At 40.5% G+C, this 144179-nt stretch overlaps 2 protein-coding genes and 1 long non-coding RNA gene across 6 annotated transcripts; 2 read left to right on the forward strand and 1 right to left on the reverse strand.

Annotated features, from left to right (window-relative positions):
• Positions 1 to 2503: 2503 nt before the first annotated feature.
• chd2 (chromodomain helicase DNA binding protein 2) lies at positions 2504 to 36733 on the forward strand. Its single transcript, XM_088641357.1, has 39 exons — positions 2504 to 3068; positions 3442 to 3554; positions 11028 to 11250; positions 11735 to 11821; positions 12844 to 12905; positions 14015 to 14173; positions 14768 to 14914; positions 15117 to 15253; positions 15655 to 15880; positions 17092 to 17192; positions 17624 to 17671; positions 18230 to 18411; positions 18996 to 19120; positions 19664 to 19880; positions 20112 to 20201; positions 20428 to 20618; positions 21005 to 21193; positions 21325 to 21484; positions 21610 to 21762; positions 22544 to 22615; positions 23332 to 23481; positions 23635 to 23783; positions 24306 to 24402; positions 24593 to 24685; positions 25123 to 25293; positions 26314 to 26483; positions 26603 to 26644; positions 26862 to 27001; positions 27508 to 27646; positions 28165 to 28315; positions 28659 to 28781; positions 30063 to 30185; positions 30397 to 30537; positions 30722 to 30838; positions 31181 to 31359; positions 32007 to 32106; positions 32279 to 32483; positions 33015 to 33264; positions 34009 to 36733. Exons 2-39 carry the CDS (start codon positions 3493 to 3495, stop codon positions 34310 to 34312), a joined length of 5475 nt encoding a protein of 1824 aa, XP_088497483.1. The 5' UTR covers positions 2504 to 3068; positions 3442 to 3492; the 3' UTR covers positions 34313 to 36733.
• Positions 36734 to 41177: 4444 nt separating this feature from the next.
• On the reverse strand, positions 41178 to 63086 carry rgma (repulsive guidance molecule BMP co-receptor a). 3 transcript variants are annotated; one of them, XM_088641359.1, is made up of 5 exons: positions 63044 to 63086; positions 60673 to 60940; positions 56016 to 56131; positions 48356 to 48858; positions 41178 to 45928 (listed from the first exon to the last, which is right to left on the reverse strand). In XM_088641359.1, the coding sequence occupies exons 2-5, from the start codon at positions 60684 to 60686 to the stop codon at positions 45209 to 45211; spliced, it is 1353 nt and encodes a 450-aa protein (XP_088497485.1). In that variant the 5' UTR covers positions 60687 to 60940; positions 63044 to 63086; the 3' UTR covers positions 41178 to 45208. The 3 variants fall into 3 exon arrangements, with proteins under 3 accessions (XP_088497485.1, XP_088497484.1, XP_088497486.1); XM_088641358.1 differs by lacking the exon at positions 63044 to 63086 and having other exon boundaries at positions 60673 to 62978; XM_088641360.1 differs by lacking the exons at positions 60673 to 60940; positions 63044 to 63086 and adding an exon at positions 58249 to 58388.
• A 5201-nt stretch (positions 63087 to 68287) lies between these two features.
• Positions 68288 to 104987, forward strand: LOC148659287 (uncharacterized). Of its 2 annotated transcripts, none has more exons than XR_015940396.1 (4): positions 68288 to 68599; positions 86754 to 87061; positions 98566 to 98654; positions 99830 to 104987. It is a non-coding gene; the product is annotated as an uncharacterized LOC148659287 (long non-coding RNA). The 2 variants fall into 2 exon arrangements; XR_015940395.1 differs by having other exon boundaries at positions 68290 to 68599; positions 104462 to 104987.
• Positions 104988 to 144179: the final 39192 nt, after the last annotated feature.

Here is a 144179-nt window from a genome sequence, read left to right on the forward strand (position 1 = left end):
ATTAATAGTACATGGAACTTGCAGAGAAAAGAAAGCCCTACCTTTACGGGGTTTTTATACTTTCTACATCTGTACAAATTATGTATTGATATTAAGTGTTGTAGCAGTCCTCAATAAGAGGTTCATCTTGGTTTGAAATAGGTAATTGATTTACATTTTGTGATTACAAAACATACCCTTTTTTTGTTGATGCTGGGAAAACTGAGTGGGATTGTGTGTTTTTAGCTTCACTTAGTATGTTAAATTATAACTTAACTAATTGCTTATCTAAAGGTAACATTTATTGTGAATGTATTGCTAATGTGTCCATTTACCTTATAATGGTGGAACAGATTGCTTCACAATTCTTTAGAATTCTGGTTAATTTGGTATTAAGGATTATTCTGTTTTGTAAATCTTAGTCTGTAGCTGGGTATATTCAAAGTGCTTTTCCTGTGGGATAAGTTCAGAAATGGGTACCATTGCCAGTTAAGGTTTTGACTCATTGATGGTCCTAGATGACACCCATGGTGTATATAAAAAAAAAAATTGTGATCTACCTAGATTTGGGGGATTTGTTAGTTTTTCATAATACTTGGTTTTGGATTTGAAGAGTGCAGTTGTCTTTCAACTAATTTGCAAACATTAAAAATTGATATTTGTAAGTTATGTGGAAAGATTTTCAGGGCTCACATGTTTGTTATTTTGTCAGAATTGACTTAAAGGTCTGTGGAATATGTTAGGATGTTTGCTGCATATCTATTATTAAGTCCTTTTATGTGAAGGGTCTGCAAACATAAAGAATTATATAAGAACAGAACTGCTTTCTCACCTTTGGATTTCATACAGTTTTATGTTTTTTGATTTTGTTTTAATGTGGAGACTTCCAAGGTAAGGGTGCTACATTTGTTACTGCCATTTATGCCAGATTGTATAGGTTGTTTACATTTATTTCTTTCTAATTCCATTAAGACCCCATACAACTGAAGAGATTCAAGTGGAGACAGCTGGTTTGTCACCAAGATGGCGCCTCCTTTCTGTGATTTGGGATTACTGTGTCATTTGGGAAGGCTGATTCCTTGAACTAAAATGGACTTTAACCTTTCCTTTGCTTGGACTTTTTTTGAAAGAAAATTGACTTAATTGGAAACCAGTTTGAAAATACTTTGCATATGTTTTACCTTGACCTCAAATGTCTGCCCTGGAATAAATGTGCATGGCTATGATTGTACTACCTCTGATTTTCCCAAATTTGAACTGTGTAATTTTTTAAATTGTCAGTTATATATTTGGAGTGCTTATGGAGTTAAATAAAATTTTCAATTAATACTTGCATTTCTTTGGCATTTTTTTGTGGCGCTCAGGTTGCTGATTATACATAAATGGGCATGTGTTACTTTTTAAAAGTTCTGTTTTTGCTTTTGATGTGCCTTATTTGAACATGGTATATCAAGATCTAGCCTTTTAATTGAGTTGGGATACATTTGTGTGGTCTTTGGTTTAATTGGACATTGCAAAAATGGTGGGTTTTAATGAAGCACAATGGAAATGATCCTTTGGGTTTTCTCCCACCCTCCATGACATCTTGGGGGGAATGGCTTCTGTTATTTAAAGGGTGTGGAAGACCAGGATGTCCCCAAGCCAGGACCTGGTTTAGAACATGAAACAATGAACTGGTCACCAAGCTGATCCTTGGCTTTGCTCAATTTTATTCTTGAATGGCACCACCCATTATGAACTATACAAAAGCCTTGTGTGCTGAAAGTCTCCATTGACTCATGTTAAATTAACTTTATAAACTTAGTTGTGATTTATTAAATCGGATGATTATCATATTCACTCCATTAAGCTATTGAGCACCCTGTGCATTAGTAAACTGATACTAAGTGTTGTGTAGTATTTGCAGAAGAATGCTAAATCCAATGGTGTTGAGTGGTCCGGTTAGAGTGCCATGGGGTCTCAGTGTTGTGAATGGACCCTGAATGTGTCCCCAAGACCCCCTTGGGTGTCTTTGTGTGTTGACCACCTACTGTTGCCCCAGTATTGGTTGGGGGGTGTCCTTTTGTTCCAAATGGGGATAATGTCCTTCAGAAACCACCCCTGTTTAAGGGAATTCCATGCACAAAATGTCCAGTTTCCCAAATGGTTAACCAAGCTGTTTTGTTTTTATTTTGCTCATTTCAATATGCCTCAAAAAGAATCCATACAAATTACAAAGCAATCAAATGCAAAGAGTTAAACCAGTTGTGAAGGTGATTGTAATGGTGTCCAAGCTCTTTTGTGTTGCTTTTATAAAATGGCTCCAGTTGGCTCATTTCCTGTCTGAACAGGAAGTTATGGCTGCCCCCGAGATTAAAATTTACCCAAATTTAGTCTTATTTAAAAAGTACCACTTCTTTTTACCTTCAAGGCATCTTGGTTTTCAGTGACCAGATGCTGGTGTAGGGTAAAAGTGGTAGTTGTGAGGAAAGACTTGTTTAAATTGGGTGTTTTTTGTATAAAATGAAAGGGGTGGGTCTTTGGTACATCACCTGAGTCCTGGGGTAAATGGAAAGAGCGTCAATCAAAGGCAGAGCTCTCAGAGCTGGGAAGGAGATCTAGATGGCGGCTGAGCCTTGGAGAGGAGAGCGCATTGAGAATCGCCGAGCCTCTCCAACACTTTGTGTAACTTTTAGCAACTTTTAGGCCGCCGCAGGGGCCATTGGGAGACTTTATTAGCGAATCTAGATCGCTTTCGAGTTGTTACATTTGTGATTTAGCAAAGCTTTTTTGTTTAATTTGTGTGGCTTTATCGAGAGGAGAATTACAGTACACTATGTGCGAGTCGTTGTTTTCCAGCTTAAGCACAGGCAGCCATGACGCACCACCATTTTTAGTGCGCTCTGCCTAGGGTGCTTCTACGCCTCTTTATTTAATTAATTTTCTTTTCCGATAGCATGTAATTCTTATTTTTGTTTAAAAAAAACATCCGTTAAGCGATATATTCTGAAAACTAAATATTTGCGTTTGGGGACCCCAGTTACGGAATAAAGAACTTCATTGACGAGTGGGAAGCAACACTGCAATCTACCTGTCTGTACATGGAATAGGTATGTATAGAATCACGCTTTTCATCTGTTATTTTTTGGTTTGTTTTTTAAAATGCATTTTTGAAACGTCTCCCCTTTTGTCTGATGACGCAGTTGTAATACATTGTGTAGACGTGCACGGGTTTTTTTTGGGGTAAAGAAATGGGGGGGGGGTGTTTTATATGGTGCCTAGTTGAGCAGGTGTCGTTTATTTACCTTTTCTTTTAACGTTTTAAAGGTTTTGTAGTTGTTTTTCGATATGCGATATGTTTTTCGAGACAGTGGTGTTCTTTTTCAGTCATGTCGTCGCAGCGTCAAGACTGCTGTCCTGCTGGCGAATGCACGCAAATGGAACTTAACAAGGGATCCTTACCCTTCTTTTAACTTTTGACAGTAAAATACCAGGACACGAGAGCATCAAAAACAAGTGTACAGGATATATAAAATGATGAAGAATAAGAACAGCAAGCGAGAAGACGACGGTTCGACCCAAAGTAATGCATCAAGGTACGATCTTTCATTTTTTTTCTCCATTTCTTTTGACATCTGCCTTGATTGTTTACGTTGTCAAGCCTGGATGCTCACCTGTGCCAATATATAGTGTTCGGTTTCTGTGATTAATTTAGGTTTTAGATAAATGACCTTGGGATTCTTAAATTGCCACACCCTAATTTTTGCTAGCAATTTCTTAAACTTAAGACCTGATTTTAGGGCCCATTTAAAGCATCGGGTACCCAAATGTATACTAACCCGATGAAGTCGTGTGGTTTTTTTGGGCGATTTCTTTCAGTATTTTTTCCGTTTGTGACAGCACAAAATGACCTTGTCTGTTTTGTCGTTGCTGCATTGCACCATTTTACATACAATGCAGTTTCCCATTTAAAACATTTTATTGGGACTTCATTTGTTTGTGTGTATTAGAAAATATCAATTTTAGTATTTGATTGGGCTTTTATTTAACGACACGTAATACCGAATACCTAATAGTACTTGTTCATGTGTTTGACTGGCTCGCTTTGAAGCACGTTAAACTGTTGTGTATATATTTTTTTGGATGACAGATGGAAGAATAATCTGTATTAGTTTAAATAATTTGGCAATTTACACTTAATCGGTTAATGGTTAAAATATATAGCATTGAAGATTGTTTGTAATGGACTAAACTAAAAGTATTAAAAGTAAATAAAATGAATTTAAAACGATGTTTGTTCACATTTTTTATTCTCTTTGCTCTGAGCCATTGTTTCACTTTCAACATGTGCACAGTTGATTGAGATGGTTTTAAAACGTGAAACAATGTTGATCTGTCTCTCTCTTTCAAAAACATTGCTTCCCAACCAAGCACTCAGCTCTTATAATTCTGTGACCAAAAAGTACATGATTGCTTATTGTCAAAATGTTGTGAAATGCTGCAACAAAAATATCAACAGTTTACGAATCTTAATGATTTTACTTCATGCAACTAGTTTCATTTTCTCAACCATACCATAATGGTTTATAATAATCAAAATGTTTTGTTTTCTAATTATATATGTGTACTTATGTAAGATTGCATCTACAGTGCACCTATACAGTTCTCTTGTATTATGGATACATATAGTTGTTTGTTGTGACATGCTTTGCAAAAGTTGTTTTTGTGAAAGTGCAAGGTAGGTGCATCTAAGTGTTTTTTCCCCTGGTCACAGTATTGTCCCTTCAAGATGTATTTCCACTTGAAAGTTTGGACATTCTGGTATTTATGCTAGGTTACTTGAGGCTTCAGTTCTCAAACACAAGCAGAGTTTAGTGTAACACCTAGTATTAAATCAGGTTTCATAGCTTTTATTTTCATGTAAATGAAATGCACAACCACTTTACCTGCACACATTTGTCTTTGTAACTATCAAAAGTGATTTTTTGTGTGGCAGGCTTTGTGTAATTTAAACTAATTTAACTTCAATTTAAGAGACCTAAGGAATTCATTTTGTTTTCTGTTTACTTTGACACTTGTAGTACAATCAAATTAATTCTAAACTCATTTCTCACTATCCAGTTATTTTGTTTCATATTGGTGTAGGAGAGAACCCACTTTGAAGTCAGATATTTGGTGTTGAATGCATGTTTTTTTAGCAAATATAGGCAAAAGTTTTGAAACTACTATTGTTTTGAAGCTGTATTATTCTCCTAACTCAATGATACAAGAACCTCCTCTGCATTCACTGCTTTTAAAAACTACATTGATCAGCTTGTACAATGTGAACCATGCATTACTGCAAGGTATAGGAATTATTTCTCTCACTTGGTTGCATGTTAATATACAGCTTCTGTGAAGTATTTAAAAGCTGGTATTTAGTGTTTGCATTTTTAACAGGAACTACCTTAAGTTTGGGGAAAGCTGAGGTTTCAGAAGTCAAGAAGTCAAGTGAAGGGTTAAGGTTTCATTTTTATATGGTCCAATTCTATTGTGGCAGCCATTTTATAGGTGCTGACTGTTTAAAATAAAATAATGCCAGTTGTTCAATGCTTTTCCAACCACACACAGATCTCCCTTCACATAAGAGGTAAGGATGACCTTCCTCCTGGCAACAATGAACTGTTTTTTTGGTTGCCGGAGAAAGTAAGTGTTCGGTTTTGGTCCAAATGTGCATCTTTTTTCGCAATAGATTGCTGCACGTCCACTTCAAAGTCACAAAATGGCTCTTGCTTTGTGCCGCATAGCTAGGCAGACATGCTGCATTACACAGTGTGTACTTAGAACTACAGGAAGCTTGAACAGGATGTGGTTCAAAGGTCAGAAGTGTATGTTTTGAACAGAGATTGGTTAGCTGTGGGCATAGCAACACAACGGCCTATAGCAAATTCTGAATTGGAGGGCTGTGCCCACCCTCCTTTTACGTCACTCATCCCATTGTGTGTAGCCTTTCCTGCTTTGTCAGCTAACACAGCTACCCCTGCTGGTTGAAATGCCTTGCAAGAAATTAGAAATCCTTTGATGTTTTTCTTTTTTTTAATTTTATAATGTTATTATTGTCTTTTAGATTTTGACCAACAAATGCACTATGAATGAACACAATTTTTAAAACATCTTAATCTTTAGAGACAACATTAAAGGCCTTGCTTTTCCTGCTAGTGTTTATTAAAACAATTCACAGACACTAGCACAAATATGTACTAGCGACCCTGGCTTTTATAATTATTTTTTCATTTCTTTTATGTACATTTTTCATGTTTAAAAACATGAACATTATTTTTTCATTATTATCAAATTATTATTTCAACATTATTTTAAATCCCATTTACCAGTTTTTACTAAATTACTCAATGTGGAGTAGTTAATTGGGTGAACTGTTTAGGCAGTACCATGGTTATAATTTAGGTTTTTTTTATATAAAGAGGTTTTGAACACTTTTAAATTCCTTATGATCTTGTTTAATAAAATTAATATTTAATTAAGTTTAGTTAAAATAATTTTAAAAAGTAAATATATTTTGTGAAAATACTGTGACAACTGGTTTGCAAAACCTGTTACACAGCTGGTAATGTTGGATTCCTCAGCAGATATGTCATGTTTAGTCAGCTGTTCCCTGTTTGACCATTTAAGGCCTTGAAAATGGAGAAGCAATTTGGTGGGATTGAGGGGCACTGTTTCAGAAAGGGTAAACAGAATAGCAGTGCCTGTCTTTAGAAACATGCAAATACATCACAGAAACACCACAGCTGTTAAAAAAGATAAATGTTCTGGTTTTGGAGGCTGCATTTTAGTTGGAAAAGAAAGTAGTTTCCCGATGCACTGAAAATGCAAATATCTAAAATCACTAGTCCTAAATGTCAACAGTGCCCCTTAATGGAAGATATCAGGTGAGTATTGAGAAATTGTATTGCCTCATTTGTGGACGAGGAGAGCAGTATTTTGAAAATATTTTTTGAAGTAATACAACAAACGACGTGGTGTGTGGAAACATGAACATCCCCGATTATGCGTGGTAGCAGAACTACGTGCTCACTTCCCGGTTCCAGAGAAAAATCCCAAGACGGACGCCTGTAGAGTATGGTAGTGCACACTGTGTCACTCCCCGGAAAGAGGCTTTGTAAATGCTGTTATTTCTTTGTGAGGGAGAAAGCGTAACAGTGTGCCTTTGCTCTAGATGGTGAGTAATGTGAGGGATGAAGACTTTACCTGACAGTGTACTTGCTTTTTTGCAGAGACACTGCACCATCTGTCCCACATTTGAAACATTATCCTACATTTGTTCTTGTGCCATTCGTTGTTAATAAAGAGCGAAGCCTCAAATCAAGGACTGCTAGAATATATAATAATATATTGAAAATGTATTTAATAATATATTAGCTTCTTTAGCATATCGCTTCTCAAACATATGGGGTGGTGGGGTTGTGTGGTGGCTCTGTGGCTAAGGATCTGCACCTGTGGCTGGAAGGTTGCCGGTTTGTATCCTGCAGCCGGCAGAGGAATCCTACTCCGTTGGGCCCCTGAGCAAGGCCCTTAACCCTAACTGCTTTAGGAGTGCCGTATACAGTAAATGGTTGCCTCTGCTCTCTGACCCCAAGCTTCCTGTCTGTGTCTCATGGAGAGCAAGTTGGGAAAAAGACAAATTCCTAATACAAGAAATTGTATATGGCCAATAAAGTGTGATCTTATCTTGTATACCTCTGACAAAGCTGATTGATTTTTGCAGATATAAGAAGACATGACTGTTTCAAATGGCAGATTAAATGTGATCAGATTTAACATTACATACCAGACGTAAATGGTCAGCAGTCTGCCTTATGGTTGATCCTATCTTAAAGCTGAAACTGTTGAGTATTATGGTTAAGCAACTGTTCACCTTTAGGTGATAAGTACCATGCAACACATTGCTCTTCACAAAGTTCTTCAGTTAATGGAATTTGTAGAATCTTCTTAAAGCTGACATTATTTAGTAATTTGTAAAACCAGTCTGCCCAAGACCACAAACAGCATTTAGCATGTCAGATGTTTTTTTAATTCTCAACCACAATGAGTAATCGAAAAGAAATGTCTTGTTTTCGACAAGTCATCTTTAAGGAATACTTGCCTGTTTTTCCCTTGATAAGGTATTTTTCTGAAATGTTATAGGAACCTGTTTAATCCCTGGAACCACTCTGGAACTCATTGTTGTTTTGCATGTTAAGTGGATAAGTTAACAGGATTTTCCACATGCCTGCTGTTGTTTGTAGCTTAATTTATTACTTTTATATTAATATGTATTTAGTCTTAACTTTTTTCAAGCCACTATTGTTACTATCACAGCGCATAAGAACAAAAAAGTTTATCAATGACAGGAGGCCTTCCAGTCTATTTGTTTTGTTTGCTCATAGCTAATTGATCCTAGAATCTCACCCAGCTGTGTTTTGAAGGAAGGCAGGCTGTTGGCTTGTCTCACTCTCAGTACCCTTTGTGTAAGTGCCTCCTGGTCTCGGTTTATAATGCATCTCCCCTTCCTTTCCCTTCCTGTCCCCGAGTTTGTGCTTTACTGCAGATGCATGTATCTTTTTTTCACAAGGCAACATAGGTCATCACACACATTTGAGGTCAAATCAGTCCTACTGGGTGAATATTTTCCACATTGTGCAAATAAACTACGCCTCGAGGGTATATTTTCCACATTGTGCGAAATACTTATACCTTGGGGGTATGGGTAACCTGCCCATCTCACCTTAAAACGATTTCAAGTAAAGTTAACGTCCATTTTGAGTGAAATAGTATTGCAGTCTTAGCTGTGCTATGCTCACTGATCATGGATTTAAAGGCACAATGTAGATGGGAGAGCTAAATAATTAAGCCATGTTACAATTGGTGTCTATCAATGTATAGATCATGAACCTGTAACTTAAAGTGCACTTGTAAGACCTCTTTTAGTATTCAGAATGTAAAAATGTTTTTTAGACATTAAATTTAGAAGTGCATTACAGACGTTGCCTGCTGGATATTTCTCTGTGACCTTGTTAGTTTGAATGCCTAGGTTTTGCGATCTTTGCTGTTTATTTATAATATTGGTTCACAAAACAAATCATGAACTTCAGATAGTCTTTTAAAATATAATAAAAATACCAGGATTTTTTCTTAGAAACAGGGACCTGTAGATCTAGTTAATTAGGTTAAACATTTACTATTTGTGTAGTGAATTGATCTCCTGAGAGGTTAACTGGGAAAAAAAAACTGTTTTCTCTCCTAGGAGTCTTCTACTGCTCCAACAAGACCAGTCAAAAAAAATTTCAGATCTAAAACATGCCATGAGAAGACATGAATAATTTATTTGATCATTTAATGGAGATAAGCTGATTACTTATTGAGCATGGTTAGATATGATAGTGTCCTGTTTAATTAACTGTGTAAGCAAATTTTAGATTCAATTTCTAGGTATGTACACTTTACAGACTGCCCTATGATATTAACAGTTCACCAGTTATGCTATTAAGATTGGGTCGCTTGTTCTCACTTTATGAACCTAAAGAAGAATTAGACGTTTCATGATTATCCCAGAAGTTGTGCACTGTAATACTCCACTGGGAGTATTTAGTGGTTGGAGTAAATGGGGTCTCTGTAAGAGCTTAATTTTGTAAACTTTAGTAGAACACTTGCTTCTGGAGAAGAAAAAAATGTGTAAAATAGGCTGATTTTCTTTTGAAAGACTTGCCAGGTCTTCAAAAAGTGTTTAGAAAATACACTTTCTCGTTTGTGAGGTGGATATGGCGGCCACCATCGGATACCATCACCCCCATGTGTTGCTCTGTCATTGTTTTTGCTGATGGCGGAGATTTGGTTTGGCACTGTGGTTTTGTGGATGGTGCAAGGCATTTTAAGATGGTGGAGTAAAGAGGCCTAAAATGGTTGACAAATGTGGCAGATTCCCAAGTATAAGGAAAATCCTGGAAGGCTTTTCAACTCCCAGATGAGCGGTGTTGCTGCCCCCTGTCTGCAGAAAACATAATATATAAACAGGGAGAGACATTTTTATTTGTAAAAGTTTAAGAATGATTGGAAATGGAATTAAGGTATAGGTAGTCTTTTAAAATATTTTTCATTAAAAGACCCACAATGATGTTATTTTTGGATGGTGAAGATGCTAAATATGTTTGTGGACTTACCCCTTTGTGTACTGACTTTCGATCTGAATGGGCTCAGGCTTAGAAAAGCCTCACAGATAGTGAACCTGTGCTTACATTAAAGATACTGCAGTTTTTTTTGGAGCAGTATTTTTAGTAAAACTTTTTTTCTCCTGTTTTTGGAAACATTTCCTGCTCTCCAACTAAGAACGGAGAAAGACTCGGCAATCAGGTCAGGTGGTTCCTGCAGATGTGTTGCGCAGTAAGGGCAAGACCCTCTTCAGCAGCAGCTGTCCTTGCCTTCATCCTTTCCCACCACGCTCTCTGTTCCTCCTGATACCCCTTGCCCCTTGCCTGAGCAACACAAGTGCTTTAAAAATGGAGTATGTCTAAAATGCAGGTCGATTCCAGGAGGATTCACTTTTCTATTTGGGACAGACCACCTCAACAAAGCCCAGCTTGAGTACATCAGCTACTAAAGGCTTTTAAACAAGGCTTTTGAAATAGAGAAGACACTGGGACGCATTAGGGTGTCTGCCTGAAGTAAGCAAGCAAGAGTGAACGTTGTGGACAAACGCGTACTGGGGAAAAGAGTACAGTAAAACTATTGTGTAGTGCTCACATCTAGGTTTTCCGTGCCTTTGTTGATTAGCAGTCATGTGCTTGTGATAAGGATTCCCCAGACTATCAGCTATACTTGCCTCACTTACGCACCAGTGAAGCCAGTGAAAAAAGAATTTAAATGTGATGCACATTTGTGCGATTCTGGTTCTCTCTGCAGGATAAAGAGCTGCCAAAAACACTCGGCGCAGCTTGAAGGCGTATGTTTTTTTTTCCCCACAAGAAAAGTGTATCCATCTTGCTCATGACAGTTAGAATCGTATGAGGGTTTAACATCACGTTCGTTTGACCTTGTAGCAACTCCGCTTCTGAGGAATCGAACCACTCGGCCTCGGAGTCGGGCAGTCAGTCCGAGAGCGAGCGGGGCAGCGAGCGCGGCAGCGACTCCAACAGCAGCTCCGAGTCCGAGAGCCAGTCCGAGTCCGAGAGCGAATCTACGGGATCCAAATCCCAGCAGGCCACCTCCGAGGTCAAGGATAAGCCTGTCAGCAGGAAGGACAGATTAGCCGATGTCAAGAAGGTACCTGGTTATTGTAGCCCTGCTCAAATGCCAGCCGTCCTGTGAGCTGCCAGTTAAAAGCACATGAGCCATCCCGAGCACTTCTGTTCCACACAGAGGCAGGGGGGTGTGTAAACCCCCCCGTTACCTGAACAGAGCTGTTCTAGTGCGGAAAACCACATCTTCAGGAGAGTTTCCAAAACGGTCATTTTGAGTGAGTTGCATGCTCTGAAAAGAGCAGTTCAGTAGCACATCCCTGCATCTCTTCCAAAATATTTAACGGACAGCATATTGCAAATACTTTGAAGACATTTCAACGTAGAACTTTGCGCTATGTACCCTCCCTCCTTTATAGTACAAAAATCCAAATGAATGTTGGATACAAAAAGTTATCCCTTTTGCCACAAATTTTAATCTTTTTAATTGAAAATGTATAGGATACAAATGGAGAGAATAAATTAGTGGGAGGGCAGCAGGCCATCTTATGGTCTGTTTATGTTTACAGATGTGGGAAGAACATCCAGATGTTTATGGGGTCAGGAGATCGAACCGGAGCAGACAAGAGCCTGCTCGACTTAATTTTGGAGCTGAGGTAAGCTGGGAGAAACTGCACTCAGGGCAGCCAAAAATTAGCCCCATATGATAAAAGAAAAGGCTTAAAAATGACCCAGGTTATTGTGGCTGTTTGGCTTCTAATTTGTAGCATTAAAGAAGTATTAAACGTGACGCACATATGAAAACATAAACAAATCAGTAATAAAGTTCTACCTTGAAATCCCAGTATGAACTGATAAATTGACACTTAAGGTATGACATTTTGATCATGTTTATAATTGCACATTTCTCACTTGATTTTATTTTTTACCCCATACCTTTTTGTGGTATTCCAAAAAGAAAATGGCTTAGTATGTCATTTTTACTTAAGATATGGTGTTTTGTCGTGCTGGATGGAAGTTAATAAAGGATGAAATACACGCACAGGTTGCAAAAGAAAATGATGCATTCTCTTGTGGTCTTTGAAAGGCATTGCAGTGGGGAAAGACGATGGTCATTAGAGAATATTTGGAGTTCTTTCCAAGTTTGTTCTCGGGAGGTGATAGAGGAAACAGTTTTATTTGTTTTGTTATTGAATAACTTAAGGCACATCTGACAAGTTTTGCACACTGACACATTGATAAGAAAGATTACAAATGAGAGGAAGCCATTGGGCTCTTGTGGTAGTAGGAGATTGATCCAAAGATCTCTTCTGACAGCAGCCAGTCACTTGGCTTGAACATCATGGGAGAGTAGCTTGTTCCATACTCCTAAACCCATCAGTGCCTTCTGTTTTTTCATTCCTATGTAAATGTAACATTATTTGGACAAAATGGTGTGCCTTTTTATCACCATACAGTATATTTATAATGGATGGATTACAAGAATGCCTGTATGACGGTTCAGATGTATGTGTGTTATTGTGCTTGTACCTATTTTTGCAGCTATTGTTGCCTTTAAGAAGGGGTATTTCATAAGTGGCATTTGTTTTGATTTTTCCAGCTTTTAATGATCGTGCATTTGAAAAAAAATGTGTGCGTTTTTCTTAAATAGTGCATTCTCTGTTTAATGATTCTGCAGGGTAGCAGTGAATCTGAAAATGAAAGTGGTAAAAGAAAAGGACTGCGGCAGAAGAAGAAAGAGTGAGTATGCTAGGAGTAAAGAACAAGATGTAATAAAAAAAGTATTTGTGAGCACTTTTCAAAAACAGTGCTGGATTAAAACTTGCACACCTTTTTGAAGTTTTGATTTATGTGATGAATTACGAAAAGTCAAAACCACTTTTATTTATTTGCTGGACAGATAGATCTCCATAAAAGACGTAATGGAAAATTATCCTGTTTTCACTAAACAAGTTTGAAATCATTACAATTATTTGAAAACATGCTAGAGAATTCTTAGTGCTTCTCGTTAGAAGTCGGAGCCTTCTTTTGTTACATTAAAGTACATTCCAAAAGTATCACATTTTTCTTAATCCATCCACCTAGCATACATGACTAAAATCGACCATTCTTAAACAGAATATTATAATTGTACTTTATGAATCCAGTAACATTTCATTTTTTGTTGATCCCTTTGAAGAATAAATGAGGCAGTTCACAGAGTTGGGATCTTGTCAGGTGCCATTAGTTTTAGTTTGATGGATGGTTTGCAGCTGTAAGCCCTTAAAAGAATTCCTACAGTAATATATTTGTATAGAAAGTGGAGCAATATGCATTGTTACTTCATATTTATTGTAGAATAAATTTATACGTTGAACTGCCATATCTCACGTCTTGTACACAGCTGATAAAAGTGCAGTATGGAAGATCCATCATTAGAAGTGGGAGAACAGGAGATGCTTTATCACGAAAAAGAAAGTTTGTAGATTCTTCCACACAAAGTCGAAAGGCTGATTTACGTAGGCACAGGCAACACAGTGCAGAAGAGCTCTCTCCAGCTCTCCCTTTGCCAGAGATGTAGTTCTGTTGTGTGTCTCTGACATCGTCTTGTTCCGAATGTTTGCATGAATTCTCTTGCTAAGGAGGAGGAAGAGATGTCAAGGAAGCAAGTCCAGCAAGCGGTTGAGAGTGATAAGTGGAGTAGCTTCCATCCTCTGATCTGAGTCATTATAAATGCTGGAGTCAAAGAGACAGTGTGGGGCAAGTGATGGTGACGACCCCGAAACGTCCACACTGTGCCCTGGAAGGGGCAGGTTAGAGTGATCAGGCTTTTTTAAAGGGGTGAAACTGTGGTATTTCTTTGTTGAAAGAAATACCTGGAAAGATGATGACTCTAATGACGAAGAAGATGATGATGATGATGGTGGTGATGATGATGATGATGAGGAGGAGGAGGAGGTGGATTCCAGCAGTTCAGAAAGTGAGCAGGAAGAGAAAAAAGTTAGATCCAGACGCCCACCAGCCAGAAGGTAAGGGTGTAGCGAGGCCTGGCCTTTAGACAGCTCGGCACTTTTCACACTCTGAAGGAGCAGGCGTGAGAGGAAGTTTCATTCCTTCCCAAAAACAAGAGCTACTGAGGTGATAATTCACCCATCACAAAATAAACAGTAGTCAATAAAGGTCTCAAACATTACCTTGGTTTTTTGCAGTACACCTGATGCTTTGTGAAACACTTTTTAGTTAGTATTTATGGTATTAAAATTTGTTGTAAAATGTAACAACAGCGCAGAATCCCAAGGTAAGCAATAAAGTAGTTTTCTCTATTTTTAACATTTGTTAAGACTAAAATTAATATCCTGTAGAAGATTTCTGATTCATCTTTTATCGTAAAATGTTTGCAGGCTTAACTCTGCAATGGACATTGGTTCAATATATAAGTACTAAATTACAACTAGAAGAAGCTAAAAGCTGTCTTAAGGCCACTTACTATCAGGCAGGAAGTTTAGAACGTGGTCATAATGTATTGTCTTGCGTGATTTAGAACTCCGAAAATGAGACATTACTGAACCATACAGAATACTTGAAGGGTGGAAATGTTTTTTTGGCCGCCTTTCTTTCTTTAGATCACAGACCAGGACCTCAGCCAAAAAGCAACAGTCCCAACGGGGCAAGAAACGAAAGAAACAGGAGTCATCCGATGAAGATGAGGAGGAGGAGGACGATGACACCCCCAAGAGACAAACACGACGGCAGGCAGCCAAAAATGTCAGGTGGGCAGAAGTATTTCTGATGAGCTGTTGTGGGGCTTTGTTTCTTCGCCGTCCCAGGTGTGCAGTAGACCCTGAGGGGACGTTATCAAGTTGTGCTGTGAGATATGTTGGAACGATGTGATGCTTCTCAAGGAGCTTGTGTCACTCGTGATCCGTGTCCTGCCCGGTCCCCAGTACAGCATCAGGATGTTTCTTCTCACAGCTACAAGGAGGACGAGGATGACTTTGAGACCGACTCCGATGACCTGATTGAAATGGCTGGGGAGGGAGCAGAAGAGCAGCCGGATGACAGCGAGACCATTGAAAAAGTCATGGATGTCAGAACTGGAAAAAAAGGAGGTATTGATACCTGTAACAAACAGCATCCCGGTTATTTTGGAAGGTACTGATGGCTGATAGGCCATTTATGAATGTATGGTTGTATTTTTTTTTAGAACATATAATTAAGGGTTAGGTGTATGATTTTTTCTGGCAGGTAAACTTGTAAGGATAAGTGGCACGAAATGTAGTGTTTTCTCATAATTCCCCCCTGTAGTAGCGAAACACTTTGAACTCGGGCCCGGTTAAGAGGAAAGATATCTATATGTAATATTGAATCTATAAACCTGGCCATGATTTCTTTGTCATAGGAAGGTAAATTTGATATAAGCAACTGCTTATGTGTTCTAATAGTGTAGATATCATCAAAGTGCAACAACTCAGTAAGATGATGTTTTTCGCCTGTTAACCCCTTCATGCAGTCACGGGTGCCTCAACGACAGTATATGCTGTGGAGGCGAACGGAGATCCATGTGCAGACTTCGACCCGGAGAAGGATGAGGGCGAAACTCAGTATCTCATTAAGTGGAAAGGCTGGTCCTACATCCACAACACCTGGGAGAGCATAGACTCGCTCACACAGCAGAAAGTTAAGGGCCTGAAGAAGCTGGAAAACTTCAAAAAAAAGAATGAAGAAATAAACTATTGGTATGTTGTTATTGTAGGTCTTTGGACCATTCATATGTGCACACAGAAAAATGAAATGCCTGTGCTTGTCAGAAATTGTGGTTGAAAAGTGCAAAGTATAGGCACTACCAGGGTTACATAACACTTAAAAACACATTCGACTTCATCTGAAAACATGGTAAATTAAACAATTCCAGTTTGCCTAAATGTCTATAGTGGCATATACTTAAGTGGAAACTACTTACAGCCACGCAATGGTTCCTTCGGTAACTACCACTGTTTATAATCCTTTGAGTTTTCATTTATAGGGTCTTATTTCATCAATATCTTTTTCAGTTTATTGTAGAATACATTGTATTCATTATAGGAAAATATTATGTTCATGTTAGATGAGCAGAGGGGCATAGAATAGGGTAGGAGTATAAAATGGTAAACATTGACATGGCTTCAAAGTGAAATGTGGCATCTGTAAAATTTGACTTGGAAAACAGTCTCCAGAGCCAAACTCTTAGGTAAGAAGAAGAGTGTGTTGTGACATGGTGGATATTCTGCTTTAGCAAAAAGTCTATTAGAACGGTTCCCTCCTCTGGTTTAGAATTGGAAATGACATCTCTTTTAGTCCAGTACAAATATTGCTCTTGACTTCCAGACAATTCTTCTGAAAAATACTAGTTCCTTCTTAACTCTGCATGCAGATCACATTAGCACATTTCTAAGGTGGAATGTCCCCTGCACAACCTGTACTTATTCGCTCGTACGTCCCATTACATTACTACAGTGACTAGTGAGCAGGAAGGGCTGCATCATGTCACAATTCTTGCAGACCTTTGACAACATATCAACTATACAGTGCTTTCACAAAGTTCACGGTTTTGTGTTTGATTCTGAATTTGTAAAATTTTGAAATGCCGACAATTAAGTTAAGTTACCGAGATTTAATAACCCGTCTGAGAATTGGGTCTGCAGTTCCCACTTTAATTGTTGAAAGACTTTAATTTGCAGTTGCTTGTTGTTCTCACTCATTTTGGACCGACAAAACAACGGAGTTAGACAAGAGCCCGTACTGCACCCTTCACCCCTAAGAAGGCTGACAGCTTTGGGAGATTTGCTTTTCACTATTCATACAAACATCCTTAACATAAAACACTGGATGTGTTACCGCAGTACCTTGTGTTTTATTAGAAGTGGCTGAGATCTCCCTGATATCTGTTTGTATTATGATTCTTTTTCAGGTTGTCCAAAGCTAGCCCAGAAGATGTGGAGTATTATAACTGCCAGCAGGAGCTGACTACAGACTTGAATAAGCAGTTCCAAATAGTGGAGCGAGTAATCGGTAAGGGGTGGAAGAAGCGTGAAGGGGTCTATAATGTATGGCACCTTACAGAAGGTCACTATTTAGTCATGTTGCTTACATGCGGGAACTTCCCATAGTGGGGTGTGTAACAGCAGAGCCCTTTGTGAGTGTTAAGATTTTAGGGTACTGTTTTAAAGACATATCCTTTGTGTCTAGTTTTCTGGATTAGCAAGGCATGTCAATGGTAGCTCCTGCCAAGCAATCGTCTTAATTTGTTGTTTTTATCAATACACTATAGTTAAATATCTGAACTGTCTGTAAAAAGCTTGACATTACAATTCTGTTCCAAGTTTTGAAAAGTACATTAAAACTGTTTTTAATGCTAGTTAATAGTCCCTTTCAGAGATGTTACCGCAGTGCATGTCTATGTTTTTTTTAAAGGTTAAGCTCTTATCTTCTTTTCTCTCAAGCAGCAGTGAAGACTGGGAAATCATCACAGTGCCACTCAGATTTCCCATGTAAGCTCTCTTTCAGATCAGTTGACATTTTGATACCCATCTGTTCATGTAAGACTTGAGTAAGACAGACTGTGATTAGAACTGCAGTTAAACATTAACACTTGCTCGGTTAAAGATAATGCATGTTGTGAAATACATTACATCTAACTTTTTTTTTATTCGTATGAGCTTAACATGCAGAAGTTACATAGTCATATTGTCACAGTCAGGTGCCTCAGCCAGTCGCGGCTGGCATCATCCGAATCGGTTAAGTTGCCGGGGCACCTGAAGCGAGGGCAGGAGTATAGAATGTAGTCGGCTGTCTATGTCCAGCACATAAAAAATGTATAATATTTCAAGAAAGTCAATCTGTGTGTGTTGTTGCTTTGCATAGTAATTTGAAATACTCTTTCCTAAATGGTCTAAAAGGCTCAAAACAAAGCGGACAGTTACATTTTTTTAGTTCTTAAAAAGGCATAAAACCTTAGGTATTGGAAATACTATTTGTTTACTGACAGCAGCTTTTTGCAGCAAAAAAGTTGCACTTCCTTTTCTGAAAGGAAAATGATTTTTTCACAGCCCACAGCCACAAGACCTCCTCCTCCTCCAATGAGCCAGAGTACCTGTGCAAATGGATGGGGCTTCCTTATGTGGAGTGTAGCTGGGAAGATGGAGCCCTTATTGGAAAAAAGTTCCAGCATTGTATAGACAGCTTTAACAGCAGGAACAGCTGCAAAACTATCCCTTCTAAAGACTGCAAAGTGAGTGAAAGGTCCTGAATATATAGTTTAAGGTTGGTTGCTTTTCAGACTTGTTATATCCAATCCCAGTCACTGAATTACTAGGGTTGGTGTCATGTCCATAATGGCGTGCTGGTATTCCAGTACACTGGCATCCATTTAAGCTTGAATGCTTAATGACCATTTTTTGCCACATTGTCTAACAATTTCCAATCATAATCTGTGTGCTGCTTAAAGATTAACCCAGGGCAGGAGAGAGACAGAGCAAGACTAGGTACAGACCAAATTAAAACTCTAGAGCCACCTGTGTGTTGCAAATAGCAATCCAGTTGCTTTTGTTGGCAAGAGTTCTCTTCCTTGTGTCAGAGGATGCTAACCATCAAGCAAGGAGTTTTGAATTTTTCGATTGGATGGCCCAAGCCAAAGTGGCCTTGTCTTATGTTTTGCTCACCAGATGGAGGAAAAATTATCTGAACTTGCTATATAATATTTTTATCTTCCTTCAACACTACCTTTGCAAAACATCATCCTTATTATGTAACTTCCATGCATAATACCATCCCACTATATGCAGTTAATACAAAGGGCTTACATTTCTAATCCAGGTGTTGAAACAGAGGCCACGGTTTGTTACGTTGAAGAAGCAGCCATCCTACATCGGAGGAGAGAACCTGGAGCTTAGAGATTACCAGTTAGATGGGTTGAACTGGCTGGCTCACTCGTGGTGCAGGTAAAAAAAAAAAACAATAATGCTTAAGTTTGCTTACTATCATGGCTCTTCGGATTGCTTTGTAAACGTGAGAGCATTGTCACAGTCTTTTGCTGATACCCTATAAGCTGTCAGTGGGCCGTTCTGGTGTTAAACAAGCTTTATGAAGTAAGGCTTAATGCTGTACATTCCAGGGCACAGAATAAAGACGGGCAGCTGTGTTTGCTTTTCAGTGCCTTGGGTTATGTTGCTTTAACTCTGTATTCTTTTTGTGAAGCATTGTACATTACACTTGTAATCCCTGCCTTGTGTAAAGAAATCTGATAAATGCACACATGATATATTTTGACTGATTTCCTCATTTTTGTGTTGTTTTGGAGGCTTTGTTTTAAATGTTTTTTTTTCACCATTTTCTTTGATTGCCTAGATTCACGTCTGGGTAAAAGATAGTTGCAAGTATCAGTAATTGTGTAAGGACACAGTCGCATGCCTGAGAGGAACTAAAACATTTAATCTAATCTGAAAGGGCTCGGACCACGATATGATTTTTTCTCTGATTTCCAGGTGCAACAGTGTGATCCTGGCTGATGAGATGGGGCTGGGGAAAACGATTCAGACCATCTCCTTCCTGTCCTACCTGTTCCACCAGCACCAGCTGTATGGTCCCTTCCTGCTGGTGGTGCCTCTGTCCACCCTGACCTCCTGGCAGAGGGAGTTTGACATCTGGGCGCCGGACATGAATGTAGTGGTGTACCTCGGGGACGTCATGAGCAGGAAAACGGTACGACTCTGCCTGGGCTTCTTCTTCCAGTACGCCGGCTGCAGTCTACTGCTGTTTTCGTTTCCGTTTTAGAACACAGCCAATATTTTCTGGCCTCACTGGTGACAGTGTGACTTAGACTTGCTATATCTCAGCCATGCCTAAGAATTTACTGCACCCTTTTGGCAGGCATAAACAGGTAAAAGGTTTCTTTATATATCTCTATATATCTCTTGATTTTTTTCTATTCAGATCCGTGACTATGAATGGATACACCCGCAGACAAAGAGACTGAGGTTCAATGCACTTTTAACCACGTATGAAATTCTACTGAAGGACAAGGTATGTCACAACACCTGGTAGATCGCCACTGAAATCGGCTAAGCGCAGTGCTGCCTGGCACAGTACGTGGTGCTCTTTTCCCACAGCTTTTGGTGAATTCCTGTGTATTTTTACAGCCTGCTATTATATAGAAGGGACAGTGTAAACCATCCCACAAAACAACTTTAAATTTCCATTGAGAGGTTAACTATGTGAAGAAAACAGACCTGGTGGTATTCCTCCGCAGGCTGTGCTGGGTAGCATAAACTGGGCCTTCCTGGGAGTTGATGAAGCCCACAGACTGAAGAATGACGACTCCCTGCTGTACAAAACCTTGATCGACTTCCGGTCCAACCATCGGCTTCTCATCACAGGGACGCCGCTGCAGAACTCGTTAAAGGAGCTCTGGTCACTGCTGCACTTTCTCATGCCTGAAAAGTAAGTCTTCATTAGCTGATGGAGCCTGTTTCTGAGTTTGCAAGTGAGAAACCGGAGCCCAGTTCCTTAAATAAGAAATGAAGAGAAGTCTGGGAAGAGGTGAGGTAAAAGCTTAGGATATAATGTCAACTGAAAGCTGGTGTTTTCAGAAATAAAACATCCTATTGAGGCAAAGTGTTTTTCCTGAAACTCCCTTCAAGGTTACTTTTCTTTGCGTTTCACAAGGATTTAAAGGATTTCAGCTGGAAATGGAAACTCAGTGCTCTGTAAACTTAAACAGGCTTCTGTCCTGAAAGAATGGATCGCTCAGAAACTCGGTTAGGAGATGGGTCGGGATGGCAAGCTCGAGGTTTTCCCCAGCTGATTTTTTCTTATTTTGCTGCCAGGTTTGATTCGTGGGAGGACTTTGAGGATGAGCATGGAAAAGGGAGGGATAATGGCTACCAGAGTCTCCACAAAGTCCTGGAGCCTTTCCTCTTGCGCCGGGTCAAGAAGGACGTGGAGAAGTCCTTACCGGCGAAGGTGGAGCAGATCCTGAGGGTGGAGATGTCAGCCCAGCAGAAGCAGTATTACAAGTATGGCTTGCTCCGGCCGAAGAGTGGTTTTCATGCCTGCCACTGCCCGTAATGCTACGTGGAGTTAATGATCTTTTTACCCCCCCGCCCCCCCGCCCCCCACCCTTCCTGTGTGTCATTGGCTTTGACAGGTGGATCCTGACCAGGAATTACAGGGCTCTCTCCAAAGGCGCGAGGGGCAGCACGTCGGGTTTCCTGAACATCGTCATGGAGCTGAAGAAGTGCTGTAACCACTGCTACCTGATCAAGCAGCAGGAAGACGAATATACATCCCAGCAGGAACGTCTGCAGGTAGGGTTGTCACCTTCTTTTTCTCCCCTTAGTGATTCTATGAGTTTCTAATATCTTGAATAGCCTGTGCCTAAGTTTGGAGCCAGATCGCCCTGACCTCGAGTTTTTTTCTCTCTGCCGCTCAGTGCCTGGTCCGCTGTAGCGGGAAGCTGGTGCTCCTTGACAAGCTCCTGACGAGGCTGCGGGAGAGAGGCAACCGCGTTCTCATCTTCTCCCAGATGGTTCGGATGCTGGACATCTTGGCAGAGTACCTGGCCATCAAGCACTACCCCTTCCAGGTACGAAGAGTTCCTGTCCCCAGGGGGTAGGCGTTGTGAGAGGATGGGGATCAGACACCTTCAGGAAGGGAGGCTTGGGGACAAGATGATCAGTGAATGCACACAAGACTTAAAAGTGGTGTGCTTGTTTTGGGTATTTTAGAAATCAATTTCTTTATTATAACAGTTAGATATGTCTGGAGCTAGGTCATTTAGTATCAAGCTTCAAGTTAGGTGGATAAATGTTTTTTGCAGCGTGTTATGGAAATCATTTCCTTTCAGGACTTTGGTGTTTCTATATATATATAAACTATTTTATTGTCATATAATGTATGTATGTACGTTTCACTTTGTTAGAAGCAGGACATGGATAGTTTCAAAGCAGCAGTAGATTTGTCATGTAATTTCTATTAGATCAATTCTTCAGATGTTCCCTGAAGTACCAAAGCTATCACATGTCAGAGTTGGTTGCTGTACAAGCATGCTTGTTGGAGTTAGAGTGATAGTCTCTGTGGTTATTTTTACTCTGAGGTTATTTTTAATAGGAACTGGCTGGGTACTAGAAGACTGCAGCTTGTTATTTCAGAAAATTGAATAACAGGAGTTAGGAACTTGTTGTTGCAAAAGCTTTGAAAATATTTAGCCAATATAAAAAAAAGCTTTCAGGGGGTATATGTTAAACACAAGTTTAGAGATGTATTGTTTTGTGCATTAGCGGGTGATTTAAAAACAGAAAAGCTGCCACAGGTTCAATGTAAGGAAGCAGAAAAGTGAGTGCAAATCCTGGCTTGTTTTGTTTCAGCGCCTAGATGGGTCGATAAAAGGAGAAATCCGAAAACAAGCACTTGATCACTTTAATGCTGAAGGCTCGGAGGTATGTATGCAGTTTGCTGGGGTAGATCTTTCAGCTGTCTAAGAGGGGTTACAGTGACTTGCATTTTATAACTACTCTGGGCAGACAAGACGTGATTTACTAAATGCAAGAAGAAAAGGCACTGTAAAGTGTAAATATTAAATTTCTTTTCAGGGTGTACATTGCCTTGAATGCTGTAATGCAAGGCGAATGTAAACATGCCATTAGAAATCCTCAGCTAATACAAATTGTGCATTAAATGAAGAGTAGGGTCAACTCAGAACAACGCTTAATATATAGGGTTATGTAAATTCATTTTGACAATCACATATTTCTAATATTTCTAATTAATAACGTAATAAAACATTATCTTAAGAATTAATGTATACATTTGGTTGCATGAGTACAAAATAAATGTAAACATTTTCATTATTGCATAAGGTTTGTGAAGATTCATATGAAACAGATATGAAATATATGAAAGAGAAACCAACATTTTAAGTGCAAGGTATTGCAGATTATAAAGAGTGAATCCATAGGGCAGAGTCTCTTTTATTCAGCGCTCAAGAGCATGCCACGGAATAGTTCATTCACTCAGGAGCTTCTCGGTCGATAGGAAGAATGCAGTGTTAGGGAAAGTGTGCCGTTTGTAATTCAGTTTTGAAAGGTGGATTGAATCAGTGTCTTGGATAATAAACTTGCGGTATGGAATTAGCAGACACCCCCTTCTTCCACAGGACTTCTGCTTCCTGTTGTCCACTCGAGCTGGGGGCCTGGGCATTAACCTGGCCTCTGCTGACACCGTGGTCATCTTTGACTCTGACTGGAACCCCCAGAACGACCTGCAGGCTCAGGCCCGGGCGCACAGGATCGGCCAGAAGAAACAGGTACTGCCTGGCTTCCTTTCCCTTCCACTTTGCCTGGTGATTCCCATTGCACACAGCTGCGTGTGGCTGCTGCAGCCCAGCCTCACCAGGTGCTGTTGCCCCCTGGTCGGTACTGAAGGAGATGCGAATGCTCAGAACTGTATCTATTTCTAGGTAAATATTTATCGGCTGGTAACGAAGGGGACAGTAGAGGAAGACATCATTGAAAGAGCCAAGAAAAAGATGGTTTTAGACCATCTGGTCATCCAAAGAATGGACACTACTGGACGCACGGTGTTGGACAACAACTCGGGAAATTCGAAGTAAGAGAAGGATCCATCTGTATAGTTTATATTCGTTGCTGTCAAAAGCTTGACTCCTACTTTTGTAGATAAATGTTGCTTGGGTGTCTTATTCTGGGGATGAGCGATGAAACAGCAGTCCCACCTCTGTCTCAGCTGCATTCATTGTTTGCCTAATGTGAACTAATGTGTGCAGAGGTGTGAGAGCAGTTCAGACAGCTATAGGAAGCAGCAGGCTAAGAAGCAAGTATGGGGAGAGATCTGGTTGTGTTTTCTAAATTTCTTGGCAGTGGTTAGATCTGGTATCATTAAAGCCAAGGACTGAGGGCATGAAACCAGTTTTAGCAAGGTAAAATCAAGTGGATAGAATAATTAAAAAATAAAATTAGTCTGAGAAAGTGAGCTATGCCAAAGTGAAAGAGATGACACAGGACCGTGGTTGAAAACTGTTATCTTAATGGACTTCCTAAGTATCAGTTGGAACTGTTTTTATGATCTGAAATTCCAGAAAATCTATAGGTTTCTCATGTCTGCATTTTACAGTTCAAATCCATTTAACAAGGAAGAGCTGAATGCCATTTTGAAATTTGGAGCACAGGATCTTTTCAAGGAGCCAGAGGGGGAAGAGTCTGAGCCACAGGTGGGTTTGTCACTATATGCTACTACAACCACCATGCTGAGCCACATATGGAGGCTTACTGAAGGCCACACAAGAAATTTGGGTGCTACGTGCCACTATGGGTTTTAACCGATCAGCTAGTATTGAAATGTGTATTATTATTATTATTATTTGTAAATTTCTGAACAGTTCTTAACAATCTGACTTTCAGGAAATGGACATAGAGGAGATCTTGCGCTTGGCTGAGACCAGAGAGAGTGACCAAGCAGTGAATGCCACAGATGAGCTGCTCTCACAGTTTAAGGTATTAAAGAAAATAAGGTGGATAAGCTTCTGTGCAGTTGATTTTTCCCCCAAAAATCATAACCAGGCACGATTCATGGAAATCGGCTGCGTAGCTGCGTTATACTATACTGTTTGAGAATGTTAATTTTGCATCAGTGTTTTAAGGCTAAGCTAATTTTCTTTCGAATTTCCAATTAAATCTCAACCACAGTATAAAGCTTAATAAAGATTATGGTGTGGCATATTTTAGAGGTATTATGTCACAATTAAATTTTTCTGACACCTGAAGAAGACTCAAGAGCTGAAGCATTGTTTCTTCTTTTTTCTTTTCTGCGTGGATTTAACCTCTGCTTGTTTAATGTAGTTGCTAGATTAAAAATTGCAAAGCTCTGGTTGTTAAAGCTCTGTTTTTCTTTTTTTTTTTAACTTGGCCCTGGTCTGCCATCTTTTCCTCAGGTGGCCAATTTTTCCACAATGGAAGAGACGGCCCCCGAGCTGGAGGAGAAACCCTCCACAGACTGGGACGACATCATCCCCGAGGACCAGAGGCGCAAGATGGAGGAGGAGCAGAAGCAGAAGGAAATAGACATGTACATGCTGCCCAGGAGCCGGAGCTCCACCAAGAAGGTGAGCAGGAAGTGCCAGGTGCTGCTGCTGCTGACTGTGGTCAGTAGGATTCCACACAGATGGCATTGCGAGCCGGGGCTTAAGGCTAGGCCCTTACAGTCCTAATGGCTTGGACAGCCAGAGTTTATGGGAGTTTCTGTGGCCTTAAGTGAAGAGGGAGTCAAACACTAACCCTCAAACCCACCTGGGTTGCTAGTCCATTGCAGGTTAGCCTTCAACTGGTGGATTAAAGCAGTCAGTAGTTTGCTGAAGGACACTACAGAAGTGTTATGGGGTGCTGAACGCATAGTCTTCCAGCAATGCCTCTAGAGCCATAACCACTGCTTAGGTACTGTTGGGAGGGTCTTTGTAAATTTTGTATAAAGTATTTTAAAAGGTGGACATACAGAACTGGTTTGAACTGGAGTGGAAGAATGCTGGACTCAAGGGCTGCTATGTAATTATATACTGTGTTATATTGGAACACGTGTACGAGTAACCAGTTGTGTTAAAAGAAGTTATCTCTGGCAAATGGGGAAGGGGAAGATGAGCGTGATCCTGGATCCTGCTGCCAGTCTGATCAGCAGAGATAACAGAAAATTATTTAAGGACTGTTTAATCGCTTTGAGAAAAATGCCCCGAGCGTCTCTGTGTGTTTCTCTCCCATGCACGTGAAATAAATAGTTCTTTTAACTTCTGAGACAGACTCCTGACTGTCTTTTAAAGGGAAGCGGAAACATTTCTCCAACAGTACCTACCCAACTCCTGCCAGTAGTAGTATTAAAAGGAAGCATACACAATAATTCTCTAAATTACAAGTATGTTAATGAAGACGGGCTGTGACAGTTACCTCTAATTTTTTTTAAAGTTTCATGTGACACATAGGACAAGTATGGGTCTCGTCTTCTCAGACTGTTGTTTATCATCACATGACGGTGAGGCTCTTAGTGTGCTTGATTACTTCACCCTGTGCCTGGGAAGGAGTTTAAAAGTCGTACATTTATCGTCATTAAACTTGCCCACTGCTGTGATTTGTTTTAGGCTCAAGCGAACGACAGCGATTCTGACATCGGTACCAAGCTGAAACAAAGGTCTTCTGGATCAGAGAGCGAAACGGACGACAGCGACGATGACAAACGGCCGAAGAGGAGGGGCAGACCCCGCGCCCGGAAGAACAACGTGGAGGGGTTCACGGACACCGAGATCCGCAGGTGCGGGCCGCGCGCATCGCTTCTTTCGCAACGCTCGCTGAACGACAGCAGGGCGGAGTAAAAATCGAGATAGAAGTAAATGAAGAAGGAGTGTTTTACTTTTGCTTTTTCTTTGTCAGGTTCATCAAGGCTTACAAGAAATTCGGCGCTCCTCTTGAAAGGCGAGTATGGGAAATGCACAAAGCTATTTTTTTCTGGGTAATTTAACAGCTAGAATGTCATTACGTCTGGCTTTGCTTTGACATTTAGAGTAGTAGGCCCACTTCAGCATGGAATTCTGTTTTAATTAACATGTACATTTAAATCCTAATGGGAAATACAATTTTGCCATTATTACATTTTAGCCTTTGTGTCTAATTCAAGTGACTCTCTTTCTAGACTGGAGGCCATTGCTCGTGATGCTGAGTTGGTGGACAAGTCTATTGCTGACCTGAAGCGTTTGGGGGAGCTTATTCATAACAGCTGTGCAGCAGCTGTACAGGAGCACGAAGAGCAGCTGAAGGAAAACCCTAGCGAGGGTAAGAGCCAGTCTGACTAACGAACCCTTGTCATCAAATCACATCTCGCTTTCCAGGGTTAAAGCAATCTGAAGCCTTCCGTGTTCTGCGTTGGCCAGTGTTGTCACACCTTCTATCAAGGTGCTTCACTTAAGGAGGCAGCACATCCTCTCAGGTAGGCCAGGACTACTCACCTGTAGAGAGCAGTGTGGAGTAATGGTCAGGATTCTGGACTCATAACTGATTTTGGGTTCAAATCCCAGGGGTAACACTGCTGCTGTACTTTTGAGCCAATTAAAGATTAGTTACTAGGTAATTAGCTTTGGAATATACAGTACCGAAGAATATTTTGATCATTTAGCAGGCTTTCCTGACTGAAGATATTTTTTTAAATGTACATAACTATCATTCTAGTTTTTTAAATGTCTTTCTTTGGAACAGATTAACGTCTAAAGATTTTTCATCCTCTTTTGACTTCACATTATATTTTAACTGCGGTATAAGCATGTATTTCCATCTTTCCGTAGCTAAAGGCCCAGGGAAGCGGAGGGGTATTACCATTAAAATTTCAGGAGTCCAGGTCAATGCCAAATCCATCATTCAGCATGAGGAGGAGTTTGAGCCATTGCACAAAGCCATACCTGCTGAACCTGAGGAAAGGAAAAAGTAAGACATTCATCTTTCATTTAAGATTAATTCCTTTGTGATCTTTCTGAAGAATCTCTGACGACCTTTTGGTGACCCATAATTTACAGAAAATGTGTTCATCTTGGTGGTAGGTTTTTTAAACTTCATGGCATTCGAGAAAGATTATTGCAGTCTTTAATCTTTGCTTTCCCACATCTTTTACCACTGGTAACTGAATAGAAGTGAATAGAAAATAGGTTTTGGGAGTGTACCTGCAGGATATGAGGCTAGGGTACACAAGGACACAAGAAGAAAACCTTTGACCTATCTTGTTTGTTTGGTTACTAGTGGCATAATGTTCCAGGACTTCCATCAACCTGTTTCTTAAAGAATCTCAGAGGGTCAGCCAGAGCACCAACCACAGTCTCCTGCTTTCTGTCCATGATTTTCCTCATGTCTCCTGTATTTGCAAGGATTTTGCATTGCTGCCGGTCTTGATCTGGTTCAATTCAGTGCGTTTGGGGATTTTGATAGCACGGGGATTGTTCCTGCTCTAGGTTTCAGCTGACGTGTCGTGTCAAGGCGTCCCACTTTGATGTGGAGTGGGGTGTGGAGGAGGACACTCAGCTTTTACTGGGCATTTATGAGCACGGTTACAGCAACTGGGATCTCATCAAGACCGACCCAGATCTCAAGCTGTCCAGTAAGGTATGTGAGGCTTTTCATTACAAAATAAATTATTTTTTATGCCATTTCCTATTGGCTAACAAGTAATGGAAGATAATTAAGGGAGTCAGAGGACTCTGTTACGATAGTTAATCAAGAATTGTGCCAAGGATATCTACTTGATTTTCTTTAATGTCCAGGAGATGTATTGTACATGGATTTATTTTTTTTAACATACATTAAGTGTATTACACCTACGTGCTGTCATATTTTTAAGTTCTAGAAAACAGTTTGAATTTCAGATAGAGTATAGCAATCAGAATTTCTTTCTGAACTACACTGGCGGCCTTACATTTTTCAATGATGTTTCTTTTTCAATGTTTAGATTCTTCCAGATGATCCTGAAAAGAAGCCACAAGGAAAGCAGCTGCAGTCAAGGGCCGATTACCTCCTCAAGCTGCTGAAGAAGGAGCTGGAGAACAAGGATGCTTCCAAAGCAGGGGAGGAGGTGAGGAATGACTGCTCTGACCTCATTTGGTCTTGGCGAGCGGGGCCGCCCCAGTTCCCTTCCCTGGGAGGCCCCGCGATTCTGACTTCACAGGTTCGGGCCTCGGGTGTCACGAGTTCGAGCCTGGGCCCTGGCACTAGCTGTGGGTTTCTCAAGTGGCAGTGCGCAGCTGGCTCACTGCGGCCGAGAGTAGGGTAGGGACAGCTCTCGTTGTCACGGGGGGGCCCTGTGGCCCCCTGGGCGCTGGCGGAGAGGGCGCAGCGAGCGGCTCGAACATGGTGGGTCAGAGGAGTCCGTCTGCACTTTTCCATTCTTCCCCTTGTGAGGGTGCTGGGTTCAAGTGAAAAACACACGTCAGGAGGCTATAGCATAATAATAATAATAATAAAGGGTAATTTCCATTAATAAACTTGACATTTAAACTTCCTTCAGGTATACAGTGTGTGAAACAATTTAAAGACTTGTTTAAAATTGTTAGTAAAAGAAGTAGCATTATTTCTGGTATCAATTCCTGCTGAAGAGTAAAAAAAATCCCTAATATCTTGGAAGGACCTACAGCTGGAACATTCTCATTTTTTTTTTGCTTTTCAGCACGAAATTGCCTTCTGCTGTGCTTTGCACCTTGCAGGCTCTAACTTCTTCCACCTTATTTGGAATAATCCTTTTTTTGTCTCATAAACAGAACCAGATGAAAAAAATAGAAAAGGTTATATTTGGAAAGGGTCAAGCTGTCAGCCCAGCAGAAATGACGTAGGTGTTCATGAATACCAGGGGTGTTCAGTACTGGTCCTGGAGGGCCGCTGTGTCTCCACGCTGCCATTCCAGCTCCAAAAGTTACCGATTTAACCGCTTAACTGCAGTTTAACAGCTTTTCCAAATTATTAAAGTGTTAGTGTTTTCAAGAGACCAATAAAACCTGCTAGGCTATAGTGTTGCTGGGAGTTAGGTCATGTAAACGATGGGTAGAATTATTAGTGCTGCGTGAACTGGTTTGTTACAGCGCTCCTGATACTAGATTTTCTGTGTTAATCTCAATAGCAGGCCTGACTAGCTGCCCTCATGGTAAAAGACTCAATTATCGGTTTCTGCCTCAGATGTAACGACCCTGACTGAATGCATCTCACAAGATAAAGTCTTACGGAGTTTTGTATATATTTTATATTTTTTAGACCAATACAAATTTCATAAACAGGAACTTCTGTATGTACTAAGACTAATGGAAAGTTTTTTTTTCCCCCTCTAGACTGTCACTAACAGCCGCTAACATGCTTTTCCCACCAGGCCAAAGTAAAGAAGAGGAAGCCAAGGGTGAAGAAGGAGAACAAGGCCCCCAAAGATGAGCATGGAAATGAAATCTCCTCACCTCGGCTCTCTGACAACCCGTCTGAGGAGGGGGAGGTCAAGGTGCGTCAGAGCAGACAGCAGTGGAGTTACAGCTCAGCGTGGCTCATGGGGACAGTGATAACTTTGGGGACGCAAAGTTAGAAGGAAGTCTAGAGCTGTACAGCAGAGATGAATAAACAGTGTTACGCTCTCCTCTGGCCTCTCAGTGGGTCGTGTTTCAGGACCTGACCTGTACTGTGTGCGTGTAGTGATGTTGTTTTCATTCTGCTAGGATGATGGCACTGAAAAGACCGCTTCAAAGAAGAAGCAGAAGAAGAAAGATAATAAAGAAAACAAAGAAAAACAGGGAACTCCCAAAAAAGAAAAGGATGGGGACAAAGACAAAAAACGCTCAAAGCCGAAAAAAGAAAAGGTAGTTTTTTGGTGATTTTTTTCTTGTATGCTGTCAATAGGCACATATCAAACGCAGGTGCATCATCATACTTAATGAAGAATATATTTACAAAGTGGTAGTTGTACCTCCTGCTGCCAGCCTTCAGTTATCGTTCAGCCAGCAGTGAATTGTTCTGTGACCTCCCCCCATTTCCTCCATTCAGACCAAGTCAGGAGTGAAAGGGAAGAAGTCTCAGGGGCCTGTGCACATCACTGCGGGCAACGAGCCTGTGCCCATTGGGGATGAGGATGACGAGCTGGACCAGGAGACCTTCAGCATTGTGAGTACCTCTCCTCTCGGCCAGCATGGTCTCAGTGCTTGGGTGGAGGTTCACAAGACAGCAACCCGTATGGCTAATGCAGAGGACGTCCTGGACAGTTCTACTGCACTAAGGCTGTTTCTTACTACCGCAGGGAGAAATGGAGCAGTTTGATCAAATGAGTTAAGAGGCACGCTTACAGCAAACAGGCTTAAGATGATGATGAGAGAAACATGAGCAGCCTTGCCCTTTGCAGCTGAATTGTTCTTACCATAGGTTAGCTTCTAGTTCCCTGCTCGTTTCGGGGTGACTCGGAGTGCAAACCATTTAGGACGCTCTGTGCCTCTGCCTGCCTCTTCGCAGTGTAAGGAGCGAATGCGGCCGGTGAAGAAGGCCCTGAAACAGCTGGACAAGCCTGACGAGGGCCTGTCTGTTCAGGAGCAGCTTCAGCACACACGCACCTGCCTGCTGAAGATCGGAGACCGCATCACAGAATGCCTTAAAGCTTACACCGACCCAGAGCACGTGAAGACGTGGAGGAGGTGAGGCTTAATCCAGCTGCTATTACAAGCAAAAGGGGTATTTTGAGGATGGAGAACCATGATACACCATAGAGCCTTGCGTTAGATGGAAAGTGTCCTATTACGGTTTGTAAATTTGTTAGTGAATACTTTTATTGTGCTCCAATACTGTGACTCAAACAGAATGATTAAAGAGCAGTAATGATCCAAATGTAGTGCCATAAACACGTCCTGTACTTCAGTAGTTTGGAACTGTGTTTGGCTACCCCTGTTTTATAATGCTGAGGTAATGATGGCTGGTTTTGCTTAGGCATTGGAGTCATATTTTATTTTCCACAGTCCCATGAGTCACAGCACATCGGATTTCATTGTGTAACTTTGAATGATCCGCAGTTTTCCCATCCACTGTGGATCTGTTGCTATTCTGTGCAAATCTTTACTGTCACTTCTTTCTCTACTTTGCAGTCTTAACAACCCATTCTAGTGTATTATTGCATTGAGTGGATTTTCTTCCACAGTGAGGTCTTTGGTCTAGTTTCTGCTTGCAGATGCAAACTTTTGAGCTTGTCTGAATCAGTGAGGAGGACTCAGTAGGTCTCTGCATCGCAGGACATTGTAGGCTCAGTTTTACAGTCTTCACTAATGGGTCTCCTCGATGTGGATTGCAGGAACCTGTGGATTTTTGTGTCTAAGTTCACTGAGTTTGATGCCAGGAAGCTTCACAAGCTCTACAAGATGGCGCAGAAGAAACGATCGCAGGAGGAAGAGGTGAGACAAGATGCAGCCAAATTTGCTAGTCTCTTCTTTTTTTTGGGTTTCCATCTGTTTCTTACGTGCACATCTATGCCATGAAGTATAGTTAAAACCGATGAGAGGGGAGAAAAGCCACCTGGTCTGACTCTCCTGCCTCTGTTCCTTTCCCGCTCTCTGCTTGCATCAGAAGGAGCAGAAGAAAAAGGAAGACTCCTCGAGCAGTAAAAAGCCCTTCAGGCCGGAGCCCTCTAGCTCCAGCCGGGACTCCATGGGCTCCCAGCCCTCCCAGAAGCAGCACCTGGCTCTGTCCCACCCGTCTCTGCAGCCCCCCCTTCACGGGCACCACCGGGACCCCTACAACCCGCCCAGCAAGAGGCACTTCGGAAGCGCAGGTGATTCGCCCGTTCTCACAGGGCAGCTGCAACCTCTGAATTTGAGAGAGGATTGTAGTTTGTTTTTAATCTCAAGCCTGTGGTATGCTTCATTCCAAGAATGATCACCTTTTATGTGAATCCTTCACCAGCTCTCCTTTGTTGAACAGTGGTGATTCTGAATTGTTTACTGGTCCTCGAATTGCAGAGTTACAGGGGCAGCGTAGCAAAGTGGGTAAATCTCTGATCTGGAAACTAGTGGGTTTTAGGTTCTAAATACTCTGCCCCACCTGGTGTCTGATCGCAGACCAGCATCGCTGAGTCACTATGACAGACCAGCATCCTGTCCGGCAAGGGGGGTCCGGCTCTCAGGGTCAGCTCTGGCCCCGTGAGCTGATGTAGCCGGGACATCGCCTGCCTCATCTGGAGAAGAGTAACGCACTCTGTTATCCAGAATGGTTGCATGTGACTAGAAATGGCAGGAGCAGGGATTCTCCTCTGGTTCCAAAGCAGCTTGAACGCTGGCAGTCAGATCTTGGTTTTGTTCAACAGACCGGGGAGACTGGCAGCGAGATCGGAAGTACAGCTACCCGGGAAACAGCAACCCATCATGGTCGGGCGACCGGCATCACCCCTACGACCAGCATCGCTACAAGGATCACCACTATGGGGACCGGCGCCCTCACGGGGACCCCTACAGGAGCTCCGGCAGCTACCGCATGGGGGGCTCCCCTCGCAAGCGGCCGTACGAGCAGTATGGCAACGACCGCGACCACAGGGGGCACAGGGACTATTACGACAGGTGAGCGAGCGGTGGAGCAGCCATTTCTAAAAGGCTCCAAAATGGTTTATTTTTTCCTGTATAATGATAGGAGCTGATCATCAGTAGTCCTTGGTTGCTGCTGTCATTCTGCGATGTGTCCTGAGCTCTGCGGAGCACGAGCAGACCAGCCTGCCTGGGCTCAACAAGCCTGTTGCTTTTGTCAAGTATTTGTGAGGGATATTTAAATCTGTGGTCCTCCTGTCTTGGGAGTGAAGACCAATCTCACTTAAAAACAGCTGAGCAGAAGGCTTTCCATATTGACATAGTCATGCACGTCTGTACAAAAAACGACACCTTTTTGTACACGGAAATGTCAAAAACGGTAAGGTTAGGCAGCTGGGTCTGTTCTGTGTTTGGTGATTTATTCTGCATTTTTCTTGTCTATGTCGTTGTTAAAGCTTTTCATGGTAATGTGTATTACTGAAATGCTCAGGTGCAGAAATTTGTGAAGGACGGCTGTAACTTTTCCAAACTTGTAATCGGTCTTTGTTCTGGTGATTATTTGGGATCTTGGGGGTTCTACCGAGTTGCTTGTGAACTCTCGCAAGGGCAGGTCAGACAGATGGAAAAAGAGTACATTTTGCCCGGTTGTTGCCGCCTTGAAATTCGGAGTCTGAATCTCTCTGGAACTGGCTGATTCCATGTCATGGTAGTGGCTCTGCCAGTGCAAAAGTAGATTTGCTTGGAAAAGGGAGCTGTAACTGCAGGGCTGTTTTGTTGCAGGCATCCTGACCCAAAGCGAAGGCGCTCGGATGAATTTCGGCCCCAGAACTACCACCAGGCCGGTGGCCACCCGCAGGACTTCAGAAGGATGCCTGACCACAGGGCTCAGGGCAATCACGGTGCCGGGGTGCCCGACCACTACCGCCCCTTCCACCCTGACAAACCTCCTCACATCACCTCCGCCCTGCTGGACCCCCGCTCCCCTCCGTCCCAGAAATCTCCACACGACTCGCGCTCGCCGCCCGAAAGGACCGGAGACCAGAAAAACACCCCTGATTTCAGCTGGAATGCCAGAAAGACATAAAGAGGGCTGCGGGATTGACTAAACTTAAGGAACTGAAACAGCATAATGGAGGGAAAGATACATGCTGCTAAGTTGAATGCCAGTCACGGTTTGACTTTCAAATCAGACTTTCCTTTGCTGTGGAGCGGTCAGCTTCCTTTGCTGACCTGAGAGACAGACATAACCATTGTTCTTTACCAGCAAACACCCCCCCTTAAGTTTTCAACGCTTTCAGATAACAGTAACTGGGTACATGACGGGCACAGACGAAGCTTAAGAGGGGGATGTTTAAACAGCCTGTGCCTGGGTTCAGTCACTGGCTTGTGCTGCTTACTGCGCAGCAGATCAAAAACTCTTACCATGGTCAGGAACATCTTAAAGACGCAAGCTCTGTGTATTTGCTAAGACCAAGAAGGATGGCAAAGTGTGGTTAGGCCCATGGACTGTTCGGAAGATGGTGGATTTGCCTTTATTCGTGGGCTGGGTGCAGAATATGAAAGTGCCTCAAGCTCTTGGCTCTCGACTTTTAGATGGCGTTAGGTTGGACGTCACTGCTGTCTTTCTTATACAGTTAACAGGTTTCCTAGAGCTGTTTTCTTGTGTTTCTTTTCCATACATGTTATGTAAATGATCAGGCTTGGAGGCACCAAATTGTTTGTCCAGCCTTCCAGTATAGGTGTTTGTAATGTTGAGGTCAGCTGAATGGGGAAGGAAGAGATTGGGAACTCGTTACAGTTTGATTTAAGGATGTGTTGAAGAAGTACGTATACAGAATGTATAAGTATGTGTTTTGCTAAAGGCAGATGCAGTGTTTTTCATTTCATACATACTGTTTACGATATGCACCTTATTTATAGACTAGTGAGGAAAAATATTGATCGACAAAAGTTGTAATATGCACTGCCTCTGTCCTTTATTTCAAGAAAAAAAAAATTCATTTTCTTTTTATTTAATTATCTGAGTTACTTTCCATCCTCTGGAAAGTGACTTTTTCCTATGGCTGACCTCAGAACTCTTACGCATTTTCTGCACTTTCTTGTTATTAAGCTACTATTTCTTAATTCTGATCAATTTAGAAATTCAATGTTGTAAGCCCAAGCTTGTTAATGAACGTTAAGTTTAACAAGCATATACTAACTAACCAGTATTTGTGGTTAACGCAGACCAGTTACCAGAAAGTAATAGACACTATAAATCTGAAGAGAACTTGTTTCAAGACCAGTTACAATATTTTTTTAAAAAAAGATCTCGCACTATAATGTTTGGTGTATATATTATATATACACTCACAAGAACGCATTTATTATAAAATAACAGACAATGCTCTTCTGCATTCTACTGATAAGCTGTTTTTATACCCAGTAAATTTCTCAGGTATGTAAAAGATGAGCCATTATGATATCTTTGCATACCGTGGTCAAAAGAACCAAGGTACTTTGTTCAGTTCCTCTCACACGAGTGAGCACAGTGTTTGTTACATTGGTATGTAACATGGTTGTAATTTAACTATTGCAGGTATTTCTGTAAAGTATCAACTCACAAAGCATTAGAATTTAAAATCATCCTCAAGGTGAGGGATATTTTGAGATTTACAGAACTTAATCGTAATGCTATTAAAAAAAAAACATTTGATCTTCCAAGAAAACGTAACAAGATTGCCATTTTGTTTGTGCTGGCTGCATTTTTCAGTATTGAAAATCAAACAACCTGGTCAAAGCTTGGATGAAGCACAGATAGGAAAAGTTGTTCTGAAGTTGAGGTGAAAGGAATAGGCAATTGCTAACCTTAAGTAAATTGAAGTGCCATATTACATACAGCCCTGACCAGGTTATGTGTTGCGTGTTTGAAGTTGTAGTGTGCTTTTCCAGCTGTGCCTTATATCCTGTGGTATATTGTCTTTAGTGTGTTCTAATCATATAGTCACAATACAGAAATGATACAATATGTATAGTCGTGGTAACATTTTCATTCATATGGAAACATTTTCGACAACGGCTATGTGACAAACTTCAAAGGATTAAGCAAAACCTTGTAGATACCACCTTGTTTCTGCAGTTTTCCAAAGATTTAGGAATGGAGAGTCTTGAACATGAATTCTACAGGATAGCTCTTCCCAGACCTGGTAAAAACTCTTGCATTTGCACAGAAGAATCAGCATACTACATCTTCTCGGCAGAAGATCATGGGAAAATCCTATTGTAGGAAATGAAAACAAGTCTTTGCCAATAGATCCTTCTTTCTTATTTTTTTCTTTTCCAGAATTACACAGATGTGTATTATTCTTTAAAATATCTTTGAAGAAGATAAAATAATTTATATTTGTGAAAAGGCCACTGTTCAAGTGAGTTTTGCTGTAAATATGTTGTTTATAGTCCTATATGTATTAAATTTTCCTACATTGTAAATCATTGTCCTTTGATTTATTAAAAAGAGTTCTTGGGATTTTGTTTTCTAAAGATGTGTTACTGCAAGCGTGTATTTTTTGCATTCTTGTCAACTGTTTAAAGGCAGCAAATTGTGTTTGTATGATTTTCTAATGAATGTTAATTCACAAACATTTTTAGTTTGATTAGTACATTTTCTGTTAAATCTCCAAGACTGCTTATTTTCCCTTACATTTCTGTTTAATGGCAGAGGTTTAGATGAAGAAATACCTTGAGGAAAGAACCACTATATATTTTTTTTTATTTTAACACTATAAAAGAAAATGTGTTTAAAAGTATTCAGGAAAGTCCTTTGATTGCGAGATGTGCAGTGGATTTGTGGCAGGCAGGACGCAGGGTGAACTGGGGGTGTTTTCTGAGTTTCAGGAGGGGATCTGGCTGAACTGTCTTCACCTCTTCCCCTGAAGACACTGGTATACATCACTCCTGTTGATGGAATATAGGGCCCTGCATGGGAATACATGATGTGTATCTTGTAATTCAAAGGAAAATGTTGTCACATTGACCTTAATGCCTACCTATAATACTTAGACTGTAGTAGCCAGGCTTATAGGTCATCAGTGGCCTGTAGATCAGACAGACTCAAGAGAGCTCTGTTCCTTGGGGGGTGAAAAACACTTTAGCTCTTGATCTCTAAATGATTTCATTTAACAAATGTACCTGATGAGAAGTGGATTTTATCGGACGTTTCCATTCCTGGTTTTGTGGATAGCTATCAAATACAGAAGTGTTTTTAAAAATGTAAAACACTATCAACATGATCAGTCATTCATGGTGATGAGGTAGTATAGAGTTCTTTTAGGATCCAAGTCCATTTGCTCTTTAGCACTCGGGGATCATAGTTCTCTTAGCTGAACATGTACCCCATTCATTGGAGTGGCCCGTCTCTGGAAAAGAAGGCCTGGAAGACGGGACTGTTCACGCGAGTGACACGGAAGTGAGGTTCTTGACCACTTTTCTTTTCAAGATCGCTGTGCGCGTCCTTCCCTTCGTCCGCTAGAGGGCACTACAACGCATCATTGATGTTTTCCTTTAAATAATACCAAGCTTTCAGACCATTAAAAATAATAATAATTGCTTACACTTATATAGCGCCTTTCTGGACACTCCTCTCAAAGCGCTTTACAGGTAATGGGGATCCCCTCCACCACCACCAGTGTGCAGCCCCACCTGGATGATGCGACGGCAGCCGAAGTGCACTCCCCACAGGCCAGCTTTCAGTGGGGAGGAAAGCAGAGTGATGAAGCCAGTTCATAGATGGGGATAATTAGGAGGCTGTAATTGCTAAATGCCATGGGGGAATTAGCCGGGGTAACACCCCCACTTTTCCAGAAACGCCCAGGGATTTTAAATGATCTCATCCAAAGCATGGCACCTTTTTTACAGTATAGTGTCCCCGTCACTATACAGGGATATTAGGTCCCACACAGACAGCAGGGTGAGCGCCCCCTACTGGCTCCACTAGCAGCGGCCTTAGCTTTCCCAGGAGTCTCCCATCCAGGTACTGGCCAGGCTCACACCTGTTGAGCTTCAGCGGGCTGCCGGTCGTGAGTTGTAGGGTGATACAGCTGCTGGTTGCAATGATTTTAACTAGGCATATATAATCATTTTCTCTTGTAGTTTGACCAATGTGTCAGAGAAAAGTCAGGAAGTTGACGTTCTTTTCTTCAGTCAGAGGCGCTACATCCGAATTGTTCAAATGTTAAATATTTAAAAGGTTCAGGGAAACAAAAACAGACTGGATAGCGACCAATGACCGTGATAAATAGCCTTCGCAAAGCTGGGTGGTAGGCGCAAAAGGCTTGTTTTTACAATTTTTAATTAGCTCTGCAGGAAACCATACTAATGTTTACCAAAGCAAACAAAAGAGCCTAACTTGCTTTGAATTAAGAAGTATAATATCAGCGCTTAATTATACCGGTAACGGTAACGCAGTTATTGTAAAAATAGTGCAATGTCTAAAAATGCACACACGAGGGCAGCATTCAACAACATTTTGATTGTTTCTTCTGCAATGCTACAACACTTCAAATCAATGTACTAGTTTTCCAATTCTTACTTTGTAATAGGACTCATTCATAGCAATAATTACATAATTAGCAATTGAATAATCTAGATAAAAAGTAAATCCTAAGAATTTCTGATTAAACCCTAAATTTTCTGAAATAGGTCAGGGAGCTCCAAACTTGGAGATCCCCAATCAAGCAGGGTGTGTAGACATTGAATTGTCAGTTTCTAAGGAATGGAACAGTTCTGTTAAACATTGGATTGTTAAATTTAGTGATTTAAATGTCTTTTAGATTTAAAACCTGAGTACTCTTCAGGCCTCAAGGGCTTTTAAACCCAGTGAATTTTAAGACTAACTGGATTGGGGCATTTCAGAACCAGGGTTAGAGACCCCTGAGATAGAACTTTATAATACCGGTTTCTTTAAAACACAATCCGTATGTGCATTGCTCTCCTGTGCCTTCAATCTGATGGGCAAAGCATTTAATGTAAGTTATGGAGTTTCTCAGAAAATGATGAACATATGCTAGTCACCATTGGGTTGCAGTTTGGTAGCACAATAACCTGACAATAATGAGTTTCATCATTGGAACTCTTAAACAATATTAGTTTTATATGACTTTAATAAAGGGTATTATTGGACTTTAAATTAAAGGTTCCACTTGACATATTCTAAGGAATGGTTGTTACAAATATAGAATTTCTATTTTAATCTTTAAAAATTGAAAATTCAGAATAGCTTCAACTAAGTTCATCACTAGCCAATTGACAGACATAACACTTTTTTATTTGTTGCGTATGAATGAAATAATCCAGTCTCGACACCATTTTTTTTAAATATGGATTAACTGTGTTTGCTTTTATGTTCCTATTTATTTTTTTAATAAGCATAACTTACACCTAAATATCGACAAGAGTATGCGAAATGTCTCAGAACCTTTATGTATTGTATTGAAAATCAAATGTATTGATTAGAATATGTATCTCAATTTTCAAAAAAGAAAAATTGAACAACAGTAGTTCAAAAATTGTGCAGACTGGAAGCAAGCATTTACAGGATTCTAAATGTGTAAAGTGGTTTTCAGTCTCCTGAAACAAACTAGACAAAGAAAATGTATGCATTATTTTCAAGATAAGTTGTAAATTCACTAAATGCATGTTTTCAGCATTTTTAAGTGATTCGGAATCTGATTTGATCACGCAAATTAGCATTTTCAAAAGCTTTTCCATATCTCAATTTTATGCATAGGAATTATTTTACTGTATTCACGTAGTTTCTATTGCTGTTTAATTTAAAATATCTTGAGATGGTGTTACGAAAGGTGCTATATACACAATGACAAATCCCCATATTCTACCACTATATCCAATAATGAACACGTCGTTTTGCTCGTCATCAGGAACTGGGATCAGGTTGTTTTTTTTCTTGCTCCTCATGCATGTCACGATTTTCAACTTCTGCCAAGCGTTAACCACACTCCTAAAAAATGCCCCATCTCATCCAGCTTTTATAATCTCTATCTGCTCCACTACAGACTTGCTAATGTCCCTCCGTACCTGCACAAGAATGCGTCAGCTACAGTACACACTATCCGCTCTGGAAACCTAATTCTTCAGATTGAGGATCAAAACTTCAGACTCGTTGTTACGTAAAAATCTGACCCCATGATCTGCCATTCCTTTAGCCCGGCAGCCATCGAAGCTATCTGAATCACTGCGAGAGCCAAGGAGCCGGACCCGATGGACCGAGCCCGTCGTCTTAGCGCCTGCAAAGCGCCGTGAAAAGACTTTTAGGATATCTGGATCTTTCATTTCCACACTTGAGAGACTGCGCTCCTTCTTAATGTCTACTGGGAGCAGCAGGTGTTGCTCGCCGCGCAGTAATAATTGGAAAGCCAGAATAAGAGAAAAGCTTCGCTGAGATTTTATCATCAGCTGGGAAACGAGTGCGACACGGTTGCTAAGAGACCTGGGGGGTCTGCTGAGAGTATGTTGTTTACTGGTGGAGCGGCCCTCTCGGACTCCAGGGAGGGACCTGTGCGCTGCTTTGTCTGAGAATAACACAAGCTCAGCCTCCGAAAAGAAAGATGCCGACAGCAATCGTAGCCTTTCTCCTTCCACCACCCAAAAACCAAGGCAAAAGCAAAATCCCTTCATATTTGCTCCATAAAATAACTTTTCTAAACTGCAGAAGATAACAGAAAAGTAGCAGCAACTGCTCTAAGTACAGTCACATATAGTAGTTGTAAAGTAGGATAAGAGGAGAAACTTTTTCACCCAAGTTGTTTCTTCGGCATATTCTCTTTGGCTGCTTTTTCAAGTCTTTTCAATGGGGCACTCATTTTCCCAAGCTTTAGAGAACACCAAAATGCTCTCACTGTTCTGACAACCCCCCAACCAGAAAAAAAAGAAGCATCAAATACAAGAGGCAGGTGTCCAAAAACCAAAGAAACAAAACAAACTTTAATTTTCTCAATAAATAATTTACACTATGTACAGGCGGTGACAAACCGCTTTTGTCCTACAAACAGAGTTTGATCTTTCAGGTATCTTCCCCCCCCATCTGCTTTTCATTGGCTAGATTTCATTCCCTTTCCTTGACATGTCAGGCCCACGGCCTCTATTCACAATCAAGTTCCAATCAAACTACAGCTAAGTAAAAGAAAAAAATTAAAGTGCTTTTTTAAAACAATAAAAACAGGAGTATCACAGTATTGTTGGACCAAACATTTCAGTAATACAGCTGGGTTTACTCATTTTTCCCCACTAAGAGATGTTTTATTTTGCTTTACTTTAGTGAAATAAAATTAGTTAAGCATCTAGGAAGATTCTGAAACCTCATCTGATATCTAGTTAAGATTGACAGTGGTTTAAGAAAATAGTTGTTTTAGAGTCAAAACAAAAATCGGTCACAAATAACTTGTTTTGTTCCTGAAAAAGAAACCAAACACTAATCAATGAGCAGAGAAGAAGTTTCTGGAATCAGGCGTTCCTCATTCAGAAAGTCTAGACCTCGGACTGGACTAGGAGGTGTGCTAGGTCTCTCAGTACTGTGATATATCTGTTTCTTTACATCCCCCTTTTTCAAAAATTAAAAAGGTCACATTCACCAAACTCCCCTCCCTCCCTCGTAAAGGAAAGTGTTGTAGAATCAAAATTTTAACACAACAGGTAAACACAGTATTTAACAACCAAACAACTTACAGCTTTATGTACAATCACACGTGTTCAACATGGAGAACCATTTATCATATAGACAATATAAATTACATCCAGTAACACAAGATTTAATGATACAATCACCTTTCTTTTCTGTTATTTTAAAAGCAAGGCTGTTGTACAGAGTGTACCAGTTCCCTCCTCCATAGCAATAATGAGGCACCACTCAGACTGCTGTGTAAGGCAGAATTCCCTTACAGAATGTCTGAGGCTAGGAAATAACGTGGCTTTAGCTTCAAGCCAGGTAATTAAATGGCTAAATCAATGAATGTCCAATTCCACAAGCAATGGATTACCACTGCAGTCTTTCACACATGCACTCTATGTAACAGCATAACTGCTGGTAAAGGTGAAAAGATATATGATGTTATTCAAAGAGCTGCTAAAGATGTGTGGATTTGGGATTCAGTGCATTGAAAACTCAAAGGATCGTGAGGTGCAATTTGACGGTGCTTAACAGACAGGCTGAAACAGATCAATGACAAATATGACGAGCGGATCGTTACACCAAAAAAAGGAATGCTATTAAAATGCAGATGTTTTGCCTCTGCAAGACTGCTAGCTATAATAACAGAGAAAATGGCAAAATGAGTATAATAATAATAATAATAATAATAATATTAATAATTGCTTACACTTATATAGCACTTTTCTGGACACTCCCCTCAAAGCGTTTTACAGGTAATGGGGATCCCCTCCACCACCACCAATGTGCAGCCCCACCTGGATGATGCGACGGCAGCCATAGTGCGCCTGAATGCTCACCATACATCAGCTATTAGTGGGGAGGAGAGCAGAGTAATGAAGCCAATTCATAGATGGGGATTATTAGGAGGCCATGACTGGTAAGGGCCAATGGGAAATGAGAACACATTTGGACCTTCTCAAAGCTGACACACTGGACATTAATTGGGAAGGTGCAGGGGTGTCCTAAAAGTTCAAATCTGTCCTGAATATCAGCAAAAGAGCCACAGGCAAAACAGTCTGACTTGTTAGCACGATTGATGATTAAGAAAGTCATACAGCTTTTACTGCAAAAACATTCTTAAGATGTACACAACCTAAAGCAGTCAGCTCTGTGATGCCTTTTTGAACAGGCCTTATTACTGCTATGGAGGTTTAAACGTGGGCATAACTTGGTGCTTAGATCCACACATGCCCACCTCCCCTTGGTACAAAGAGACACATATGCTTCATAGCAGCATTAAATTACGATGATAGAACCACTGGAACACAATGCAATGATGCCACAATCGCCACAAGTGTCTGAGCTGCAAGCTGGACAGCAGTGCCCGGGCTTCAGGAGGTGTCATTGTGCTTCTGTACATGGCAGCACAGACAACTGAAAGCAATGAGTGAAGCCAACTGAAGAACACCTAGACCCCTCCCGCATATCCCCCCACCCCAACACTTCCACCCCCACTAATTTTCTTTAGCAGCATCGTTAAGCACTTCGTACAGTCGGGGGCTCTGTTCAGTCCCAGGTGCCTTCGCTAACCACGAAACTCTCCCGAGAAGAGGGCTCAGCTATTTGGAAGCAGGTGGCACAGGGTGCTGCTCTCCGTCAGTGGTCTTAGCTGTGAGCGAGCAGGTCGAGAGAGAGCTGCATTCAAGTGAGCTCTATAGAGTTGCTGTGTCCCTCAGTTTCAGCCCTGATATTATGTCCTCAGGGGTTGTGGGGATGACAGCAGGATGTTTCAGGTTCACAAGAGGAGTAACTCGATTGCCTATTTCAGTCTTTGGCTACAAACTACTTTTGTACTGATATTTTTTGAGGGCTACCTTGATTTAAAACAATTTAATTTTTTTTTTAAATGTGCTCTTCCCTGAATTTTTCATCCCATTAGAAAAAAGGTTTTTTTTAGATCACATATTAAGTGAGATAATTTGTATCCTTAGACAAGGCCAAGTCATCTTCTTGGAAGCAAAACATTAAGTGCTTTAGCTCCAGTGAGCAAAGAACATAATTCTATCCTCCTTTTATTTTTTCTTAAAAACTGTTCTGTATTATGTGCTGATAAAGGTTTAAGTGTAACAGGCAATTCTTTTCTCAGGGTTAATAAATATCAAAGATTGTTTGGAACACAGTATAAGAGTCCTGCTTTTACAGGAATTTCCTATGACATTTTACCCTATCAGTTACATTTGATCACAGAGTGAAGGACTGTAGGCGTATGCATTACAAAACTGTCACAAATCTGAATTCAACTTCTTCTCTTCATACTTTCTAGTTTGTAAAGGGCATTCTCTCCTTCCACAAGCACTCAGTCCTATTTATGACCTAAATGAAGTCTGACACTCATAAAACTAAAAAGCCTGCTGTTTATGTGTAACACCACAGTTGCAGGAGATGTAATGAAGTGAGCTCTCACATCAGGATTGGCAGACAGCAAAACAGGAAGTTCTCCTGCTCGGCTGCCAGTGCACTCCTGAGTAAACCACTTGGCAGGCCAACGAAACACTCACTGACCCTGGGCCACCAAACCCCAGCTAAATTAGAACCTTGGGGGCAATTTCTATTTGTTATAAAAACACTTCCCTTTAGCTATTCCTACAAATAATACTGCAACACTTTACGGATATTGGAGAACCGTACAGCGCAGCAAGTTACGACCAATAAATTCCCACTGTGGACAACCCAGCTAGCTTATCTGATCGCTGCTCGGTGGTGGACTTTCTCCTAGAACTCGTGTCTTCAGAGTTCAGAAGCCTGTCACAATGGGAGATCTGACTGCCATTCTTTTGGCTGGAAGTTCGCACGATTCCAACAGTAATTCCCTTTCAAGCTCCGCAAGACCAGAGTGGATTTAAATCCTGCATTTCTTATGACACGCGAAACACAATTTTTTGTTATTTTATGAGCATCGCCAGTTCATTTCACGCTTAACGCGAGTTGTAACCAATGACTCCAGGGTTCCTCTCCATAACTTTTAACGAGACAACCACCATTATTCCTCAATGCCAGTTTGATGATCACCTCTCACAATCCATGGATGATGATGGTTAAATGACAATGGTCTGATGGCTACCATGAGTCCAACACACACATCTGCTCGTGTGGTTTTCATCTGCCTCCCCCATGCAACAGATACCACTGAGGAGTGGCTGTCCTGGTCTGCAAGTGGGCCACGGATGTTTGAAACACAAAATCGTATCTATGGAGTGAGCTGAGGTACGATGGTATGAAAAAGAGTTTCTCGTGGCTGCAATCTGTTACATGCACTGGGTATGACGCCATAAAAAACAACTATAGATGCACTGAGCTGCACTGAATCCACAACAGCAAAGCTAAAAAGTTAAGGAGACAGAGCGATAAAGAACAGGGTTTCCTCGCGGCTGAATTACTCTCATTCACCTCTAAGGTCCTGTCAAAGATGTGAAACTTGTCTTTGTTCGAATGGAGCATTTTGACGTCCTCAAAGGCGTAGTAGGCTGCCATGGTGAAGTTGACGTCACCGGTGGTCAGGAGGTCGAAGACGCAGGACTGGAAGTACAGGTCTTCCACCGGGAGCCTCTCCTTGCACTTGGCCGTGGCCGACTGGTACGTGAAGCCCTGCGCTGGCACGGCCGCCCTGCCGCCGCCGCCGCCGCCGCCGGTGGGGCCCTCGGCCGCCCGGGCCCTGAAGGTCCTGAAGTCAATGCGCTGGTTGAGGGGGCAGCCGTGCAGGCAGAGGTACAGGTCCTGATTGTCCTTGTCCTCCACGGAGTTCACCACCTCCTCGGGCATCCGGACGGCGAACGTCAGGTAGCGGCCGACCTGTCGGACCACGATGGTGGTGCCGATGTAGCGAGCCTGGATCTCCACGTGCTGCCCGGGCACCTTGTCCACGATGCGCAGGGTGTTTGCCCCGTGCCGGTCGCCTCCGTTCTTGGAGCCGTCGGCGAACGCGGCGGGCAGCTCGTCCGTCTCGGCGTGATACATCTTCTGATCGACGCACTCCTGGAAGTTCTTGAAGATGATGGTTAGCTGTTTCAAAAGAGGAAGGGGGAAAAAAATCAATGAAGCACTAGCAAAACAAAGGGAATGCAAGATCAAGCCACTCATCCCCCTATCCTCCAGTGCCATAAAGAGCCGGATTGACCACTGGATTTATGAATGCCCATCACACACGGCTTACAAGGGGTTCATTTCCCTGAGAAAGGCAGGGAGGGGAAGGTGCTGAGCTCGTTAAAAGTGGATGAGTTTTTTTTTTATGTGACCAGGACAGTTCTCAAACAGCAGTTGTTTCCTGAATTTAATGAGAGAGGAAAAAGAGCCACACAATTTATCACCGAGAATGATTGCTTGAAACATAAGAAAGAATGCTTAACCTCAGGAGTCACCGGCAGACTAATGAAACAGACCTGCCTAGACTAGCGCCCCACTTCAGTCAGCTTTTATGGCTGTCTAAAAGCGCTACCTCCACAAGTACTGTACTGTAGCTCAACCGAAAGGCTGAAACAAGACAATGCAGCTGGATGTGGGGCGACTCCCCTTGTTAAATCAAGATGCGAGCCATCATTTTTGAGTCATCTGCCACACCGAGCGAGAGTGCTTTCCCACTGTCTCTTTTAAGTCAATTTCCTTGCCAGTGCTGTGGGAGAAGCACAGCACATTTCCCAGGGGTCTTGAAAAATAAATCAAAGGAAAGTCAGACATCAGGAAGGTGGGAAAATTGACAGGAGCATAAATTAAGCCAATAGCTGTGACAATTTCATCAAAGCACCACTAAAACAATTTTTTCTTGCTATAATTCTCTTATAGCAAATACTCATCGAGTGGCGACGACTGCGAATTTCTTGGATAGGATACACCATTTTGCTAACAGATGTAACTTGTGCTGTGTAGACCCCCTAATGGTATTTAAGTGAGGGTCTAATTTTAGAAACAACTCAATTTTACAGGAGCCAAACCAAGCAAATCCACAAAACAGGGGCCAGTCATGGTAAATCAGACTGCAGTCTGCAGAAACAAAGACCATTCATTCAGACATTCAAACCTGCTCGTGAACCAGACTCTACACTGGGACTACAGCCTCGCCAACATGTGAGAGCAAGTGCTGAGGCCAACTGAATCAGGGTTTGTCAGATTTCTTGTTCTGTAATTTCATTAGTGGGGCTGTGGGCTGTTGTCATAAATGTGACCTCAGGACAGCAGCCTGGCTCTGATCTCTGCGCGGGGCAGGAGGGAGAATGTGGACCTCCTGACTGCTCTGTAATTAACCAGTCAAACATCCTGGACTCAAGAGGCTTCCCATCTTGCTTTGCAATTCATACACATGCCCTATATTGTAACTAATACAGACTAAACTTTTATTCTGTCCCTTTTCTAAGCAGTGTCTGAATCTGATCTGCAGGGGCTCTAAAAAGACACCGAGTGGAAAGGACTGGATTAGGTGGTAACTAGGAATGAAAAGCAAGCTCTGTTTGGGGAGAACATTGCAAAAAAACTATATGGGAAATGTTGAAAAACACCATTAAGGGCATTCCACACTGCCTTAAAGATCTTATAATTATCAAAGTCGCCAACTATGTTAAATGCTAAAATACCAACACAATGGTGAAACACAATGGAAAGCAAAATAAGTGGGACAACATAGTTGAGAGGAGTGCACTTTGTATTTCTACACCAAACATTTTACAAAAAGCTCTTGTGATATAATTAAAAACAATCTTTAAGTTCTGGGAAGTCACAATAGACTATTAACAGCAGAACAATTACCAAAATGTTGCAGGGTGGCTTCATTTAAACTAAAGTTTCCATATGAGTTCAACATCAGTCTCCACACCATTACCACCTTGACTGCCTCCAACGATGGAAGAAAAAACAAGAAGGATGTCTGTTGAAATTAGGATTTATTTTAAACTGTAGAAATTCTGGCATTCCACTTTGAAAGCTCATCATGTCTTCATGTGTCATAGAACCATTCCAAATGTTAAGCTAAAAGCACATGAAAAACACCACCCCAGGCTGGGCATCCTGTGGCAACCAAGGTAATAAAATCAAGTCACGACACTACTAATGTGGCGAATACTGCGAGTCTGACTGTTTAAAGGGCTGATTTCTCGTTTTCCGAGGGAGACATCCAAAAGGCACGCTCCCTCGGTTCCATTCATACAGGTCCGTGTGACTTTCAGCATGGGAAAGAGACATTTATTCACCACCTCTGCTTGCTCCTACAAGTCATTCAAGCTTTGGCTGGTGGTGGGGATCAGGGAATGCCAGCGTTTCAAGTCAAAAAGCCATAAAAATGAAACAATAACAATAGGAGGCTGTCTGTTAAGGTTGGCAAGACATAGCTGAAAAACACGGAGCAAAAGCGAGATTAGGTTGGCTGTACTTTACTTTCTAATGTCAGGGACATGGCAGTGTAAGGGCTCAACCCTGTTCACTTAACTGCATCTCATGCCTCACCTTGCTTGTGGCCGTAGCTGAGGAGCCTGGCAGGACAGGCGTGTTAGTGACCTGCACCGACAGGTACTTGTTGTGGATCAGCGGCCACGCCCCCTCCACCTTACAAGTCTGAAAGTCATCGCTGAACGTCCGGAGGTGCGGGTCCCCGAAAAACCCACAGTGGGTGTAGTTGGGGGGCGCGGTGTGCCGGTGGAAGCTGCGCTCGTAGTGGCAGATCTCGGGGCCGTCGGAGTGCTCCTGGCTGTCGGGCGGGGGGGGCGGGGGCGTCCGGGCGCGAGGCGGGGAGGTGGGGCCTTCCTTGGAGCAGTTGTGCTGGCTCATGAGGTCCTCGATGCCGTGCTGGGCGGAGTGGTAGGCCAGGTCCCCCCGGCAGGTGCGCGCGGTCCGGCGCACGCAGGTGTTGTAGGCTCTCAGCGCCGTGCAGAACTCCTCCTCAGGGCCCGAGCTGGAGGTGGAGGCCCAGAACTCGGAGTTGCACTTCAGGATCTTACACTGCAGGCTCACTGCGAGGAGGAGAGCAGGGAGGCAGCCCCGTTAGCACGGACAAGCACGACCAAGCCCGCAGTCGCATCGCCAAGAGGCTACAGTCAAGATTACATCCAAGCTATGACCCCCAACTTAAACAATTTTAAACCATGCAACACCTAACAGAGGTGCTCTGTTGGTTAGTGGCATCCCCCCATCTACCCTATGGAAAATTTCAGACTGGCAGATGGATGAAGTCTTGATTTAATTCGAGGTTAGGATTCACTCCTTCATATTTCCGAGTCCCATGACATGCACAACGCAGAAGCATTTTTCCTACAGAGCTTAACTAATATATTTGTTAATGAAGACCTCCAGGATCCAGTTTTATGTACTTTTGATTTCACAGTGTTGTGTTCTTTGGAGACTTTTGATTTGACAACTGAGTAAAACATTAATTTTACCCAGCTGAACAATTTAGTCATTCTCTGTTTCAACTGAACAAATGCCAGAATTCTTGTGTTTCTAGAGGACTGGATTGGTCATCAATAGATGAATGCAATTCCAGCCCCCTGACGAGAGTTCAGTTAAAATGTAAGGAACTTGTCCAAAGATCTGAAGTTGAGCGAATGCTGTTTTAATTTAACACAAACCACATACAGGCTAAGCATTAGGAAACACTTATGCATGTTCACATTTTTTCCACAAAAAATTACAAGAACTTAGTAATGTGCATTCTTACATACACAGTTAAACATTTCAGTTCTGCAGCATTCTGGTTTAATTTAGAAATGTTGTTATACACTCTGCCTTCGTGTGCATCTGTAAATGTTAACCCCAGAATGGCATTTATTAATAAACAGAAAGAGAAAACACTCCAAATCCTGAAAAAATCGACTTGATTTACAGTCACACAGCTATTGACCTAGTACAATAAGAATTTGAATTGCTTTCATTATGTAGCATGTAATGCACTTTTGGCTGGCTGTGCCTGTACGATTATCTTACTGGGAATGGCATGATTCCAGGCTTAAAAACAAAACCCAGGATACAGCAATGTTAATGGAATAAAGGGAGAAGTTGTGATCCATAATGGAAAATCTACAAAAGCATTTTCTTGGTTGTTTCTGTTCATTAACAGACATGAGGGCAACAGATTTGAATGTCTTTTTATCAACTATAGAAAACACAAAAACCCTCATCAAGATGATGTGTATTAGGTCTCAGATGTTTTTTTTTTAATGATTGAAAAAGAGACTCTGCCCTTTAAACCAAGTCTTAAATTGAGTTTCCCAGTTAGGATGCAAATTCCCCAAACTGTAAAATCAGTACAGAAAATAAACAACAATGATTACCATTTATTAGAAAGAACCAGATATTGAGACACAGCCCTTTAAAAGGGCTAATCTGGGGAAATCACGCATAATAATAGGCTAGTTATTAAGGACTCCTTTGCATAACAAAGTAAGCCATTACAACCCCTTTGAATGCTCTCCAGAGGGTGTGAAGAAAGCAGGGAGAATGCCTCCTGAAAAAGAAGAAAAGTAGCTTGAAAGAATTTGGTTTTGTAGGAAGCATGGGGGGTTAGTCTTTAGGCTCTGAATGAAGACAATGTAATTTACCATTGAGAAGAGACCAACAGAGCAATAAATTACCCCAGTGTAAAGGGATTAGGTCAGATTTCACCAGCCATGCATGGGGGAGAGGAGAAAGCTGAAAGCCCTCTTAAAGAAACAGGATCCCCCTTTCTTTCCTCTGCGGTTTGAGTTCTACCTCCAGGTTCTGAGAGAGAACAGGAGAGCAGCTGTGCCACTCCATAGGTCACACTGGTTATAAGATATCTACCTGCCCACTGCACAGGCTGTAATTAAAGGAAACTTCGTTTTCAACATACATTCTCCAGGACTTAAATTACTTGACCAGAAACAGCAGTTTCTTTTGGGTGGGTAGAGAAAGGGGGAGGATGGGAGACAAAATAGTTCCCATTCAATACAAATCCCTCCGAAACAAAGCAGAATTCCTGCTGCTTATTCTTTTTTGTCAACTTTGTCAACAAAACTTCCTTCTCTCTTTCTCTTCGTCAAAACTCCTCCAAATACTACTGCCCCTTGGTCACTCTCCTTGGGACAATATGAATGCATGCTGTCTGCTAAAATGCCTTCAAGACCAAAAATGGAATCTGGTTGATCCGATTACAGTGTAATAGTAAACATTAGATGATGGAAACTCTAATGGACTGTGATTTCCTATCTTTACAAAAGTCTGGTACTAAATATGGAAGCCTGGTTAGAAATGATAAACCTAAATGAATTGTGATCTGCCGATTTAAAAATCGTACAAATATGCAAAACTCTCTCCCGTCTAATCATTGCTGGTGCTTTCCAGTATTTCCTGTAAACAAGATTATTGCATTAAGAAACTACCAATATTATATTTTACAGCGTGTATTTAATTCAATGAGTGTTTCCCAAGGTCTGATGGGATCACAAGGTAGTTCATGAGCTGCTGTGTCTAAGGTGAGGCAACAGTGGGCTACAGCACCTCCTCCTGGTTCATGATGCTTCAGCAAGGCAATACAGGTGAAAAGCAGTAAGGGGCGGTGGCGGTGGCGGAGGATCGCATATCTGTGACAACGGCAACAATGCTCGCACTATCTGCGCAGAGGAAAGGCCTGGCAATCTACTTCCGAATCTTGCCATGAAAACTCTATGGAAAGTGACTTGGGAACTGCCCATGGGGTCGCCATAAGTCAATACTGACTCCACGGCACTCAGCCACCACCACAGGTGGGAAAACTGCAGATCCACTGACGGCAAATCTGGGGAGCAAGCAGGCAGCTCAATCAAAATCAGTCCACCGAGAGCAAAGCAGGGCGTTATACCACAGCCAGGCTGCAGAGCACGAGCCGCCCATCACACCTGCCAGCGCACATCTGTGCAAGTCCAGGGATGCCAAGATCACAGGTAAATGACAGCAGGTAAAGCAGCAGAGAAATGATCAGACTCATCCTTCACCACTGGATGAGTGTGGTCAATGTATAGAACTGAGTGCTCTGATCCAGCAGAGGAGAGTCAGCTGGTTCTGTAATGTTGTGTGGCACATTTTCCTGGCATGGGCCGGCTGACCCCATTCCCTTAGGAAACAAGGTCAATGCTGACCGTACCTTAATGGTACGGATTGACCATCTTCACCCCATGCTGCTGCGTCTCGTTCCTGTTGGGAGGGGAATTGTACAGGGTGACAAAGACCCCATCCACAGCGCACGTGTGGTTTGATGACCCTGACGCTGATATTTTTCCCATCTGTCATGGCCTTCTCCATCAGCAGATCTGACCCTCATTGAGCATTTATGAGATATTCTGAAATGATGTCTGAGACAGTGTTTTCCACCCCCACAAGCCAGACACGAGCCGATTGACTTTCTTGTGGAATAAAGCTGCTGCATCCCTCCTGCAGATCTCCAGAGGCTGGTAGGCTCTGCAGTACAGTGCCCTACAGGCCATAATGGCTGCAGATGGTGGACCTACTCTCCCTTAAGTGACTATGTCCATGTTTCAATTTTTTATTCACTACCTGTATGGAATGTAACAAGGGTAACAACCAATTCATTCCATTTACAAACCTTTGTATGGGACACACTTCACATCAGTCGGTCAGAAGTACAACTGGCTTGCAAACTCAGGAACCATTGTGGAAAGCCAGAGAAAACACCTAAAAACATTGTTACAACAGCCCAGAGCTGTGAAAGAAAAATGCAATGCAATGCTCCTGAGAGATTTGTTCAGATTAAGCTGTTCCCAACAAGCCAGTGTGAGTAGTCTGAATATCCAACTTATTTTGTTGTGGCCACCATACAGATACATACCTGTACAGACAGCAAGATGTGTCTTGTGTACAGATACATACAGACAGCAAGATGTGTCCCGATTTGTGTGGACAACTGCACAAATTGATTCACACAGTTATAGTAAAAATTGCCCAATTACATTCACCAAACCAGTCTGGGTTTATTTTAACACTAACCTCTGTGAATATTTGTAGGGCCAAGTGTAAAGAAACATGCTCTGACAAAAAACAAACTCTGCTCCATCAAGACTTTTACTCTTATGTGTTTTTTACCCCTTTTTGTGAAAACAAAATAACTTATCTGAAAGTCATCCGTAAAACACTTTTACTATCAAACCTGATATCTGCTTATAAACCATCCGCAAGGCAGAAAACACATTACAATAAAGGTAAGCAAGGTCAACCCTTAACCAGAATCAATCATTAAATATAGAGATGGCAAAAAAAACAGCCTGTTCTAGACTAGATAAGCAGATTTTTTCAAAAGACTTGATGTTTTTATAGCTACAATAATCATATTGATTTTAGGCCCTAATTTGTTTAAAGAAAGCAGATATAGATTTCAGAGTAACTTCTAATTCTATGCAGTCTGCATCAAACAAACCATTCTGAAGAGCCTGCTGACAATTTGGCAGCCTGTTTGTTACAACCTTCAACTTCCTTAAAATGCATTCAAAAACTTAAAATGATATGTTCTGTGTGGTTTGAGGTTTAAGCTTATAGGGGGACATAAAGAACTTGCCTGTTCATGGGAGGAACTTGCTGAGCTAATCTTTGGGTTAATCCATCAGACACTGACTTTCAACACTGGCATCTGTTTTGTTTGGTATGTCTACACAATGTGCAGAAAAGCCACTCCATCGTCACTATCACCTTAGCCTACTTTAATTCGCCTACTCTTCTCATTTATACTTCACAAAGGCTTGCAGAAGACAGAGCAGGTTTCTGCCAAACATTTTTTCAACACCTTTGAGTTCGTGTAGAATCATGTTCAGGAGTATTTTTCAAGGTCTTGTTTTTTCCCTCCCCCTGACAATTAGCATCAGACGTCTCAAAAGACACAAAATGTGATCAATGTGATCCTTAAAAAGTGGAGACTGGCCAAAGAATCTTTGATGAATTTCACTTTCCTCATCAAAAGGGCTATGGAATAGGAAAAAAATGTTCCCTGTAAGTGTTTAAAACTGTGAACAAAACTGATTATTGTGATTCATGCTATTTTAAAATAGCAGTGATACAGCAGCTACTTATCCAAGACAGCAGTAAAAAAATCGCCTCCAAGGCAGTTCATAAACTGTAGTTTGTAATATGCAATAATTATAAATGAACAGGGACATATCTACACTTCACCCCTTATAGGAAAAGTTTTCAATTCTGTAATGTAACAAGTGCAGGATAGAGCTTTAAATTTTATATGGAGTGTGGAGCACCGCTAGGTTTGGAAACCTTTGGTAATTATTAAAGTTATTTACGCAGTGTTACACTGTACTGGCCGTATTCAAACGATGCAGGAGTGAAAGGGTGGCGTATAAAGAGCCGAGGGCTGGTCGTTGCTCGTCTTGCCTCTGCAGACGGAGGGAGTCCTGGCGTGACTCTAGAGCTCAGAGCGCACCCCGCCTCGCAGCTACAGTCTAAGTCATTTATCACCCAGCAGACTGTCAGCAATCAATTAGTCTTAATCTCAAATAAAAGACAGAAGAGTGACACGTACTTTTCCTCTCATTCTACATTTGAAGATAATTTTAATGTATTCATAAGAATGTTACGTCGGGTGGAATACTCAGATTACCCCCGAGGTTTTATTAGTTTATACGCCAATTAGTTTCACGAAAAAGACTTGAGATTCGACAAACGCAATGAAACGGATATTAGTCTTATTTAGAAAATCATTCGAGTTTACAATGTCAAAAAATTTGGATATATTTTATATTTTAATTACGTAGTGTTCAAAAGTTATGAAGATTGGAATACTTGCTCAGAGACATACATTTTCACAAGGGAAAATGCGCAGCCCATTTTCGCATTACAGATTTACTGCATTAAGACAAAACGTTAGTATCTAAATACAGATAATTAATCAAGCAAAGCGAGATATTTTTAATTCCTACAAATAAAACACAGTGATCCGAACCAGTGCGTGTATTCGGCACATATGATCGCATTCAGTTCCGAGCGCAAGGACACAACCATAGCTGTCCGACTTCAGCAATTCCGAAACAGATTCGAGGTCTGGACAAACGCCCTAAAACCCCCAATCTTAATGCAGTCTGGCGTTGCAAGAGAAAAAATCCGACGCGCGTTTCACAAAAAGTTGAGAAAAACAGCGAGAACACCCCCCTCCGCCCCCCAAAGTTTGGAGCTCGCCTCCCCTCCCCCAAACAAAACAGGACTGGTGTGCTCCAGGAATGCGCAGACAGCACTGGGAACTGCACAGCTTCATTGGAAACAGATGACTCCCCTTCTCCCAAATTCCCATCTCCTCTTCTGTTTTGCAGAAAAGGGGTGCAAAGACAAAACATGGGAGCGAGAGGGGGTTTGGTATTTTTGTACAAAAAAAAACCGTTATTTCCCCTCCAAAATATCTTTATTTTAACTTGCGAAACGACTTGCTTGTAGAATCACGGTGAGGGGAGAGGGGTCTTATTTCAAAGCTGTCCACGTTCCTCAGCCCCTCAAGTCGCAGGCCCATATATTATTGAAGGCGTTAACCATGCCCCTTCGCACATAACTACAGCACCAAAATCAATAGGGGACCTCAAGTTTTGTTCTCCTACAAAGATTTGTTTTACACTCAATTCGTCTTAAGTATCCATTCGGCCACGTAAGAGAATTTTTAAGAACACGTGACATTTAAAACTATATAAAGTATAAAGTAAAAATGAAAACATAACAGAAACAATGCTTCTATAACGCATGGGGGGCGGCTCGCATTTTGTTGCACAGCATCCTATCGGCTTTTTAAGATGTGGGGACGAGTCGTTTTTGCAGCGCTACAACCTGAAATCCATCTAAATCTTAAAACGCATTAGAAGATCTACAATTTTGATTTAGAAAGCTCTTTAAAATCCGAAGAACATTCATAAAAACTTACTCGTTCAATAAACCAGATAAATGATTAAAAAAACCATCTAGGGATGTTGTTTCACAAGTAGTAATCGCTCTTAGAAATACAAAAATGAGAACGAGCAAATTTCACATGTACCCAGAGCGAAACGCATACTCTTGACAGCAGAACGTTTTGCCGCTGCGTCCAGTCAGCATGGTGGCGACGCGCACGAGTCTCTGTGCGCACAGCGCCTCGGCGGGGTGCTGTGCTGAAGCTCCTAAGAAAGAGGGTTTCCGCTCTTACCTGCGGGAAAGAGGTAAAGAAACACGACGAGGATCTTGCCGACTTCTATCGCCGCAGGTCCTGCCGCTTTCCCCATAACCATCCATCCAGCTCGCGATCGCACCTCTCTCCTCTCCCTGGTCAAGGCAACAAGAGAGGCCAGTATCGAAATTAGCAGCGCGCTTGGATCATTGCTCTTGGCCGCGTAACTCCAAAGCAGAGCAGCAAAACGGCATAGGCGAGGGTTGGACAGCGGCGTGACAGCATCCCTCCGGACCAAAAAGACCAGCAACAGCAACTGAGGATTTTGCAAAACGTGAAAAGGGTTTTTTTTCCCCACCCCCGATCCTCTCAGCTCAGTCCGTGATCAGCGGCTCCTGAACCAAACAGGGAAACTGACGATCGATCTCCATCTCCCAACCCATCGGTGTCAAGAAGGTGCAGCCTACCGCCCCGTTCCCACCAATAAGAAGCCGCTGTCTGCGCCCTCAGCCCCTGTCTCGTTTCAAGTTACACTCCGACCTTGCAGATACGCAGTTTTCAACGCGCACTTTCCTACAACTCCGAGGCAGAATAGCAAGGAGTTACAGAACACAAGGGTCGACAGATTTTATTTTAAGTATGTCTATCCAAGTGAGATGGGGGTATATAGGTGACTGGGTTAAACAGTCAAAGATGCTTTATGACATGCAATGCTACAGATACGTGGTGATGTTGTGACTTTCGTTTTTCCTAAATGAAACTTCGTTTTTCTTAAAGGAACGAAGCCCAAGACCTTCGGCATCAGCGACTCGTATCTTTTGTAAGCATTGTCCCAAACAGACGCATCGAGACGCTTTATCTCAAACAACTTACATTTTGTTTTTCGAAATTATAGATGATTCTCATTGATTTTCCAGATATTACTAAACACCGACTGGCCCTAGCGAGTAGCAGGGACAAGAGGTAACAAGCGAGCGTTAAAACCGGGGTGCAATAGACCCCAGAAACGTCTAAGCATATATTTCTGAACCTTGGAATTTACCTGGAATCGTTGCTTTGACAACGACGTAACAGTGTTGTACAAACTTTAAAATAATTTCTGATAAATACCGATGGTTCAAGACACAAAAATCAGTGTATTCAGTATCTCACTGATTGAGGTACCTTAATCTTTTTGCTCGAACTGCACGAGTTGAAACCCTGGTTAATCTCTTCGCGTGTGCACGCGTTTGACAGCTTTCTAAATGGAAAATTATCTGTTTTTGAGCATTGGGCCCCGCGACAACGACACCTTTTCTATCCCACAATTGACTCTAATAATATAAAGAATAGAATTTATTACTGAAAAACGAGGACAGGTTGGTAAATACGACTAGTCGAGAAGCCTGAGAACTAACATTCCCTCCGTAGTTATGCCCTCCACCCTTCCAGAAATGTAATAACAGAATCACAACTGCATACATTTATCAAACATGGGAATGCTAATCTGGTGAAAATTAATACACTGCATCGAATCAATAATGCAAACATACATCGAGGCGGATGACAGAACGCTAGAAAATCCCTTCTATAAATTCCAGTGTGTCGTTCTATTTCTGAAGTTTGTTTTTTTCCTCTTTCTGAAACACTCAGTAGCTTCATTCTATAAAGAAAGTCAAAGTCGTTTTAATCTATTTAAATAAAATGAAAGGTTTGAGCTCCTCTGTTTATGAAGGGAATTTACATTTGAATTGAATTCATTGTAGGTCATTTTTCAGCTGGGGAATTGGATAACCTTTCGGGCTCTTCAGGAAGATCAGTCATGAAATCTATACTGTCAGCTCCAGCGCGAGCCAAGTAACACCGAAACATCCCAACGCAGTAAAAAGGAAAGGACAGGCCAGATGACGTTATATTTTGACATGCAACTGATCAGAAAGACGACAACCACATCTGTCTCTCTATATAAAATGGTTTCCAGTCACTATACATGGTTTGCGCCCTTTTATACACCAAAACATTTCAGCTGGGCCAACCAGAGAAAAGTAGCTTTTTCAGGATGCGACAGGATGGAAGGGATTTGAACACCGGGTTAGACGTCCGGAGTTAGGGCAAATCTGTACTCCACACTGATACACTACTACTTGAAACGTCGAAAATGACGTTGTTACGGAAAGGTCTATATACAGTACAGTGACAAGTGCATTCTCCATTAAAATATACATATAAGAAGATCTGAAACAATCTGAGACAAATACAGAATGACACGTCAGTAAGCATGACTTCTACTTACATTTTCTAGTGAAGATACTCAAACAGTCTGGTTACATAATTCCTGCTTGTTATCTTCCATGTCTGTGCCTTTGTTTTTAGCAGGTAGACTGCGACAAATGCTTAAACATCTAAATGAAATAAGCATCATGCGGTCGATTTATCAAACATTTTAATCCAAATTACAAAGGTATTTCCTAGTATATAATAATACATGAATAAGCAAGGGATACTGTTACTGACACTGGCACACTCCTGTATTATTTGCGTCTTACTACCATTTTTCTAGCATACTGACACACCTAGAATAAGCAGAAAAACTTTTGCCAAGTGCAGCGACCAGTTATTTATATGTCTAAGAAAGTAATGACCAAGAAAAATCTTTTAAGAGAATAATATGTAAATAAAGCAGAGTTGAACGTAAACGAAAACAACCATACCAAGTCAACAGAATTTTTTTTAAGAGAGAAATCCTTTCATGTATATGTATATCAAATATATTATTTATCATCCAGTAAATGAAGACGAAGAAATGAAGAAATACCGAGTTTTCTTTAGCACGTGCGATGAATGTTTGCCGACATAGTTTTTAAATGTATAAGTAATTTGTTAATTACTTTTATTGTTAATTAATTTACTTACATGATTAATTACGCAGCAAAGTAGCACCGGAAAACAATACCGTGCGCAATGCATAAATTGGATACACTTTATCTTTAGCGTAATCCACAGATAGAAAGCTATGATAAAAAACATGATTTAAAAAAACGTGTGGATAGGAATTATTATCTAAAATATACATTTCTGCAACAGTGCAAAAGAAAATTGCTCAACATTACATGCACGTTACAACAGAACTCCGAAGAGCCCGGACAATTCTCAATCCCCTATTCAAACGAGACAGACAAACAAAACATTCCCACCCAAAGAGATAAACAGGTATCGTTTTTTATAGGGCAATTATGTAATAATCACATTAATAACTCATCCAGGTCCTCTACAGATTTCCACCCAAAAGACTAATACCGTGTTGTCATTGATAATATCGGCATATAGTTCAGTCTGATTGAAGCTGTTAATACCCATGACAGTATCAAGACAGATCCACCCTGCTTTTTTGATGAAACGAATCAGTTCTGGAGAGATACTGTTAAGCGAAGCATCTGTGACAGCTGTATCTTCAGCAGAAGTGACATGGCGATTGTACCGACCCCATCCAGTGTTCTCTTAAAATAAAATTGTCAGCGCAATTTAAATATTGAGGAATAGCTCTCAAACGAATCAACAACATTTCACAAATTTCCGATACTATAATTGACTATAAGGTCCCCCCAATAGGTGGCGCTTTTAGCACCTCTTTGCTGGATAAAATTCTACAACTGTTTCAGAAAATGCAACCCTACACCATGACAAATCCACATGGCATCCTGTAGCGAAAGCGAGTAGATCTCCCATTAAAATCTCAATTTGGGGAGATTGATTCCACCTCTGAGCAATTGAAATGCAATTACACCCAGAGGCAGCGCTCAGAGCGCCATCACACGAGTTTCTAACTTTCATCTCTCACCTCCAACCGCAAATATTCAGCTGTGTACGGCTTTTGGAAAAAAAGAAACCGCATTTTACTTTTTTGGAAAAATTATCTTAACATCATATAGCGCAGCCCCAAAAGCAAAATAATTACATTTCAAAGAAACTCTTAGCAGCGATTCCAAAGTGCTTAATATCAGTCTGGTTAATGGGTTTTGTGTCAATTGAAGCACTTTACTACAGCTACTGCTTTAAATCTTGAAATATAAAATGCATGTTCTTTACAAAAGCGTATCAAGTAGTCAAGTTTATGTTTTTAAAATAAAAAGCTGAAAAGACAATACCGTGCATATATTTTACAGTTAAACACATCAGAATTTTCACACATAAATGCAATGCAGACTATTACCATGAAATATTTGCCTTTAGTTACTCTGACAGTCTGTACAAAGTAGTGTAATATATTATTTAATCACACTCTCAGTGTAGTCCTAGTCAGGTCGTTTGTCTCCGGTATTTTGTTCAAATACTGCACTCTTCCACCCATTAAAATCACACGAACACCTATATTAGTATGTCACACATTCAAATAATTTAGATTAGCATGAGCCATGAACACCACAAGACATGCATTAAATACCATTAATTTCAAATATCAATTTTCACGGAAAAGGCGCAAAAAGATTTCAGCAATGAAGCGAGATTGAGGCATCCCCGAAAACACGCACGACACTAAAAGTAACAGCCGAATATCAGATTAAAATGTTTCACAAATGACTAGTTTCGCGTTTTCCACACGAAAGGCCACTGTAATATTTGACGGTTATTTTGAATGTCGTTAAATAACAGACATACGCGTGCAGGGGGTTATCTAGTGTCCGTCGGTGACATCGACCACTGGCCAGCTCTGACTTACCGTTGCGGCTGCATGGAGCTCTCCAGCCGGTTGTGGGACTGAGCTCAGACGCGGAACCGAAGAGAAAACGGTGCTGGCAGGAGAGAGCCACCAGTGAAGATCTTCACCAGAAAAGTCAAAATAGGTGTGCTGTAACAAATGCACAAACTCCGTTGTTCAGCCGGGTGGAAAATACCGTAACCTTCCCTGCATGGTTTCAGCAGCGCCCGTATATTCCAGCTCAGGGGTGTGAAATGAAGAGATTTCTCTCAAGATCGGTCGCCGATAGCTGTGGAAACAGATCTTGTCAACTCTGATGCTGTAGTTAAGAAATGGGCAAGCGGCGGTTTCTTCGTTGTGGGTCTTTAATGTTTATCTTTGAGCTTTTACAAACCACTGTTGTGTGTTTTTTTTTGGTCAAATATAAGAAGTTATTTTTAGCTGTGTAGTTCGCGTTCCCCTTCTCTTCATCTGTTGCAGGGGAGACTGCTGTCGTTCCTTGACGTTGTGGTGTATTACTCTCGGGGCACCAGCGCGGTTTCTCTAGGGCTGCTGCCGCTGGCTTGTTTCTGCGCCTCGCTGTTGTGGAAATGGTTAGTTAGTGTGAGAAGCACGCGAAACGAAACGAGCTGCGCTGTTTGTCGCCTCTAGGACTGTACAGCGATTCATAAACTGCACGACAGCCAGCGTTCACCCCAGCTAGAGAGGGAGGGCAAATATGTACACCTAAAATCTCAGATGCCGACAAAACCATCATCATCTAATTCAATTTGCACATATAGCCTGAAGCCGTTATCGTATATTGATAGTCATTAAATGAAATGCTGTTCTGGAACTTATAAATATGGTTTTCGAGCTCACTTTATTGCTTGGTCAAGATGTGTCCAGAGATCTTTCGGAAATTAAAAACTTTTATTGGTGTTGCTATCGTCGTCGATAACGATAACGTCGTTATTGCAAGAATTAATTCACCCATTTTTAGCAATTGCTTAGTCCAATACTGGGTCAAGATGGGTCAGAAGGTAGCCCGACCGATCACGGCCAGAAGGCAGTTTACAGCCCGGACTGGATGCCAGTCCATAGAAGGGTTTAGACACATGGGGAGCAATCTTGACATGACGGTTTTTGGGTTGTGGAGGGAGAACATACAAACTGGCTGCACTCGATTTCCGGGACAGCGGCATTAACCCCCACCATACTGCCCTGCAAAAATCAAAGTCAAACCGGTTTTAAGTGTGAGAATGAGGACTTTCTTGCAACGTTATTGAACGAGGTGAACCGCACTCGTGAGGAGAAATATCGGGGCTTATGCCCGCCGGCTGCCCAGAGCTGGGAGAAGCCAGTTGCTCCCGGCTGTGTGCGGGGTGGTATGTAGCCAACTGGTCGGTCACAGCTGGTGATCTGTCATTCGTGCTGGGAGCGCTGGCCCACCCTCCCAGCTCTCTCAAGACAGTTTGCTACCTGTCTGTATCAGTCTCCCATTTGTTGGGCTTGCCTTGTTACTCACTGTACGCAAAAGTTAGAACTGAGTGTTATGAATAATTATCGACATTAACTTCGCAAGAATTTGTTTTGTCTTCTGAGTTAAGTTATTTAAAGTTTTTTTTAAAAAAATCCTATTAAGATAAACCACAAAGGGGAACACTTAGTCTACAGCGATTTTATATTACGAAGAGATTCCCGTGTCTCTTAAGAGCTAGCCTTTCACACTACAGGTGTTTTAAACTGCGAGTTATGATCATGTTCTCGGTCAGCCTATTTTCTCATCTTTCGGTGGTGAAGCACACATAATACATTCGTGTTACAGTGTTACCGGAGAAGAGATTTTTAACGATTGACGTATTTTACTGCAGAGATCAGAAAGCCAGGCGTGAAGGCTTGTCGGTGTTTTGTTTAACTGTGGAGCCCTGGGTACTTGAATTTACATGGTTGTGGTCTTTTATCTAATATAGCCCTGAATTGTCAAATCTTAGCGAATGAGAGTAAGAAAAAAAAACACGAATCTCTGATTACTGCTCATTTACACAACACAGATGAAGATCCGCCGCATATCCCAACTCGAATTTTGTAGCTCGCTGCCTGCGTTTCACTTGAATAATCCAGATTACAGCTCTACAAATTAGAAAGAAATGGCGCGGTGCAGGTGTTTCAGCTGCTATAGGAAAACCCATTCATGTGCGACTAAACCACTAGATTCCAGTATCCTTCAGAGGAAGATTTGGAACTCAATTCCAATCCTGCTAGCAAAGCCAGCCTGCATTTAGAATACGAAGCAGGAGCAAAGCTCCTTTAAAACAACCCGGGTCGCCGTAGAAACGGAAAAAAAAGGCAAATTAACAAAATAAAACATGAACAGTAACAGAGACAGTAAAAAAAAAAATCGTTTTCAGACCTAGCTTGTAAACACCCACGGGCTCAGAATCTCTGAATGATAAAGGGAGATAGGGGCTGCACTACAAAAGGCATGCTTAAAGGGAATTCGAATCAGGTGACCTCAAGTTATATGAAGGAATATAACCTCACAGCAATTCTTGCCGTTTCAATAGGGTAAGACCATTGACGGCACTGCAAGTCAGGAAAAGGTCTTTGAAGTCAACTGAAAATCACAGGCCACCAGTGCAGCAAAGTCAGGATGGTTGTTATGCACTCACATGAGGTAATTCTGGATATAAAATAAGCTTTTTAGTTTTCTTCATATTGAAGGTTGTGTGGCACTTCCAGATATTATAGATACAGATATTATGATATTAAGATAACACTTACTACACACAGAAATCCTAAACATACATTTCAGGGACTAGCATTATTTTACAGCAGAACAGTCAAACAAATATGTTAAATAAGTCAACAACTATGTTACTCAAAAACACAATATTCTTTCATGCATTATAGATGGCAGGCTTATTTTGCTGTTTACCTTTTCTATTTTATGTTAAGCTTAAATCAAGCCAATGTGTTTTTGCCTTGCTTAAAAGATTTTGACTTGACAAGCAGAAAACAGTTTGACCAGCATTGTTTGCATTAAATGCTATTGATCTATTAACTTTTTTATTGTACAAGTAGAATGAAACTATTATGTGGCACAATTGATTTTTATCTCTCTGTAACATTTAGTCAATCTTGCTTTTATTATTGTAACCAAAATCAATACCTTTATTTTCTTTACTAAGTCTCCTGTCTTGATTGCAGCGATACAAATGCCATAAAATTATGTTAAAGTCGAATCCACCTCATGTGCGGGATATTTGTGCTTCTGTATAACAAGTGTAGATTCAATTTTCCTTTAATGTTAAAAACTTAAATATAATACGCATCCATTTTCTAACAACTTTGTCCAGTACAGTGTCGCAGGGAGCTGGAGCCTATTCTGGCAAGCAATGGGCACAAGGCAGGGCACACCCTGGACAGGACACCAGTCCATCACAGGGCACACACAGACACAAACACACCCTGGACAGGACACCAGTCCATCACAGGGCACACACAGACACAAACACACCCTGGACAGGACACCAGTCCATCACAGGGCACACACAGACACAAACACACCCTGGACAGGACGCCAGTCCATCACAGGGCACACACAGACACAAACACACCCTGGACAGGACACCAGTCCATCACAGGGCACACACAGACACAAACACACCCTGGACAGGACGCCAGTCCATCACAGGGCACACACAGACACAAACACACCCTGGACAGGACACCAGTCCATCACAGGGCACACACAGACACAAACACACCCTGGACAGGACACCATTCCCTCACAGGGCACACACAGACACAAACACACACAGACACAGGACGCCAGTCCATCACAAGACACACACAGACACAAACACACCCTGGACAGGACGCCAGTCCATCACAGGGCACACACAGACACAAACACACACAGACACAGGACGCCAGTCCATCACAGGGCGCACACAGACACAAACACGCCCTGGACAGAACACCAGTCCATCACAGGGCACACACAGACACAAACACACCCTGGACAGGACACCAGTCCATCACAGGGCACACAGACACAAACACACCCTGGACAGGACGCCAGTCCATCACAGGGCACACACAGACACAAACACACCCTGGACAGAACGCCAGTCCATCACAAGACACACACAGACACAAACACGCCCTGGACAGGACGCCAGTCCATCACAGGGCACACACAGACACAAACACACACACACACTCTGCACAGTTTTCCCAGAAGCCATTTAACCAACCCATATGCCTTTCACCAGTGCAAGAAAATTGGAGCACCAGAAGGAAACTCACACAAACATGGGTAGAACATGCAAACTCCACACAGATAGCAACCCAGGAATTGAACCCAGCGTCCCCGCACTGCAAAGGCAGCAATGCTAAACACTGTGCCACCCTATATATAATGTATTGTATATACATATATATGTTTGGGTTCCACACCTTCACTGTGCATTACTAAACCGAACCATGACAACACCACAATATACCATTCTCATTGTTTCTAAGGAGTGTTTGTTCTAATGTGTCAAAGTATCCCATGGTCTAGTTGAGAAAGACACAGTGAAGATCTGCCAAATCCTTAGGAAGCCACAGTGTAACTATTGCACATTTACCAAGGTAAACTTTCATGGACAAGTACAACTTACTGGTTGTCTTGCTTGTTGAATTGCTGCTCTAAAAAGCTCAGTCCCTGATTATTTTAAATCTTTTTTCATCTAGTGAAAAGTGAAACATAAGCAAAGATTTTCATACCCTTTGTACAATTTATGATGTACTACCTGCAAGACTGCCATAGTTCCCTATGGTAATTCATTTTATTATCACTTTAAATTGCTTTGTGTTAACTCTGGGTGCTCATTCCTACCTGTGTTGCTGCTGGCGAAAACTGTACAGTAACACACTTGTGCAAGAGCTCCTTCACACCCTGGTGTGAAGAAATAATGGCTAAAAAGTGCAGCATTCTGTGTCTCAGATTCAAACACAGCTGAGAGTACGCAAGCACTGGGGTAAACAAGCAGGGTCTTCATATGTTAGCAGAAGGCCAGTTGACACAGGAGAAATAAGCCCTGAGCTCTGCAGACCTACCTCTCTCTTAGTAGGGGTGTGATATTCTGTGTGTGTGTTGGGGTGGGGGGGTTGGTGCAGCGGCAACATCAAAGAGACAGATAATGAGGGTCTACTGAATTGATCAAAACAGTGGCTCATAGCAAATAGCAAGGGGTGTTCTCTTCAATAAAGTGTGGACTTTTTCAATGACAGGCTCTGAAAGCACATTGCATCTCTGCCAAGTGAAATGCAAGTCCCTTTGATTTAGTTATGCTTTTAAAATAATAGAAGACAATGTGAAGTGGCCTCTGGTAAAGTTTATATTTCTAACTTCTTCTTCTGCATTGCGCACACTCGAGGTTTAATACTGAAGCTCTGAAACAAGGTTCCATTGCCTGAATCAAACATTACCTGAAAGAAAAGTTTGCCTCTTAAAGCTGATCCACTGAGATCTTAACAGAAATCATCTTGTCTGATATTCTGCCTTCTACAATATAAATGCTGCTATGACTCATAGGAGATTCATAGTAAAACTGCAAATCTTTGAAAATAAATAATTAGATGTGATTTAATTTAAACCCTCAACAATTGATTAATCCTAACACTGATTGGGACTTGAGCAGATCTTTAGATAGGTTTTTGACAGGGGTTTCGTGAATGTTAACTCTGCTGCCCTTGTATCAATAAAAATAACTGAATATCTTTAAAAGAAAATCCTGGCACCCTCACAGCTGCTTATTCTATACAGTGCACTCACTGGCTCTTAAGGGATTAAAACCACTGGATCGATTTTGAGGAATGCTAAATTGTTAAAGCAATTAAATTAATACTTTGTTTACTAAAGAGTAAAATAAAACAATCCACAACCCATTTAGAAACAGTATGAGAAACACTCTCCCATTTCTAAACTGTGGTTAGAGAAGGACTAATTAAATGTGGTCTACAAGTTTTAGTAAGGTATTTGTGGTGATATGGGGTAAATTTGTGTTAAAGCAATACATATTGAATACTGCTCACAGTACAAGATCTGGAACAGATCAAAGGCACAATAGAATATTATTAAAACTATCAATTAATGTATCCTTAATCTTCTCCAAGGAACTGTTGGGAGCACCATAATAATCACAACAATGCTTTATTGAGTGAGGTAGGAAACCAATGTAACAATTAAGACGTGACAAACACTGTGCACCCAAGAGAGGCTTTGGGATTTTAATTACACAATAAAATATAAAGTCTTGACAATATAGAGTACAGAATGGTCAGTTTATCCAAGTCATTAAAGTTATATTAAGTTTAGAAATGTGTCAGTTAACTATATCTCCTCAAAGTGACTTCTAAAAATGCAATGGCCTAATAATGTTACTCTGCATCATTTTCTAACTACAGTGCCAAAAGCTTTATTGGATCAGAGGAATCCTTAATTCGAGCCTGCAGCAGAAGGCCAAACATGCACTGTAATGCTTAATAGCTAGCAGTGCAGACCTCTCTTCATCTGAGCTCTCATTGTGTCAAAATCAGACACAATCAACCAGCGCCATGTAACTATTATTACCACAATGGAAAGAAAAATCAATAAGGCTCCTTCTGATCCCAGTGATTTCCTTTAATTTGTCATCGCCCCTGAATACAGGAGAAAGAGAATCTCATTATGTTTCTTTTAATCCACTACTTTGATTGTGACAGCCCTGTGAACTTATCATTTGCAGCGTGTCAATAGCAGAAATCCAAGGTGAAAACGGGCCAGAGTGTGTGTAACATCCAGAGCATTTATGGGGAATGAGGAGTGAGCCGTGGAATAATAATTATTAAAATGGATCCTAAAACTGGAACATTAGAATTTTAACCCCCTGCATTGGTATCTGTTAATGCAGATTAGGTGAAAGATTTATATACAAAGACATAAGAAATAGTACTTGTCACAGTGTATTTTGATTCCTTATTTCATGTATCTGACACTGTGTGATAAGTTTACATTTTCTTGTGCATCAATTCATATGAGATACAGGATTATGCAACTCCAATGCTTTTCATGGAAATACTGTAAGTGTTCATAACCTGTATCCTAGATAGCTAGGACTGAATTCCAGAATAGACATTCAATGAACTTTGATGAGAAAACAGTGTAGAGTAGGAGAGTTTAAAAATATTTATTGCAGGAGAAATTAGTGAATAACTGTTGGAAATTGAGGCTTCCAATACCTTTGTCTGTGATGTAGTTAAAAAGGGCAGACATGACTACCATGGTCATAAAAACTGGGGGATATGAAAATGAATTTCGACAGCTGCATTGCAGTATCCTTGATTTGTTCACACCTATTAAGATCACATGGAGCACTGGATAAAATAGCTCTAGTGTTCAAAGACGCATTATCTTATCTTCTTTGCATTAAGTGCAATGTAGCAGATAAGGCATAGGGCTGGACAACCTTTCTGTTTTTCTCTTTCCAGACAGCTTGGACCTTATCAGCACTTGTCTGCATGTATGAATTAAACTATAATAGGGCTTATAAACTAGATCCCAGCACTTTAAATACCCTTGTCTCCACTTTATCTTTGGCACATTGTACTAGTTTATTATTCCTCTATCAAACAACGCCAATATATGAATGAAAATCAAATTTGCTCTTTGGTGTCACCTTGGCTATGATGGAAAACAGTAGCCTGATCTAATTGACAAAAATTGACTGGGCTGTAAAACTCACTTGTTTTTTTAAAGGACCATTAATATGCACCATTAGCTGCAATGGTAAATTGAATCAGCACCTTTAGAGGTTTATCAATTCAGACACCTTGCAGGACAAGTCTGGAGCTCATTTTCACCCCTGCTCAGGGTTAATGGAAACAGGATATGGGCACTGTCAACTGTAAACAACGGCTGTCATCAAAAGAGTCAGAGGTCAGTAACAAGGACGCGGTCTGATTTTTTTGCATTGCTTTTCTTTCACACAAATGTCTGGAATGTTAATCTGTTAGGTTAAAAAGAGAGAAAAATGTCAAAACATTCCAAGAGAATGGCAGTAAAAATCTGTAATAATAATGCAAATATAAGAACTTTTTACTAATGAAGGGGCAAGCATGCTGTCCATCTAGTTTGTTTGTTTTTTAGTAGCTTATTAAGCTGAGGATCCCTTCCATCCATTTCTTGAAAGAAGCCAGGGTATGATCTTGGACAGTGTGGCTGGGCAGCATGTTCCAGACTCCCACAACCCTTTGCGTAAAGAAGCAACTCCTATTCTCAGCTTGAACTGCAGTTTCAATTAATTTCCAGTTGTGTCCTCTGGTTCGTGTGTCAGTGTCGATTCTGAAGCAGTCCACTGGCAGTGCCTTTGAGGGTTCTGAATACGTGAACCAAACAGGTCTTCATCAATAGGTATTTCAGGCGGGCTTTAGGAGTGTTACTGATTCAAGATTTAGAATGGGAAATTGCCAGTGAACCCAGAGGAACAAAGATTGGTAACAAATCATTCCATGTAGGCTTTGAATGAAAGGAGTGAGAGTATTTCTAAGAAGGCTCATCTAGGATACTGCACCGGAGAAAGTCAGCTGCACAACAATTTTGATTGTTTTTCTAAATTAATTTCACCTGTTTCTGTAAAACAATTTCTCTCTTACTCAAAATATTTAACTAGAAAATCCCCAGACACACAGACTTAATGAATAATACATTAGCCCCTATCTATAACAGCAGTTTCTCAGTGATTACAGCTACACATATGAAAATGCAGCCAGAAATTAGGGTTGTAATTATTTTTGGCCTATCCATGCCTCTATAAATACAGAACAGCTCTTACTAATTACTTGCTTACCTTCATGCAATAATTCTAAGCAGTGTGCTCCAATGGTTTCAATGGGAACATAACAGAATTTAAACAGAAGATAGGAAGATGAACACATAGCTGCCCCAACCCCTCAAGTTTCCTACCTTTACTGTTTACAAGGTTTCTATGTTATCAAATGTGTTTATTATTCTAAAGCCAGTTGTTAATTTATTTGAATGCATTAGCAGACATCACATCATACTTATGAACATGTTTACTTCTAAGCCTTGAATATGTCTTAGAACAGAAGAGAGATGAGACCTTGAATGGCTAAGTTCCCCTTTTCTGTATTTCAATTCCTCAGTAAAATCTGCAGCTTTTAGTGAAGTGTTTTAGTAATAACACAGATCCATTTTTTTTTGTTTAGTGGGAATTTATCCCATAAATGTTGGCATTCATTTTCACTTCACTTTATGCTGCAAATATTACTAGCTGTAATAAACTTAAGCAGTTTACTTTGATTTATTATTAAATTGTTTGCTACATAAAATATTAATAACTTAGATGTAATATGGGTGACAGTGGGCCTAGGAATTACTTTTCTGTAAGAGTATTTATATAGCCATGACAATGATTAGGAGCAGTTTTTCAGTTATACGGTGATATACAGTGTGAGGTTGTAAATCACTTATTTATTCATTTTTTCTTCAATGGAGTTTAATAATACCAGGTATACCTGAGGGCTCTGACAGCTCCAGCTTAAATCACGCAGTTAATGACTGTGTGATAATTGCATGCACAAAATAAAATGTGCTCTGTTAAAATGAAAACGAAACATGGGGATTCACAAGCAAGTCTCTTTAATGAGCATAAAGATAAATGTACCTTCAGTGCTGTTGTGTTTGTTTTTGGAAACAGCTTCCATAGATGAGGTGTGTGTGGTGAAACAGGCACAAACCTCACCAGGAATGCATTTTGACCCCGCTGAATCTGACAGAAAACTATACTTGGGTAGCCAAACAATCCTTCACAGTCCATTAATTACTTTCAGAGCTTATTTACCATGTACTTTCAAATTTTCCTCCGTTAAAGCCACACCATAAATCCAACCTGAGAAGCCTAGGTGGTTTATTATGGAAAAAACTCATTTTTTTGCCATCATTGCTAGTGAAAATGCTCACTTCTCACAATCGCCTCAATCCAGCAATAAAATCTCCAGTGTCCCAGCTCATATTCAGGGGAGAGGAGGGGATGGTTACCTTGAGGTTCTGGCAATCCATTATCTCGCCACTGTGAGCAAATACTTACTTTGAATCCCCTAACCAGGCCTAAAGAAGAAAAGAGTATCAGATAACATCAATACAATCTTTCTTTGAAATCTGCTCATCACTTAGATTTTACTATCTCTTAATGAAGATGTAGATTAATAAAGTGCTAGTAGCAAAAATAGGAGAAACTGAGCTGCAAGCTTATTTTAAGCTTTGTTATTAGAGTGAAAGCCTGTTTTTTTCCTAACCTTTTGATTGTGTATTGTAGATTTATCCAGAGAAATGCATACTCTCCTAATGTATAAATCCACCCATCCGTTTTCTAACTGCTTCTTGCAATTCAGGGTTTAAAGAGAGCCGAGCCCATCCCAGCAAACTTCGGGCAAAAGGAGGGATAGACCCCGGACAGGACGTCAGTCCATCACAGGGCACACATACAGTACATACATAAACACTCACACCAGGGTCAGATTTCCCAGGAACCAGTTAACCCACCAGGAACAGGTAAAGGTTTATTCCATGCTGAGAGGAAAACGGAATAAGATACAACATTTAGGCTGTGGAACCTTCTTCATGCCGCTACTGTACCTACTTGAACTTCAACCCACTGGTATGTTTGTGGACTCCTGGAGGAAACCAGAGCACAAGGAGGAAATCCACTCAAATACCAAGGAGAAATATGCCATCACAGTTAAGTATAGAATAAAAAATATAATTTCAGTTAAGCAAAAGTAAGACTCTACAGTAAGTAAGCAAGGGCTACAGTCTTTAGGATAACGTTGAGCTAGACAATTTGGTACTTTCCATAAGAGCATGAGAACCTTTAAGTCCACTCTAAGTTTCACTGGGAGCCAGTACAACATACTCAGGACAGGGGTTAAGTGCTGTTGCAGAGCAGTTTTAGTTAGGATGCAAAACCACAGATCCTGGGACATACTGGTTCAGTATCTTATAAAATATCCCAGACGTGTATTTCAGAGTTGTATGGGCACAACGAGGGTATGAAATGAGCAGTGATGCACAGGTTTAAGAAAGATACTCTTGTGACATTCCTGACATGCGATTCCAATGACAATACAAGGATAAAAGTAACACCAAGGTTTCTAACTTCCAGTTTGCGCCCATGAGGTTACCTTAGCCTCGTCACAGTCATCAAAATCAGAGGCTGAGATTAAATCTCAAGGTAATATTTTTGTCTGATAAAAAAAACTCCTTTGCAAATACTTTGACCTAAAAACTTCTGGCCATATTGGTAAAATAAATAAGAGATTTATATTTTGCTACTTAAAGAAAATGTTTTCATTTTTTGTCAAGTCCTTCAAATAAATAACTTAACTTTAATGCTTTATTACTTTTATGCATTTCTAGAAGAACATCCCTTAATGCATTTTGGACTGAATGGCATTATAATTGTGGTTTGTGCTCCTTTGTTACTGATATCTTGACACTATGTCTTCAGTGAAAGCAAAAGTTATTGTAGCTGCAAACCAATTATTTGTGCCTTACCATAGTTTCATTTGTCTTGTCCTCTGCAGATAAGGCTGTGCTTTTGAGACTGCAGGTCAGTCTTACGGAGATAAAAATTGCAGCCTGTCTTAATATTTTATTAGAGATTGCTATGGAGATATTTCAAGAAATACTGCAGCATTTACTGTAGGTAATTAAAGTTTCAGCAGTCACAGGAAAACCATTTTCTGTCACTTCAGAAATGTTTTTAAACAGCTTTATTTCTAAAAAAATATTGTATTTTCTATAACTCCTCTCTCACTCTATAAACAGTCAGAAGTAATTTCCATTCCCATGTAAGGTATATACAATGCTGTGTTATCATTGTGGAATATTGGCAAGAAGCAAATGCACAATACATGTGCTTATTAATAAATGAATAAATATTATCCACTCTCTGAGGAAATGTTTATTAAATAGTCCATGATTATTGGATGTATCTTGCTTTTGATTGCTCTCGACTAAGTTGTGGGAAAATAACATAAATATTTTGAAATGTGTATTTATTGTTGTGCATGACTGGTGTGAAAATGTGGAGTTCATGACATCAAGTTAGAGCTCTGTTTATACTGCACAGGGTTGTCAGGTGGAGGTGTATTTCTAGCTTTAAAATCCATGAATAGGGGCATTTGCCTGATGTAATGTGTAACTTGAAAAAATCAGCAGGTTCGGTCGAAGCTCACTGTCACTCACCATGTAATTGACTTAAAGTTCAGATGGGGAAGTGTGTAGTCATACAGGATATACACCCTCACAAAATGCTCCTGGACATTACTCAGACTCCATAAGGATATGATAACTTGGGATTCCTTTTGCAGTTTATGATTCCTAAGGATTGTGTCTAACTGTAAATCCATTAAAACCATACACTTTACACCTGTAGTGCACTGTGCAGAAAAATTGCTGCATTAAAATGCTTTCCCAGAAAAAAAGAAGCGATACATCACAGAGCACAGTCTAATGAGTGTTCCCACAGACGCCACTTATTAAAAGTAAATGGCTTACAGATATTCCCTGTTCTCCTAAGTGGAACGAGACCTTTCCTCTAGCAAAATTACTCATTTATTGATCATTTCCAGTAAAATTACAAGGCAATTGTTATAGCTATGCAGTTACAATAGTACTCTTTTAATTAGACTACACCCTACAGATCTCAGTACAAATCTATACTGTAGACATAGCATACAGACATTTTTCAGTTCTTTTCATTTAATAGCAGCTCCCACATTATTTATAAATAAATTGTAACAAGTCTTATTTGTTTGCAAGTACTGCATTTTGTTATGTAACTTCATTTTAATACGACACATAAAAAACAGATCATTCAGAGCCTTTTAGACTTTTCCACCGAAGTACAGTAGATAATTGAAAGGATGAGGAAAACAATACATTTTAAACTCTCCCCTGCCTGCCCACCTTTTGGAACTTGAGATCACAAGTCTTGTCAGTGATTCTGTGTTCATCACTCCAAGCGGGAAGAAGCTGAGGAAAACAGGAGAGGTTGGATAAGCGTGTAGAGATCTGTAAACAGTGTCAGTTACACCATGTGTCCTGACTTTGTTTTTATCCAGGTATGACTGAGCAAGCTGCTGAGAGACTTGGTAGACAGCCCTGTAGGCAGGAAGCAGTGTTTTATGTGGCAGGTCACCCCTGCCTTCCGTGCCAGGTCACGCAATGTTGTTTTTTTTTTTAAAAAAAAGCTCCTTGTTAGAGCGAGATGAAGGAAGAATGAGCCGAGACTTGTGCATGCTTTTGAGGACGACTGCAGCATATCATGTTACGCTGAAATGAAAATATGAAACGAACTGTGCAGCAAAAGGGATGTCTGTCTTCGGCAACGTGAAAAGAAGCTTGACATAAATATGAATGGGGATTCAGAAAGATTTTGGCTCAAGGGCCTAAATGACTTTAATAATAAGAGTGAAGAAGAGAGACTTCTTGTAGTTCTTTGAAAATGGCGTGCATGCTGTCTTGTGCAGTACACTCTCAGGGCCAGCTGCTTGCTTGCGCACTTGTCTCTTCACAGTGCCAGTTTATGCTCCAGCCCAGGCCAGCTGTCACTCCTTTTTTTAAAACATGGATAGGATCCATCATGCTGCCAGCTGACGGTTTATGATCCTCCCTCGGGCGGGAGGACAGCGAAGGAACAGATTCGGAGTGTAGGTTTAGTTCACCAGAGGGAGGGGACACTGAACGCTTTGGAAGAAGAAGGATCCTGGAGTCTTCTCTTGGGTTCAGGGGGTCCACACCACAAAGAAATAAAATAAAATGATGTTTTAAACAAATTGTACTTTCAACAAAAGGATGTGAAAATGGAACAGATAGGATTGCTTTCTTGTAGATAGGACTACAAGAATTTTCCTTTATTAGTTGGTGTCAGATGTTAATCAGCTAGACCCTCTGAAGTGTCCCTCACAAGAAGGGAATGAGGGCTGCACACGTGCTTATGAAGTGATCAGAGCCTTTTGCATTTTACTGATCTACAGGACACTTAGTTTCACGGGCAGAAGAGATGTGTCTCTTGCCCTCAGCAGAGTCCAAGGCACGTGCCAGGTGCCCAGTGTCCCTGCTGTGTGTCTGGTGGCACGCCTGAATGCCCTGACCAACACCAGCCCTTCACGCCTCAACAGCACAAGGAAACCATCACTTGCACATATCACAGTTAGAACTGGCTACATATATAAGCCAGACCCCAACTAACAATGTCTGGATTATAGGGCTCAACCTGTAAGAAGGAACATAACAGATTTAGAAATAAGGATTGACATTTCATAATTAAGAAGCATTAGACACTAATTTCTTAAGTGTAATAAATTAGTTGTCCCCGTTTGCCAATAAGTACCTCTTTTACTTTTATTGAACGCTCATTCATCCTGGCATTGTAGTTGTAGGTATATCTGCAGACCTGGGTCATGCAGTTGTGTATGCTGCTTCTCCAAAATTGCTGCTTCCCAAAAGCGCTTGCCTGCCTTCAGTAAAGTAAAGTCACTGAAAGCAGAACACTTTTGGTTCAAAGCTGTTGAAAAAGGAGGGTGAAATCCAGTGCAGGTCTAAGTGCCAAAATAATAGCTGTGACTCACAATTGCCTGAAACCTCCAGAGCCACCCCACCACCTGTCTGAATGTGCAGTCTAGCCTTCTGCACTGTAAAATAATGAAACACTTTGTATATGCACGAAATCAGGAGCCCTTCCTCCCCCCTCACACGAAATGTATAGAAAGACTCTATGTTCCCTCAAGAACCTATTTCCATTAGCAGTCTTTTTGATTTTATCGTGACAGATTCTGCATTTTTACTATCCCCGGTTTTGTGGCTTGCTGCTAAAAGCATAAAATCCATGGAAAAGAAAGGGTCTCTTGGTCAGATTGTATTTGGATGCGTTCTACAGATGTGTCCATGCTTATGTTCCTCTATGTGTGGGCAGAGGAGGTTGTTTATATGCTTAAAGTTTGAGGGGGAGGAACTAATCCAGAAACAGAATTCCACAACTCTTACATGGTGGAAGTTTATATTTCAACACTCTTCTAGTTTGAGGCAAACACTTTATATCCTTTGCAAATGGCTGAAACTCACAACTTCTTTTGCTCCTAAGTTCTTTCTAGATTCTCTGCTGAATGTGTAGTCCATTCAAATACCCATTACCTGGTCAGTGAAGAGACGTTTTGTTAGCAAGACTGTAGTGTTACTGCGATGGCAATAACTCACTAGCTCAAATGTAGTTTTTTGGGTGTTGCCAGTGCAATGTTGAATTGTATTAATGAACGTTAGGGCTAGTGAATACTCAGCTCCGTGTGAAATGGATCACTGTGGTAGCTGAGATCCAGAAGTGTCCTCAAAGCTAGTTTTACCTGTGCATCAACTTACGCTACATAAAACAATTCTTTGCGAGGTAGCACCATTCAATTAAACCACGGCCATCTCTGCGTTGCGCACTCTAAAAATCCACAAATGCTCTTTTTTAGAGAAAAAACAGTCAGAGATTCTGTCCACAGCTTGAAATAGTCAATATAACCTGATTATACATCCTATATTAAAAAACATGGACAGAATCAATACACTTATTGTTAAAAAACAGTTATACAGTAAGTTATTTTTTCAGAACTCTCACAGTAGCTTGTACATGTACAGTCGCAGTTCTCAGTGCCTTTTCTCCAGTAAGGTGATCTGTAGCAGTATTCCAGCTCCATTAAAATCAAGTATGATATTATTTTAACATCATGCTGCCTTGTCTGAAATGCTGCATTTTTCACTGGATCCCACCTTTACCCCATTTGGCAGGATAGCAGTTGCCTCCTACACCTCCCATGTGAGAAGGAATGTCCTGACACATCACTGGCAGGTCACATGGTTGAAAGCTCGCTGTGTGTAGACTTTTCACAAAGATACTGTAGGCAGAGTGAGACAGGAGAGAGAAAGAGAGGGCTGGCCACCAAACAAACAATCCAGAACTATCCAGCACTACAGCAAACTATTGATTTCACCAGTGTGTATGTACAGCTGCGTTTGTAGTGCATTGGCACTGCTGCCAATATCCGTGAGTAAGAAGCTAGGAAAATATATCATGAGATTTCAGCAGGCCAACCGTGGAAATGTCAATTCACAAAGAAATGTTAGATAAAACCTCAACTGATTACCGAGAGGCAGTACATTTCTATACACGTAAGTTCTAGGAATGTTCTAAACAGACCGTACATGGTGAAATAAAAATAAAACATTGTGCTACAGAAAAGGTTCAGCAAGTGTTTCTTAACCTCCTTTAGTGCAGCATTTTCTGGGCTTTAAAAACGATGACACACATTATCTCCCAGCTGAATACCAACTCTAAATAACAAGTTTACTCAAATATAACTATGAATAAGTGCTACATCATTGGTCTTAGCTGGTTTTGTTTCTTTTTATTTACATTTAGCCCAGAAGATTCAGAAGGCTTAGAAATAGATGCAAAGTTACCCGAAATGTCTACGCCAGGGCCACCAGTGAAGAAAGTGGAAATTAGGCGGATGCGCGTTTAGGACAAAAACCAGGAAAGTCTTTACACAATGTGCTGTGGGTGTCCAGAAAGAGCTTCCGATTCATGTTGTCAAAGCCGATTCCATCGAAGCCTCCGAACTAAAACCCCAAAACAGGTAGATTGGGATCTTTAGACCAATATGCACCTGGAAACAAACTGAGCTGTATGACCTGCTCTTGTGTGCAAACTCCATCCTTTACCTTTATTTTTAAAATCCCAGTAACACATATCTATATATCTTAATGTTCAGTAGAATGTCTTTAGAAACTTGAACATTCTAGCAGACCAGCAAACCACCACTGTCCTGAAGGCAACAATGTGCTTTCATGCTGCAGCCATGATTGTCCGAGCCATGAGACATGCTGCTGTCTGAGGATGCTGAATTAAGGCGTGGGCTATATTCTTAGCATTCAAGTATTATTCATATCCCAGCTATTCCATGTGCTGATGAGGCCTCACTTGCTCTGTGAAGTACAGTACTATGTGTCCTTTTACTCCCATTTCATGCATTGGCTTGTCAAGTTTTCAACAAGACATTGAATAAGTAAACTTTCCCCAATGCATGTGTAATGAGAAAATATTAACTGCTGAAGGTTTTAGGGAGTCTTCTATTCTTGTATTAGCAGTAAATATTTCCAGCTATCCTGCACAGACTTGCTTCTCCCTGTTTATTTCAGGATGGCTTTCTGTCTGCAGGTTCCCATAACTGTGATGAGTCCTGAAGCCTGATTGTTCCTTGAAAAAATACACACACACACACCCACCCCCTATCCACCTCCCACATTTCTATTCATTTACAAAGTCCCCTGTTTTGCACCTGCAAATCCTTTGGACACAATGCGGCCCAGCTAACAAAGCACCAAAGCCCCAGTTTCAGTAAGGCAACTGTCAGCTAGTGCACTGGCTACACAATAGCTCTGAAAAAAGAAAAGAGAAACATTCTTTCTCGGCAAAAGAATAGCACCACAAAAGCAAACAGCTCTACAGAGCAGGAGGAGAGAGAGAGGAGAGCAGGCAGGCCCTGTTGATTGCAAAACATTGAACCATTTCATTTTCTTAGCTTCTTTTGGCAATCAGAAAAAAAAAAACCTCTGTAAAGTTAAGCTTGGTACAGTCTTTTCTTTTAAGCTTTGACAACAGGCAGGATTCAAGCAATATTTAACAGCAACATTTTCATGGTTTGTTTCTGTTCCTTATCAGTTAAGTATCATGGCTTTAAAGCAATTATTAAACCCAAAGGTCTGAATTATTGTTTTTATCTCATTGTTCTTCATGTGTACCTCAAAACATGCCATATTAAAAGAAAAGCTTGGGTAGTCCTTTCTTAAAATGTTGGTATATGCAGTAACCCTTTTAAGTAAAGTATAATGTCAAAGTTGGGCTGTAGTCAGTGTAAAGGTTTTCTGAGTTGCAGTACAGTGTAAAAATAGGTATTATCCTCTCCATTGGCATCTAAAGCGTTTATTCTTCACTTTGATGCACATATCACAGTAAACAGGAGATCTAGCCAATTGGCAATGCAGAAGCAACAGTCGGTGATCATAAATGAAGTATTTCTTCTTGTATTCATGGCAACAGCGGTTTAAACTTTACGGCATTAGGAGGGCAGAGACAAAAACGGATTTTTGCATGTACATACATTTTTTGTTCTGGAATACAGTGTTCATCAGACAGCTGATTTTAATTCTCAAAGACAAGAGCAGTTGTTCTGCAGAGGTATAAGAGTGTTCAATGTCTCTTGGGACATATGTTGTGTTCTGCACGTGTCCCAGTTCGACTGCCCAACAGCATGTTCAATTAAGCTTGTGTGTCAAACCTGGGAAATGACTCATTCTAACTGCCCCCCTACCCCCTGTGCCTTAAATCAAAAAGAGGCCAGAAGAGCTGCTGGTAAGAAGTTCCATGTGGGACAATTAACTCCTTACTATTAGCTGTGAACTGCGGCAACCTGTACTGAAGGAGACCTGGAATGAATGAGCCCACTAATCCGATTCTGTCCTCATCCCACCTGCTCTGCATCACGTCTGGACTGCCTACCATATATTATCCGTGGCTTTAGCTCTTGTATTTGGGAGGAGGCTCAGGCTAATCCTTGACTGCTTAAATACAATGTTGCATCATTCATTTTGCTTTTCAGAATTGCGACTCCAGGCAAACGTGACAGGTGGGAAATAACCTGTGCTGGGGTGTGAACAGGGCAGGGGAGTCACTAGTGGGTAGAGGATAGGCCGTGCTGCACTGTCCTTTTTGCTCAAACCTGTTCCTGAACAAATACCGCCCTATTGCCAAGTGAAACTCCCTGGGTTACTTCTGTTTGGCTTGCATTATCGACCCATAACAAATCAGCTGAAAAAAAAGCCTTGCATGTTTCCCACTTTTTTATGAAAGCACAAACAATTATTGCAACACTGTGCCCAAGGTGGTGACACATAACTCTCTCAGTCTCTCAATGCGGTGAGTTACTGATGAGATGGCAGCTCTGACAACTAAAGACTAGCTCATTAATTTAAGGAACAACCACTTAACACTTAATTGAAAGTGGAAGATATTTACAGGCCATCTTCCGTAAGCCCTCAAGTCTGGAACAGAAATGATAACATTGATAGAAAGGTTGCATTAAAAAGACATGATTGTGTACGGCAGCAGTGCTGTGAGTCACAGGTAATGGGTAAGTAACTTTTAACCCTTTCCACTTACTGTACATACTGTAAGCTGTCTTAAGCTTTTTGTGCAATAATGTACATAACAAGCATCCCACCCTATGCCGTCCTGAACTGTCCTAAAGCTCAACCATCACTAGGAGTGGCTCAGTGTTAGTGTAGAGCAGCTGTAGCTTTGAAGTACATGCAAACCTTCCTCACGATGGCACATGTGGAAAAGAGCTGAAAATTTTGAATCCCTTGGGATACAGGATACAGACAAAAGCCAAGATAAGAAATAAGAAATAGTAAGCACTTTACCCCTTTTTACAAAGGAATTTGATTCCTTTTGTAATCTCTAAAATATGCTCTAGAAATTTCATGGACAATACTGCAAAAATACAGGAGTCCAATGAGCCAAAGGGGTTGGTGTCCAGCAAGATCGTCTGAGAGTACTGTACCTGACACAGGATGTAAGGGGTGAACACTAAAGATTGATATGTAATCTACTTTGGCAGTGTCTTAAAGCGAATAACAAAAATCTTTGTTATTTACTGTATGAATGAATAGTGTATAAGATCAAGCAACAGTTTAAGTTAATTTATAATGAAGTTTGTGTTATAATATATGAACTGAGAGCCCATAAAACACAGCTCCAATTCACCAGAAGATTATAATGACAAGGAGATCACAATTACATCTTGTCTAAAATCGCCTAAGGCCGAGAGATTTAGTTAATCATAATGTGCCATAAATTGCACTAAAAAAACGCTAACATTTAAGTGCACATTGAAAAACTGGAAACAATAATCACACTTTACCCTTTTTCGACAACCCTTAAAATATCTGTTCTACTAATCCTGAACATAAAGCCTCCTGGAGAACATCTTTGTAAAATATCAGAAACCGAGGCAATTGAAACAGGTCCTGGCAAGCCCACCTTCTGTGCAGCAGCAACATTGTGGCAAAGAAAGAATCTTCAGATAACAAAGAGGAACTTGGAAAAGCATGGTGGTGAGGGTGCTGGTGGTATCTGAGGAAGGGGGTGAGAATCTGGGGACAGCTAGCAGCTCTGTAGTGAATTTCATAGTGCTGATATTTTTTAATGCAAATTATGCCTTAATTACATGCATACACACAAGTTAGTGTTTTATGAGGGAAATAACAATCATTCCAAATACAATGCGTTTGGAACACTTATTTCTTTAGCATTTAAAGTGCCCACAATTTCTGTCTCTCCTTACTTTCGTTGCATTACAAGCATGCAACCAGAAAGAAAAGGCGAATGTTTGCTTTATTTATGCCACCGACACAAATAATCCAACATTCCATGTGTTCCAGGGACATTGTAACTCTCTGTGACATAGCTATTCGTATGCTGTAAGCTTTTAAAAAATAGATCTCCCCCTCCCCACGCACAGGCATGAACTAGTAAGAGAGACCCAGAAAAATGACCTTAACATTTCAAATAAAAAGTTCTCCGGAGTTGGCTTCATAATGACCTTGTTTACTGCCTACACCATCTGCAGGAAAAAATATCACTTGCACAAAACCCCCAGCGAAGATAGGGGGGAAAAATGAGAAAGTAAGATCACAGAGGGAGGCTGATGAACTTGAAAGCAAAGCTCCTCAATTTTTTTCCCCTACCTCTCATGGTTTAATTCTCTATCTCTGCACCCCTCCAGTGAGTGAGGGAGCCGCAGCGGTGTGTGTGGGCAACAGGGCCTGTGTTTCTGTGTGTGTCTGGGCTCGAGCTCCAGTACGAGGTGCGTGTGGGGTTGTGCGTGCGTGTGTGGTGGGAGAGAGGAAAGACAGAGAGAGAACCGACTTGGCCCTGTTAAAAGAAGACATCACTCATCGAGCTCAACTTCCCTTCATGTTACAAAAATGTAGTTTCTTTTTCTTCCCTGCAGCCTTGCTGAGGAATGTATGTGCTGACATGCTTGCACCTGAGGGTGTCCAGTGTTTAAACTTCCTGCAGAACTCATAGCTCTATCAGGGCTGAGTCAGAAATACCTGCCAGTTTATCTCTTCATCACTCCGCCAGAGAAATGGTGGTGGGGTTGTTTGTCATAAATTGGGGGCTTGACATAACTGCAAAATGGCCACGTGTGCTTTGAAGCTTGCTTAATTATTAACTCATTAAGCAGAGACCTGGTTTTCAGTTTACAAAGCTCAGAGTCACTGAATAAACCTTCTGAAGAAAAGAAGGGGATGGAATGATGCTGGATAATAAGATCTCAGTGCCCTCCGGCACATGATGGGAAGTAATGAGAATGTAGTAAGAGAAAAACACAGGCAATCTGAGAGCTCTACATTGATGTGAAAGGAGGCTTCTGCGACCTCGAGTTGTGAAAATACTGTCAATACAAAACATCCTCCTTTAAGCTCCATCAGCTTGGTGTTAATGCATAGCGCATTCAGGTAACAAACAAATTCCTGTGCTAAAATATAAACTTTCATGTAATTCCTAGGCTGCAAGGTGGTGCTTTGGTTGTGCTGGGGCCCTGGGTTCAGTTCTGGACCTGCGGTGCTATCTGTGTGGAGTTTTTATCTTCTTCCCATGTATGCAGGGGTTTCCTCCGGCAGTCTTAAAACATACTGATAGATTAGTTAGCTGTTGAGAAGACTGGCCCAGGTTTGAGTGTGTGTGTGTGTGCCCTGCGATGGACTGGCATCCTGTTGCTTGCTGGGATAGACTCCAGCACCCCCACAACCCTGAATTCGAAGAAGCTGTTAGAAAATGGATGGAAAAATGAAAGTAATTCCAAAAAGTGGAAATACCTTGATCCATATACCTCTGATTGTCAGTTATCATAAATTGAATTTTCTTCTAAATTGACTTACTTTAATTGACCCCAGTGTTCTAATTAAAATTGCTAATATTAATTGCCTCAGTTAGTGGCCTCCATAATCAACATCACATGAGACGGGCAAGGGATTATATACTCATACTGTTTATATCAGAGGCTGTTCTCTGGAGAACAACTCATTCATCAGTATTTCAGAATAAGTACAATGTGCATTGGGAACAGGTAAAGGACACAGGAACAGTCAATCAGTTGCCGAAGCATCAATGTTGTTCTGTAGCACTTCAATGCTAATGGACCCACTTCTATCTTGCACTGTCTCATCACTGTCCAGAGATGAATGCTGTAATCTGCACTGCACTGCACTCTTCCATGATGAGTTTTTGTTTTAATCCATGGAGGATTCACTATATCGGATGGTGTGTTTCACCAAAATACAGTAATTTTTCACACTGATGCATTTGCAGGTCAGTTTATTAGCCCTGGCTGGCCCACAGTCAGCTACAATCTTATGGCGGCTCTGTCTTTTCTACAAACACTGCACACATTCTTGATAGCAGCCTCCCGTGAGTGTGGTAGCAACTGCACACATTCCATAGAGCTCTCCAGTGTGTGCACAGCTTTCCCACCTCACAGCCATGCTACCCTGTCTCTGAAGGAAAAGGGCTAGACACCACAGCAAAGGGCTATTCTTATCGCGCGCTGATAAGAAAAATATATAAAGCCCAGTGAAAGAAGAGGAAATAGGAGCAGGATACACCCTTACAAGTTAAACGCCTCGTACATTTACTCTGATTATGACAGACATTCGCATTTCTGTGGGTGTGTGTGGCCGTTCACATATAAGGAACACCTGACAATGAAAACAAACGTGCAATATCCAGGTAACGCAAGCTTATTGGACTAAACACAGAGGGACAACAACTGACTTGTCAATTACTGTTTAACGGACATCGCCTTCATGTACTTTGATTTTATTCCCATGATTCAATGTGTACTTGAATTACAGTAATCAGCGATATGAGGGATAGAGCTACTGTATACCATCAGGGCCTCAATTAATTTTGAAGAAAATGCAGGCCTTTCATCAGTAAAAGGCTTTAGGATTACTGGCCATCACAGTGAAGAGGACCAGAAAGGGAAATGATTTCTGAAAAAAAAAAACATGGTTCTGAATGGCATGTTGATCCAACAGTGCAGCTTAGAAACAATTTTAAAGTTCCAATTTAAATTCTACTCCATGCCCATTTCCCCAGGCCATGACCTAATTTAAATCAAGGCTTGACCAGCCAGAGAACTAAAAATTACAGATGTGCTGCACAATAACATATTTTTTATTTGCTAGGTTTTTTATTTCCTGCTTTCACCCAATGGGAGACCCACCATAAGGTACTGGTTTTATAATTTGAGATTAATGGGAGTTCGAAAGTTTTTATTTAAACAGGGACTCTATTTTAATGAAATTAAAGATTTATGGCATTGCATTCTTTCCAGGCTCTGAACCCCTCCCCTGCTAGACTTGCACCTTTCAACTTCTGTAATAACTTGCAGATAAAGTGAAAAGGTTCCTCTAGAGGAGACAAATTTTGTAAAGCACTGAGCTGAACTGCCGTTGTGCCTGCTGGTGCTTTTTTATTTTTAATTTTGAAGGCACATGGTTCAGCTTCAACAAAAATCTTCCAATATGAAAACTCCCTGTCCAAGGTCTGCCATGTTGTTGCTGGACTACACTATAAACTGAGGGGCCTACAGTAAGAGACTGAAGTTGCACTTGTTGCACTCTGCCTCCGTGATTAGCACGCCCCACTGTAAAGAAACAGGCAACAAAACGGTCAGAGATCCTGTAAAGTCTTCTCCAGCCCCACGCCTCCAACACAGAACCTGGAACGTTTGTTACAATAACAAAAACAAGACCTGGCATCATATATTAGCTGAAAAGACTAATTTTCACAGCCCCGAACTTGAGATTTGCATGCAAACCCTAGTCCCTTCTCTGAAACGCTCAGACTTCTATGATGAAATAATAGGCTTGTTCTTGTTCTTAATATTCGTTATGAGAGTGTTATTATTATTACATAGTCTAAGAATGTTAAATCATGGAAGTTTAAAGACACATATAGGTGGAGGTTCCAGAGGTTGCTTATTTCTTTTAAACATTTTTTTCTGGTTAGACCAGCTATGCTACATGCCCGTGCAAATTCTACTGAACTTCTCTGCTGCACATTTCTGAAGGGATTAATGTCAATGAGATCTTAATAAATTCCTTTATCATGTCAAATTTACCTCCAGTGAAGACTGTTCTCAAAGGATTTTTTTCTATTTAGACAGCTCCAAAAAATGGCTAAATTAACATGCAGAATTCTGCATGAAGCTTTTGAGCATGTAGAATTGCAATATTAATACCTCAGACCATATCTCCCAAAATTTGACTCTTTTAGGTTTAAGTTTGTCAGTGTTATAATTTTAAAGAGGCCACAGGCCACATTTTAATCTTTATTGTTTTCGTACTTAGATGAAGTAAGGATGCTTCCAAGGCTAGATCTGTCAGATCTTGAAAATTCAATTTGAAACGATAGGTTTAGGGAAAGAAGATTGCAAAACAATGATGTTAATGAGTTTATCTTGAGAACTGTAATTTATATACAGTATGTATATTGACACCGACATTTACTTCTCCGCAGAAATAATGGGAAACTGTACGTTCCATAAGAATTACTCAATTTGTTAAATTCTGTTATTATCCCTTTTAGCACATGCGGAATATTCTACAACAGGAATGGTCCATCTTGGCACTGTCCAAAAAAGGGATGTCCAATTCTCGTCTTGGAGGGATGGGGTGTCTGTGTGTTTTCATTCAAACTCAGCTCTTCACAAGTTATGCTAGTTAGTTACTGGCTTAACTGGAGCCCTAACAGGTCAAGTGCTGCTGCTTTAAAGGGACGTTGCAGTCCCAATTTCTCAGACTAGTCAATACATCTTGGTAACGGTATATGAAAATGGTACAATTTCAAATTAAGAACAAAGTCTTGAACTTTGTGAACATAACGTAAGTCATCATGTTGTCACAAACCCCTGGCCTTGCCATGGGAGAGAGTGAGAGCTGGCTCGAATTGCGATGTGAAGTAGCCCTTCCTGCTCATGAATCACTGTAATGACGAATGTAATGCTATGTACAAGCAAATAAGTACAGATTGCTCAGCAGACATTTCACTGCAGAAATGTCCCAGTGTGACCTGCATGCAGAGTTAACAAGTAGTATTTGTCTGCAAAACCATCTTGAAATCGAGAGCAATATTTCTATTGGATTAAAAGAGAGGTATTCACAAGCCTGCTTGTTCACAGTGTCATAAGGCTGCTTCACCTCACCTGCAGACACAATGGCCCTCCAGATCCAGGGTCGCCCACCCCTCCTAGAACATTGCAGTCCACAGTCTGCTGCTGTCTGAACATCTGCGAACAACTAGTTGTTCAGTGGCTCTGCATGTTGCAGTTACAATCACAACTGGAGGTGGACTGACCCACTATAAGAGATTTTATATCTAAGGGCTGAAAGGGGTGAATATTTGTATGTATAGTATACATACAGTACCTAGTATATATACCAATTATATAATTATTATATAATTCATTACACTGTGGCTGTGTTGTGTGTATTAAGCTGCTGTTGCACTGCAATTTCCCTCACGGGATCAATAAAGTATCTATCTATCAGTACAGAGTGTGAAGGGTTTTCCTTTCCTTTTTCTTCTCACAAACATTGAACAATTAACAAGTAGAATATCAGTGGCAGAGCTGGAAATTTGTTGAATCGCAGGCATCACTTGGGAAGGATTGGCGTCTCACCCACAGACGCACTATATCTCACCATATATTGTATATGTCTCACCATATATCCTGCCTTGCACCCACTGTCTGCTGGGTTAGGCCCTGGCTCTCTTGTGTTGGTCTAAGCAGACATTGAAAACAGTTGGAAAAATACAGGACTACACTTTAATTAAGGCTACACCATGTTAAGTGAGAAGCTTCTTTATAAATTTATTTTCTTCCCCTTTTGCCAGAAGCTACTGTATCAGGTACAGTAACTCCCAGAGAACCCCGTCTTTCCTGCTTCCTGCTTTCAATTGTCTTGTACAGCCACCATGAAAGAGGCACTAGGAACTGACCACTGCCTGCCCATGATGCACCGTATGACCTTGTGGGCTGAAGCACAGAACCTGAGAGCTGCCTGTCAGGTCTTTCCCATCACTTTCGACAGATGTGAGGAAGAGTGAAGACGATCAATGGGAGTTATTTTTAGGTGCTGGATTTTTTTTCCTCTCTTCAGCACTTGCAGTAAGAATCGTATCGGAGCAGCTCATCTGTCAGGGTACATGACTACCCCTTCACATTTCTTCCCGTTTTCATGAAAGCATAATGAGCTTTGGGGATATGTAAATGTCTGAGCAAGAAAGGACAAGAACAAAAAAAAGTAATCAAGTGTAGTGAAAAAAATGACAAAGTTTTATACTTTCTGTTAAAAAACCAAAATAGATATACAAAAGAATTAAATTGCCATAGCAATGAATGACTTTATGCCTGAACAGTGTATTATTAACTATGACTATAATTAGGTTATATTTAAATCACAGGATTTAGATTTTTTTTACTCCTTATTTGACATTGTATGATCAAATTGATATCCTAGGCTCCAAAATTTGGTAGCTGTCCTAAATGAGACTGCTGGGTTTTATTGTGTCAATGGCATCTCATCCTTTCAGTTTTTAAAGCCAGTAGCTAAGCAGTCACTCTGTTGTTAGGAAAGCATTTTGATCTGTGCTCTTTAGTGCACTTGCGTGTCCTGAAACAGTTTTTAAGCCTCAGAGAGCCTCGGCGCGGTCATGCTTTCAGCCAGAGATGGCGTGGAAATAACCAATGGTCTGGGCCACAAAAGGGATAAAGCAGAGAAGGCAGGATACTTTGCATCAGAGCTTTGTATCCTCTACAAGCGCTTTTTGTTGTAATTGACTGAGAAAAAACTCCTCTGCTCTGGAAGGTCCTGAAAAAGGACTACAAACGTCCGGTGAAGATGACAGAGGGACCCCTGAGCCCCTATTCAGCCGAGGGGATTTCACAGGCAGAGTGTTCTCACACTTGCATCTCAAATGAAACCTCCTATGGAGCCCGGCTTCACAGGGGAAGTGGGGGGCTTCAGCCAGGGAGGGAGAGGAAAATGGGAGGGGGCTGGTGTGAGCAGGGGTATGTGGGGCGGGCCTGGAGAAAGAGCACATGCAAAAGAATTTTATAGAGATGCTGATTTCTTATTCACTGGTGCGCCACACTAACGCACACACATTCAGAAATTCTCCAGCAGTTGTTTGCAGCTGAAACAAGGCTCCTGGTGGGAATGCAGTGACCTTTTAACCTGGTGAGAAGCAAAGCTGTTCTCCTTGTGGTCGCTGTGCTTAGACTCCTTCCACAGATGTGTGCACAGCGGCTCTGCATTGTTCACCTGTCTCTGGAAGGTCATTCTCCAGCCTTCCTGCGATATGTGCACTTCAAGACCCTGTTTTCTGCTGCAGTGGAAGGAGTGAACACAACTAAGAGTTCTGCAATATTCAAACAAAATACACAGCCAGATCTGTATCTTGGAAAGCCACAGTTAATGCAACAACAAGGACAGTCTGCTTTCTGCGCCTAACGTAAATATAGTTATGGTTATGACTATTATTCCTTCCTTTACAAAGCTCTTTGTGTGGCATATCATGATACAAACACTGGAGCATGAAGACTGGCATGACAAAGGCAAGTCAAGCATGATAGAAGATGATAAGCACAGCAGCAGAAGGCAATTTGAATACAGCATTGAAATACAGCAATGACATGCTAAAGCAAAGAAAATTAGCTTTCAGAAGCGATCTGCATAATACCTGTAATGAATGATATTGCACACTTTTTCTGTTACATGCACCTATGCTGTTCCATTAAGCGTTTTAGAAATAGAAAACACCTTTGTTGTGAGTGATACATTTTTGGTCATCTGGAACCTAACTTGACAAAATAGATTTTTTTCTAGTATAGATTTGAGGGTCATTTTGAGTATACAAGTAGGATTTCACTAACTGGCTGTGACTTTGTCAATCTGGTAGAATTTCTCTACCGGATGCCCAATTTGAAGGTAATATATTCAGTACAAACCCTAGTTATTCCTTCTATCACTCCTTCATTTCCTTTGACTTCTCCGATTATTTTCTTTAATATTGAAAAAAAAATACTCTCTGGGGTACGTTATGTCTGATTAAAGACACTTGAAGAAGGATTGGCTAAAATTGAGCTAATTCACTTTTCCGGTAGACATGGCTAAACACCAGATGTTGAAATCTGGGAAACATCCCTGATGGACAGAAGCCCAGAAAGGCCCACCATGTGTCTAAAATATGGAATGATGGGAGTGTGGATAGTGATCGGGGTGGCCTTTAAACATCGTTATTACTAATGTTTACAAAAAATGTTTTTAAACTCTTTACAATTATTATTCCACAATAATGAGTGATGGGTGTCTGGAACACACTATTCCACTATATTCTTGAGGCTCTTTCCCTGCAATCATCCAGGAAAATTCTGGACAAGATCCTCTAAACAACAGTAAGTGTGGGTAAGGTGGACAGAATGACTCTGTCTCATTCAAAAGCTTGCATGCCCAGAAGCTCAGCTGTGCTATCAGTTATTTTTAACCAATGAGCTCTAACTGACCCAGTAATGTACCACTCATATTTTTCTACTTGGTCTTAGATATCAGGTATAGTTATAAGACTAAGTTAAGCTTCCAGATATGAAACAAAATATATTAGTTAAAATGAACTAGCAACGAAATGGGCTAGAAGAGCTAAATAATCTTGTCTGAATTGTAACTATTCTTACTGTATGTTCTTAGACATTAACTGAATTAGACCTTTTAATCTCAAAACAGAAAAGAGATGTAGAAGCATATTATTAACCCCTACATGCTTTAATTGGAGCACCTGAAGCATTTTATTCTGGGTCAATACTGCAGGAGAAAATTAACTCCATGAAGAAAAGAAATTGAAGGCAAGGTTTTATCAAAGCTCATGCAGTGCAGCTAGGAGCTGCAAATTTGTAAATAATTCTCCATTTAACAGAGCCTTTCCCCATTGCTTGAACTCAGGGTAGCATCTTAAATGTGATTTACCCATTTATCTAACTCAATTCATATGTTCCATTCAATATTTATATTCACCACCTGAATTCCTCATCCGAGCAAAAATGAACTACATACATATAAAACTTATATAATGCCAAATCTTTTCAGATCTTGGAATGCTTAATTCAATTTAAAACACCAGGCAAGATGAAAACAGAATACATTTGTTCAATAAGAGCAAAATGCTCTACACAAATCCATTGCTCTGTCATTTTTTTCTTGTATCTTTCTCTGTGCTGAGTAAATGTAATTTCTCTTTATTAAATTCCTGCAGTTAATAAAACAGTTATTATAAAGCGTGTGAAAGGGTATGATTATTGAGGCTTGTGTGATGAACAATAAAGTTCATTAAATTCCTCTGAAAAAAGGGGTGTTTTGTGAGGAAAATCAAGCAGCAATAAATGATTAAAGCAAGGATGTATTATTGTGTGACAATGCACATCCACATGTGTTAAAGCTAAACTCTGCATCACATATTTATTAGCTGGGGGAATATGATAGCAGGTTGCTGTAAGGCATTCTCATTCTAGGTGAATCATAACATGACTGTATAAAGGTAATGGAAATAGTAATTCAGCTTTAAGTTAATTTGGTTGGCTCAGCTGCATTAACATAAACAAAGTCTGTTCTGGCCCTGAAAGTGCTGCTGAAAAAGATGTGTTTTTTTCACAAGACTTTTCTGAGCCTAGGAGATGCTTCGGTTTCCTTGTCTTTGGTGTCTGTGTGTCTTCCTGATGATGCTCAGGGAGACTCGGAGCACAGATTAAGGTCAAGCCTCTCTCCCTCCCACTCTTTTCAAATTCCTCTGTGTGTCCTTACCCTGACCATATGCTGTCAGAAAGACCTGACTTCCAGCCTTTTCCCTTTTTTTAATGTTTTCTCCTGAAACGGACCCCTCTTCTCAGAAACTGTGGTCATTTCCCAACCTTCCAGCTACACAGAAAAAATGGGAAGAAACATAAAAACATGGAGACAGAAAAGAGACTGCGGCTTCAGTAAAATATGTTTTATTTCTGCTCCAAGCAGCTGAGCAGGAAAGGAAGTTTCCTGAGTGCATCTGAATGTATGCAGGAGACAGACAGTGACACAGAGAGAAACCTTTACAGATAGCAGCACACTATATACTAACATTAATCAGAGGCCAATTACAAGAGAGCAGAGACCCCTTTGATCTGTGCACAACATTAAGCTTTCTGCACAGCACCCGGATCTGGAGCACTGGAGCATTGGAAGGGTTGGAGACACAGAGAAATGAGCCCCTATTATCTGAGGCTCCCAGATCAATTTAAAGAAATGAAAGGAATTAAAAGAACTGGGGCCTGAGAGCCAGAGGCTCCTAATGACTGCGATGAATGCCACAGTGCTAGGCAACTGGCAACACCAAACACAAGAGGCGGAAACAGGCTGCACAGAGCTGGGTCTTGGAGAATGAATCTCTAATTGGGCTCTCAGAACTGACAGGCCCTATAAATACCAAGCCTGAGATGTTCAGTGAACAACATCTCATGAATGAATAAATGAGAGCCTGTATTCAAACTGTCTTAAGTAAATGTGGAAATATAAGGAATTTTAGGTTTGATAGAATTATATTTTAACCTCTTTTCATTTAGTGTGACTTTGTATCGATACAGATGGATAGAACAAACACAAAAAACATTTACATTTGCTTCTGTGCATGCTGGCTTTACCAAGGATTACCTTATGTGAGGCCGCAGCCTTTGTGCACTGCAAAGAAATAGAAATTGAACTAAAATCTGCCCATGTCCCTCATTCCCTTCCAATGCAACAGAAAGAAAATAAAAAAAACCTCAATTGGATCCACGTTCTTTCATTTAGTCATGAATGAAAGAGGTAAGGAAGAGGACTCCACCATCTAAATTCAATCTACCTGATTATGTAAAATTCCCTTTGTTTACTTTATGTTTTTCTTTACTCTTTATGTATATTTCATGTGTATCTTATAATAATGTAATGTCTATATTGTCAGCTATCAACAGTTTCAAAAAAATAATTTGTCTTTTTTTGCAATTGCCTATCCTACATTAAGTAACAAAAGACAGGGGAATTTTCTTAGCTTGTACTTATTAAACTTTTGTCAATAGCTTCCAGAAAGTTCATGTCTTGTTACCTGCAAACGTCATTCATTACATTGTATTATTGAAAACCACCACAGTTTTCACTGTCCGAAGTGAGAACGTGCTGTCTTTCAGAAATGTTCTGCTTGTTCTCCACAGAAGCATGCATGTCCCTCTGCTAAAATGGTTAAGTCTGGTCTGCTGAGTCTGAACCGCAGTGACAGGCAGCAACAGATGGGACTTAAGATACCTGTCAGCAGCTGTTAGTCACGCATTTAGGAGGGGAGTACTGCAGGAGAATGAAGTGTGGGTAGGGGTTGTGAAGAGGGGAAGAACAGCTCATCTTCAGGGCACATCAGCAGAATTGTAAAAGTCGGGTTTCTCTCTTGGTCATTTGGTAGCTAAATTAGCTCTTTTGGCACACCTGCTCCCACCCAAGTGGCTTAACAGCCACACAGAAACACGGAGTGACAACTTCCCTAATTTTAGATGTAGGCTGGAAACTGGTTGCCAGCAAACACAGTTCACATCTAATTATACTCCAGAAAAAAACAAGCAGTTTCTAAGCCAACTCCTCGACTGAGAGAGTAGCATCAGAGGTATACTGAAAAATCTGTGGAACTGAAATGAAGCATTCCCATAAATCCATTTATTCATCAAGTAAGGTTCCAGTCAGTTTGTATTTTTTGATGCGAGAGTGCTACAAGTGTTAACAGGAGCTGTTTACTACATAGCATTTTGGCTTCTTAACTTTCAGACGCAATACATGGTTGAAGGGGTGATATTTAATGTGCATCAAACAGAAAGGGTAGAGATTTACGTCCTGATGATCTGAGGACATGCATATCTTGTATAAAGCACCGTAGTACCAGTCTGCATAAAATCAATGATCTACACACAGGAGGTCCCATATTCTGTGTCAGGGCATGTGGACAGTGGAATTCTCATACCGTCAATGGTATAAGCATCCTGTGAGGTTTTAGATCTCTTTATTAGCCATATACAACTTGCATTAGGAATTCATCTTTTTCCACATACCCCAGCTTGCTCTCCATGAGACACAGACAGGGTGAGAAGCTTGGGGTCAGAGCACAGGGTCAGCCATTTATACGGTGCCCCTGGAGCAGTTGGGGTTAAGAGCCTTGCTCTGGGGCCCAATGGAGTAGGATTCCTCTGCTGGCCACAGGTTTTGAACCGGCAACCTTCCAGCCACAGGCACAGAGCCTTAGCCACAGAGCCACCATACCACTGGTAAAAAAAAGATGGAAAAAAGTTTTACAACTTAAAAAAAAAAGTTATCCCTCACATCTGTAAACAGGCTTCACAAAGGAACTGGATGAATGTAGTGAGACAGAAGGCATGCAATACAGTGCAGTCAGAGCCTCGTCTGATTGAATTTCTCTCCTGCTCGTCAATCTCATACCAGGAGAGCAAAGCTTGATGTGTGGTGAGGGTCCAGTTTAGACAGGTGTCGAAGATTCCACTTCCTCAGCTGATGCCCATACAAAACACCCTTCTGTGTCCTTGTGCAGGATATAGATAGAAGTTAGCACGAACTGTGGGGACTGCGAGTACAATGTACACATGTCTATTATTAGTAGAGCCTGGTATGCCAGAGAACCTATAGCTCTCAGTTCAGATGTGCATTGCAAATTAAGACAAAGTTCAAACCTCAAAGGCAACTGTTGCCTGCAAATAGTGTCTCCAGGGATGGAAAAGCTCGAGAGATCTGGTCTATCATCAGGCTGGAATTGTTCATTTCATATTCCATGTCCATCCCCAATGTCATAAATTTGGGATTTTCCAGAACTGTTTAATTCCTTCTGTTTATACATCAGTACCCAGTTGCTTTGTGCAGTCAGATCAAGCACAGACTAACCCAGCTGACAACAGCTGAGTCCATTAAGAACCAGAACTGAGATACAAAGCCGGGCTGTTCTCATGCAGATTATTGAATTAACAGATACACAAACAACTGCACTGTACAGCAATGACTGAACAACACAGAATTCTGCATTTGAGATCTTGGAAAAAGTACAATTTTAGCACTTTGTTTTCTGTGTTATTTATGACAATATTCTTTTGAAATTCTCAAAGAAAGTTAAAGTTTTCAGCCAAACTATTATTATCTTACCACTGTGTTTATAACTTCTTGGTACTGAAATGCAATTTAGTAGCATTCTTCAAATGGGAGTTTTTTTTCTCCATTTTGTTTTAAACTACCAGTTAATCCTGTAAAACATATTTACATGGCAGGAAAGATAATAAGACAATTAAAAAAACCTCTTCCTCAGTGAAGCCAAAGACAATGGTATGGGCTGTATCTGAGCTATCTTTAGGTGCTTGTCAGCAACACACCTGTTCACTTGGGTACTGTCAATCTCCCGAGCTGATAAATGTTGCAGAGGAACGTGGCAAACTCTCAGCTAACCAGAAGGTGCTGTTCTCAGGTGTGAACAGTTGAGCTGGTTCAGTGAGAGGGCAGAATGCAAGTCACTCGGCGCTCACAGCTGCAGGCCCGGAGAGTAGTATCAGCAGAAAGGTGAAACTTCCCATGTGAGCTGAGACGATGTCAAGCATTTACTGCACAGCCGTGGAGACCGAGGCTGGCCTGGACGCCAGCGCCATGGCACAATGCTTGTGCTCTGTTATTGAGCAGGGCACTTTGGTGAACACACGTGTCAGGATTATGGACCTGGTATAATTTCAGTTCCTAGTTCAGGACATAGCACTTCTTCTCATTTAGGAAACATTCCTAAAGGAAAGAGCAAAAAGTAACCTCAAAAACACACAGTATCTTATGCAAAATGATCAATGGTCTAATCTGTTATTTGTCAGGATGTATTATTGTGATGGTTATCAGTTGGCGTTTCATAAGAATAAGTAATAGGTTTATTCCATTCTGAAAAGAGAAGAAAACACAACGTTTTGGCTGTGGAGCCTTCTTTGGGTGTTTCATAAGAATACTTACTAAATTTAATTCTTTTGAAAATTAACTGTTGTAACAGACTGTACAGCATCAAAAGAATTTGGTTTAGTGCTAAATAGATTTAATTTAAATTTTAATTTAATTTAATTTTAAGTTAAAGAGTACTAAATATGGTTCTAAATAAGTGTTCAACCACACTATAATGTGAATATAAAAATATAGAACCTCCACATGGAGACATACTAATTGTTCTTGAGCAATGATTCTCCCTCAGTAATTTTTCTATCTTGCAGAGGTTTTAGTGGCAATACAAGGAAATAAATTAGTGAAGGAGAAAAAGTCCTCAGCTTTGACCTTTTAGAGCTCTCTGAGCCATAAAACGCATCAATCATATTACTGCGATGGACTCAGATTTGAACTAGCTCAGCAGTGCATGGCTACAAACTAGTTTAAAAATGCAAAAAGGTCAAAGCCTTCCTTTACCGTACTTTCTGAGCCGTTGCACGGTTTCAAAATGACCAATTCTGCAGCAAATCTGTTGCAGAGCAGGTTGGTGTTACTGATTAGCATGGATTGAAAGCCTTTTACTGAAGCAAATCTGTGGGCGACTCAGAAATGAACTCATAATGCCTAGCTGGACGGAGTTCTCATCATGCAAACATTGCAGCAGGAGAGAATAACCGAGCATACATGAATTCAGATGGGCTTTCTGTCGTTCTCTCTTTCCAGACTAGTTCTCCTCTGTTTTCTAGTTGTGCCCCCCCCCACACTCAATATGCCTGTAGCCCAGCCACTCGGAGACAAACAATGTGCCCTCTTGTGTCCTTGAACAGGTTTATGCTGAGAAATCTGTGCTGCAACTGAAGCCTTCTTTTTCATGAATTTTAACAACTATTTTTTCCATGTCTCTCTGTCTGTGTTTTTGCACTACAGGAGATTTTTCTTGTTATTACCTTTTAGAGCTTCAATTACTGAATGTGCTATGGTGAGGCACCAGCTCAGGACTAGAATACCAATTTTATTATACACTGATATGCTGCATATATTGCTCCTGTGAGCAAAACTGGGTTCTATGAGCACAGAGGCTAGGCCTCCACAAAACTTTGCAAGTCTTTTTGGGGATTTTCCAAAACACAATAAAAATTGCCCAGCAAAAGTACTAGAGACAAACAGGGAATATCCTTATTTAGAATAAAGGGAAAACAGGAAGAGACCTGTGTCTAGAATCAAACAGCCTCTGGACACTCCAAAAAACGAGTGTACCCATCATGCCCCCAATACAATGTACACACATGGGACGAGAAATGATCTTCATAAGATACCACCAACAGCTCAAATACTCTATGGAGAAAACAGAAGTGTGTCATTTTCAGAGGCAAAAAAAAGTTCACAACCCTTAACCATTCTATTTTTTCAGTATTTGTGGGAAAAGGTGTTCATGATTCCTGCAACTGCTGTTAATTGTACCCTTTACTGTCTTAAAACAAGGTTAAATTCAGACTGTGTGTGTAAAGCTGGTGTATTTTTTATTGGGCGTTTTAACCAGTGAAAGCAGGGCTCTGGGCGTGGGTGTCACTCTACATTGTACAGTATTTAACTTTTTTACTACTGTGGAAGCAGCAACAGAATCCACAATAATTGTCTTTTTGCTCAACGTGAAAGAAAGAATAATGGAAAGTAAATATTAAATTATATTAGATGCAAAACAAACACATTGTTTAGGAATACAGGCACACACAAGAATAATACTAATAATAATAATAACACTGTGCGTAACAAAAGAAGATCCAGTCCAGCCAGATTGACCATATTAATCCTTAATCCTCAGGAATCCGGGAGTCACATTTGAATCTGAGAGTCAAATATTAGGCAATTTCTATCAATGTCTGATGCTGAGTGATTGATTAATGCATTTAAAATATCACGCCTTGATTTCTGCAATTTCTTGCTCTATGGACGTGCTAACATTTCTCTGAGTAAGGTGCAATATTAGACTGCTCCAAGACCTCTAACTCACACCAGACGCTGGCAGCATATTACTCCTGCACTTAAAGCACTACATTGGTTGTCTATAAAGTCACTAATTCAATACAAGGTCTTTTTTCTGACCTTTAAGACTTTTAAATAATCTAGCTCCATCATACATTATACATCCCTTCCTTCCACTCTTTGAGAGACAAATTCTTTTACTCTTTTCAATTCTAAAGTTAACACTCTGCTTTTTACTAGGGCCTATGTCTAACTAACTTACGGTTTTATCCTGGATGTTACTTATTGTATTTTGTTTTCTGTTTTTTCTTTTTTTATCACTTCTACAAATATAGCATCCTTGGGTTTGGAGGTTTGGAAAGGCAATTATAATAATAATATGTCCCCAGATTTTGTCAGTGCTTCATCAGTAGGATGACGTGTAACAAATACTTTTTTTCATTTAATGTTTCATGCAAATCAGACCGAGGCTCCCTATGAGAATCCTGAAACATGGTAACACCTTTCATAACCAGCTTAGTATTTGTGCTTATTACCAGTGACTGGCAAGGTAAGTTAAAAAAGCTAAGTGCCACTCAACAGCAGACACAATTTAATTAATGTTATCTAGATCTGAATGTTAGGACTTGGAGACCATGAATTGTACGGCTGATTCAGTTCAGAGCAGCTTCTGCATTTTAAACTCTCTGGTTAGCAGACAGTTTCTCTGCAGCTTGTATTAGTACGTTACCTCTAGACTTCCTCTTCATTTTTTAATAGAGTAAATGCATATTTTACTAGGGTGCATCATTGAGTTTTAACAAAACTATATAACATTTCATATAATTTTCTCTGGATGTATGCCACAAAGGCAAAAGGAAGAGTAACATTTCATTGGATGATTTTAAAATAGTAATGTAACATTGTTTCACGAAGTTTGATTGGATTGAGTGCCCCTTTATTGCCCCCAAAGGAACTTTGTTTTGCACATCAAAAGCTCATAAAAACATAGCATATAGATCAACAATACAAGACAACAACAGTACAATACCACAATACAAAACAACATTCAACAATATTAGTCAGAACTCCAAAGCGAATACACAATGATTGAACATTTAAAACGATCAATAATTCAGAACATTACAGGAGATGGAATTGTCAGTATTGTCTCCTGTAGCATTGTGATTGGACAAAGAGATAATTAGGAATGCATTGCAGTGCTTAACTCCATCATGCTCCTGCTCACCTGTGTTCGTTCTAACATCAATCTAAGATACTATGTCAATGTGTTGCAGCTCTGAATTCTGCAGTGAGTAGTATCTGAAAATTACATTCAGGATTAGCTCATGAAATCCACTTGGCTGTAAATGACAAATCTGATCCTTGATTTTGGGTTTTGTCTTTGCCAGAAGCTCCTTGCTTTTATCAAATGTTAACTAGACATCAGGAAATACCCTTTAAATACCGGCTGAGTCAAAAGTTTTGTTTTAATCCAAATTATATTCCATTTTAAAAACTGAGAAATTCTATTTGTTCTTGAAGGTTTTTTTTTTCCAACCTTCCATGCAATTTGCTAGGAATGTTTTGGAATTAAGCTGCAATCATTTCAAATTGAGGTGGTGCATAATTTGTCTTCCCCGTATTCAACATTTCTCTTTATTTTTCACACCCAAAAGTTTTCTTTTTTTTGAAAAAAGGAGATGGTGAGACTTTCACAACTGAAACTTACAAAACAAAACATGACAGAAAGCATCTGGAAAAACTGTGGCCACCCAACAAAGCAAGGGTAAGTTTTATTAAGATAAGAGTACTAGCTTATACAGACCAGGCTCTGTGCTGTTTTAAGATAAACAACCCACTGATTACCTCAACAGGAGAGGCCTGACAATGGTGAGGAAATGGGAAAATAGTTCCTAATGTGGTATCAGGCTTCACACACGGATACAATCAGTTGAGTACCAGCAATCCAGAACAGACATTGTATGGAATTCACACCCATTCTGTTTACTCTGTTTAAAGGGGAATGGATTATAAACGGGGAAGCATTTCCTCTGTCTCGCTGAATAAATAAATATCATGGTAAAAAGAACACTCCCCCCACCCGTACTCCCTCCCAAAGCCAAGTGAATCACATACTTCTGCCTTGGGGGATTATTCATATCTTAGTGCACAACTCAGGGCCATCAGTACTTTCAAATGTGTGCTGCAACAGAATTGTAGCTCTCATGAAATATTTGAATCATTTTTGAATTCGTCTTATGCCTTAAAATAATAATGTAGGAGCTGCACACCTTCATGTATTCCGTTTCCCTCTTGTCTCAATGTCTTTCTCAAAGGCTTTGTGACCTTCCCACTGCTGGGTCTGTGGTTAATACAAACTAGACCTACATTGCCTGATTCTTCTGTTTGTCCTTACACAGGGCCTGAACATTCAGTACTACAACATATTGATATCAGACTCTATCAGATCTTAGTGAAGAGTTTGAAGGGCTTCTTAAAGGGGCAGAGGAGTTAACATTTCAGGATACAAAGTGTTCTATGTGGGGAGCAACTCAGAGCTCTTTTTACACTACCATCTGCATACAAAACTACTGGATACTATATCTTGAACTAAAACATTAGAAATCACTGGGAATTTAATCTCAATTTCCACAGCAATCTACAATGATTATTTTTCCTTAGAAAACATGCCTTATCATATCCTATTGAATTCACCCTTCCCCCACCTCAGGAGATTCAAGGCTTGCCAAAACCGCCAAAAAATAACCACATGACAAAATCTCTCCTGCACAGAATTCAAAAGACCCAGAGCAGCTTATCTGTCAATTGCTTTTTGAACACCTGTTGGAAATTGTTTGATTCTCATCCAAAGCATTTGATAGAATGGATCAAGGAAGTCGCAGCTAGTATCCAATTAGTGCCTCACATCTGTGACACACTCCTGTCTCCAATCCCCACCAGCACGGATCGTTTTCTCCGGCACAGCTGCTCCAAGGGATGGATAGAGTTCCAGCTACCCCAGGCTGGGCAGGCCTGATGGGGGACACTGGAGAGGAGACTCTCCCCCACCCCCACTCAGACTGTTTCTCTGAGTGTGGTGGGACGGAGAGGAGAGAGCAGGACTTGTGATCGTGAGGGCCATATGTGTAAAAGGTGTCCCAACTCATCTTAACTTCAAACAGTTTTTGCTTTTAATCACAGCTGCAGCTTTGTCTGTCTTGTGTTTCGAAGAAAATGGAATCCAGGAAATAAATGCACAATGCTACATTAATGATGCACAATATGTAATGTGGAGTACTACATTTTAAAATAATGAAACATTAAAATGGCTGACCTAAAAATGATTCTGGAAAATATGTTTTTCATGTTTTCCTTAAATCGTGATCTAGAATGCTATACTATCGCAAAAATATTTGTGAGTTGTTACCGAGTTGATATTCAATGCTTATTTTTAATGTGCTTTATTTAATGTATAAATTTAATTAAATTATTTATCAATTATACCAGATATATAAACTCTTTCCGGGTTTTCAAATTTGGATTAGCACAGAATAATTCTTGATAATTTGTTCTATCAGGAGGGCTTTAGCAGAAAAGAATGTCCAACTCACGTGCTGTGTGCCAATGAAAATGAACATGGCAGTGGAACAGGGCTTCTGCAGCAGACTTGATAATAAATCTTCATTTTTTCACTTAGTTCAGCAATTTAACATGCAGGGGCTAAAGACTATGCACACAGTGTAGAGCACCTTGTAGAGGCACAGAATGCTACGGAACAAATTGTAGAGCAAACAGTCACACTGGGTCAGTTAAATTACTCCCTTATCTTCAAAGCCAAGGAGCTAAGGACGCAGAATTCATTTGTCCAACATCTCAAACCATGGAGATACAAGACTTTGTGATGGCCAATTGAAAATGCGTTTTAGTTTAGGTGGTGAGAGCTCATCATGAGAGCCATGGTGTATTTTCTTTCACGGCTTTGATTTCTTCTTTGCCTATCTTGTTTGCTTTGCTTCTTTAATTTAATTTGGTGTTCTGTAACCGGAGGTGGTAAATTAAATTTAAGGTGCAGTATGTAGGAAATTTTCAGTTTGTTCTTAATGAAGTGTCCAATACAGAAGAAGTATTCATTCAAAAGTGCTTTGAGAGGATGAGCTGTCCAACTCTTGTAGTTTTCATTGAAGATACTGTCAAAGATACAGAGACAGTCCGTGTTCTGCACTTCTGTTACCTTCCTGTAGTCTGTTACCAATTGTAATAGGGGTAATTTACAAGTTAATTCATTTAAAATTGCTCTTTGCTATTGTTAAAAAATAATATGCAGAAAACCATTAACCATTTCTTAGTTCAACTGTTCAACTGTTGAAAAACATTGCCTTGTGCACAGTATGATTACGGGACTTCTGGCATGACTTTCCTTCAAACAATTAAAATAATTGGGCATTTAGTGCTTAGGGATATTCATTCTCTTTAGCTTTGCCATGCTGATAAGTGATCTTTTCAAGTGTGAATAAAATGGCGATCCAAGGTGCTGTTCTCTTCTGATTTAATCAAACAAGCTCATTATAAGAGCACCAGAGGATCAGCAGAACTCTCTCTTCATGCATCATTAAAATACAGTCTGCATCATCTCCCCTGTTCATATATTCATCCCAGCCACATCAGCAGAAACATGCACTGTTCTATTTCCTAGCAGGTAATAACTGTATAATAGGAAGATAAGCTCACACAACCCATGCTGTGGTACATTTAGAGAAAACAATGCAGCGTGAGAGAGTAACGTCCATTTAAATCCAGCATACTGAGTTTTGTTTTACAAGTTTTAAATAGTTTGATTGCAATAGTAACATCTTCCATTCATCTTCCAGTAGGAAGGACCATATTCAGTTAAGTGTGCAGTGTCTCGGACCTTTTCTAAGGAACAAAACTAATTTGGGAACTGCTGGCCCTTCGTTTTACATACTGTAACTTTATCATTAGCGCTGAGCTGAAATCACTTGCTCAAGGGCAACTGTGAGAGACAGTTAAAGAACAGCTCTGCACATTGCTACTGTGCTGTCTCCACCAAGCTAGTATGTATTTCAGCTGTGGTAGTGCCGGCTACAATATAAATGCAATGAGGAAAGAAAAGGAATATAAATGCTTCTTAATAAAGGAAGCAGAGAGGAAAGGGCAAAGGAATTCTCATTCAGAGAGTGGAATGAGAACCCAGGTATTAGAGATCTGTAGACATAATACGACTAATTATTTCTGCACAAGCACCTCCTTTATAGGGGGGGAACAAAAGGCTGCATAAAAAATGAAAACCCAGAGCAAAAAAGAGAGGCCTTTAGAAGATGGAAGGGTTTGTAAGCACTACAGAGCACAACAAGAAATGGGAAAAAAGCAGAAAAGGAAAGAAGCAATTATTCCCTAACAATAGAGCATTAATATGTATTTTCTGCAGCCCCTAAACGAGGTCTCACAGGCTTTTGGTCTATTCTGTCGTCCGGGATAATGAGGAACTGATTGCACTGCTGTGCCCCACTCCTAGCTCTGTAAAGGAGAGACCACCATGAATAATGCCTGTGCCTTGACCCCTACTGTTTTGAGGATTTTTCATAAGGTGAATGGAAAAGGAGACAGGCAATTAGTTTCTTTTAGTTTTGAACAAGGAGGCTGGAGAAGGCACGCCTGCAAGGCAGCTAGTCTCGTTTGCTGGGAAAGTGTAGGGGCTCTGCGATACCCGACCTCTAGGTCCACCTGTGATTGTTAATAAGTCCTAAGGCTCTGATCCTGGCTCTCAGCTGTGATGCCTCTAATCCCGCAGCTCTGAAAGAGGCAGGAGCAGCAATTACTCGGCTCTCTCACTGGCCTGACCTGAACTAACTGCAACAACTGCCCAGCCCGAGCGCACCCCACTCCAACACAGCACTCAGCGCTCGCTGGTTTCCGGGCCTGAACGCTGAACAAGATCCTGGCTGGAGAGGAGCTGTTTTACCATCATTTACGTACTGACAATAGTGCACAAGCACTCCGATAACGTTTTAGAGCCGCAAAATATTTTCCATATATTCGGGACGTACAGAAAATACGTGTTGGGGTAAATAGGAAAAAAAGTTTTGTCTGACTTATGTTCAAGATTATTTTTTCTGTATTGAATCCCTTTCATTTTCTTAAGAAAGCAGATTATTATTAATTGTCACTGTCTGGCTGATGTTTTTACCCAAACGATGGAATCCATTAACACAACTGTGCATTTTACTGAAGTAATCTGAGTGAGCTACCTTTCTCAGGCATACAAGAGCAATACATCACTTATTGTATGAATTCAACCCATAATCTTCCATGTTCAGGTCCAGAGCACTAACTGGTTGTCCATACAGCCGCCCTAAGCTGCCACAGATGTTTTGGTATTATCCTGCTTGGCTTAAGAGAAGACAGCCTGGCTATGTGCAAAGGCAGTCAGAGAAGCCAAAGTTACTGCTAAGCTGGCAGTGGGGCTGCTGTATGTGTGTGGTGCTGACAAATGAGCGAGAATGTTGGGAAAGACAGTTTAAAGTTCCTTATTTATATCCTATAGAGCGGATGATTGGTGGGAGTCGGGATTTTGCTTGCATAATGGGCTTTTGTTATGAACTCTATACAAAATATAAACTCTACTTTCATATGATGGGTCTATCTGTGAATAATGTGTTAGATAAAAACATGCAACTCATTATCTATAAGGGACAATGTATTTAATATTATATTGTTTAATACTAGGTTAATGTATTATTGATGCACCTCAAGACGTCCATTTTTGTTTTATTAATTTCTATTTTCTCATTCTAAATAAACAAGTTAATTTCAGGTCCGATTACACAGTTGGATTAATACACTATTAAGGAGTTAATATTAAAACCCGGCAACTCTGTCGATCATGAAAATATGGATCCCATTATCTGAGCGACTGAATTGTGCAGAGTGCATTTCAATTTAATGAACACTGACTTGCTCTGGCATATTTTTTCCTGGCTGTGTGACATGGCTAAACGAGCAGTCCCTCTATCACTGCACGGATGGTGTGGAATTATTTAGTCAATGTGTTTTATTGTGATATGTGGAAGTAGGTGGAATGAGACAAATGAGCAAATTATTTTCGCCCTTGCCTTTTCCAGCGAGGGACACGAATGGATCGTTCAGTATGCCTGCTCACTGTGGGCACCTGTAATAATAATTTACGCCTCTGTCTTTCAATCAGCGCTTCTCTCATATGGGAAAGGGGTCGCAGGAGTGATATTTTGGCTGAGAAGACGACCGTAGGTTAGAAAGCTTGCAGGATTTAAACTGCATGAGAACAACCAAAAAGAATCTCATGAAAGAATTATAAGTAGACCTTCCTTCAGAGGTTGATCAATAAAGGTTGAAGATGAAAGCAACGATGACCAAGACATGGCAAGAACACTGAGATATGCACTGCTCCTATAACAGAAAGGGAGAAGTTTAAAACCCAGAAGACCATTTCAGGGTTGCAGGATAAAGGACTTAATTTAATAAATGTTGTGCTCAGCAGACTAATCATGCTCTCGTGTAGCTGCAGGACTTAACTAACACATGTTTTCTAACAAGCAGGCCACGGAAGAGTGTCACTAAGCTGCCCTTAAACTTCAAGGGCTCGTCAGTCAGCATAGCAGGCAAAGGATCCCTGGGAAGACCAGAGGGCAGTTGACAGCCCACTGCCATCGTTTCTCACCAATGCAATAAGTTTGCCACAGTGCAGCTGCACAGACTGACGAGTCCACGACTGAAGGCTGGACAGATCTGCAGTAGTGAAATTAGATGGAAGTTTCAGATATACTGAAGACATTTTCTACATCCATCTAAACAGTGGTATACTGCGATGCCATTTACAGATCCCATATTATGGCAGACGTAATAGGCAGAACAGAAGATAGCATCATGGCATTTTAGCGGACCGTGCAGCTTTTTATTGTGTTTCCAAAAGATACATTTAAACAATGTTTTATTTGACAAACCTGCGAAAGAGCAAGAAAAGCACCATTAAAACTGCTGTGTTACTAACTGGAAGAAATGTACTCATTTAAATTTCTAAGGGATGTAAAGTAATGCTAAGAATTAAACAGTGTCGTGGTCTCTGGCTTTCTTGTTTGTTGTATTCATACATTCCAACACACTTGATGTTTTTCATCAATTGTTTTCCCAATTGTTTTTGTTACTGAATTAATCTGAAACAACAGTTGTGTGCTTCTCGTATCTCGGCTACAAACGCAGCAGCCACCCATGGGAGAGAAATGAGCTGAACCTGGGCTCTCGCAGGCACCCTCACCAGCTGAGCCCCTAGGGAGGCATCAAAACAAAGTCGAATGCTCTATGCTTAGATGTATTTCATGGGGGCTACCTTATAGTTAACTAGCTATGTATGAAAGAGCTAATCAAAAATTGGCTCTACCCTGGCACAGAACAGGAGTTTGTCCAATTACTTCAATATAGGGGAATAGCTGCCTAAGAAGCACACTGAGACAGCTGTGCCTGCAAGTGATAGCAAACCTACACACTACAATACGTATCTTGTAGGCCAATTCAATGTTTAAATCTGATACAGGATTTACAACACTGGCTGTTCCCGTACCTTTGTTAAAGGATTTTGTGACAGCGTGTAATTTGTTTAACAAATTAACCAAACAATAGAAGATAATATTACTTTTTTGGCAAAGGTTGATACTGCGCAACCTGAGTCTCAAACAGAAGGAAATGGAGTTTTCAAACTTCTGCAATAATTACATATTACATATGAAAGGCTTTTAAAATCTGAATACTATGCGTGAAAATGCTTAAAAGGTTTTGTGAAGCTAATGACTCTTTTTCTTTATACTTTAGTGCTCCTAAAATGGTCTCATATGTTGCTTTGATTACTGTAGCAAACAAAATTAAAAATACATTTTTAAAATAGAAAATGTATAAAATATACTTATCTAAACCTTTCATATGTTGCTTCATATAATCTAAAATATAAATATTAGCATCATAATTCATAAGGTCAGCTACAATTGATTCAATTTATAATAAGGTCAAAAACAAGTTCACAATTTTTTCACATTTCTAAAAATAAGACATTCTAAGGTGAGAGGCAGCAATTTTGTATATTTTCTTTTATTTTCACATTCCGATTTCTCGGGGAATGACGATGCAGCTGTGGAGGACTGAATATATGGAAGGTGACATCTCCTTAAGACCTCTCTCAAAGAATGGTCAACAGTCAAGGGTCAACGATTTGCTATCAGGCACCTTCAGAGTGTGCAGGTGTGTGGTGAAAGGAGGCCTGCCTGTGTGCCTTACAGCAGAACAAAGTGTCCTTCACAGAGTTTACAATGCCTATGACAGATGGCCCTTGAGACCTCTGAGCTGGAACAAAAAATTTCACCGGAAGGTCTAACTCAGCCACTGCTTCTTTACTGTGTGTGCTGCTGGCAAAACAGTCCTTTTTTAACTTGTTTAAGTAGATTCAACTGATTAATTGGCTTACTCTGAAAAAACCTAATAAAACTTCAAACCAACCTGTGCCCTACACTCAGAATCAAGTGTTTCCCCAGGACTTTGTTCAGCATGTTCCATGATTCTCGAGGATTAAAGAGCAGTGAGGTCCACTGAGCATCAAAAGAAACTTAACAGTTATAACTGCAACACTTTCACGACATTATAATCAGAAAAATATTTTTTAGAAGGTGCACAGACCTTTTATTGAACCAACATGAAACAAGTAAATGTATAATGCTGATCAATATCTGTCATCAACAGTCTTGATCAGCAGGAGGTTTACTATGAATGTAACAGGCAAGTGCAAGTAGCACATGTGGCCAGTGATGAAAGCAATATATGTTGTATATTTGTGATGCGTACTTGGCACCAGGTTGCGGATGTTGTCTTGTGGGATTCTGTCCCATTCCTCTGTTAGAGCATAAACAAGCATGTGCCTGTTCACTGAAACCTACACATGGTCTCATCCCACCTCACACAGATGTGCAGTGGGGCTTCAGTCTAGTGAGTAGGGCATCCATGGCATAACTGTCATTTTGCAAGAAAGCATGTCCTCGAGTAGTGGCTTGTGGACAGCATGTCCTGCTGGAATGCGGTCAGATCAGAATGTGCCCCAGGAACTTCAGCATCGTAGTGTCATGCAGTAAGACTGCCATCAATCTATACAAGAAGGTTTCTGCAGTAACAAGTCACTCCTGCCCAGACCATTCCACTTGGTCTTATATCCTTAATGCGGTGTGTTTGACTATAATGTCTTAGTAGGTTAGAAATTTCTGTCTGTGAATACGCCAGATAGTGAGTGACAGTGTGCTGACTTTGTTCTGCTTTTAAAATGGTAATGGTGCAGAGACAATACTTTCTTGATAGACAGGCTATATACTGTATACTGCATATATGTTTTCCTTTTATTTTCACTGTGCTTGACAGTCGATTAAGTAACTCACCTCTTCCCCTGTGCCCAATAAAGAGGTGAGTCCAGCTCTTTCTGCCCCTGTTGGGAATTCGATTCCACTGGCTTGCAGGCTCCAAGTGCACACGGCGTTGTTCTCTACACAGTAGACAACTCCACCACTTAAAAAGCTGGTTCTCCTCCGCAGCACAGCCCTATGCCATCTAGATTCCAGAGGGGGTGACCTCCATTCTTTGACGGGCTCAGTGCCTGAGCCCTGCTACTCCTACGCAACCCTCAAAATCACTTGAGCGGGTCAGGGTCAGTCATAAATAAGTCATCAAAATGTTGTCAGAAAAAATAATAATAATTTAATTTATTTAAAACTAATCAATATCCAAACCCGGTTACTTTATTCTTCTATAAACGTAGCTACATTAAGCGAAAAGCTTCTTTCAATGCTCCATATATACAGTAATGCCTATGAAGACAATGCGAAATTGACTCTGAAAAGCACCACAAAGTCCTTACAAAAATCAGTTGACCTGTTCAAACAACTGTGGGGAAAAATGCAAACTCTGGAGCAATGGCATTTGGTATGCACACAAATGGCACTGTGGGGAACAGACTCCCCTTGGACAACGCCAGTAAACACCACTGACTGAATGGTGGCAGGTGTGTTGGTGTGTTTATACCCCAGGAGCCTTCTGGCCACCAGTGAAGATGTGAGCTCCCTCTAGTGAATACAGCCCATGGAAACGGGCTTCCTATGCTCCCGTTTGTATCTGTACCAAATAGAATTGTTTCTTTGTACACAGATTTCATGTTACAGTAGACGAGAGGGCCTGAATTGATGGTAGAAATTACGTTTCATATGCCGCAAATAAGCCATACGTGTGCATGAAGTGACTGGGAAAGACACCCCTATAGTGATATAACTGTGTAGCATCTCTGTGCATGGCTGGGTAGTTCACTGTGGCTGGCCTCGCAATTAGCTGTGGTGCAGGTCGCTAGGGGATGAATGACTGACGACTCCATTAATCTCGCTTTGGTTTCGCCGTCCTGAAAGTGATCGTTAGACACAATAAATCCCGACAGTTTGCAATGACTGGATTTCTAGCTCAGCAAGCCCTCCTTTTCCCTGAGTCACTCCAGCTCTCTCTATCAGTCTTAGTTTACTTCAGCACAGTGTGCAAAGTTTGCTGCGATGGGAATTCAACCGACAGTTTATTGTGCAGGCAGCGTGTGGGAGCTCTGAATTAAGAATTGACTAGCAGCCAACTTACTGCCACTGCTCTTGTTTATTGGGAGACAGAGGTGTCATATATTCTCTCCCTCGTGATATATGTGTGTATACGTTAGCCTGTTAGTATTAAATTAGAGAAGAATATGGCACATAGAGGAAGCCCATCCTGTCTAATGTATTGGGAATAGCTGAGCACGTGATGTCTACCATGACTCCGAGGGAGAGCAGAATAATAGTAGACCATAATAGTAATAGCCTTTTCCTTAGTGTGCTTTTTGCTGCTGAAACAATGCTGATGAAAGTGACCTCCCTGAAGTATGAATGTTAGTGCATATTTCTCTGATGCATCGCTGAAGGCAACAGCAGACCTGACTGATAATTCAGATATCCCAAGGACTCAACACACTGAGAGCACATAGTAGGATATTGTGTAGCATCCAGCCTACTCAGTTCACGTCTATTCAGAGTTCGTGCAGAGCTGTGTCACCTGTGAACATCCAGTGAAGTCAACGCCAGAACACGTTTCTGACATTGTAAACCCTAACACTATACACTGATATACTGTTTATCTTAAACAGATACATATTGCTCAGTCTAATCATAGACTCAATAAAGTAGTGAATAGTAATGTATCATGTACACAATCTCATCTTTTATGAGTTAACGATAAACAAAACATTTCAATATTTGGGTTCTTAATATTTAAAAATCTGATAGCTTCACAGGCTTGTTTTTCATCTTTCACATACGTGTTCAGGTACAGAGAAAAGACTAGCATTTCTTTTTAACACAAGCAGGACCAGTTTCCATATTCACATTTTTCAGAAAGTAAGTAAATTGGAGCAAGCAAATTAGTACAGCCACCAAAATGTTTCTTTCCTAATTAACACAAACGTAAGTGTTAGGTCTGTGAACAATCATCCTATTATGCCCTTTAAAACTTTAAAAAACTGTCTATACCCACTTAGCATGTTTATACACAAGCTGTACAGTGTACATAACGTAAGTCTTAACAAAGTACAAGTGCTTAGCAGTGTTAGGGTCTGTTTTACCCTTAATTCTACCAGACTCTTTCAATCTGCACATTGAGTTTCCATGTGTAAGGTGATTTAACAAAATCTTATTAAAAGTATCCCGGGGAGGACAAAACACATTTTTTTTTACAAAGATCAATTTAAGGGACTTTGCAAGGACCCGGGGCTGTGGTGCTCTGTTTCATTAAATTACAAATTATTCCAAACAACTTAATAGCCTGAACAATACCATTCATTAAGTGCATGATCAATGGAGACCAACCCAATTAAAACGAATTCATTTCATGCTCCACTACGTCCCTCTTGGAGTTCACTTTGTTAATGGCTTGAATAGAAACCACTCATTATGTCATAATTATTTCATTACAGCACTCAATCATACACCTTATATGGATTGAACTAGGAGTGCACGATGAGGTGTTGGTAAAGTAATACCAGGCCTACAGTCAAAGCATCCTGTAAGAGGTTCCTTAATTCTAGAGATCTCAAGTTCAGAGTACTGTGATACATCAGGTTATCTGAATATCTGTGAGAGATATTCTCACTGGTAATACAAACTACCCTTCCTGTTTAATTAAAAAGACAAAAATGACCACCACAGCCTGTCATGAACTCTTGGAATCAATTAATAAATAATCAAGCAAACAGACAATATTACCAATATTCACTCCTGGTCCTGAAAGGCCTCTTCATTTTCATTCCTCCCAGGATTATTAAAGACTTAATTTGAATTGGTAATTGTTGACTTAATTGGTCTTTATTACCACTGCTCCTTTACTCATTGAGGATTATATAGTAAATTACCTGTGAAATCTGCTACACTGAAGCTCTCCAGTACCAGGAGTGAACATCATTGTCTGAAACAGCTGCCACATGCGACCAATAACATTCCAGCACTGCACCAGTTGCCACCTCTGGGACTGAGCAGTTCAGAAATTTCTAGAAACTGTCCAGTGCATGGAAACAAGATGAGCATTGTACCTGAGACTTCATGAGTGAAAGTGTCTGCACGTGATTCAGTGTCAAAGTGAAGGCCGCTCACAATTCAGCTGTGCACCCAGAAAACCCAAGTTCTTCAGGCTTTTCATGTGTCGTAAATTAGTGACTTGGGATGATATCACTCTTGACTAATATTGACCAGTTTATTGTTCAATTAAGTAACTAGGATCTTGGTTAGAATAGAAACCAGAAGATCTTTTATCTGTCCAGGGTAAGGGTTGGATACCCCCGCAACAGGAGCTGTTTTCTACTTCAATTCTGATTGAAACTGATGATGAGATCAGGGACAGAAAACACACAAGCAGTGGATGACTGTGTTTGTTCTTACAGCACCTCTGCAGAGACTTGTATTTAGCTAGAAGTTAAGGTGCCGGATCCTTCCTACTTCAAAATGAATACATGAATAAACAAAAAAGCAAGTAAATAATAACACACACTTCAGTGATTACTTAAATCAACAACTCATGAAGATTATCAAGCATTTGTTTAAGGGGCTCCATCATGAGTGAGATGAATTACATCTGCAAAAGAAGCTACTTTAAAAGCAAAAAATGATTTAGATGAACGAGTCATTGGGAGTTAAATCATAGATTAATAATAATGTGCCTATATTAGCACCCCCAGCTAGGGAACAGGATATTGTCCTATTGATCCATAGTGTTTTCCAAAGGATTAGGTTCTCTCCTGTGTAGATGACGTCTGTCTAAGACAATGCCTCATTTCCAGTTTTTCTCACTGCTCTCCAAACACCTCATTAACACTAAATGCCACCCTCAGCATTTCTCGAAGGTCTGTACCATGGTGTCCTATTGACATGGTGCTTAGCCTGTTTTAGCATGGACACACTGAGGATTGTAAGAACTAATTGCACATTAATTATACAGGTTCACGGCACATGAAAAAGGAACAAATAGATGCACACACACAAATAAATGTATATGAATAATTAGCATGGATTAAATATTTTAATAGTATCATTAATGAGCTCACATCTTGTTAGATTAACTTCAGAATTGAAAACACTGACATGGCTATTTTAACATATCAATGTTTTCTTAATATGAGATTGCCTTGTAACAGATCTGAGTTCCAGTATTAATAGCATCTTATATTAAAGTTCTTCGCAATAACTGAAAACTATACTAATATACTAAGTATAAAAATATAAAATACATACAGTACTAAAAAAACAAATTGGGCAAGACACCAAAGGTATAAGGAAAGATAACTGACTATTAATAAGAAACAGTGTAGAACAAGAGTGATTCTAAATTTCTTAGTTGCATGGATAATTTTTGCTGTTGAAATAACTGTTGGTTATTTTTAATTTTCCCTATAAAAGCTCACCGAAAGTGCTACAGTCATTAAGGGGTTACAAAGTTAATCTAAGGCAGTACTTGCATTGAATAGCAATTACCAATGAAGTCTCTCCGTGCTGAAGAGCACAAAAATCTGAAAAGAGACACATTTATTAATGCAACCTATTAAAAGCATTGGAGGCTTTTTGAATGCCATTCAAATCCAAACAGTGATAATTGAACCACAGTATTCAATGTGCATGTGGAAAAGGGCAGTGTATTCCTCACCTCTCTTTCTTTTCACCAGCATTTATAATTAAACACACTGCCAAACCAAGCACTGGAATGGATTTCAAACCCTTAGAGGCAGACAAAATCTGCCTTTGAACAGCAGAAAATTAGATCAGTCATTGGATTGCAGAGTACAAACATAGACTGCACCATCAAGTTTTGACCAAAATTGTTTATGCAATTTGATGGGTACATCAGTTCATATTTATTTAATGCTTTCCGTTCGTTTTTAACACGTTTAATGTTGAACCAGTGGTCAAATGGGACCCCTGCTCTCTAATGGTTTTTCCCTATGCTTAAACCAGCAATAAATAATGTATTAAATTAAATGAAATTGCTTTTGGAGTTTCTAGCAGTCTTTAAAACCCTGTAAGATGCATAAATAAACAGTGTTAAGCATATGCAAGCAAGTCTGGGCCATCATTTAAGTAAATCTACTTGAGACACTTTCTGAGCAGATTACATGAATTGGTAAACACAGAGGAATGTTTCTTTCTCAGACACAAGGAAACAGTTTTTATCTGACAGAATGCACACAAAAATCACTGTGTGCTTTTCCTCAGATAAAAATATTGCTTCCCTTGTTCATTTAAACAAATCTGTTTAAAAATTCTCTTTTAAAATTAGATACAGGTAGATATACAGGTATGACAATAGACATGCAATATACACATGTATAGTGCCTTGATCTGAGACAGCACTGCAGTATTGGTAAACCTGTCTGTAGTGTTACATCTATACAATTTAACCTTTCTTGTTATTGTAATTTATTTATACTGTGACAGCTTGTGGTTTCTATTAGTCAAGGCTGTCATGTCTGGTTTGAAATGTTTTTTCCAGTGTGAAAATGATTTCAGCTGTAACATTAAGAAGTTTCTAACAAATCATGAATCCTTCCTCTCTTCATGTCTCTTCTGCATCAGGAGGAAGAACTTTGAATGATTTGGTGTAATGGAAGCCAGTCCTGTGAAGCGCAGTTCAGGACCCTATGCAGACAGTATAATCCGGAAGTAAGTGGAGAAAGACAACAGGGAAAAGACATAGAGGATCAGGACAGGAGGACAGACAGGGGGGCGTGACAATGGTGATGTGGTGTTTGGGGGGGCGTGGCACAGGCAAACAAGTCCAAACAGTCCAAGGGGGAAATCCTGGGCGCAGTCCAGGGTCCAGGAACCGGGAGAACCATCAGAGACAGACGAGGTTAAAATCTGGAACAGGAGCAAGGAGATAAAAAACAAGATAACAAGGCCAGGTGCTCCGAGCCCCGGTCTCAGATGGTCAGGGTGCCATGATGAAGCCTGTGTCTCTCCTGGACCTGCTGGTAGGTGTGCTTCTGGTCGTCCATCTTCTAATGCTGAGCCAGGAATAGCGGGAGCGCCGGGCTTAAATAATGACAGACTAAACAGGGGGCAGGTGCAAGTAGTTAACTAAAATACGAAAGGGTTGGAGCGCCCTTAAGAGGAGGTATGATGATTGTGACATTTGGTACCTCAAATGTCTTTACAATTAAGGGCTAGATAGGATTGTGTAGTGCATGGAAGTTAGCATTGCTTCCTTGCAGCTGTTGGGTCCTAAATCCTGATCTGGACTGGGGTGCCTTCTGTGTTTCCGCAATGTTTATTTGGGATTTTCCATCCATTTTCTAACTGGGTACACCCCATCACAGGGAAGACAGACACAGACATGCACTGACTCACACCAGGGACAATTTTCGCAGAAGCCAATTAACCTACCAGCACATGTTTGGACTGTGGGAGGAAACCAGAGCGCTTGGAGGAAACTCACGAGAACACAAGGGGAACATATCCAGAGACCCAGCGCTGCCAGGCAGAAATGCTAACCACTGCGCCACCTTACAAAGACACGGCAAAGGTCTCTGTTCTTGTGTGTGTATACCCTGTGATGGACTGGCATCCTGTTCAGAGTGTCCTCTCACATTCTATTCTTCTGGGATAGGTTCCAGCTTGATGGAACACTTATTAGGACAAAGATGGTTTCTAATATCTGGTGCATGATTTAGATTCCAAATGCACAAAAAGCTATTATTGCAACTATAAATTATGAATAGTTTAACATGCAAAACAGATGATAGTTAGTGAATATGTCTCAAGTCTGTCTCATAAAACAAATAACTGGAATGAACTGAACCCTGAATTGTCTTGCTCAGGGGTCTTCCAGGGACCTGGAAACCATCCTCTGGGAAGCCTTTCAATCCGTTCCTCATTGTGTAAAAAATCAACACTCACACAACAGTCTGTTCTCACAGCAATTAAGTAAATAATAATAATTACTTACACTTATATAGCACTTTTCTGGACACTCCACTCAAAGCACTTTACAGGTAATGGGGATCCCCTTCACCACCACCAATGTACAGCCCCACATGGATGATGCAACAGCAGCCATAGTGCACACAGTACTCTCACCACACACCAGCTCTCAGTGGGGAGGAGAACAGAGTGATGAGGCCAGTTCAGAGATGGGGATTATTAGGAGGCCATGATTGGCAAGAGCCAATGGGAAATTTGGCCAGTATGACTGGTTACACTCCTACTATTTTCAAGTAACGCCCTGGGATTTTTATTGACCACAGAGAGTCAGGACCTGGAATTTACGTCTCATCTGAAGAACGGTGCCTTTTCACAGTATAGTGTCCCCGTCACTATACTGGGGCATTAGGACCCACATAGACCATAGGGTGAGTGCCCCCTGCAGGCCCCACTAACACCTCTTCCAGTAACATCCTTAGTTTTTCCCAGGAGGGCTCCCATCCAGGTGCTGACCAGGCTCACACCTGCTTAGCTTCGGTGGGCTGCCAGTTGTGAGTTGCAGGTTGATATTGTTGATGGTTGTTATAATATGTTATAATGGTTTATCTTGTAAAGTTGTATAAAGATTAGTAATAGCAATTAAAATCTCAGACGGCAGTTCTTAAAAGCACCCAGCCCACTAGAATAGTTGGAAAGAGACCCTGGTCTTGATGACACACAAGCAAGAAATAAACAGCAAATCAACAGAGGACAGCCCCACAAAGGGTTAAGAACATGTTCATCCCCAACACCCACCCCCTCCCCATTCTAACACAGGACTCAGTAGGTGATATGATAGAGGGGGTGGATGCAACTGATACGTCTAAGGTTACAGCAAGGCAGTCCTGCCCCACTGAAAACAGAGCTGTGCAGAGTGGGAGAGTGGCCTCAGACAGCTGTCAAGGACAGCTATTGACTTCTCTTCCATGGGGTGAGAGAAGCAGAGAGTGACAGTGAATTCTAAATCAAGAGGAATCAAAGAACCCAAAGACCAACACTATGGCAGCTCCAAGTCCCAAAATCTCAGAGAGAATGATGTTTGCTGTATGTTTCTCCTCCTACCTATGGGACTTCTTACTGTCTCCGAAGTGTTGATTCAGGCATTTTAGTTAATTAAAACAAAGTGCTAATCAACTTTTTTTATCTCAGCACAACAATGTGGAGTGCATGTCTCCATTGAGTGCAACTTAGAGTCTAAATTCATTAAAATTGTATTTCTAATCTGTGATTATCTGACAACGTGGAAAGGTATTTTAAAGGTATTATATCAACTACATTTGCATACATGTCAAAAAATAAAATATACAGATAAAATAATAATTAAAACATTATATCATGGCAATGATACAGTTCATTAGTTACTGTTAAGGTCAGGTACACTAAAACTTCCCTATTCCAAATCTTGCTTAAATCTGTTTAACTACCTGGAGTAGGAGCACTCCCGATCAATGCAGGTGTTAAGGGTATAAATGATGCCATCAATCTAATAATTGCAAATTGTAACAAAATATGAAATAAACATGATTATTTATTTTCTTATTTGCAGAACGAATGCAGGGAGATCCACCCTATTACCCTGAGTAATCTACAGTATATAGATAGCCCCTGTAGTTTACATGTTATATTCCTTCTTTAACAGTCATTTTCTTGTATGGCTGCACTGTTGTCTACCTTAAATTAAATAGACCAGGCTGGGTTACCCACCCTACTGCTGGGGAACCCCACACCTGATGGATTTCCTTACAGCTGAGCTCTCAGTTCATTATGAGTCCTCGAGTGAGCTAAAAATAGGATTCATTTGAACTCTTTCATTGTTCTTCAACATGCTGGGGGTTGCCTCTTAACTATTGTGTTTCATAAGTAACTTAAAATTTCCAACTCAGGAGTAGAAAAAGTAAAAAAGTTTACAAAGTTGCAATTAAGCAACTTGTCGGTTCAATTATGGAATCAATTAAGGGAAGTGTTTAGCTGGAACGATAAAATGCAGGTGTTCCCGCTCCCAGGATCAGGGCTGGGGACCCCTGCACTAGAGGAAGTTCATCTTTAACACTAGATCTGCATACATTCAACCAGGGAGATAGTTTTCTTAGATAGGAATCATTCTATGCTTTTCTTCTGTCTTGTAATTAAGATTACAGAGCCTCAGAAATGGTGGCCAACAGTTCTCTGATTACCCTGTTTCATTTAGCATGAGGAGGTCGAAAGTGAAGGCTCCAACAACATATGAGTGTCAAACTACCGCTGAGCCACACAAGTGAGAAGGGCTGACAACCACGCTGAATTGCCTCACTTACATCCTTCTGCAGTGTGCAACACTGGAAGCACAAACACAGAGCTCTGCTTCTGCTCTCTGCCATGACACAAATGGTTGGACAAGTGATCTTGTTATCACAAACCGATCTGATGTCTTGTGCGCCCAACTGGAATCTGATCAGTTGGTTACAGAGTGATCTTTCCCATAAACATGAGTGAGGGTGGAATCTATATTAATGCAAAAATGCCTTGGGGTTATACTGGGAAAACAATGGCAAGTCCCAAGAACACTGAAAGAGTGCCTTAGGCAAGAACAAAATCCGGTCTTTTACATTTAGATATTATATATGTAGCAAAATACTTATTAACAAAGCAAATAAAACACCTTTAATTGATTTCTGCCATCTCTGTGTCTGCTCAGATATCTATCAAAATCTGTTATTGTGAGAAAACTTTTCTGAGGGGCAGGGCTTAAAGACCATGCTGTTTAATTAATATAAACTGTTGAAAGATTAATTTACTGCGCTTTTGGATGTCTGCAGGCTAAGTGTGGGAGTTGGCCTTTCTCAGACAGTACGCCATCTTGTCCTCCCCCACGCTGCTCGATTCTGAGGTGCCCCGAAACCCCCAAGTACCGAGTCACCGCATTCACAACGTGTCGAGTAAGACTGATTGTGCTTCACTGTTAAGTTTCAAATCGCTTTTGAACTTCCTTATTCATTTATCCAGTTTCACATATAAATAATCGGCTAGAAAAGGATGTTTCACACTCCTGAAGGATATAAATCAAGGCGTTTTCATCCAGTTGTATGTTGATTTCCTGATTTTATTAAAATAAGAAAAATAATGAACTAGTGAATTCAAATAGCATACTGCAATTCCATTGGTGAAACTGTCTATTTACATAGTGCTGAATTAATTTTTTAGCACAAAATCTTACGGGGAGAAAATTACACTATTAAAATGAAATGAATCCCCAGTGAATTGGGAGAAAGCACCTGAGTTGCACTGATAAAATGTGAAATTTCAGATTACACTATACGTTACTTCTAATGTGTGTATCCATTGTGCATGAATCATAGTTTTTTTATCAAACGCCTTCTCTGCTTTCAAGCCACTAAAATTCTGCTGTCTGTGTTTAATTCTAGAATCTGTGTGAAGCATAACCTGTGATATTTTCTCAGTATTTATCCTTTTGATGTGTTTTTTACAAAATGGAACTAGTGAGTCACAGGAATTAAGTACAAAATATTAAAGAGGTACACCAGATTTCTTTTGATAAAATAAATGTCTGTCTCTTCTCTTATTACCTATTAAATTGGCACCTACATTTGTGTCATTTGCATAAGAATAATGTTCCATCCATTGATTAATTGATCTTTGTACATGTTGTTATAGAGGAAAATTAGTCAGAATACTGTTTTAGAATCTGAATTGCTTAAGGCATGTTCACTCTAGATATTTACATTTAAATTCAATTGCTTAATTTTAGTTTTTGACAACAAAATGTTCCCAGAATAGGACCTTGTTTGTTAGAAGTGTTATTATTAAACATAACTACAGTAATGTAAGAGCTATATGTATCTCATAATGTTGTTTTGCACTTGATCACATGATCACAACACAGCAAAGCAAATAACAAATCACAAGTCAAAATAAAAAATAAAATAATTTCAGCATTTGCAATACTTATGAGCATCAGGCAAACTGATACCATTGTTTACACGGGTGAGAAATTTTTCAATTACTAGTATGGTTTTTGGTTCCTACTTCCTGCAGAAAAAAATACACCGACACAAAATGGCAGAGAGAGGAAGAATAAGAAATAAAATGAATAAAAGACAGCAATTGTATCATAGAATTCCAATGTGGAGAAAGAAAAAAACAAGCCTTTCACTATAAAACTACAAAGGGAGCTTCCCCCCAGTTCTGCGTTTGACACCCTCCAGCAAATCAATATTCTCTGACATTTTTAGTACGGCTGCGGCCGGCAGGGGGTGAAAGCGGTGGAGCCGAGACAAAGGAGGCGCTCCTTCAGATCCTGACAGGCCTGGCATGCCCATTAGCTCCTCCGAAGGGCCCCGTCAGGAGGGCAAGAGAGGGGGAGAGGGGAGAGCGGCCCGAGCCCAGGGACCTGTCACTCAGAGGCTCCACAAGCGCCACCATCCTGCGGCTCGCGGAGGAGAGGAATCCAGTCATTGTAGGACAGGCTTCATAATAACAATAATGTCTAAAATATTTCTTATGTCTATAATGCTGGATGGCCAGGCTTAGCACATTGCATTAGGCTTGGGACTGAATTATGATGTACAATAGGAAACAAACTTCTTTCCCAACAGTCTAAGCAGATGATAATGCAAGGTCCTAGACCTCTGGGCAAGCCAAGACTCCCTGCTACCACATGAATATTTGGTTCAGTCTGCAGGGCCTGAGGAGACTATGTCTAAAAGCGGAGACAGCTGAGCTATCTCCTGCTCCCAGAAGCTGCAGAAACATTGCAGAAAGTCAGATTCTTTCTTTTGTTTTTCATTTCCTAATTCCCCTGTGACTGTATTCAGCCTGCTATGAATAATGAAAACAATGCATCTGTTTGGGGCTGAATAACAGCAAGCAATTCCAGATTTGAATTGTCATAAAAAATACAATTTAACACATAATATGATAATGAAAGGAGACATGGTGGCCCAGCGATTAGCATTGAAGGGGTCCTGGGTTCAATTTTGGACCTGAGATGCTATCTGCATGGAGTTTGTATATTCTCCCCATATTCACGTGGGTTTCCTCATACAGTTCAAAAACATACCGGGTTAATTGGCTCCTGGGGAAATTGGCCCTGTGGTGAGTGTGTGCATGTTTGTCTCTGTGTGTGTCCTGTCCAGGGTGCACCCTGCCTTGCAGCCGTTGTTTACTGGGATAGGCTCTGGCTCCCCTGAATTGTGTGACCCCGAATTGGATGGAGCAGTTAGAAAATGTACTGAATGAATGCATGATAATGGAAGGAAGGGAAGCCATACTTCTATGCAAATAGTCAAATAAAGAAGTTAATTGTAAGTCTTCGGTGAATAAACTAACACTGGCATCACACCCTATCAGGTGCTATTCCAATTCAGCTTCTTTAGAGGGAAAGGGCCACTCTTTGTTTGTTAAGGATGCAGGTGGGGGTCGAAGAAACTTCAAAGAATGCAAAGCATTTTGCCTCAGCTCTTCACAAACCACAAACAACCAGCTGTATGGAACTGGTGTGAGTCATCCCACTGCCAGGGGCAGATGGAACGAAGCACCAAGGATTCTGTCATTGAGGAAAGTTATTGATTGTTCCCATGGGAGAGATTAATCAGTCTGTTAATCACGGACAGTCGCCTTTCCGCTTTCTTTTGAACAAATATTTATTGAATTTTGAAAAAAACTAGATCAGAACAAATTTTCCCAGATGCACATAAAAACACATAAATTCACAGCAAACAGGGTCTAATCAAACAGATTTTGAAGATAAAATAATGTATCTGTCCCTCCTGTTTTTGTTTTTTGCTCTGGTTTAATGCAATCTGGCTGCACTCCTTTGCATAAGAACAATTTATGAAAACGAATGCAGCTGAGTGTGGTTCAGACTGTACCTCACCCTGAAAAATAGATTTCTCCACCTCAGGAAGGTTCACCACCAAAGGACAAGGGGCCTTTACAGTAATTCAGGATCTGTCACTGAGCTGGAGCAGTCAAGCATGTGTTTGTCTATTCCTGAAGAAGAAGATTAAAAGAAGAGATTCACTCTATTGCTGAAACCAAACTTGCCCTTCAAAAAGGCCTTAAGAAATAATGATTGCCTTAAGGGTCTATATTAATAATTGAAGAGGTGTTCTGTCAAAGCATCCTGTCTGTCAGCAAATGTCTTTGCTGTGGCCTACTGGCCCTGTACCGCAAGGCTCTTCGCCTCGGACAGTGCACCTTCAGGCTACAGATCCTTGGCAGTTAGATGCGATAAGAAATGGTCACACTGACCTCTCTCAGTTTACAAAAGTTGAGAAGTTGGCTAAGGTGTCTGAAGCTGCAGCGAGCTTGAGAACTGTGATTGTGCAGCAGCCCTGCAGGCGGTCTTACTTTCCCCATTTGTCAGACAGACGGATGACTTTTAGCAGAGGGTGATCTCAGGTCTCTTTCCTTTTTTAACATTTTGAATAAAAATTGTCACCATTTCCTGCACGTCACATTCATGAATAATTGATGCCACTGCTGATTTCACCTTTAATTTTTTTTTAAACATTAGCGCTGCTTTGGGCTGCAGCTAATATTGGTGAGCTGTATGTGCTGGCATTTAAGTTAGATAAGTGTTTCAAATGTATCCCCTCATCTTTCCATATTTACCTCACTGTTTTATATTTAATCCTGATGCTGTTACTATCCGGTATATTAACTGTGGAATGTGGAATTGTGGAAAAGCCACTTTCATTGTCAAAGTTTATATTTCCTGAATTCTCTCTTGTATGGCATAAAAATGATTTTACAGTCCTGCAGCCTGAAATGAGTGAAGGATTTTTTATATTTTTATTTGAAAAGAGTATTTCAAAAGACATACCTAGCAGCGCTCTTGCTTCCTTTAGGCTGCCAAGCATTGCTATGTACAAGTGAAGACGGGTGTTTTTTTGGGACTCCAGTGTTACCACATGCTGTACAAACACACGCATTCACGCACTACCACCGTGACATCCAAGGAATTTTGTTCATTAGTGCGAGTTGTGTCGTTAACTGGCTGCGCAGGTTAGCCCTGCGAAGCAGGAAGAAAAAATCTTTGTGTGTGTCTTGCCTTGAGAGGTGCAAGATTTCAACTTGCCAGTGAAATCGAAGAGATAATCGATACAACACGCCAAACAATAGAACACAGCGATTGAAGTTTAATACCCTGACTCGAGAATTCCTAATGCTCCCGTGGCAGAAATCAATTTACACCCTGCTGAAGAAGCTTTCATTTAAAAGCATGACCTAAGGAGTGGCAAATATTTATGTAGTACCCAAATTAAGACATCGCCTGGTGTTTGCTTACATGCTAGAGTTTCGGTTCATTTCAATTGGAAAACAAAACCATAAATATATCATCACTTCATTATTTGAGGCAGCCCAGATGCAGGATAGGTTTGATTGATAGGTAGAAGCTAGGCAGAGAAGCAGACTACAGTACGTGCCAGTATCTGCTTACCTACTCCAGATTAATAACATGATAAGAATCTGATTAAGTTATTAATTCAAAACCCCAAATAAGAATTAAGATCTCGTGCTTAGGAACTTAATTAGCTGCTGTCCTGAGGGCAACAGAATGGCAAGCTACAACATGGTCCAGAAAACAAGTCAAAAGGCTTTTTTCAAACAGTGCAGTGTAACAGGTCTGGAGGTAATTCATTAACCACGTCTACAAGCGAGCAAATGACAGCACATTGCACTTCTTCTATTACAAGGTATTGTGTTGCATGTCTCCAGGGGCTGACACAGCTTTAGAAATCTCTTCCCAATATCAGATACATGATAAATATTCTATAGTGCATGAGCATGTACTGTAGGTAATAACTATATCTATTTCCATACTGTTTGATGGCTGAGGGGCTCAGCGACAGCACATAATGTAGAACTGTTCTTTTTCAAACCAAAGCAAAGTCTACAACACATCCCCTTGGGATTCAGCCCACGGTCTCCAAAGCCAAAGACGCCAATGTCAGTAACTGATCCCCTTCAGTTCCTCATGGTCCACTGGTAATATGTAGAAGCAGACAGTGATCCCAAATCATTATTGTAGAAAGAGCCGTTTAACATCCAAAGCAGACAAAGTTTCACACAACATTAAATCGGCTCGAGCCTTTATCAGTTTGGATATAAAATAAAACTTCAGTGCATCGGTGCAGTGTTTTTAATAGCTAAACTAAAAAACACAAAAGTCTATCCTACATGCATTCCTTAGAAAATGAATTTCTGAAGTCAATAATATGTTCTATTTGGAAAAAAAACGACTGATTTAACTTTTCCAACTGCGCTTGGTTTATGAATCGTGGCATACACTTCTACAGCTACCTTTTGGTTAACTCTTCACTCTGCATGGCCAGGGGTTTTGCTCTGAGCCCAAGGGTTCAATCCAAATCTCACCATACCTAAAACACTCAACAAACATCCTGAAATGCATCTAATTCTTGGATGCCATTTCTCACATCTGGCCAAGTTGTTATTTTTCAGGTTGATTGATGTACTGGAGATACCTGTCCTAAAGGTTTTCAGAAAGTGTTGCTGTACCAAATATTAGGCAAAGAAGAAGTGTCAAGGAAGTCCAGTTTCAGTCAGCACCTCCAGAAGAAAGATCCACACCTGAGCAGGAGTCAACAAAGATAATACAGAACAATATCCTACAGTATTTAGCATTCTGGACAGTTCTATGCTGTTCCAACAGGACTCCCAGAATTGTAGGGCAGCTCCATGGGGTCAGGCCTATTGTCCCTTCTAAAGATTTACATTTCCTATGCATGCAGAAGCCTAGTTTTTCATTTTCATCTTTTATAGTGACATAGATCTTGTAGAGTGCAACCTTGCATAACAGTCCTAGAGTCAATGACCCAACCATCTACCACAAATACCTGGATATTATTTTGGTGTCTGGTACATGGAAGGTTTTGTATCCATTGTGTCCTTCTGCTTTTTTATTTGTGTGAAGTCAAATCATGACAATGTGATCAATACCCACCGATCATTTCCATGATGTCAACTATCACCTTTCTCCCGGCTCTGGGTATCAGAGCACACACAGGCTTGTGGGTGGCTGGTGAGGGGGGGGGAGAGGGGATGGGATTGATGTGTGTGTGTGATAGTGTGTCAGTGTCTGGCAGGAAGGGGTGGCTGTGTATGGAGAAGATGTATGTGCAGAGGAGATGGGCTCTGTGTGTGAAAGAAACACCATGATAACTATCTTCAATGTCATTTAAGTGCTAATCTCAATTGCCTCTGTCTTCCTAGAAGTACTTAACAAACAAACACTTAAGGCAATGTTGATAACGGCAAAGAAAATGTGTACAGGCATCTGTATTAAGTGAGAGTAATGTTCTTGACTTCCAAGCCACATGATATTTCACCTGTATCTTTGTTTGATAAAATATATATGATGCGAGAGGCTTAATGTCACTATGAAGAACTTGATGATAAAACTTTAGAATGACTAAAGCATAATGCTGTGTGTGGGAACCGTGCAGTCAATTTTAATTCCACAGTTTAGTGAACATTCACAATTAAAGGAGAGGAGATAACAAAATACTTTACATATCATAAATGGAAACAATGGCTCTGCCATTTTAAAGTAACATTCAACCACAAAGATAACGAAATCTAGTAAAACCATGTAAATCTGTAAAGTCAAACAGGATCCTGTAAACTCTGACAGATTGTTTGAACTTTCTCCATTTGCTTCTTAGCCTTGTTTGATGAGCGGAATGGCTGTTACCTCACTGCTCTTGCCTGGGATTCAAACTGGTTGACACACAAAGGCATTGATGAGTTGTTCTAAAGCATGGGGCTCTTTAAAAGGAAAGACAAACACAGCATCATGGCTCTGAAACCTGCTAGTTCTTTGCTGCAATAGCTAAGTGACCAGACAAATAGTGAAGTTACAGCAAACTTAAACTCATACCTCACCAGGCAAATTCTTGCTTTGTTTAAAGGCTGCTGAATGCTGGTAATGAGGCTTAAATTTTCAAGCAAACATGGGTGATGAATAGAACCTGCCAGGGCCTCCAGCCTCAGCTGTAATTTGAACACCCACTTGAATTCATATCACGAGATTATGTAACTCACAGTGGTTCAATCTGCTGACACCGAGGGGCATCAATTCAGTAATGCGAGACCAGAAGCCTTTGTTTTCCAAAGATCATGCTGTGATGAGACAGCAGCCTCCATTTCCCTGTCTGACCACACAGGAATGGCGATAGAGAGGCTGTTTTTAATAGCTTTTAAATAATAATAACTTTTAATAATAACAGTTTAATCTTAAGATGCAATTCAACATCATCTGCTTCCCAGTGGCAGTGGTTTTAATAAAAGTGACATTTCTTGGCAAATAAAAATCAAAGAGACGTATGTGATCTTGCTCATTAGTGGGCCACTAGTGTAGCCCATAATATGAATGTACCACATGAAAACGCCTGGATCACATAGAATATTGCAATATGTGTGTGTAAATATCAGATCTAGCAAAATTCCATGCTTATTTGGAACTATGGTATTAAGTCATTGCAAAATGCACCCGCAGATGCTATTTTTCCTGAGGTACAGGAGGCAACAAAGCACTCACATAAAGAAATTGAACACAATGCAGCAGAAAGCACAAACATCACAGAGAGATGGTAAATTCAATATACATCAGCTGTGGAGCACCTTGATTCATCTGAGAGAAGATTAAAAAAGTTATTCTTTCTTTAAATGCAGTGCACTCCCAAACTGATGATATTCCTCCATACTGTGAACGGCTTATTCTCAGGTTAAATCTGATCAATACACTTAGGAAAAAATAATATTTAAAATAATATTTCTTCAAGGAACTGAACCAAAACAGATTATATCGAATCTGGTATTAATATTTCACTAGATGTGATTCATATCGTGTATTAATACCAAACTAGGTTTACAGCAATATTTGTGGATGATAAAATAAAAAGCAGGCTGAAAAAAAAAACATCTTAGAGGCTCTTAAAATAGCACTCTAAAGGATTTATGGTTTGGAACTGAAATGGGTTGTTTTCTCTTACATAAACAACATAAGAAAACTTGCTGTTAATTTTTTAATGAATTGGATCTAAGTTTAAGTTAAAAATGCTGGCACGTTACTGAATATCATGTTGTTAGTATTGTCTTTGTTTGAACCATACATCCAGAATCCATCTTCTGACGTAAGAAGATAGACATAAGTTGAATGAGAAACATTTGTCATCTGGTTCGTAAGATAAGCCAAGAGTGTAACGGGTACTAGTAAAGGAACAAGTAATGGGTTTATTCCATGCTGAAAAGAGAAGAAAGAAAACACAACGTTTCAGCCATGGAGCCTTCTTCGGGTGTAAGCTTGCATTGCTAGATGGAAGAAGCAACAGACAACCTCGCACCAAGTCTTGACACCCGTGGGATTTCCTGTCTGCACCTAACAGAAAATAAGGTCCTGTCCAGCCTTATTTAACCCAGTGGATTCCTGTCTAGCTCTGTTAAAGGCTGTGAAGCCCTTGATTGTCCATTCCAGTGGACTGAAATTAAAGACTAGTGAAGTAGAGATAAGGGAGAAAGAATAGCATCAAACAGAAAAAAAGGAATGGAGGGAGAGAGGGAGAGATCTGACATTGATCTTTCCCCTGTGACACAAACGCAGGCCTTATGAAACATTTGGGTTAAGGCTCTGCTTCTTTGCTGCTTCCCCTACCTCAGAGATCACCAGACATGCCCAGAACTGTTACATATTGTAGGTGCATTGCTGGTTTATATTTATGTTTACTCAGAATCGATAAATCTTAAGGTTAGATATAAAACCGACAGAATCGGGATTAAGGATTTGACTTCCATTTGCTCCCAGGTAAGTAGTAAGGTAACCATCTATGTTTCAATTCACAAGCAAAGGAAATCACAGGATTGCAAGTGCTGCCTGCATTGAAGTCTGTGACGTGGCCCTTTTCTGTGCTGGTTTCTGTGCTGGATCCAGTGTGTGAAATCCTGGAAATGACAGTGTCTGCACTTTTCTAATAAGGCATAGTATTCGATCAACCTCTGTTGCTTGATGTACAGCACTACCAAATTGCAATTTGCTGGTAATGTGCCCCTGGCAGTAAAGTATTATTCACATCATGTAGGTATAGTTAATGCACTAATTAGCATTCCAGCACAGTACTGCTAGATCACCTCACAAGAGGGATTAAAAAAAGAATGACAGGAATTAAAAAGAGTTTCCACATTCATCATGTGCAAATGACGTGCTCTGTTCTTCGTGGCGCTACTGTATGTCCTTGTGAAAAAAAGGTTTGCCTCCATTGGCTAGGCAGTTTCTCCCAGGTAGTGCCACGCTGTAATTATCGCGCCGCTCTGTTCAGTGGGCCGGAGGAGAAGAAAGGCTGACCCAGCGCAGAGGGGTTAGAACACAGCAGGAACCCTGAAACCTGTGACAAAGAGCTCCGCGCTGCTGCCTCCACTCTCTAATCCTATTAAAATGGATCGCTTACAAAACTGTAAAACAGCGAGTCAATAGTGAAAAGGTCATGTAATCTTATTGCTTCCTCAATGGAATAATTGCCCTCAAGATGATTAAATGGGTTTATTTTTCGGTCTCCTGATCAGGCTCAGCGCTAAGGGAATGGGACCAGTGAATGAGAGATAAAACACTGAGGGGCTTTGCAAACAGGCGTGTTGTTTCTGCCGATTCAGTCCCATCCAATACAGGACAGACATTTTTCACCATATCCCTCCGTGTTTTGGGGCTAATTTAATCATAGTTTCCAAATATGATTTTAATTAAACGTAGGCTGCTCAGGACTGCAAAAGTACTGCATAACTAACATTATTGTCTATTTAATATAACAGGAAAAAAATCTATATGTGCTCAAAGGATCCACATATTCATGCCCGCACAACAAATGATTTGTTTTCCATAGCATATCTGTCCCTTCAGCAGCAATATTGATCTCACCTGAGCCACTGTTACCATGGTTACCACGCTGATAACCCCCACTGATGCGAATGCTTGGTCAGGGAGTCATGGCTGAAGGAAGTACTGGAGGCAGTAGAGTGTACTCACTACCAGGGGTTCAATTGCTTGTGCTTGGAATAGCAATTTGGAACCAGCATGTGGATATCCCTTAGCTGTCGGCATCAACAATATAAATAATGGCAAGCAGTCCCCTGAGCGGCTACATCAGTTTTGTCAAAAGTCACCGTGGTGAGCCCAACACGGGAGGACTCCAGTGGTCACTGCAACAGTAAGGACAGTAAGGACGAAGGTGGACTCTGTTCTAATCTAAACGTTTTGCGAGCAGAAAATCTCAAACCCTGTCAGACAGAAATAGATACTCCAAAGACCAAGACAGCAGTGGAAGGATGAGATTACTAAAATTGCGAAACTAGAAGCAATCAAATGGCCTGCTTTCATTTATATCTCATTTATAATTTTCTTCTATTCCTCTGACACCTTTGACAGGCCAGAACTGGAACTCGTAGCTCCTTGGTGTTATGGTACGTGCATTACAGAACAGACCCCTGCGGGGTCTCGGGGACACATAAACATGCTTATATTCATCTTGACATAAATGGTGTGATCTTTCATGCATGTGGAGTTCTTTAATAGAAAACACTGCGTCCTTCAGTGCCATGCCCCTCCCAGTATTTTGAAATGTATTGCCAAAATCATAAAGCTAATATCCTGATTAGATCACATATGATGCATCTTTGTTTCTCTGCATTATGTTGAAGTTAGACAGCTTTCTGTGCATCAGGTTCTGTTTTACATGAAAAGAATCTCATGATGCTGAAATGCCCATTAATTGCTTAAACGTCTTGTCTCTTTGCCTACATTGATTTTCAATCAGGAGTATCTTCACATTAATTCTTAAGAGCTGAGAGGACAGGGCATTCATCAGCTTGTTTTTCTCCTCTTGCCAATTATTTAAGAAATATGTTCCTATTAAGGGGTTTGCAGACCATGGAGCATCAGTTCCTTAACACCGGATGGATAATTATTTAGGAAAGCAGTGAAAAGGAGTTAATGGATGTATGGGAAACCCATCCCAAGAGTGCAATGCAGGGTGCAGAAAAGAGATGTTCAAGTGTCATACAGACTGCTTTGTGCAAATTTATTTAAAAATAATCTGTGCAGCCTAAGCTGCAACAGAAGGGACATTTGACTTTTTAACATGCAGCAAGCTGAGATCCTTGGTTACCAATTTTGATGCTGCCTATCCAGCGCGATTAGCTGCTGTTCCCCCATGAGTTTTATGTGTAAGCTTCATCGAGCCACTGAAATGAAACGCTCACACTTTTTTCTTTTCCCCGCTGTGGGAGACAATCTTAAATGCTGTCTAGCTTTGCTCTGTAACGGACAGGGTGGTTGCATGGATAAAAAAAAACAGTGAGCTGTCATTCAATGGCTCCTCTCTCATCACACGTCTCCTGCTGCAGCTTGAAAGCCTGCAGCATCCAGCTCAACAGTGCCAGCTCATCTCCTGATGCCAACATCAGAGCGCAAAAAAGAACTGACACTCAAGACTGCTATGGCAAGACCATACGGCATCCTCAAGCAAAGCCAAAAAATTCACACTGACAAAAGCCTGACAGGAACCGAAACAACAGCTACTGTTCACAAAACTCACCAAATTGTTAACTCAGAACTCATGCAAATTTGAAAAAATAAAGAACTGCAAAAGGAAAGAAAATAGGTCTTAGCTATACTGTATAGAGTAGTAGGACATAACAGGCCAACTAAGAAATAACTTCATAATTCTGTTTGGCAGCTCAAGCTGCCTTATAACTTCCTTCCAATTTATCCATAGTATATGTGTATTTTGCAAAGGAATCTATGGTTGTGTGCATAGATACACAGTATGTGCTTATGGTAGTTTTTTATATACTGAGAAACATTTCAAAAGCAACAAATTCTATTGGTTCTAATTCTTGTTTTATAGCTTAATGAAGACAATTAAATGTATTCCCCTCACTTTCAATTCATTTACTGATCTCTGTCAGGTGTTGTTGTTATGATTTTATGCACCTGTATGTGATCTAGGTGATTTTTGTGTCTTGTTTTGCGTGTGTTTAATGTTTGGTCTGCTTCTTAGGGGGTAAGCTAAAGGCATATTTTTACAGATGTGGACAACAGAGGGACATGGCTCTTTGGGCCAGCCCCCTTTCATGGGGAGCTGCTGCAAAGGCAAAGATGGGTGGAGAGAGCTAAAATAAAATACACAAGCGAGCAGCATGATATTTATAAGGAGGTAGGTTGAAGGATGATTTATAAGCAGGAGTTTGAGTGAGATTACTGCTCTTGAACTTTTATTGAAAACTCCAGTTGTAGTGTTTTTAATACTTCTCGGTACATGCTTAGGAAAAAATGTTTTCATTTGACACCTGACAGAGAAATAAAGATGTTATTCTGTATTTTTCAAAGGCTGGAGCAGCTCTGGGTTCTTGTTTTAAATTTTAATGATGTGATGATTGCTTTCCTATACCATCTTTTGCTGGCAAAACACAGAATGGATCAATGTTTCCTGATAAGCTCTTGTTTTTATGCTCTGAGTCCTTAAAGTGAGAAGCAAAGGTGAGAACTAATTAGCGTTCTGGCAGCATCTGTGCAAAACGCACTGATTCTCTGTTGCAGTGCTTAGTAACCTTAATGAGGTATGGAAATGGTAGCTAATTTGTAGAAAGGAGACTGTGTGTATGTGTGTTGGGTATATTATGAGTGTTTTCCCTTACTGGAATTTTAAATTGCAGTGCGGCAATCGAAATAATATACACACGGTACATAAATTAAAGCAAATTGCTGCTGGTTCTCAGATGGGCTAAACAGAATGCTATTGATACTATTGAATGCAGCTTCAGTCTACTTAAAAGAAAAAGAACATAAGAAAAACTCTGCGTATTCCTTCATCAGAAGTCAGAATTTCCGTGATGTTGCTATTAAGTAAAGGATGAAGCCCTTGTGATGAAGACTCTGCTTACACTGTTGCTGCCTTCACCAGCTGGTTCCTTTCATTATTGGCCTGTTTGCTAAGAGTCTGGATAATACAAGCCTTGTTCTTTCTAACAGTCAGCCATGTAAGAAGCTGGTAAACACTTCAGCACCCCCACAATACTGTTATCTTCCTGGGCTGAAGTGGTCTGACTAACTGCCTGTCTATTTAAACAATTAATGAAAGGGATTGAGAGTGAACAAGGGTCTTCTTTATTTAACCACTTCACTACCCAACAATGTTGGCCCCAAATTACATCCCTATTTCCATATCAATAATTTGTACCGGCACGGAAATACAAACACATGACATGCTGGGCTCTTACATCAAAACCTTTAAATTCGCTTTTACTTTTTATAGCATTCAAAAAGCATATTGTTGTAAAGAAAATGGTGGTCTAAGCCCCTGGAAATACTTTTTTTGGAATTTTAGGACACAACATACTTCATATATGAATACAATTGTGTTTAGCATTTCTGAACAAATAATACATACTAGATAATACATATAGAAATAAAGCAGACAACATCAATTAGAGTAAGATTATTTACAAAGGTCACTGCACCCAGACTCCACTTTCTCCTCAAAACTTCCATGTGGAAATCAGAATTCAGAAACAATGAAAGATTAGAATAAAATTATTCAAACCCAAACAGGGGTCAATATTAATTTAAATAAAGTTTAAAAGAGACACTGTGTTAAACAGATACATTTTCATCAGAGATATCTTTACTGTTTTAGCTCAATTTGACTAAAACCAGATATTTGCATGATGATGCAAATAATAATGTTTAATTCTATGAAATGGAAACAGATATCAGCAGATATGTAAAATATTCTGCAGCGGTACACACTTTTAACTGCTTGCTATTATTGAAAGAACTGTTTTCGGATGTTAAGGGCTCTCCAGGCTCACTTTAATTAAGTATACTGCTCTCCATATGAAGCACAGCAGCATTTTGTTCCTGGGCAAACAAATTTGATTTCATAACTCAGGTATCATGAGGCTAAAAAGGCACCAGACGTGAACCCCAGCAAAATAGAAATACTGCAGTGTTTTGCAAAACAAATTAAGCTGTGATTTTTCACTTTTTCTAAAGATTATAAGAATCTCTATTTTGAGAAAGAGGACACTCATTCATGCAGGAGATTTCTTAAGTACTGTCCTAGCACAGAGAAGTGTTGTGGATTATTGTGTGTCATTACAATGAATATACATTCAGCAATTTGAATCGATTTTGCTTACATTGTATATAAAAGGTTTAAGTAAAGCCAGGGTTTGAATCATATTTTTCTTGATTTGCTTTTAAGATCCTTCCGCACACATGATGCGATTGCATTAGGGTCTTAACCTGATATATAAAACATATTTTTGTATTCAACAACCTATTAGATAAATTTGAAATGGATTTGTCTCTATCCTACAGCTTTAATCTGGAGGGAGGGGGTATACTTGCTCTACCAAGTGTAATGTGTATTACCTTTGTGGACATTATTAAACAAACGTTAGCCTTAAAAGTGGACTTTTCAACAGCCCCTGTAACTGAGAGTTTGAAATGTAAGAAAAAATAGATTTAATTTTCTAGCAGTGTTAAAAAGCCCCTTGGGCACAGTTCTGTGGTAGGATCATCTGGTTCCAGATATACCTTTTGTTACAGGCACATTGAATTGCACACCCAAAAATGACATCTTTATATACTTTCATTAAGCTCACGGCAATAGCGGGAAATGTGATGTCTTGACAAGGTTGTGATCACGTTGATCGCACAGTGGGCTTGTATAGCTCACTAAATGCAATGGAGATTTAGAGCAAATGTTTCTACAGTGCATCAGAATACATTCATTTTAGTCTAGGATTCAGGGAGACCCTGTTTCATTGGCGTCACAATTTGATGCCCTCTAAGTGTTTAATGTACAACAGCTGCATAACTGCTCATAATCGGGCTGCAAAGTATTTACAACTGTTGAGCATGGCTGAAAAATAAAAAAAAGTAAAAATGTGAAAAATAGTTTTCTTCAGCTCTGTGTCCAAAGCTGATTGCAGGGCTGATATTATGCATACACCTTATTAACATTCATATTGTAGCAGAGGATTCACACACTGTCATTTACTTAAATCCTTTGGAATCATAGATTACAGTCAGTTTTATGCAATTTCTTATTAAACCATGGTAGGGAGCAGTATCTACAGTGTTACAATTAGCAGTCAAAAACTTTCCCTTTTGCTAATGTGCTGGCTCCCCATGGGCAGAAAAGCAACATTTCTGAAAGCAATTATTATAAAAATATTGTAACGAAAGCGTTCTTTCCGGACCCTACGCGGACGACACGATCCAGGGAAAAGTGAAGATAACACGGGGGAAAAAGTCATGCAGGATACGGGCGTGAAGACAGGGGGGCGTGTCCATGGAGTGCTGGTGGTCGGGGGAGGTGTGGCCAAGGCAAACAATCCGGGGAGGAGTCAAAAGCAGAATCCAAAGACAGAGCAAAAGTCCAAAGCCAGGCGATCCATCTGGGAATAACGATTAAAACCAGAGCTGGGTCGGGACCGGCAGGGGAAACGGGAACTGGAACAGAAACTAAAAGCATAACAGAGCCAGGCGCATCCAGGTCCCGGGCTCGCATGATGCGGAAACCAATGCAGAGCCCGAATTAACGTCAGCATCTTGCTTTTAAGGGGGGCTGGAAGGAGGTCCGAAGTTAAAGAGCCGGAGCACCCTTAAGGGGGGTGGACTACAATCGTGACAAATATTCCTCCAAATATAACCATTCCCACAGAATTATTCATGATCACAGAGTGTGAAGGGCTGCTTAGTGAGAGGAAGACAAGTTACCAAGGTTTGTCTGTAGATCTTAAATGAAGCACAGCACCATACTATATATGCAATTTCCTCTCAAAGAAATGCAGTTACAGAATATACTAGGCTTCAAAACACCTTACAATTTATAACTGCAATTATTTCACAAAAATCTCATCAGGCAAGTGATATTTTTGTAGCAGGTGCACTGGGATTCTATGACATAGAAACAGGTAAATTCATTATGGTAATTCATCTTCATCATACACTGGACTGATGAACTGGGCACCCGCTGTGAAAGTCATAGGTTAATACCATGTGTGGCCACTGTTGGAGGCAATACAAGGTGTACATAAACAATGTGTGTTTCGCACCAGGCTGCAGGTGCTGTCTCTTGCACAGTCTGTGTGGAATATTGCCAAGATCAGCAGCAGTGAGGCTGTAGGTCCTGATCAATGTAGAACCCTACAGTCAGGGTGTCATCCACCATGAGTGGAGTTTTGTAGCAACTAGACCCTCCTTCTCAGAACATACCACAAGGACCTCCCTGTCTATCGTGGTGTGCTGGTGTGATTTTTGAATCTCCAGCTTGTGTCCTTTCGCTGATGGGAGATTTTGCAAGGTTAGATTTTGCTGCTGGCTGTGAACACCCCAGATGTTGAGCGAGAGTGCAATCACATATTGATCATGTTGATATTTTCCGTGGGTTTTTTTCTTAATTTTCACAGTGCTTGACATTCCACAGCTTAAAACCCCTCATTGGCTCTGTTCAGCCGAGTCTCTTGCTAATGAGGTCATTTAGTGCTTGGCAAGTGAATGATCCATTGATCAAAATGACACCAAAAACATTTAATCAAAATATGTTATTTATTGTTCTAAAAGGCATGCACAAACAAGGTTATGAATGTCTTATGGGGCTCAGTAAATGAGCAAAGGCTCAATATTGTTAAAACTGAGCCCACCTCCTAATTACTGTGATTAAAAACAGTTTTAATTTTAATCTTGAGGTGAGTTTTATGTCTGTAGTTCACCAGTAGACACAAAGAAGTCTCTTTTTAAAATGAGTACAGGAGAAAAACAGAAATAAATCAGGCAGGACTAAGCAGGGGATATATTATTAATCTTTAACCCCTACAATTCCTTGGTCTTTACCTTGAAATTTTAAGCCAAAGAATCCACACTAATATACCATTACACCAGTTTGACAAAAATCCTACTGTCACGCCCTCTGCCTACCATATTCTCACATGGAAACTCACCCGTGCTAATTACTCTCCAGCTCTGAACACTTCTGCCAAATGACACCGCTACTGCAAATCAGCCAACCATGACACTCCATCAATCAATGCACCTCCTACCTCGCCTTTGTTTCTGTATCCTACTCTCTCTTCGTAACGAACCTCGGAGCTTTCCTTCGACCACGTCTACTGTCTTGCCCTTTTGGATTGGAAGCCTCCTCGTTGACCTACACCTTTTGAATCACGGAACTGCCTTTTGACTACGCCTTCTGCCTTACCCTCTTCTGGATTGGAAACCTACTCGCCTACCTAACCTCGGAACTTGACTCGGACCTTGCCTCTCGCCTAGCCCTCATTCCCTCCGGGAACTTCTCCCTCATCTCTAGACCCCCTAAGGTACCACAAAAGGTTCACCTTCCCGCTTGCTCAGCGGGTCATTCGTGACAACTACAGTTCAATTGAATTAAAAGTTCAGAAGGAAAGTATTTTGGTATCTGTCTGTATGGATTGGAACTGATTTATGTCCCACACCTTTAACTTCAATATTGAAGTACTTAGCAGGGGCCAAACTCATTTTAGAAGAGATACCTAATAAGAAACAAATCGTTGGTGCAGTCTCAGAAGTAGGGGAGAAGGATACACCAATGTCACTTCTGTCTTGGCCCGTTAATGAAGGGGGGAGCCTAGCTGTCTTCCTCATGGAAGTAAACCCTAGGAAGATAAGTGGACAGTGGACAGTCGAACCTAGGAGGCATGTGGTTGGGATGTGAGAGGAAGAAGGTGTAAAGACCCTGCAGCTGTGTGGAGGCAACATCAGCATCATGCTACTACGACGGTTGAATACCACTAGGGAAAAATACACGATACAGTGTTTTGCATTGTGGCTGCACAACTGGAGGTTCTCTCTTGCTTGCCAGCCAGCTGCTGGATCGTTATATAATCTGGTAGAGCAACACTCTATCCTTTGGCCCCTTCTAGGCAATTTTTCAAGGGCAAGGCTTATGAAGCCAACCCAGAAACAGTGGAGCAGAGACAATGAAAGGGTCAGGTTTACTTTGTACATGCTGGAAATGTCCTCCTGTGAGAACATATGCCAAGCAGGAAGGGAGGAAATGCTTAGCAGCATGCCCCCGGAACATTATTTTCAAAATCATTCACCACATTCGCAGTCCCCAACCTTTCAATGCATTTTAAAGGACATATTATTTCCTGATATTAATAGTAGTTACCCACTAGATGCTTTTACCTCAAGCAAAGTACAGAGACTAGAGCAGGAGCAGAGATTAACAGCTTCTGCAGATTAATGTACCATAAAGCCTTGTTGTCTTTTCTGACAGATGAAGCACAAGGTTGTCAAGTAACTCACTTAGTATGATGAATTGTGTCAATGGCAGTACTGGACTTTGAACCAGGCTCAGACAATCCTGGTACTGAGTTCTTTACCCTGAACAAGGCTCTGGCTAACCCCTGACCTAACACCCACTTCTAAGGAAACAGAGGTACTTTTTGTTCAAAATAAAATAAGTGGTTAAGCACGTTTCACAGCAACACTGTGAGCAGCATGTCTTGTGGCTGTCTACAAGATTTGGGTTTACCACCTCTTGAAAATGTTATCTTTACTCTTCAGAGAAAATCAGTACATGTAGTCTTTAGAGTGAAATTTCATCAAAATAATAAATATATATATTTGTTTTTTTTATTTTTTGCTACTATTCTGGTATTTCTATACAGTTGTGTGATAGTTTAGAAAACAGTAACCATTGAATTGAAAAAATGCCCAATACCACAAAATACTCAATTTTAAATTGAGCAAGAGTGAACTATTGGTAATGGGAATTGATTTTAAGCTTGGAGACTTCACAGGGACAAGAGGTTTCGATGTGGGCTACAAAAAAGCTGACCTCATCACTGTATCATCAAATACTGAGTAGCTTTTGAAATATTACCTGAGCCTGCATGAAAACAAATGAGATAAATGATGCAATTGGAACAGACAACAGTTCCCAGGACAAGATTATGAATGTCCAAATCAGTGGGATACACCACTATTTAATGATTTCATTTTTAACTCTTGTAGAGATTACTTTCATGAAAAATGAATGGGGGATATCAGGCTGAGTATAACAGCACCCGTTTGGGAGACAGATGTGGGAACCCCAGAAGCAATCCTTTATAAGTCTAAACTCAAAAAACAATTATTTGCCTTCCTGGTGCAAATTACCCCTCATTTCTCAAACGCCCTGTCACACAGACACAGTTTGTACCCCTATATCATTATACACCACATCTCGCTGTTCTCCTTTACCCTAGATAAGAAGAAACTCTGCACCAACTTTTAAGATCCAGGTTAATATTTCTGGAAATACCAACTAAATGGGTAATACAGTGTTCACAAATGGGACTATGAAAAATAAAAAATGAATTATGATTATCTACTGTATATTGAAATTGATCTGGAAAAGTATCTTGAAAAAAGTATTTTGAGGAATCTAGAAAAATACTATAACAGATGAAAAAACAAAATCCATAAATGCCTAAGAATGGATGATTTTAAAAGATTGTTGCCTTAATATAGTTACATTCAGAGATCTGTTATATTTAATACTTCCGCATGTCTTTGATTTACAAAAACAAAAACAATAACTCAGATATATTATAAATAAAATCCCACTTTGATATCTGAGTTTTCATTTCTTCCCACTTTGTGGTTTTAGAGACATTCCTAAATGAAACTGAAACACATCCTCACACTACTTCCATTTCTATCAAACCCTTTTATATTGGAATTTGCCAACATAAATCCCTTTGAGGTTTCAAAGTGGTGAATTTGCAAGGTAATGTTACATAATTGCAGTGTTTTCCTGTTTTATCAAGATAGATAACAGATGATAGATATATAGCTGTAGGTATTAACTTACTATATTAAGATATATACTATTATTTACCATAATAAATGTTTTTGGAGAGAGCAAAACAATCCTTAAACCCATTAACTAGAGAAAAATCAAGATCTTATCATAATGTAGTATTCTCTGTGACAGAATTGTGAAACAATGGAAAAGCAAAGTAACAGCAATATGGAGTGTGATTAGCTATCCTGAGGAAAAATTATGTTTAACAAAGAATACTGCTATGGTTATAAAAGAGAAATCTTTTACAGGATTTTACCAAAAAATATAATGCTTTTTTCCACTGATCTGGGTAAAAAGTTGACTTTCCTAATAATTAGTGAAAGAAATTACTTCAAATTGTTGGAAATTAGTTTAATTCATTTGTAAGCACCAGGTTTCTGTCCCTTGTTTATGTAAAAGGTAGAAATTATCAAGCATTACTTATAATTGCCAGTACTTCAAAACTACAGCACTCAAATATGTCTTTAGGAAAATTACTGCAGCTGCGTATTCTAATGTGATTGCTAAATTTCATAATTGCTATCAATTGCTTTCAATTGCCGAAAAATTGTTTGCAGAATGAATAGACTGTCCTTTCTACCTGATAGAGGACATTAAGACTGTGAATTTAAATACTAACCCCAGTTTAGTCATGTAAAAATCTTGTGTTCTATTTCATGGTACTCAGGTTCAGGTCACAAGAACTTTACAGCATCGAACTAATGTGTGAGCATTTCATTTTGGAAACGAAAGAATAAATGTAGGGAAGGGGAAGCACAAAGATTTATTATATGAAGGTCAAACAGCTATAGTGATGCTCACTTTTGTAATATATTAATATATTGCTTTCTCCACTTTACAGAACAAAAAACAATGTGTGCATATTTTGTATCACATAATTTGAGCTCATGTTAATAACCCTTTCTTTAATGCCCCCAAAGAACCTGTCCACTATAAGCTTGTGTTCACATTTCAGGATGAATTTAGTAGCTTACCTTATTATATACTGTATTACGTTATAGTGCAAAGTAAATGAAAGGCAAGCATTGGTAAATACGGATATTAGAAAAGCCAAGAGAGAGGGGATAAAAAAGTATTGCAATATTCCTACGAGGCAGTATTTCAGTATTACAACAGTAAAAGAACAGTTAAGGACGAAGTAAAATACATCCATGACAATGATGGGACAATGGAAGGGAAATGGCTGATACAGTAAATATCAGTGCCAACAATGCCTCAGGCAGCAAGAGGACAAAGTTCTGTACTAAACAGTATCAGCATAGAAGAAGCAAGAGGTACCAACGACAGTGGATACACATGATTAAGGATTAGATTAAGGATTAATTAATAAACAGAAAACAGAGAGTGCAGACAAAGAGTGAATGTTCACATGTTCATATTGTGAAGATGTGGTCAGTGGAGTACCACAGAGTCCTGTTCTAGGACCACCTACATTTAATTCCTAATTTATAGCAGTGATAACTAACTGCTATAGTAAGTAAACTGGTAAATTTTGCAGATGATGCCAAAATATGAGAATAAGCAAACACCGAAGAAGCAGTAAATGAGATTCAAAAAGATTTAGACAAAATACAAAATGCAGAATTGACAAGGGTTTTGCATACAAGTAGCAAAGAAAAGCCCCAAACTATAAATATGTGCTCCTAAAGGAAACACTGAGCTAGAACAGTTTATTTATTGAAAGTAGTTTAGGATTATTCATCCTAATCCTAGACAATGTGGGGAAACAATAAAGGAGACAATCAAAATTCTGTAATAAGACCTATTTAGAATATTGTGTACAATTTTGGTTGCTGTGTTCTAAAAAAGATATTACTGTACTGGAATCAGTCCATAGACGAGTAACCAGATACATTTCAGGATTTATGTCCCTTACTGATAGATTTAAGGAACTGAACCCTTCAAAACATGAGTAGAGAAGACTACAAGTGGACCTCATACAGTACAAGGATTCAGAATCAGCAAAGACATTGAGTCGGCTCTGCTGATTTCTTCAGAATAAACAGTAAGTCATGAACTAGAGGACACGAGTGGAAACATGAAAACTATGTGAGAGTGCATCTAAAACATAAAGAACAGGAGGCTTGAAGGCTTGTACGATCATGGAACAAGCTACCCAGCCATGCTGTTGATGCCAGTACCCTGGTTCCTTTTCCAAAATGGCTGGATGAGATCCTTTGACCAAATAGCTATGAACTACAAAAACAGGCTAGATGGGCCAAAATGGCCTCCTCTCATTTCTAATTGTTTCTCTGTTTTTATGTGTCACTTCCTTCATACCAGCAACAGTGGATAAAGGGAGCTGTTAAAAACAAAATGAGAAAAACTACAGCCTTTTAGTGTACAAGTTAGGACATTGATGATGCAAAGAGAAATTACAGGCATGATTTGTCTGTGGCAACATGTAGGGATACATGGCATTTTATTTAATTCCCTTGCTTGTAGTTTGGGCAGTAGTGTTTCCATGCTGTAATGTGAAAAGCACTGGGCAGTGCAAGCACAGGGAATATGTGCGAGAGCAGAGGGTGCTTGCTTCTCTGCTTGCTATTTTAACTGCATTACAGTGTATACAGTATCTGTTTCTACGCTGTCAGAAGCTTTTACTTTTTGACTTTTATACTGTGTGAGAGTGAGTCTTGCAGGGCTCCACACAAAACGATTACACTGAGCAGGGCAGCATAATGACACAGCATGTGCTTCACAGCTCTGGGGTCAAAGGTTCAATCTGTGAAGTCAAGTGGACTTTGCATGTCCTCCGTGAAAGTATGAGGGTTTCTTCCTTCTGTCCAAGGACAGGTTTAGCCTTGATTGGCTGTGCTAAGCTTCTCCTGTCTCCTTTCCTTTGGCCCTGTGAGAGCTGTTTGGAGAGTCTTAAGGTTGTACGCTATGCACCCAGGACAGATGCTGAAGTGCCAGAACCATCACCATCACAAAATAAGGGTTACAAACAAGAGGAGACCATCTGCCCCATTTGGAAGTGAATATGGGATAAGTGCCATATTAATATGGGAATATGGGATAAGTGCTCTATAGCTAATGGACGGACAGATGGACTCCAAACTAAACACACAACAGGGAAATAGTTGGAAAAAAAATCTGAATTTCTGAAAACAGAAAAAAAAATGATTTGGAAGAAAGTATAATTACCTACTTACGGCAAAGGAAGGTTGAAATAACATTAAAAGAATGTCATGAAAACATCGTAAAAGATAATAATAATAATTGCTTACACTTATATAGCGCTTTTCTGGACACTCCACTCGAAGCACTTTACAGGTTTGAGTGGAGTGCACCTGGATGATGCAACAGCAGCCATAGTGCGCCAGAACGCTCACCACACATCTCAGTGGGGATGAGAGCAGAGTAATGAAGCCAGTTCAGAGACAGGGATTATTAGGAGGCCATGATTGGTAAGGGCCAATGGGAAATTTGGTCAGCACGCCAGGGTTACACCCCTACTCTTTTTGAGAAACACCCTGGGATTTTTAATGACCACAGAGCGTCAGGACCTCGGTTTTACATCTCATCTGAAGGACAGCGCCTGTTTACAGTATAGTGTCCCCGTCACTATACTGGGGCATTAGAACCCACATAGACCGTAGGGTGAGTGCCCCCTGCTGGCCTCACTAACACCTCTTGCAGCAGCAACCTTAGTTTTTCCCAGGAGGTCTCTCATCCAGGTACTGACCAGGCTCACACCTGCTTAGCTTCAGTGGGCAGCCAGTTGTGAGTTGCAGGGTGATATGGCTGCTGGCATGATAACACATTTGTGGTGCAGGTACAATACATTATTTTTGATCTGATCGCTGTAAGGATCCCAACGAATCATAGTTTAACCTGCCTCGTCTATTTTTTTTTCTTCACTTAATATTGCAGGCACCGTAAACCAGTGAAACATTAAATGTTTACTGTGAACCAGAACTTAATCGAGTTCCCACTGTGAGGGACGATGATTGAAGGTACAGATATACCTTTGCCTTCAGTGGATCCAGCAGTCTGCATTCCTGAAGGCTTGAAAGTTAAGAATGACAATTCTGCAGCCCACAGTGTCAAAAACTTATGACAGAGGATTATTTTACTTATTATGCGCTAAGCTTCTTTAAGGCCTGACAATTCGGGCTTTACTCCTTGTGAGCAGCTTAGAAATGGAAATTGAAGCACATCATGGTGTTCCCACCAGGGAAAAGGGACTTAACGATCTGAAACAAAACTGAGTTCCATTTCTGTGCAAGAATTAACCCCAACATTGCCCGGGGGTAATTTAATTGGTCTTTTCAAATTTGTTCTTAGACATGTTCGCTGGAACCCGCTGTCACACCAAGCAGACTGATTGGCTGTCTTCCAGTCAATAATATTCCTTGCAAGCAGTGTCAGACACAAGAAAGAGCCTGTTAGTGCAGCAGCCTGCTTGCAAAGGCTGTTTAAGCTTTTGGATGATTTGATGAAAAAAAAATAGAATCACAAATACTTGCCATCATTTCACAACTATCTGAGCCAGCCTTTTATCATGACCTCATGTACATGGCCAAGAGCCACACTGATCCATCAGGCTGCACCGGCTGGGAGATTCTACAGATCCATTTCATCGGGGATCTCCGGATAAATCTGGTTTCTCTGGTGAGGACAGCATTTGTTTCTAGGAACATGTTGGAGAGCATGGCCCTATTTTTTAACTCCTCTGCTTCCTATTTAAATGGCATTATTTCCATTTCTATAATGTCAGAAGCTTCTCTGTAGGCATGGGCACGGCCATTGTGTGTTTTTACTTTTCCCAAAACTAAGCAGCGGCTGAATCTGTTTTAACAAAAGAAAAAAAAAACATTTCAGAAAAAACATAATTCTACAAATACCGTGGCATTACAAGAAATTGCCCATCCCCACCCATTGATTTAATTAATATTAAACAGATGAAGCAGGCAGAGAGGACTGGAGCAGGGTGGTGGCTATTAGACATTACTTAAAAATAAACACACGGCAATGAAGCCAAGTCAGAGTCGAGCCAGATCCCACGAGTATGTTTTCAATAATAATTTTAATTGGACTATTTATCCTGACATTCGTTTTGAGCTCAGAAAGCTTGTTTGCCTCACAGCTAGAATCCCAACTAGGTCATGTTCTTCCACAGCTTCATTAATTTTTACACTAAGTATTCAGTCTTTCACTTTCTTCTCCAATGAATAACAAGAAGACAATCCCTGGGGGGATAATTGTTTTTAAATGTAGAAAAGGAAAAGAAAATGCTCCATGGAGTGATTAAAAAAAAATAGTTCAAAGCAGAGGCAGAATTTTTCCTGAAGAAATCAGATTTAACATTAACAGCATTCTCATTTGAGCAACGCTTCTTTGTTCTTTCCATACATTAAGACCATCGAGTCCAGAGACATTCTGAGAACAAGTTTTCATCGCAGACACTGATGTGTCTTACTGAATATTCACAGAACTGTCTTAAGATGTTAATAAAGGAGCTCTGTAAAAACCGAAGTTCCAATGATAAAAACTATTAGAATTTATCACTTTCAGGATGATAAAAATCGATGCGATTTGATTCATTAAAACAGAGCAGATTCAATAGCTTTATAAATGACAATATACAGTATGGCATAAGATTGCCCCTGGCCTTTGTGTGGAGATCTGTTTGGATGATAATTCCATTTCACTCAGCTGAGGCGTCTGGGGTCCTCTGTCCAGGCTGCATCAGCGCAAGGTTCTCATTCTTTTCTCTTCGGTAACCTCATGCATTTAATGCACACAAAGCATTCCGGATTGGCCAAAGGTCTGGATCACTGAAGGCTTTTGGATCAGTTTCTAGCACTTCCGCATTGGAAACTGACTTTCTAGGAAGGAAAACCTGGTGGCTGCTCGTCAAAAGGCTCATCCAATCCGTCCATGGCTCAGTTCTGCCCGTTCCCCACTCTGCAATTCCAGACAGCGGGCATGCAAGTGTGTGAACTCTTCATTCACCAACAACAGACAGATGTGCTTTACTGTACACTTCTACATCTCTCGTACCTCAATAGAATAACAACTTGAGCTGTTTCTCTTACAGAAATGAAACCTGTCTTTTTTACTGTAATGAAGATGGACTTTGCCAAAGTTGTCAAAGACTCTTGGAATTTGAGTAGAAATATTATATATATTATAATCAATATTAATTTAATTTGTGACATACCTTAGTGAGTTGAATGGTGAAGAGGAATGAGGAATTTAGGTTACCGAAGGGCTCATGATGACTTCAGTAATCCTGCACAATTAAAGCAGGCAACTGACTGTCATGGATCTTAAGTTTGTTTAAGCATGTTTAAGCAAAGACGAGAGTTTCATTCACTGATTCACTTAGGAAAAGATGTGGTCAAGATTATAAATCACACTACACTGTTAACTTAGCAACCTTTGTTTAAGAGCACGTTTGGCGAGTTCTGCGCTCTTTGAAAGTCACCTGCATAAACATTTTGTGTAGTCTCATGGTGGAGTCCAGTTTTCTCAAGATGGGCTGGCTTTTTTAGCTTTACAGTTTCTTTAGTTAAACAGAACTACATGCAGTATTTATAGACTTACATACCTTTGTACACAGTGAATGTACTGTTTATACAATAAACCATATTTGATGTTTATGTGATATCTTTTATAAGTTAATTGAAAACTGTTCCATTTTAAGCTGTGAAAGCTAGTTATTGTTTGATTATTTTGTTGACACTTTTAACCAAAATGATACTTCCATTTGTACCAAACTATACTATACAGCTTGGTATTTTAGTGGCGAAGTCTGAATGAAAAACCCTACTCATGGGTACAACAGCTGGGCTCAAGCTTTTACTTATG

The sequence above is a fragment of the Lepisosteus platostomus genome, chromosome 7 (genome assembly GCF_059453375.1).
Source record: "Lepisosteus platostomus isolate fLepPlt1 chromosome 7, fLepPlt1.hap1, whole genome shotgun sequence".
NCBI classification, from domain to species: Eukaryota; Metazoa; Chordata; class Actinopteri; order Semionotiformes; family Lepisosteidae; genus Lepisosteus; species Lepisosteus platostomus.

Coding starts and splice junctions, on each gene's coding strand:
- chd2 (XM_088641357.1), top strand. CDS start 3,493: ATGATGAAGAATAAGAACAGCAAGCGAGAAGACGACGGTTCGACCCAA. Junction 11,251..11,734: donor GATTAGCCGATGTCAAGAAG/GTACCTGGTTAT, acceptor TTATGTTTACAG/ATGTGGGAAGAACATCCAGA. Junction 20,619..21,004: donor CACTTTCTCATGCCTGAAAA/GTAAGTCTTCAT, acceptor TTTTGCTGCCAG/GTTTGATTCGTGGGAGGACT.
- rgma (XM_088641359.1), bottom strand. Junction 48,859..56,015: donor TCTTTACCTCTTTCCCGCAG/GTAAGAGCGGAA, acceptor TCCTCCTCGCAG/TGAGCCTGCAGTGTAAGATC. Junction 45,929..48,355: donor CAGCTACGGCCACAAGCAAG/GTGAGGCATGAG, acceptor CTTTTGAAACAG/CTAACCATCATCTTCAAGAA.